Below are 134,957 nucleotides of genomic sequence, written 5' to 3'. Positions count from 1 at the left end.
AAGGGAAGGGAAGGGAAGGGAAGGGAAGGGAAGGGAAGGGAAGGAGGCTTTTATCTTTGACAAATTAGAGATTAGAGAAGTGCTTTGATGAAACTCAGTGGGCAACAGTGCAAGGATTTATAATTAGGCAAGAATAATCAGCTGAACATAGCAGGCAGAAAAGGCTGGTTAAGCAACAATTCTGAGATTGTAAATTGCACTGATAATGAAAACAAAAAAGCAAACCTCATGTTGGAAGGAACAAAGAGCATCCTTGCCCATACAACATAAGAAATTGTCCTTTTGTTCAGTGCAGTCCTGGTATAGCTGCTGCGTTGATGTCCAGTTTGGGGCAATGCATTTCAGGAAAGACCTGTACCTCTTAGAGAGAGCCCAGGGTAATGAACAGAGGTCTGCGGAATGTGATCTGTAAGGAGGAGGGGTGGGGGGCTGGAAGAACAGCTTGGATCAAAACACTGAAGACCAGTGGGGACATAGTAACCATCTTCAGCTACATAAAGCAGGTCTTAGATGAAGAGCGGAACAAGTATATTCCCCTGATGGACAGGACAGAAAACTTTTCAGATGGTAAGAGATGGTAAGAGTGATGTACGAACATCTTTCATACATGATACACGCATAGTTAGTCACTTCTTGGGCAAGGAGATGGCTTTTGGAGAGCTCTTCTTACCCCCTTCTACATTTCTGTGCCTCCAGACATAAAAACCACTGACATATGCACACACAGACCCTGCACCAAACAGCCACCAGCCCTCAGGCTCTGCTACCCTTGAATTATTCCACTTTGAACAGAGAAGTGAAGGAGCCGTTTGTCCAGGGGCAGAGATGACGCTTGCATGGCCCGTCCTTGCAGGCCTGGTCAGGGTGTTGTGGATTGAGAGAGGCCAGCACAGCTGCCAGCCCGGCGGCTCCCTATCCCAGAGAGCCGATAGGGAAGATAGGCCTATTTGAAGACCATTTAGAGCATCTGTGTTACCCCAGAAAATATGTCCTGAGGGAGATTCTCTCCTTTTCTTGACTATGAAGGTGACTGTGCTGATCAGGAGGCCAGATAAGCATAAGATTTTATGATCTCCAAAATGTCCTGTCTCGCGTGTGCTGTACTCCGCCCATTGCGAGATGTCACTGCCTGTGTCAAGGCAGATTTTGGGGGTGAGCTGCTGTGTTTACACTGCCCCAGTAAAAAAAAAAAAAACAACAACTTTAGCCGTATGACAGCTGACTTTCACCTTGCTCACACAGCTCCCACTTGACAGCCTCCTGCTACACTTTCAGACCCAAGGTGCAAGAAGCCAGGGCTGGGTGCAACTGAGTTTGCCAGGGGCAGCCCCAGGCCCCTGGAGCGGGCAGGCAGCTGACCACTCTGCCTGCACACAGGCCCCCCAAGCACGGCATTGAAATCCTTATCGGGACGGTGCACATTTTTTGCTGGAGGTGGCAAAACGCCCAGGGGCTGCCAAGCTGCCAAGCTTTCAGCTAAAAATACCATAAGACACATTTCAGCCAGAGCCCATTAAAGAAAAGAAAGAGAGAGAGTATTCCAGGAACAATGAAAATTACATGAACAAAGGCAGGCAAAAGAGACAGAGGGGTGGGATAGGACATGGGGTACTCTTATGAGTCAAGGTGGTGGCAGTGGACTGCAATGCTGCAGGTCCCCAGGGTGATAGGCAGTGAAAATCCTCTGGACTCATCCACAGTCAAGCAACATGCCATCATCTTGGAGATCCCCATTTGGGTGGAGGATTCTGAGGTGTATTTTGGGAGCTCTGCACTATGGCAGATCTTTCAGTGACTTTCCTGACTTTCATCAAAGCAAACCTCCATTAAACATAGCTGGTTATGTTTTACCAATATTGCAAAGGAAAGGCGCAAATTCTGGGGTTTAGAAAGGGGTTTAAGTTTGTGGCAGTCAGGACAGGCCGACACGTTTTGTTTTTCTTTTTATTTTTAACATAATGCCTCTGTGTTTAAACTGCAGGAGAACCGAGGAACCTTCACCAACACAAACTGTACTTCCTGCTGACCTTGCAGATAACTGCGAACCGAAACACTCAGCTCTCTAATTGCTGTTCCTGATGGAGCTTTACAAGATTGAGCTGAATTTAATGAGGAGGAGGAGGAAGGTCACTCTGAAAATCTTTCCAAACATTTCTCTGCTGTGGCGGAAGGGAGTTTTCAGGTGCAGGAAGAGTCTATAGGCATCGGGTTGGGCTCCTTGGCCAGAGGTCCATTACTGTTCCACACCACCCTGCTTCTTCCCCATCAGTCCCATAGCATTCCCACATCATGACAAGGATGTGAGGTGGTGCTGGGATGTATCGTGAATGCTCTGTAGATGCTGAAGGGCATTTTTAGAACATTTTTGAATTTGTTTATTTTTTCTGTCCCTCCCAGCTTGGTATGTCCCATGCTTGTGATTTTTCAGAGGAAGCAGATGTTGCTCCGACCTCAGTCATTGTCCCAGCACTTAATTTTATTAGACTTTGAGGCAACAGACTCTCAGCACCTTCCACAAGCCGCATCTGCCAGCCAGAGTCTCAAATCACACCAGGGTAAAGCTGTCATTCAGGTGGACAACAGCATCTCCAGGAAGGTCTCTAAAGCTGGGAGGCATCAGATTAGCTTGAGACTGCTTGCTCAGTGAGCTGGTGCTGCAACAAAATGGCTTGCCAGAGATACACAGAATAAAGTCAGTGCAGGCATGTCAAAATATTGCCTTAAACATTCACTGATCAAGTAAAAGGGACTGTAAAATCTACTTAGAGTTGGTGCCTGCTTCAGTGGGCAACTCAGGGCCCTGGAGAGCCCTCCCTCAGCAGAAGCCTGGGATTAATTACTGCTCGTCCCAGCACCCCTGTCTCCGTGACTTCTCCCTGTCTGCCTGTCTAACAGTGCTGCGGCTCCTCAGGCCAGGGCCTGCTTCTCATTGGAGCTTTGCACGTTCCCAGGCTCGCAAAGCCATCCTGGTTGTTCCACAATCCAAGCAGCAGCAGCAGCAGCAGCAAACCAAACCTTTGGGCACACTGATGTTGACAAGTAACATTGCTGCCCATGTTGACAGAGTGGCAACTTTGTTGTGTCTTTCCCAGCTATATTTTATTGTTTGGCTTCGGAAAAGAGCAGAAGCACATAACTACAAGGACAGGAGATTCTCCCATGTCCTCACAGCATATTTCAGTCAACCAAAATTAACCTCTTCTCAGGAGGCAGAGATACAGTGTGCGGCAAGTTATGGTGAGTGCAGTGAATGCAACAAGGGGGAACAGAGCAGAAACACAATTCGTGAGCAGTGGAAATGCAAGAAGCTTCTGCAGATAACCCGGTGCAAAACATAGAGCAGCTGTAAAGAGCTACCTGGGCTGGAAAAATGACTCTTTGCAGCAGCCTTTGTGGCACTTGACAGATGGGAAGAAGCATTTGATAGCTTGTGCTGCAAAGCTCTTGTTATCCTTTTAATCTTGCTGAAAGAGTGTTGAGGCTGAAAATAGTGTAGGACGCACTGAGTAAAGGCAAAGACATGTAATCCTGCCCTGAAAGAGATGGACCACCAGTGGCCAGCGTACCTGTGCTATGCTTTCTCCCAAAGGCTGTGCTGTTAGACCACCCCATTACAAACCCAAACTCCAAAATCTGGTGTCCCATGTGTTTTACCTCTCTCCCTGCCTCCCAAAGGGTTCCCAGATGAGCTGTTATCATTTGGGTTCTGCAGTTAGGGTGGTAAGAAGGTGGCCCAGGTTGCTGCTGTAACACACCAAGAATTAGGCAAATCGTCTAAAATCATCATTGGTACTTTAGGGAACAGCTAACAGAAGGTTTTGGGTCTGAAATTTTCCCAGGTCTTTTCTATCTCAAGCCACATGCGGATGCAGCATTGGCATGCAAAACTGGCCTTAGAACCTGAAATACCACTCCTTACATCTGTTCATACTCCTTTCCTTCTTTTCCAGCCCTGGCTCTGAAACCGGAGTTTCAGCGTGAGAGAGCTGGAGTGACTCTCACCCTGATGCCAGCAGCAGCGGGAACTCCCACCCGCCACTAACTGGTTAAGAATAATCTTTACATTTTCCCTAGCTGCCGTGTTCCAGGGAACTTGAATTAACAATTCACCGAGCATGTTAGTTTTGAATGACTGCATTGAAATCAGCACAAACTCAAACAAAAAAAAACATAAAAAGCCAAAGCTTTATCGTGTGCTCGGTGGTAGCAGAAAGAAGGCCGGTGGGAAGGAAACAATACCCGCCTGAGAGGGGCGAGCGGTTATCTGCTGGCCATCAGCACAGGACTGCCGTGTTATTTTTCCGTCAGCTCACCATGTGAGCGGGCTACGGTGTACAGTACCAGGCTGTGCAAAAGCCTGCGGCCGGGTCCTTCTGTTTGTAGGGCTTGCTGACATAAGGTGGAGTTCAGGTTATTGTGGTGTGGGACGTTTCCTGTCCCGGCCACTGATAAATGCAAATCCCAGCAGCCTTGTGGGCTCTCTTTGTCCAGGGCTGGAGCTACGTAAAGCCCGTATATGCTCAGCCTGGGGAGATAGGGCTCTCATCCCAGTGCCCGAGGATGCTTCTCCATGCACAAGTGTCCCATGAACTTTTTACCTCTGGAGGAGAGGAGGATGAGTCTGAGGTGAGGAGCGCTGCCGGAGAGTACGCATTCCTTCACACAAGGAGTAAAAGGATTAAGCCCGACTGCTAACTGCGAGCCTGGTGCATACTGGCCGAGGTGCAAATGAAGGTCTTGCAATGAAAACAGCTTTAAGCTCGCTTTGTGTCATCCAGCTTGATGTCAGCACGATGTCTCTAAGCCACTCCTGGCCTTGTCTTGTATATTGTACTAGTATGGAAATTGCTGCTGACATGGAAACGTTACCTGTTAGACTGGAAAAGGCAGAGCAAACTGAAAGGAGCAGCTTTCTCAGTGCTTTGTGTGACAGTGACATCCCAGCAGCATGCATGGGACCCAGCAGCCCTGTACCAACACTTTCCTTGTGAGTCCTACCAGCAGAGCAGGGGAACCACTGCCCCACTCCGGCAGGCTCCACTGCTTCATCCCAGCACCAAGTACATGGGATATATCCCAGCACCAACTTGGAGCAAGCCAAAGGGCAGACTGGCAATCCTTTCCTTTCAGGGCTGATATTTGTCAGGGGGTGTTACAGAGTGGCCGTATTATACTCAGTAGGATGAGCCCCCTATCTCTTCCTTAACTCAAACCACAGCTTGACTGTCTCAGTGACTAGATCTCACCAAGCATGAGATAAATCTGTTCTTGCTTCCACCTGGGCCTTCTTGGCTCTTTTTACTGCCAATGCTTATAAGCTGCAGGATGTTGCATTTCTCTCTCAGTAACACATAAAGCTGCGCCCTCCAGGCAGGCAGCACAGCAGACTTTCCCTTTATCCAGAATTTGCTTTACTGAGTTCACACCAGGTTGGGAAAATGGCAGTGACACCATCAGCTACACATTTCTGTCTCCTGCAGTCATATATCCTGCTCCCCATGAAACTTGGAGGGAGAGCACCAGCCCTGCTGCCCCTGTGAGCCACAAGGCAGGAGAGTTTCTCCTCTTCTAAGCAGGCTCAGGTCAGAAAACAATCAAATAATTCTTTCTTCTCATCTCTATCTGCAGCTTCAGTGCCTCACAGGCAAAATACCCAGCCACCGGAATCAGCCTACATCCCACTTAATGCAAATGTTAATTTATCAGGTGTTTCATCTCTCCTAAATGTGCATCTTGCTGTCATTTGATCAGGCAATGTGCACTTCTTCCATCTGGATCATGGTTTCCCCACTCCCTTGAATGCTGAGGGATTTCACCCCTCTCCTCCTTCCTCTTTGTAAGCAAAATAGTTCATTTCACCCAGGCATTGCTATCCCTCCTGAACCATCCCTCTGGAGACAGAGCCCAAGGGAACCCTGCCTAAGGGTGCTGCTTCACATGGGCAGTGAGCATGGTACCAGAGGCTGGAAAAGGTCTCATACAAAGCCTCTAGCTCTAAAAGCTCTGTGAGTCAGGCCATGGAAACTCTTCTTACCTGTGTGACCACTCTCCCTGCATGGCGATGGACAAACCATAGCATGGGCAGTGCTTCTTTTCCACAGTCCCCAGCACCTCCATCATAGGGAGTTTCAGTGTGCACCTGGAGCAGAGACCCTTTGATCCCCACCTTGAGGGCATTTATTCAGGTGTTAGCATGTGGGTGCAGATCGCTAGGTCCTTCTGACCCCATCAGAGCACAGTAAACTCCTCCTACCAGTGAGACACAGCTCAGACAAGCATGCTGATCTGGGAATTTTTGAGCTGAGGCTGAGGGAATCCCCTGGCCAGGGGTGGTTTGATCATGACAGCTTGGAGCCTCCTGGAGTTGTTAGAATCACAGAATCATTTGAGTTGGAAGGGGACCTTAAAGGTCATCCAGTCCAACTCCTGCGCAATGAGCAGGGATACCTACAGATAGATCAGGTTCTCAGCGCTTGGTCCAGCCTGAGCTTGAATGCCTCCAAAGATGGGTCATAGTCTCCAATGATGGGGCACATGCCCCAGCTGTCTCTCCTACTTCCAGCCCAGCGGCATGAGCATAGGCTTAGCACTGCAGAAGGATGAAGACAGAGGGATGGAGAGGCCTTGGGTTAAATCACACTCAGAAGAGGGAAGAGCCTGAGCAACAAGCATGGCCAGCACATCTCTGTCAAGGCAGATATGTCCATTCATCTCACTGCACTGATCACTGCCTGCAAGTTTTTCCCTCTGTGAATATTCCTCCTCATTTCCCCGAATAAAGGCAATTCTCTCCAAGCTGTTTAAACTAACAGCAGCACAATTCACAATTCCAGTGGCTTTGGCCACTTTGTGTTCATTTGCTCAACCAATATTCGCCCCCCGGTAAGTAACTTTCAGAGAAAACTGTCACTGGCAGACAATGAGCTGGCAGTTAGCAGCCATAGTTTTGTGTCTAAATGTTTGCATTTTACCCTTGGGTAAAATGCCTCAGCCCACATTTAAAAGGACGGCTGCTTCCCTGCCTTCCTCCTGCTCTGTGTGCCACCAGGGCTCATGAGGCACCTCCAGCATGAAGGGACAGAGGAGGGGACAGGGCTGCACTGCTGATGCGGGCCGAGCCTGCGGTGCTGCCTTGGAGCAGACCTGGCGAAGGCCGCAGCCCCACTTTGAAACACTGCTGCGAGCACCAGCGCTCAGCCAGCAGCTCACTGGCACCGTCCCCAAACCTCGGAGCTTCATGAGAATAATTTGCCTCCCCCTCTGTGGCTCACTTAAAACATTTATTTTGACAATGAAAGCCATCATTAATTCCACTCATTGATTTATTTGTCCTAAAAGCCCATTGTTACTGCTTAAACGTGCATGATAACTTGCCATTTGAGATACCAGTGAGTGGTTTATAGGCTCGTCTTCCAGAAAAAGCCATGTCAGTTTACAAACGGGCTACTTAATGTGCCTTCCTCGTGGCAGTGTCCTTATTTTGCTTTGAAAGTAAAGCTTGATTTTGTTTAAACTTGAGACGAATCATTGCTTGCTTTAACTGACACGATCTTCTCACGGAGTGAGGAGCTAACATTTCCCAGTCTGCTCGTGCCATACAAGTTCCCTATATCAGCAGATCATCCAGAAGCTGCTGTCAGATGACAAACTCCCTCTTATCCTTCTAATGTAGATGAGGCCTCAAAATACTGTCATGCATCCTGTGACAGTGGTGGAGAAGCGGTCAAAAATTATGTAGCAATAAATATTCTTGGTGTAATTGTCTCAAACATTTCTGTGTGTGTCTGTAGAAACTCTCTAACCCTTCTCCTTCAGGCAGTGACTGTCCAAGCTGCAACAAACAATCCCCAACACAGCCTTTTGTGTCCCTCCATTCCCTCTCTCCTCTCATCTGGACACTTGCGTAAAAGCTTCAAAGGCTACCTGTCCCTGCAGATGGATATGTGGGTCCTTTATTTTTCACGTCCCCCTGCTAGCCTTCCTCTGAGTCTGTCCATGGATCTACATGAGGTAGATGAGCCACAGGAGCAAGTTAGATGTCCAGGCACTGACAGGACATTCACAATGTGCATATCTAGGCATAGTACAAAGCAACCATGGAACTGGTTTGCAGCCTGAGTGAGAAATAACAGGTCATAGAATCATAGAATCATCATAGAACCATAGAATGGCCTGGGTTGAAAAGGACCATAATGGTCATCTAGTTTCAACCCCCCTGCTATGTGCAGGGTCGCCAGCCACTAGACCAGGCTGCCCAGAGCCACGTCCAGTCTGGCCTTGAATGCCTCCAGGGATGGGGCGTCCACAGCCTCCTTGGGCAACCTGTTCCAGTGCCTCACCACCCTCTGAGTGAAAAACTTCCTTCTGATATCTAACCTACATCTCCCCTGTCTCAGCTTAAAACCATTCCCACTTCTCCTATCGTTATCTACCCTCACAAACAATTGATCCCCCTCCTGTTTATACGCTCCCTTCAAGTATTGGAAGGCCACAATGAGGTCTCCGCGGAGCCTTCTCTTCTTTGCGCTAAACAAGCCCAGTTCCCTCAACCTTTCTCCATAGGAGAGGTGCTCCAGCCCTCTGATCATCTTAGTGGCTCTGCTCTGGACCTGTTCCAAGAGCTCCATGTCTTTCTTGTGGTGGGGGCCCCAGGCCTGGACACAGTACTCCAGATGGGTCCTGCAGAGCCTGGTAGGCAGATGGACAAACTCCTTCTTTGCACTAGGTTCAGTCAGTATTACCATTAGGCTTGGTTGGAAATGCAGACGAGAATTGGTACAGAAAGGCCAGAGTGCTTTTAACTAATGTAGCCCCATCATATCTTTCACCCTGAGTACTGTGTTCAGTTTTGGGCTCCTCCCTACAAGAAAGACATCGAGGCCCTGGAGCACTTCCAGAGAAGGGCAATGAAGCTGTAAAGGAGCACAAGTCTTATGAGGAGCAGCTGAGGGAACTGAGACCAGGGAACTGAGACTGTTCAGTCTGGCAAAGAGGAGGCTCAGGGGAGACCTTGTTGCTGTCTACAGCTCCCTGAAGCGGGGTTGTAGCAAGGTGGGAGTCGAGCCCCTCTCCCAGGTAATGGTGATAGGACAAGAGGGAATAGCCTTATATTGTGCAGGGGAGGTTTGGGTTGTATATTAGGAGAAATTTCTTCTCAGAAAGAGTGGTGAGGCACTGGCACAGGCTGCCCAGGGAGGTAGTGGAGTCACCTTCCCTGGAGGCGTTCAAGAAACATATGGATGTGTCACTGAGGGACATGGTTAGTGGGCATGGTGGGGATGATTTGACAGCTGGACTAGATGGTCTTAGAGGTCTTCTCCAAACTTAATAATTCTGTGATTTTCTAGTGTAGATTTTCTACAATTCTATGATTTTCTAGTGTCTTATACTCAGAAAAGAATTATGAATGAGATAGTTTTACTAAAGTTAGAAAAACAAAAGTAGAAAGTGTTCTTTCTTCAGCTTACTGGCTCCTTTCTTTATGCTATTCAAGTCGGCTGGGATTCTTCATTGTATGATATTACATAAAACCTAAGAAGAAAATAAAACACTGGTAATTCCTTGCTGTATGATGATAACTGGTGAGCTGCTGGCTCGTTTGTAGCCAGCACAGGCTGACCAGGATGACAGAAGGACTGTCCCTGCGTTGCTCAGGGAGAGGGCAGGCACAGCTGAGCTTCTGCAGTGCTGCAGTTGTGAAACCTATGTGGACACAGGCATGCCATCCCTGGAGTGTTATTGGAGCCTTTCCATCAAAGCTCCCTACTTTCATGTCTCAGGTAATAGAAGAAGGCATTTGTAGCCTTTCTGGCTGAACAGAGAAGCTTGAAAGACAGATCTAAAGATTCAGAGGTCAGAAAGAGAAAAGTGAGGACTGTCTCAGGATTTCCTCTGTTTCTTTAGATTTTCAGCCATCTCCAGAGCTCCAGCCAGATCTGATTTCTGCACTGAGGCTTTGGCAGTGCAATCAAGCAGCCTGGCTGGGCCTAATCACCTCCTATGAAATGATGGGGCTCCAGTTTTTACATAACTTGAGAAATCCTGCCTGGTGCCCACCTCCAGCATCTCCCATTCCCCATCTCTGGGGGTCTTTCCTGGGGAACGTCCCTGGGGGTGTCCTTGGGCTTAGTCCCTCCACACTCTGCCTTTTGGGAAGGCAAATATGCAACCAAAACATCCAGGCTGCGGGCAGCATGACCTTCGAGCGACCCTTCGCCTGACCCAGCACTGGTCACTCTCACCGGCGGGTTTGTTTATCTTGGGACCAGGAGGCTCCTGGCCCCACAGTACCGTGCTGCCTCCCACCAGCCCTGCTTAGAAAGGCACAGCAAGATGTGGAGTTTGATTTCAGGCCCCTTCCTTCAGGCCTGTGTTGGAAAGGGGCACAGAGAACCCACGGGTAACTGCATTTAGTGACCCATGGAGGATGATATTCTCCCATGCAATGCTTGATTTGAGTGAAAATCTCAGGATAACCCCGAAGTGCAAAACTACCTGGATTCCCAGTTAGAGCACATCTGTCCTAGAGAAAAAAAAACTGCTGCTTTGATCTGCAAGACCTCACACTAGGCAGGCAGCCACAGCTTGAGCAATACACCCTGGTACAGTAACTCTGAGCCCAATCCCTAGGCCGCAGGGTTTTGGACACCGCCCCAAGAGGGGCTTTAGCCTTTCACCAAGCTCAGAGGAAGCGTCATCCAAGGATTTCCCTTCATTTGGCCAGAGCTGCAGCAGGAGGTGCAGAAACACAGGGTGATTTTTTGTCTTACTGTAGGAGAGCAGGGGGCCAGGGGGCAGCAGGACGCATCACTTGGGGAATGTCTGCTATCCCGAAGGGACTGGAAACAGCCCATCTGAAATATGCAGAGCCATTATCAGGCCCGGCTTAAATAAACTTTACTGTCCATTCAGTGATCAACCTCCCTGGGAGCCGCTGGCTCCATTCGTCACTGTCACCTTTTCAAAGTGACTGCGATGACGGTTCATGATCATTAACTAGTAATGGTGTGCTTTGCATTAACAGGAGGGCACATCAAACGGGCAGACTCGCAAGTCGAGAGTTAACTAAATTATATAATAAACGTTCTCCGGCTAACCATGTACAGATGGCGACAAAAGGTGGAACAAAGTGGTGGGCAGAAAAGAGCAGGGATGGGGCACGGCAGGAGGCAGCGTGCAGTACAGGGCCTGCGGTGCTGCCCAGCTGCCCCCGAGTTGCTATTAATTAGGATTAACGAAATGTGGCTCGCTGGGTGGAGGGACCAGAGCTGCTACAACAGCAAGGATGCAGCAGGATTTCACAGAGCTGCCGTGAATGGGATTTTTTGGGGGTCCATCTTTGCCTTTTTTCTCAAAGGTGGCCACTCTGGCATGTGTAGTGGGCAATCTGGATGGGAAAGATACAATAGTGAAAAGATTTGGATGTGAGGAGGGAGATTTCCAAGGTTTCCTTCACTGGGAAGGATGAGGATGGCTCATGACCACTTCCTGCTGGCACAGAGCTCCAAGCACAGGACCCTGTCCCTCTGTCATGTGCTGGGGGAGATCAGCCCCCAAGAAGAGCTTGGGAGGCCGGAGCTCCTCACAGTGTTCCCAGTGCAATCCCTGCTGGCTGAGAAAAATAAAAGAAGTAAAAAAAAATCTTATTTTTTCAATCTATTCAGTAGCAGAAAAGGCTAAAAACCCCCATAAATCATATTAGTACACTTTATTACATTATGCTTGTAAGAAGATCTTTCACACAAACAAAGAACGATGCCTGAAGTTGAGGCTTTAGATCCATAATTCAGCACTTAAGGAAATGGAAAAACATTTCAACCAGGACTTCAGTGGGAGCAGGCGAACGCTCGGGGCTTTTGCAGAAATCCAGCCTAAACCCCCTGCAGTGAACTGGTCTCCTGCCACAGACTGTTTAGACACTTATCTATACGTTGAAGGGCTTTAGGTTTAGGCAGCCACTTTTTAACCTCTCAACATTTCAAACGAGCACACAGTCACAATCAGGGCAGCTGATTCAGAAACAGCCAAAAAAATTGTCTTCCTTCAATTAACCACATCTCTGTCCCTTCAGCAACTGCTCAGATGATGAATGTATCTTTTTCCATCAGCTGCCCTGCTCCCATGCCAGGGGTATAAAATAAGTCTCAGGAAAAGGAACCCATTCCCAGCTTTTATCATGACTGGGCAGCTGCTAGGGCAGGGAAGGATGCCTACTCCTTTTTTACAGTTCCTCTCCTAGACATGCTTCAGTCTGCACTTGAAGAGCTGACACCCATGAATGATGCAGGAAACATTCGGAGACATATATTTTCAGAAAACACTGATTTTCAGTGCTAAAATTATCAGGGGTGATAGGCAGCGACTTTTCCTCTGCACATTTAACTGCTTGTCTCCGTGCACCGTGAAGTAGGGTTCATCTCACACCGATTCTCTATAGATTTGGGGAGAGTTGCTAGAATTCAGATTTTCTATAAAGTTCTTTAACTTTGGGTCATTTCCTGTTTGGGTGTGCCATTTTGCAAGACCACAGCTTGACTTTCTGAGGCGCTCAGAGTTCCCCATTGTGCTGAATGGGGGCAAAACTCACCGGGTTGGCCCTGAGTATGGAAGGACCCACAAAGATCATGAAATCCAACTCGTGCTTGCAGAGCTGAGAAACCCACAGGCAGAAGGTCCTATCAAAGTATTTTTGCAGACAGAGGGCAGCTCCAACCACCACCTGGCTGCCATCCGCTGCTGATGGCTTTGGTCACCCAAGCTCCATTCTGCAGTAAGTAGAATCAGAGCCCTTTGTGTTACCCTGCCTTGGCGTGTGCTTTCATGAAATCATTAAGGTTGGAAAAGAACTCTAAGATCATCTAGTACAACCATCTACCCATTCCCACCAATATCACCCACTAACCCAAGTCCCTCAGTGACACATTCACATGTTTCTTGAACGCCTCCAGGGACAGTGACTCCACCACCTTCCCTGGCAGCCTGTGCCAGTGCCTCACCGCTCTTTCTGAGAATAATTTTTTCCTACTATCCAACCTGAGCCCCTCTGGTACAACTTGAGGACATCACCTCTCATCCTATCCCAGTTACCTGGGGGAAGAGGCTGATACCCACCTCCTCACAATCTCCTTTTAGAGAGTTGTAGAGAGCAATAAGGTCTCCCCTGAGCCTCCTCTTCTCCAGACTGAACAGTCCCATTTCCCTCAGTCATTTCCCATAAGACTTGTGCTCCTTCACAGCTTTGTTGTCGTTCTCTGGACACACTCCAGGGCCTCAATGTGTTTTTCGTAAGGAGAGCCCAAAACTGAACGCAGTACTCGATGCATGGCCTCACCAGTGCTGAGTACAGAGGGACGTTCACCTCTCTGTTCCTGCTGGCTGCACTATTTCTGATACAAACCAGGATGCCACTGGCCTTGGCCGCCTGGGCACACTGCTGGCTCATGTTCAACTGAACACTGACCAACACCCCCAGGTCCTTTTCCTCCACACAGCTTTCCAGCCATTCCACCCCAAGCCTGTAGTGATGCATGGGGTTGTTGTGATCAAAGTGCAGGACCCAACACTTGATCTTGTTGAACCTCAACCCACTGGCTTCAGCCCAGCAATCCAGCCTATCCAGATCCCTCTGTAGGGCATTCCTACCCTCTGGCAGATCGACACTTCCTCCCAACTTGGTATCATCTGTAAATTTACTGAGGGTGCACTCAGTCCCCTCATCCAGCATTCCTTTGTCTGTCCTGTGTTGTAAGTTTGGGTGGAAGATGCTGCCTGAATTGGGTCTCTCACAATACTGCACATCTGAGCACCTATGTGCTCTGTTTAATGGGGCAGAAGAGTGGAATATCTTGTGATACTAACTAAAATACAGAGGCACAGGTATAATAACACCCTCTTAAACGCTTAGGAGGGAGACTCAGTTTCCCTACAGCTGCCCCTTTCTACCATAAGCTGCAGCAATGGAAGGCACGGTCTAAGCTCTAGTCCACCTGCTGCCTCCCATCCCCTCTCCAGAGCCTGCCAGGCTCACAGTTGGACTCCACCACCCACCCAGGCACAGCACAGCGGCCCCGCTGGGGACCACATCAGGACACCAGCATGTGCTATCCTACTGGGGACGACGCCTTTCAGGAGTCAGATAGGATGAAGCAGCCACATTATTTATTTTCTCAGGAGATTTATGTCGCTCGTGGGATATTGCTTAACAGATCTTTCTGTCCCTTTTCCTTGGCCGTAAAACAATGCTTATGTCAGAACAGAAAGGCTGAAAACTGCAAGTGGTTTATGATTTGTTCTTTTATACATACAGATGGTTCACAAATATTTTAAATAACAACCAATCCTGGGAACATAGCAAGCAAGGGAGGCAACACAGCCAAGGACTTCTGGTTCTATTGAGGCTGTGTCAGCTCACACAAGTCCCCGCAGGACTGCTCCCTGCCTATGCTCCCTTCCCTTGTTCTGTGGTGTTTATTTGGATGGTGAGCACGTCGTGGGGCAGGAACTGGTTCTTCTGAAACGTTCACATGGTGTCCAGCATAATGACAACCCTATTTGCGACAGTCTTGTGGATGAGACGCTGTATTTCAGTATCAACATCATTCTTCAAGCAACCCTAAGGCTGATATTGAATGAGAGCAGATGGATTCAGATGTACTTACAGCAAGAACAAACAAACAAACAAGAAAATACCTCCATCAGGTTGTAATATTAACCGTATGCCCCATACGGGATTAACAGAGTTTCTGCACTTGTTCCTGAAGGTTTGTGCTGGGCTAAAGTTTACCATATGCTGTAGGAATGTTCCTCAAACACTGATGAGTGGCCATGAAAGTTGAAAACCTGAAGTCATTACACAGCCATGGGTGGTTATTTACAGCTTCTACACTCTGTTTGCCCAGGTATATAGAGCATTCAACTGCTTGGTTACAAGGGATGTTAGCTTTTCTCCTTACACATGACTAACTAATTTTCTACATACCATTTAAAGGAAAATGCATATAAAAGTGGCTTTCAACAGGATTTCTTCTCCAGTGTGGCCTCTACAAACCTTTATGTGTTCAACAGTGGCTGGTCAGAAGGAGAAGACCGAGCCATAGCCAAGTGGCCTTGAAAGGAAAGGGAATTTAAAAAAAAAAAAAGGAGGAAAAGCAAAGTTCAGAATTGCCAGGAACTGTTTCTGGCTATGCTGGAAGGTCTGTTTCTATTCGGCAAGCATTTAACTCCTTCCACACACAAGACATCTTCCCTTGGCATTTGAATTGGGCAAAGGCATGTGGTAAAGAATGCTTTCCAAAAGTGCTTGGCTCTTTTAGGAGCCATGAAGATTTCATTCATTGTAAATACAGAGTACAGATGAACATCAGGGAATGTAGATTCAGAGACTACATTTATATGACAAATTGTACCTCTAAGTCTTTGAGGACTGTGAAAGCAGAGACAAAAAGAAGAAAAGGCAAGTAAATCATAAGCATGAGCAGGATGGGGTTTCTACCAGAAATAGAAAGGAAATAGCTGTCTTTGCCTGCCATTACCACCTGGGTGGAGCTGTGTCCAAACTGAAAGGCAGCTGTTCTCCAGGCATGGCTCAAGCTGTGGAGGAAGATGTCCCTCTGTGGGAACATCTCCTTCACAGAAACTGAATGAAGTAACAAGCTGAGATGAGGAATGTCAAGATAAATGCAACAGGAAAGTTCCCCTGAGGTACATAGTGGACTTCCTTTGTCCTTACAAAGTGCAGACTCAAGAACACAAATTACAGAATATACGAAGATGCAAAAAACACTGGAAGTAAATCTGAAGTGGAGCTGGAAGGAAGAGTGGAAACTGAAACTTCTGACAGTATAATCCAGCCATTCTTTAATGGTCTTGGCTCAAACACTTAAAACTGGATGGGGAATTGGGTTCTGAATTGCATCAGAGTGCCCATTGAGACACCTCTGTCCCCACCATCTAAGCAGCCTGCCACAGAGCACTTGTCCTGGCATCTCAGCACACAGCTACACCAAACAACTTGCATCTTCAGAAACAACTGTCCCCATCCATGCTTCCTTCCTTCTGCACAAATAAACAAGAAAAAAAAAAACAACCAGCAGGTAGGAGAGGACAGCGTGCAACATTCTGATGCATTGCCCTAATGGTATGCAAAGGACAGGCTGCAAACAGGCAAGAGGCAAACCAGAACACCAAGCACTACAGCTGGGAGGAAAGCCATGCTGGCCGTGCTCAGTGGCAGGCCAGACCTACAGCTGAATTACCTACCGGGGCAGGTGCAAAACCATTCTTTCAGGAAAAATGCTCCTAAAAATGAAATTGCAAGCACAGTGCTGACTAGGAGGCAGGTCTGGTTAATATTACGAAGGGAGCTAAGTTCCCCTTCCCCCTCCTTGCTCGAGGGCCAGAGATTTGTGTGCAAAATAGCTCAAGCTTTTCCCTGTGGTCAAAGACCAGTGTTTTATTTATTCGCGGTCAGTACCATTGGACTTGTGTCACATTTTGCTGTGGTACTCCATTATTTAATAAAGTCCATGGACACCAGCCAATGCTGCTCCTCGACACGGACCACTTTGTGACACTGCACCTGGCCAACGGGATCATTCTTATGGAAAGAAAAGGGGAATTATAGGTCCAACAAGAAATTGTTTTTCATCCTGAAGGAAAGAGAGTTGTCAACCCTTGTAGCACTTATATTTTTCCCACTTAACTTGTTAGATGAATACTGCTGCTTGTGTCACAGAGCACTTCTGTGTGTATATCAAGTTGCTCTTAAATCCTTTTAAACAGCACAAGTCTCAGCAATTTCCCATTGCAACCAAAGCAATAATGTGCCCTTCCATGAGTCTTCAACTTCATCCTTCCTGAAGGTCCTGAGTGAGACCCCTGGGACAGCTGTATGGCCATGCCACCTCCAGCTCCCACCATCTCCTGCAGGTCCCTCATTGCCCTATAGCCAAGTTTATCACCTCACCTTAAAGCGAGGTTGGCCAGCAATGCTCCTCTCATATCTGCAGCTTCTTTTACACCATTTTGCAGAACTGAACCTTGAATAATATCCTCTTAGGATGAATGTGTAGCACAGCAAGACAGTAATACCAGCCCTGATATAGCAGGGATGGAGATGGCATGAAAATGGGAAACTCTCTGCCTTCTTGATGAGAACATTTCAAGGCGGCAGATACAAGGTCTGGGAAAAGAAACCTGGAGAATTAGGCAGGAGAAAATTATATACTGTTGAAGTTCTGGAATACTTCCAGGTATTCAACCAGGTAATAGATTTGTTTAAATAAGTGGAAATAGTTACAAAACATTTGTTGCATTGTCTAGCTTCTCTTTTCTGGTCCAGTTCCAGTCCAGGGATGATGACGGAGATTTCTTCGTGTATGAACTCAGGGAAAAGCACCTACTGTAAAAATACAGCAAAACCCCACGGCATTGCAGTGGGAATGTTTCAGCTGGCATACGTCTAACTTTCACGAATTTCTGTTGCACAGATAGCTTTGGGGAAATGCTTACATGACCTACTGCCAAACCAGCATCAGTGAAGTATCTGCAGAACTAAAGAAGTCAGCTAGACTCTTGTAATAATGCTTGTTGCTCTCCTTGTTGCTAGAATCCTTAAGGCTGTTGTGATCTGGATAACCCAAGCACAAATTTCAGCCAAAATATCACAAAGAGTTTCTGATTAAGTAGGTGTTACAGGAGAGCAGTGGCACTATTGCCTCCCAAAACCACCAGCAGAAATCAACAGGTACGTCAGAAATTTATATATATATATATAACTGAATTTCATCTGGGATGCAGCATATATTTGCTTCTCATAGGAATTACGGCATTCTAAATCTATGTGGAAAACCCATTAAACTCCACTCACAGTTTGAGATAATTAAGATTCTTTTTCCTTCATGATATCCAACTTTCATTTGCGATAAAGACTGTTGCTTGGATGCTTCAAAGACTGTTCTTTTTCTCTGCAGCCCTGGTATAACAATGCACTTAGGAAGCACGGTTGTCTGCCTGCAAACATTGCATAAATATAAATGGACTATAAATTCAGCACCTCTGAGGTTCTGTAGATATTGTCCTCTATTCACAGGGATGGGAAAATGAGGCAGACAGCAGCTACCATTTTTTCACAAGACCTGCTGGTTAGGAGACAACACAGATCTCATAATCCTCATCACTGCTCACCGACTTCAAGATATTTCCCCTTATTGATGTTATGGATCAGAACTGAGCTGCAATATCTTCACAGTTCTGTAGTTAGCTCAGCATCGTATGGGACTGAAACTTGTGCAACTGGCCACATTCAGGAAATTTTAACCAGATTTCACACACCAAACTCAAAGTTACTAAGTTCTACAAAACTCAAGAAAAATACACAGCTGTGTAAAAGGGAAGAATAAGTGGGAGAGAGGGAGCAGAGAGAGAGAAAGATCAGGAGAGATCGTTATGGTTCCACTCATGGAAAAGCCAAACCCGAGCAAATCTACTCTGTAGAAATCTGACTTGATTCACCCTTGTGGTCAGAGAGAGACTTGTTCCTCCACATGCTCCACAGGAAATGCACTCCTAATGTCAGTAACCTGCGGAGAAAGCAAGTATTTCTCAACTGAAAATGATCCACTGACTCCATAAGGATCTGGCCTAAACTTCAGGTATATATTTAAATTTCCAGCTATTTCCTAAAGAGTATTCCTTATTTTTTGAGTGACCCAAACCAAGCTACAACAATAAAAAACATGTCGGGACAGTCTTTTTTTATGCCATTCGTGATCAGAGGCAAAAGCTGTTTCCCATTGGTGTGGACAAGGTTGGGAGCGAATCTTTGCTCAGGCACTTCAACTGCTCCTTCTGAAGGCAGAAGCTGAACACATGCACGTAACACTGGCAGCCAGCGCCCTGCGATGTGGCCAGGCCTGTGGGGAACAATTCCGGCCAGGAGGTGCTGATAACATTCCTTTGCAGAAGGCTATTCCCAAGGGCAAGTAGTGACTCACGCGCCTGCACACCAGGAGGACACGGCTCCGGCTCCAAGTCACACCCATCACGACTGGTCTCTATCAGATGACTTTTGCCATTCATGAGAACGGGCATAATTTACAGATCAATTTGTCACTTCAGACCTGGATCAAACACCAGCCCTCTGGGTCACTGCGGCTCCAGCCATGGATGAATCAACGTTTAATATGGCATTAAAAATCTCTTCCGGTTGCTTTTAACTTTTGCGCAGTGTATGTCGAGTGTTGGAGAGTGGGGTTCTCCTGCGCTGCCAAGTGGCTGCATTTTGTAGGCAAGCTCCAGCTGCCTGTCCAGAATCACATTCCTATTCTCCTGATGGTCCAGAGTGATACTCTTCAGCTTCCCACACCCATTTCCCCCCTTTTCTCTATCCAGGAACAAAGCAGCCGGATCACAGGGCTGCACGGAGCATCCTTCTGTGGCACACAGCATGGTGGCAATGTGGAGGAGCCAAATCGTTATCACTGATTCCTCCAGCATTTTAAATTCTTCTCTTTTTCTTCCCTGTTCTTGCTGGATTAAGCTTTTCTAACATAGTAGGGTCGACTCTGGGTGTCTGGGCTAGATGTGAAGTTCAGCGAGGTTCTTTATTTTCCAGGAAACACTCTTCCTTCCTCTCCTTCCGTGATTGTTCCCACAGGTTTTAGTTTCTTGTTCAGTTTTTTTTTCTTCTTTCCCCTTCTGAGTTTGACCTTTGTTCGGTTGCTCTTTTAGCTGAAGCCTTGTGGGTCTCACAAGAAGGTTTCAACACAGCAGTGCTCCCAGACAGAGAAGTGGCTCAGCTGGGTAGATGGGGAGTTTCTGAGTTTCAAGCATGGACTCAGCCATTGCATGGTTCTCATCCTACTCCACATGGGGATTAACACTTCCCAGCAGGCTGCACAAGGGAAACAGTCCTTGTGACCTGAAGAGTTCATTCCTGCCCCTGCATACTGCAAGCAGAGATGGCTACAAGAAACTGTAGGTGTTTTGCAAAGCCTGAGGCAGCACGTCTGTGAACTGAAGCCTCATACTGAAGCAGTAGTACCTTCCTCGCCATCAAGGCTTTATATATATATTTAGATATATATACACACGCACACACAATGGTCTTCTTCCATTAATTTCACAAGTATCTCTTCCACTACCATGCAAATACTTAACATGTCGTAAACCTGACTACACGTATTCTGAGCTGCCCTCCTGGCAGAGGAGACAAGATTTCATGTTGCCCAACCTAGTTCCTCTACATCTTTTCGACCTTTCTAGCACAGTTCATTTGGCCCATGACTGCTCCTGCCCTTCTTTCCTAGGGGTTCCTCAAACGTAAGCCAGTGTTACAATGAATTTTGCCCAGCTCACTGCAGCATTGCATCGCACACCACTTCTGCTACTGTGATTATTTCCTTCTCTTTGAGGAGACCTATATCCCCCTCTATTGATAATGTTTCCCAAGGTTAGGTCATCACCACAATCCTACATTGATACGTGGTGAAAATATTAAAGCAATTTAATAGCCAGTTATATTTTCATGAAACTCTGCCAAGAAAACTCCCTTGAATCTATTATTCCTTTTTCCTATATAAGTCACTGCTGCTGCGTTATTCGCCAGTTCCTCACCTATATTACAGTTCTATTATACATGTTCTCATTTGACTTAAAAAATACTTTTAGCAGAATTCATACATTGAAATAGAATTTAAATATTAGAAATGATTAATAAAGTTGAGAATTATTAAAAAATTGTGTATTTTTTTATCTATAAACAGTTAAATTATAAAACATTACAGTCCTGCTGGTCTATCACAACCGGTTTTTGCTAGGTTTTTTTTTTCCTCTTGAATGTTTGTCTGCATGTATTTAATTCTTCTTTCCATACAATTCTGTCCTGAATTTTTTTAGTAACTGAGACTGGATTGACTTGGCCTCAGGTATTAAAATCCCTTCATACCACCTTCTAAAACATAGGTGCTTACATATGTTGTTCATCACCCACAGCACCATTACCAAACTTGTTAGCTTGAAACAAAAGTTGTAATGAAAGTCGTAATAAATAATTTCAGATATTTTTCATAGTATCGTGAGGTAGAAAATGGATGAAACTGTCTCTTTCTGTAACTCTTCTGTGGGTGTTACATGAGTCACTCTGACTACGTTAACCAAAGCTGCTCTGCTATAAGAGACAGAAACTACAATTATCCCTTTTCTTGGCAGGATTTAACTTTGAGCTGATGCTGCATCAACACTTCCCCTCCTGGTAGCGGAGACCTCAGCCCAGCAAGGCAGGACGAGGCCTCCAACATCTTGTTGGGCTGTCTGGCATCCCTGAGTCTTTTGGCTGAGAGCAGCTGCTGGGTGCCTGCTGGCTGTGCAAATCTCGGTCTGTCTGGCACATTTGACTGCTTCTGCCTCTCTCTCCAAAGAATCCTCTAAATACAGGCTGCGAGAATTGCTTTGCCTGATACAAGTTGCCGTTCCTCCTTGGAAAGGCACAGGTTGATGTTAATCTCCCATGACATTGGGAGATTACAAATATAATCGTCCCAGGAACAAAAAAAGAAAGGAAAAGAAAACATCCTGATTTTCCTCTACTATACTCACAGTATAGAGTAGAAGAGGGGACCCGATGGGCCTATTGAGATGCATCTGTTTGGTCTTCCCCTAGCATCAAGCTGCCCTACATTCGTGACTCCTTTAATTTTCAAACAGGCTCCTGGTTTTCTGTTGGAGACCGTCTACTGACAAAACAGAGTAAGGAAAATCTTACTTCCTTCCCTTTGAATCAGATCTACTGCTGGAAACTAAGCTACAAGAAAAAGAGCGAAGAGTAGTTAGGTCAGAGGCACCTCAAGTGCTTCTATTAAACTAATAAAATGAAATAACACATGCTAAGCAAGGCCAGGTCTCACACGAGCTATCCGTTACCCAGTTGCATTGATTCCTCTTTTGGTAGGCCAGCACACCGCCTCCCGGTTGTGCATGAGGGCAGTGGGGAGGACAAGGACATGGAGGCCTCTCTCCAGCACTGCTGGCTTCCCACCATGGCCTTGCTGCCAAGGCCCTCAGAGACCCACACACATGTGCCATGCTTTGGCCTCCTACCGCCAACGAAGACTCAACGCGTTCACAAAGCGAGTGGAGAAGGCGGGAAGCCAGGCAGCCCCTTCCATGGGGTGCCTAGCTCCTCCGAGCACCAGGCGCGGGGCGTGCAGGCCGGGCACCTCACGGCTGGGGATGTGAACAGATCCTTCTCCCTCCCTGCACCGGAGACACTGGTGGCTTTGTTAAAGCACAGCCAAGTCTAATGTGGCTGAAAATCTGGCAGAGGTGTGCTGGCCCTTTTCCCTCCAGCACAATCAGATGGCAGCACTGCTCGCCGGGGCTGGGAGCATGAAAGGATAAGCCGCCTGCCCCACCGAGCAGGTGAGTGAAACCCTTTCCAACTCAACTACATGTCAGTTTGCAAGTAAAACATAAGGTATAAATGCTGCTATTGTTAACACGAAGCAGCCATCCTGGCTGGGGAGCTAGATTAGCAATTTGCCCTTTGTAAAAGGATTAGTGGAGCCCTATTGTTTCAGTGTTTATTTATCAATTTGCATTTTTAGAAGGGGGCATGGATCTGACAAGGGCCCACATTCTCCATGTACGCAGGGCCACACTGCTTTATTCCAACTGCCTGTTGCCAGAACCTACCAGAGTGCCTTCAGCAGGCCAGAAATGGAGGAGAAACCAAAGGAGCTTCTTGCGTAAGTTGCTTCCTAGACAAGAATGTTTCATTGGCCTGCCTGGTGTTCACTGATCTTGCAGCAGAGAGCAACTTTTGGGACACGTTATCTAGAGAAGCTGTGCTACCTCATCCCTGGAGGTGCTCAAGGCCAGGTTGGAGGGGGCCCTGGGCAGCTGAGCTGGCGGGTGGCAGCCCTGCCCATGGCATGGGGTGGGACTGGGTGGGCTTTAAGGTCCCTTCCAACTCAAGCCATTCTGTGATTGATTCTATGATTCTCAGCTGCTGCTAACTGCATGAATCTGGTGTGAGAGTTTGTTTCCCACATTTCCACAAATAGCTGAGTTGAATGCAGAGATATCCACAGCACGCTCACCGTAAGCATGTGGGCTGTAGCATCTAGGACAGTGCAGATTACTCCCTTACCTGGATCACAGGCACCACTGCAGTGGAGCTGTAGGATGGGGCGTCTTCGTAACTAGTGCCAAAATTCACACTTGCAATCTTCAGAGCTCCTCAGATAATTGGTACAACTTGCACCAGCCTCACAAAAGTTTGGCTTTTTCACTGACAGTGGAAGCAGTGAGGAAATGACTCCGTTGGCCAAGCTCTGATGTTGGCAGCCATGAGCACCTCCGGCCAGCATTTCCCTTAATCCTCAGGTTGGGTTGCACCGAGCACTTATAAGGTCTTTGGGAACCTCACAAATAAGTATTTATCATTGTGACCACTAGTTCACTATCCACACACCGTGGGGACTCCTTGCTCAAGTTCAAGTTGAGGGAAGAGCATGGGAACGGCAGGACTCCTCTCACCAGAATGAGCTCAGCCAGGAGCACAGCCCGGCCATTTGGCAGCCAACAGCTGCTCAGGCAGATTAGGCAAAAATTCCTTCATTAGAGGGGATGGGGATGCTGCGGAAGGTAAATGGGAGAGCAGATATTTTAATTAAAGTGACACCAGTGCGTTTGTACTCTGGTGCAGCCCTACACCCAGTTTTTCATAGGACAGCAATTTAGGAAGCTATTTTTTTAAACCATAAAAACAGTTTAGAAGACAAACAGGCATTCAGCTGTGCTGAATTACTTTCCCTCTCCCACAGGACCCAGCAGCAAAATTTAGCATGTATTTTACAGGCACATGATTTATTTACATAGGGTAACATACAGGTATTGGCTTTGACCCATAAAAGCCCTCTATGGCCTGGAGCCTACACATCCAAAAGCCTTCTTTGAGCCTTCTACTGCTCCAGCTGCACTGGAGCAGGACCTCATCTCATGAGAAGGGGAGAAGCAACTACAGGGTTTTCTCCAGCTCTTTGCGGCTCCCTTCGCTCACCCATTTCTCTTTCCCAAACAGTTCTGGTTTGTTGATCATCAGGCATCTTGCACAGGCAATTCATTTTTCCTGGCCATTGGGGAAATGAGGAGGTTCTGGTGGGACATGATGTAGATATCTTAAAATACATTCTATGCTGCTGGCTTAGTGCAGATATCCTGATTCATGGTTGGAAAGGGAGACCACCAATGGTCTTGATTAGGTACATGAATTTAGAAATCATCAAGGAGCACATAAGGTAAGCAATAGGCATTTTGCCCCGAGAATGAGGCAAACACATTTAATAAAACACACGCACACATGAAAGAAGGAAGAGTGATGTTTCAAATGCAAGGGACAGACTGTCCCGCAGAGCTTACAATTTACATTTAGATTAGCACAAGTAGCGGCAACATTGCAGGGAAGGTGGATAAGGCTTACAACAACAACAGCCTGCACTGTAACTCCACTAATTAGAAAAAATGAATCGTTTGTAGGTGCTAACCCAGTGCTATGGAAATTTCCATACATTTGAGGGAATACACAAATACCTGCGTGGCAAAGCGTCTGGACTTCACCAGAATTCTTTCAAGAGTAATGGTTTTTAGTCAACAGTTCTTGAGGCCTGCTTTAAAGGTACGTGGAAAGTATCTTAAACAAGAAACAAGGCTATTCACTGTATATCCCTGAGCATTTTGGTGAGAACAAATCATACAATGTTGTAAGCAACTGCTCTAGAATGACAGACGGGGAGAAAACAACTTCTTTCTCAACTGAGAAAATTGATTAGCACAGCCTCATAGACAAGGGCTGGAGCTACTAACCTCTCTATAGGGTCTGGGCTAATGAGGTTGGCCATCACTGAGCCTTCAATGCCTGTAAACACTGACTGACATATACAAACTTGCAGGCAAGCCTTCACAACAGATCTGCAGAGGCCTGTTATCTTTTAGAAGGGAACACCACGGCTGCCATCAATAAATACTTAATCATACATCAACATTGCAACAGCCTACGCACTTCCATATTTCACCAGGTGCCATAGCTACAATGCAACACACTACAGAAAAGCAATGGCACCAGCACCGCCACTGTGCTTTTAACTGCATTGAAAGCACCTCTGTGCACAAGGCAGCAGCCTGCTTGAGGCATGAAGCCTCGCTGGCACACATAACTGTTCACAGCCTTTCCTCTAACACAGCCCCTCTTTCTGATTTGCCAAGGTTCCCCTCTCAACATGGAAAAGGAGAAGTGATTGCAAGCCTTCAAGACCTTGAGGGAACAGAAATCAATATACATTCAAAGCCAGGTGAGTTGTTGGATGGCAACCACATTCTGGCCATTCAGCAGAATTTGAGTAAGCAAATGCATCTGGGATGGGACTTCTGCACAGAAACTGGAAATATTTCCAAGATTTTATTGCCCTGCTTCAGATCTCCTTTCTACACCCTGCCAAAACAGCTCACTCTGTGAATGAGGCGCTCTGAACCCAGCAACTGGCTGGAATCAAGGTACTTTCTATTTTAACTCCAAAAAATACCAAAAGGTAAAGCAATTATGCTTTTAGACTGCTCATAGTAGAATGATGAGAAAAATGAAGAAAAAGAAGAGATTAACAATCTTTTTTGCACTTGTTTATTTTTAAGGTAGGCAAAGGAAGGAGAGATTGTCAAGCAAAAATCACAGAAAAAAATATAGAAAACCCTACATAAAAGCTTTCTTGGAGAGATCTGGTTCAAAAGATAATGGAGAAGCCTGAAGATGTTTCCATCAGAAAAGCAAGTAGGTAAGTGGCATTGCAGAGCACAGCCTCTATCAAAACCTGTATGTTTGTTATTTGTTTATACAATACTTTTCTAAAGTGAACTCATAATCATCTTCTGGTGCCCACAGGGGCTCTGCAGTGATAATAAAGAGCAAAACATAAAAAGCACAGTACTTCATTCATAAAGCATCAAGGAGTAAGACCTAAGGACCTCCACACCGCTATATTCCATACATTCTATCAGGACAAAATAGCGATTCTTCTTCAAAAAGACCTGTACTACTGGATGACCAGCAAGTACTCCATGGTCAAGGCTAAATGGACACCAGCTAAAATAGCCTCATCCCAGGCAAATATTCCAGAGAGTACTGTGACTCCTGTTCGAAGGCAAACAGAGTGAATTGATAAGGCAGAGGTCAACAATTGGTTCTGATATAAAGCATTTCACAAAAAAAGCAGACAGGGTCATACTACAGTAACCACTGCTTTGTTGTTGTTTTGTTTTTGTTGTTGTTTTTCTTTATAAACAGAGATCAGGAGGCCAGAACGGCTATTCATAATTACTATATGTTGAAGTGCTTTGTGCTTAGACCAGACAGCATAAAGCTAAAATGGAAGCACATAACAAATTAGTGTTAATAAACAAATAACCGTTAGAAGTGTTAACAAGTGATGTGGAGAAGCTGTTTTTCATTTTACTAATCTCTAGTAAGTCCTATTATCCTAATGGAATAATATTTTATTATGAAAAGCGCACATGGCATTAAAGCCTTAGATAGCTCAATGCTTGCCAGCAGCAATTGCAAACAAAAGTGAAAGAATCATTTCTGAAATGCCAACAGCCATTAGTATTCACAAAGTTCATAGGATGCAGAGAGGGCTAATATGCTGCAGCATAAGCAAGAGAAACTTACCATGGCCTGGGGCTCTATGGAAGAAACTGGATACTCGGTTTCTTCCCATTTTTCAAAAAAGCCCCAACATGTTTATATGTTTAATATCCACTGATTTGATCCTGAGTTAGGGTCCTCCGTCTGTTAGACATTTTCAATTTTTTTTGGCCAATAGATTCTATAGACATGTCCCTCTTTTATAATACAGCAAACAGCTGCAACTAATCATTTTTCATTATGGTTTTGCGTATCTGTTTTGTTTTACAACAAATTTTACATAAACAACAAACATGCAAGAGAATGACTTCTGCTCACAGCAAAAGTGAGATTTTTCTGTAGAAAATGGAAATATTACCAGATATGACTGGGACAATGTGCTTATCCCAAACTAAAGCTGGGAAAAGAATGTAGATAAAGAAAAAAGAAAGAAATGGAGGATCTTAAAGCATAAGACCAAAAAAATTTCTTTTGCCATTTTCTATTACTGTTCATCATACCCAGATAACCTGAAGATTATTGAGACGTTTGATAGAGCCTTATTCCTTAAGCTTTGACTTAAAACTGAAACAAGCCAAGAAAGTATGCATTCCTGTGTTGCAAGTACACCACTGCCATCCCTTGGGAAAATGGACGAGCTGAGGAGAGCGTAGTGAACGCGAAGGGATGGCTGAGCATCCCCAGGGGCAACCAGCCCCAGATGAGCTCCACTGCACACAAATCTCTAGGAAAAGTTTACTGAATTACTGAATAAGCAATTCTGATAACATGAGATATTAAATACAGATACGCTCGAGTCAACCAAGCCACAAAGTTTTTCCCTGCAGAAGTATTAGTACTAAAATAAGCATGACACCTTCCCTTTCCTACAGGTACATCTATTCTCTGAAGATAGCTAAAAATCCATGAAGGGGGAAAAAAAGAACATAACACAGCAAAGTCCTACGGGGGAATAGAGTTTTAATGAACACACAAAGCAACTAGGTGACATCTTTATCAGCCCTCATAAACCTTGATTGAATACACAGCGATAAGGCCTGTTTAAACTGTCATCCTCGTGATAACACGCATGGAGACAGCGTGGGCCTTGGCAACAGCTCGCAGGGAAGAGGCCTCTCCCAAAGCACAGGCCCCATGAGGATTGTAATGCACAGCACATACACAGCTCAGAGCTGGCGTGGGTGCTCTATTTAGGTGGTGGTGGTGGCAAAGGGCTGGCCAGGTGTGTGGACTCCCATCTTCTGGTGGCCACAGCCTGAAGGGCTTCCCTTTGGGCCACTCTGCTGGTGGGGGTGGAGAGCTGTTGGGAGAAGGTAGGCGCTTTGAGCAGAATGACAGCCAGCACTTTGGTCTGCAACACCAAGATTTCATACAGGTGGTTTTATATGATTTAAGAAAAACCTGCTTCAGTTTTCTTCTTCTGTTTTTTGAAACCAGCATCACATACAAGCATTTTACGTTCAGCGCTAGGAAACAAAAGGACACACAGGGGCAGAATGGGTATGGAAGTCGGCAGCGATGCAACTTTTTCTACCAGACGATCTGCTCCTGATCAGGATTCTCCTTTCCAAAAAAATATAAAATAAAATTAAGCATTTAAAATGTTTTTTAAGCATCTCTAGGAAACATCTTGTCATCTGCATGGTTAGTAAGCAAAGATTTAAGTCAACTTTTTCTTTATTGATCCCTAACTCAACAACAAAAATTTACGCTTGAACTTCTGTTCCCTGACCCAAATCACCTTCCCAGTCCATAATGCCCGCAGTGACACCCACTGGCAGCGGCAGGCCCAGCTCCAGGCCCTCTCCAGTACCCGGCCCAGAACCACTGCAAGGCTCAGACCAAAGAGACATCATCAACATAGAACAGCCGCTTTGTCACCTCATTAAGAATTGCCACTCGATACCTTCATTCAATACAGATTTCTTTCACTCGTTGCTCTAAAACATAAATAATGATCAAGTGTCACTTGTTGAATATAATAAAATATCTGTTTGTATGTAATTACTAGTTAATTAATAAGTTAATAATTCCTGCTGCCTGAGCGGTGGAAGACAATAGCCCATTTTATGCCTCTTTGGCCTTTGGCAGGCCTGAAAGCTAGCACTAGAGTTTTCCACCATGAAAAGGCCCAATAACACGATACGACTGAAACAAGGTACTATACTAAGCAACAGGCTGGCAGCGGAGGCATTTTAGCCACTTGGGAATTCATTTGTTCTTTTATATGCTCTTTGGTGTACACTAACTGATTTCTTCTAGTAGCCCCAAGCATCCATTTTTCCTTATTTCACACACAGAATAAAAGCGAAAACACAGAACTGAGTGGTTTGAGTGAAGACTTACAGTAAACCCAGGAAAACCAAATCTGACAAATCTCAGTCTCATGGATGCAATTAGAAGACTACCTGTCTCTGCAACTTCATTAACAGAGTTCCTCTGAAACACGTGTCAGTTCTCAATGTTTAAACAAAATAGTCGAAGTTTATGCTGGAACTCATACAAATACCTCCTGTTACACGAAGTGCTCACCAAAAGAAAAGGCCAGGTTTTAATTTAACTACAATCCGATGGTTTGGAAAGGATCAAGGGAAACTTCGGAAATATCTGGAATAAAAAATTACTGAAAAAAAGAAGCGCTTTTTGCCTACTTTGTAGCATGAGCCAAGAGCAAATGGCTCCTGGCTGTGAACACGCAAGGTGTGTTTGCTGACTCACTTAGATTAAGAGCATTTTAAGTCAACTTTATTTCCCACATCCATACCCGCTAACATTCTCTACAGTGGAGAGACAGAAACACAACTGTTATAATCATAGAGAACTCATTTATGCAGGACTTCCCACAGAACTGGAAAAAAAAATATCCAATGCATTCCCCAGCCAATGCATTCACTTCCTCCTGAAGTGAAAAATCCTTCCCTCTGATAAGAGAGCCGTGTCAGGCCACGTTTCTGTCCCTGACAAAAGAACCACTCTCCCTTGGCTTGCTCCAGCTTTGGCAGCAGTGCTCAGCAGAGCCATGCTGCTATTCCCAAATATTCATCACACTTAACAGAGCCACCGGCTTATCTTTGACCCAAACAATAAAATAAAAATGAGCTATGCACAAACACGAGTGAGCAGTTACTGTGGATAACACCACCAACCTCAGCTCTGCATCAGTCAGCTCTCCTTGGGGTTAGAAAAACCATCAATCTCCCAACAGGTCATTAAAGATTTTTTTTTTTTTTTTTTTTTTGGCCAGATAGCTTCCCTTCTTCCCTCAGCTATACTTTCTGTATCAGGAGGAAAGTAAAAAAAGAGTGGTGAGGTACACTTGCACTCAAACATTGAAAGTTTGTGCCTTTTTAGATAGCCTTGTTTCTAATCTGCTAACAACTAATTCAAAGATGCAGATAGCTGCTCAGGATCCTTCTTTTAAAGCTTTTTGGGGTAAGCCTACTGAGCACAATGTGGTAGCGTGCCCCCAGATTCCTAGGCAAGGTGACAGAAACAGGCCAGCCACGGTACTACTGACCTCTTCTCAGACAGCCACCCTTCGGGAAAAACACAACTTATCAATTTCTGAAGAACGCTACGTTATCACGAAGACAACTCACCCTTCAGACAAAGACTGCAGGCTCACATTGTTGCCCAGCTTAGGGCTGCATAACCTAGAATGTGCCAAGTCCTTACTTTTCTTCCCCAGAAAAATTTGGCAGCTGCAGGCTGCTATCAACAACCTTAAAAGCACTCAAGCTGCTTAGCTTAATGGTCAAACACCTGTGTATGACAAAACAACTGGGGCTAATTTTGTGGGAAAGGATGTGAGAATTCAAGAATTCCAAGCACAACTGTAATAATGACATTGATTTTCTCTTAAAATTACTCATCATCTGTAAAAGTAAGGCAGCCCTACATTTGATAATTGACGAACAGAGAGAAAACAGTCGAACCAAATCAACAGCATTAGAGAATCAAGTCCTCTCCCTCTTGGAAAGTTACAGAGGATACCACTTCCTACCATCTAGCCCCAGTGCATCCACACACCCTATGAAAGGGCAATCTAGGGAAGGCAAGATCATGGTGGGGAACAGACAGGACAGAAACATAGTCTCTGTGTTTAATTTCAGCCATCCAGATGACAATTAGCAGTTATGGCAGCACTTTTGGTAAAATGAAAATTGGCGAAGTAAATGAAAACTAGGCACAGATTCCATTCAAGGGGGGATGTTAAACCCTTCTGACCAGGCGTTGCCATTTTTTGGTTTTCTTTGTTTTCTGAAGACTTTAACTACTTTCTAAAAGTTGAGAAACTCCTGCAAAAACAAACCTGTGAAATCATCTAATTACTTAACTTTTCCCGGAGTGCTAAACACTGGGTTGCCAAATCTTGGTGTCATGGTTTGACACAGCATAGCAGATAAAAGTCTAAAATTAAATGCCTGGTGTCCCAGTCTTGCTCCTGAAGATATGTTTTTCATATTTAATTAACTCATACACTATTTAAAACAATGTCAACTCAGGGCCCAGTGGGCTTGGCCCACTCAACTGTACTTGGCTGCAACACTTCGAAGGTGCTAGTGGCCTTCAGGGCAAGCATTTCACACAGGTAATTACTACCTAGTTGATCTGTAGTAGTTTTCTGTACTACTGCTTGTTTGCAAGCACCCACAGTTCACAGTAAATCTAAGTAAAGTTCCTATTACATCCTTGTATGTCACGGGAAATAACTGTACTAGGCAGAGCACCAGACCCATAACTTCTGCATCAAGGACTGGCACACAGCTACCACATCTTCCTTCCCCACGTGTCAGGTACTTCTAGCTTAAGTCTAGGACACAGCACTTCAGGGAGACTGAGTGTGGAAGGACCCATTGGGATATGCAAGACAGCAGAGATGGCAGCGTTACAGCAGGACTCAATGGATCCATGATACAAGCTCTCAGGAGGCCAAATAAAAAAATTTAAAACTCATGAAGAAACGGCACTGCTCACAATGAAACTTGCCATTTGAGTTTTTCACCTCACAAAATTCCTAAGCTTTAGGCCTATGATTACAGTCTAGTTTTCAGTTTCCCGCTACCTTATTCTAGCACACTTTCCTACACCCTCAAAAATGTGTAAAGTACTTCCAGGCTATGTTCCTTCCACATGAAGTTAAGCAGTGAGAGAACAGAGTTTCAGAGGACAACAGTTAAATGAAGAATCCCTCAGCTTTAAATAATGTCAGAATCACCTGACCAAAACCCAAGAATAGTATCAATTAGGTGATCTAAGTTTCCTGTGCTGTAGATGAGACAAACATAGCCATCAGCCTTGGGCTTGATACTTTGAATTTTATGGCTATACTAGAAATAGCATAACTAAGCTGTTTCTGTTGGGAAAACCAACCTTGCCTACATATATCTGAAGTAGTCTTTATTTACAGGTCTGACCACGAAGGAAGATGAAGAGAGAAAGAATGATAGCATTGTGTTCCAAAGCCAACAAACTAAATAACATGTCCTTTGGGAAGTACACTCTGTATAATTGCTATTTATTTTATATATCTTTCATAAAGTATCACAAGATACCTTACAATCATATAAACAGTAGGGATTATGGAAGCTTAGTAGGAAGAGTATTACTTGACATGTGGTGTCAGATTTACTTTTATTCAAAGAGGCAGAATATTTTCATACATCTCCACAGATGCAGCAAAAAGACCAACAATAGAACTCTTCTCCTTGAAAACAACCTATGTTCATGGAAGCGATCCGACTGACCTGAGCAGACAACTTCTGGGCAACTTAGGTCAGCAAAGTACACAGTCCTAGGAGACAGTGACTTACATCCAGAGTGCATTTCTTGGGACAGTACGTTCGGAAGCCACCAAAAACTGAATCTGAGATATGGTTAGCAATGGGAATTTCAGGCAGCTTACGGAAATAGAAATACTCCAAAACATTTGCTTGTTCCTGATTTCCATCATATATGTGAGAACTGTTGCGACAAAAGCAGCACACCTTCCCTTTCCTCAATAACAGCCATAAGCTTTTTCTTATAGAGACAATATTAAGAAACAAGGGTTATTGATAAAATAATGTGAAATTCTTTTGAGATCAGGAATTCCTCCTGTCAGCATACGCAATTAGGATTGGAGTCAGACACAAGGATAAGCTCCCTTGTACTTAAGTCAAGACACTGTGCCAATCTCAGTGTAATGGAGATCCATTTTAGTAAGTCTAGGAAAGAACAACACCGAGAAGGACAGGACATAGTTCTGCTATCAATAACACTCACAGGAAGATCTTGAAATTGAAAACTTGAGTAGTGGGAGACAAACAAAAACAAGAAACGCAAAAACCATAATAGACAAAAAAGAAAAGCACGAGTTTACAAATATGAAGGGAAGGAAGGTCCCTTGTTCATTCACCAAGCAGTAGAAAGAACTTGTGCCAACCTGAAAGACAATGACCCTTACTCAGACTCCTATTTGTGAAATACGGCTTTGGTACAAGGATTGAAATTTTTGTCTAAGACTCATCTGTCTGGTCTGTTTAGCTTCCTGGTAGAAAGGTAATGAGTTACTTCTAACTTGTGTCTCCAAGTTAACTGCACACTCTGGGGAGACTTGAGAACTTGAGCATTCATTCCACTGAGCAGACTGATAGGGTTCAAAGCATTTTTATAACTATAAATCGTGCTACTAAAGGGTGGAAAATGCTAATCAGCTCTAGCCATCTAGGGAGACCGTGGTTATCATTAAGAATATGTGGGACACTTATAAAAGAATTTTTTCCCCTGCTCACCGGACAAACTCTCTCCTAGAGATTATCTGCTCCAATTACACGCTTTTGGAAAAAAGAGCTAGGCTAAATGAATACTTTCAACTAGAGCTAAAGGTAAATACTCCACTGGAACTTTGCCCTAATCAATAGTAGCAATGTTCATGTCACAATGTCACATGAGAGTCAGAGGATAGAATATGGTGCTTACTGAAGTCAGCAAATAAGCTAATTATACTTAGCCTGCTTGAAGAAGGGTACAAGTGAGGCCCGGTCCACCCACCTATTAATGCAATCATCATTATCCTTATCCCTTGTTTGCTCTGCGCTCATGCTGCAAAAAACCGCGTCCCAAACAGAGCGTGCTACTGACCCCTTGTGGAAGAAACACTCAGACACTGCAGGGTACACAAGTGCCGCATCAGCAGGCGTTAAGTTTGTACGCTTACCTCCTACAGATCTACTTCTAAAGAAAATTTAGTGAAACAGCGCCATAGTGTCAACAGAGATTAGTATGTTCTCATCACACGCCTATTTTCCTGCTGATTTGCAGAAACAATTTTGCATTAAGTTTTCCAGGGCAGTCAAGTAAGCTTCAACAAATCCGAACTGTAAGAAGTACATTTTATACTAAGCTTCCTACAACTTTGTCCTGCATTGTAACAGAATAAAAGTTTTACATTATCAGCTGCACAGTTCTTGATTTCTAATATCATAGAATCTTAGAATCCTTAGAGTCGGAAGAGAAAGAATTTTTACACAGAGATGCATCTTTGTTACCTGCCCTTTCTTCTGTGTCTTCCATCTTCCCAACTGGAGATTAAGCCTCAAAAATACAGAAACATCAGTACCTTAACAGTAGCCAGATCTACTGACCATTATGAGCTGAAACCCTAGAGAGACCCAGAGCCTAAGTCTTAAGCCTATGCCAAAGCTATTACCACCACCTTCAAGGGAGTAAGTACGCAAATGGCTTGTAAGCCTTAAAGAACAGTAGACATTTAAAATATACTTTAATGATTTGCATCAACTGTTTTAAAATAGAGGTAAAAAACAATCTCTCAGAAAATCTTACTTATTCACATAGACCTGTCATATACAAGACTGAAGGAACGTTGAAAAAGGAGAAAGTAAAGGCTGGTGAGCCTCACCTCTCTGCCTGGGAAGAACATGGAACAGATCCTCCTGGAAGATATGTTAAGGCAAACCTGACCAATCTGGTGGCCTTCTGTGATGAGTAATGGCATCAGTCAAAAAGGGAAGAGCAACTGATGTAATCTATCTGGACATCTGTAAGGCCTTTGACATGGTCCTACACAATATCCCCAAGTTTGAGAAATATGGATTTGAAAAGTAGACTACTCGGTGGATAAAAATTTATTTGGATGGTTGCAGCCAAAGGGTTGTGGTCAACAGCTCTACGTCCAGGTTAAGTTTGGTCACAAGTGGTATCTCCCAGGTGTCCACCCTGGGACCACTGTTCTTCAGCATCTTTATCAACAACTTAATACAATGGGATCGAGTGTACCCTGAGCAAGTTTGTGGACAACAATAAACTGAGTGGTGCAGCTGATACAACAGAAGAAAGGAATGCCATACAGAAGGACCAGAACAAACTTGAAAAGTGGGCCCATGAAAACCTAATAAGGTTAAACAACGCCAAATCCAAGGTGTTGCACTTGGGTTAGGACAATCCCAAGTACGTGTACAGACTGAGACAAGAACTCACTGGGAGCAGCCCTGTGGAGAACAACAGAGGAGTCCTGGTGGACAAAAAGCTGGATGTGAGCCACCGGTGTGTGCCTGCAGCCTGCAAGGCCAATGGCATCCTGAGTGGCTCCATCAAAAGATCGGTGAGCCAGCAGGGAGAGGGAGGTGATTGTCTCCCTCTGCTCTGCCCTTGTAAGGCCCCATCTGGAGTACTGTGTCCAGGCCTGGGTCCCTAAGCACAAAAAAAGATGTGGAGCTGTTGGAGCAGGTTGAGGAGGCCATGAAGATTATCAGAAGGCTGGGGCATCTCTCTTATGAAGAAAGTTTGAGGGAGCTGGGCTTGTTCAGTCTGGAAAAGAGAAGGCCACAGCGAGACCTCACTGCAGTCTATTACAACCTAAAGGGAGCTTATAAAAGGACGCAGACTTGTTTTTAGCATGTTCTGATGGTGACAGAACAAGTGGGAAGGATTTGAAACTAAAGGAGGGGAGATTTGCACTAGATGTTAGGCAGAAATTCTTTACTCAGAGGGTGGTGAGGAGCTGGCACAGCTGCCCAGAGAAGCTGTGGGTGCCCCATCCCTGGAGGCACTCAAGGCCAGGTTGGATGGGGCCCTGGGCAGCTGAGCTGGCGGGTGGCAGCCCTGCCTATGGCACAGGGTGGGACTAGGTGGGCTTTATAGTCCCTTCCAAACCAAGCAATTCTGTGATTTTATCATTAACAGCAGATCTAATTAGTACCATGAACTGTATTTTACAGAAAAAAAAAATAGAAAATATTTATAGAAAAAATAATATTCTACAGATAAAAATATTTTGATATAGATAATATATATATATAGAAAGACAGATAAAAAAAATAAAAGTCAATAATCTGCCCTTCATACCTTGGTTGTGTTGCTCAAAAGTATGTGAGTATCTGGAAGATTCAAAGGCACTTAGCATTTCCAATTGCTCTTTGGTTATACGTTCTAAAGAATAAGAATACTTGGAGGTTCGCAAACTCCCTCACTAAATGAAGTCTGTTGCATCTTTAAACATTAAGCATCAGCAACTCACAGTTACCAAACACTTGTTCAGGAATACAATTTTCTAAGTCTGTGGTGACATCTAACATCATTACAACTAAGAATCAAACCAAGTAAGTTGCAATCCCCTCTTCCCAACAATGTGTGCACAATAAGTATAATTCCATCTCATTAAATTTTAAAATCAAAGCTATTGAAAAAGTGAGAATATCTTATATAACAAGTTTTATTAATCATTCAGTACATTAGCATTTCTCTTGAGAAGCTTAGACCTTGCTAAGCAGTTTTAATGAGAGCAATTATATAATGCTATCTGCATACAGAAAAATCCACTACATTCACACAGACAACCATAAGTTTCTCCAATGAACAGTCATGTCAAAAACTACTGAAAATACGAAGTTGGTTTTAACAGTAGCAAAAATGTTCCTGCGGTTCAGTAAAACCGGTTTTCTAATAGGAATAATTGGCATTCAGGAAGACAGTAAGCTTGTGATAAAAAAATATTTTCTAGAAGCGTAAAATTACTTAATTTTTTGTAAATATGAAATGGCATGCAAACATAGAATTGTTGCTGATTCTCTCTCTCCCTTTGGAAACACTTACTGGGCCAGAGTAAAGAGGGTATTTTGATTTTTTATTATTATTTTTAATACAACGCCCTCTCCCCTCACACAAAAAAACATCCCATACAGAGCATTTTATCAGCTGTCTTTCCCAGAAATGCTACTTTGGTACATTTGAACACTAATCCCTTCATAGCCAACCCCCCGCTCCCAACTGGTGCAACAACGAAGCAACTTACAGAAAGCATAGCAAGACCTAAATTTGCTGATTTTCCTTTACAGAAAGTATATACAAGTACATAAATCCATGGCAGGGATATTACAGTTGTATTAACAAACTCCTCAACTGGATTCAAAAGATACTTGCATTCTGTAAGGACTCTACGGCTGCTGCCCATTACATAGTTCTATCAAGGCACTGTACAGTCATTAAATCTACAATGCTCTCCAAGACGTACTGAAGAATATCGTAAATGTATTTAAGTTGTTAAAAAGCCCTGAGTCAGAACTTTTTTTTTTAAACCACAGGCTCAGCTATAAAACTTCCAAACTTCTTATACTAAAACCTCTGCGATAACAGTTTTGCTTTGTCAGCACAAACAAGTTACGAAATACATAAAAAGACAACAGTACGAATTCCAGCAACTTATGCAAGAATAATATACAATGTACATTGTGGCAAATCGTATGCTTCTACTGTATGTAATTTATACAGTCAGTAAAAATGGTTTGCAACGTATTTAGACATCAAAACTGACGAAGAAAAAACAAAACTGAAATGTTCCCCATCCTTTCCCAAAGACAAACTATCCGAGAATTCAATACTTTGAGAGAAAGGAGGTAGCATTACTAAAAGTTAGGATGCTGTGATATTTTAAGTGAAAATCTGAATCCGACTTACGCAGCACAAAGAACAGGATAGGCTTTTCGGTTTACTAGCTGCTACTGGAAAACTGAGTTTCTGATGCTTAATGCACGGTATTGTAGAGGAAGCTTAAACAGATCACTAGCCCAAAGCAGTTTCTTCAAACAGTTTAGTGTTTGCATAAACTGCAACTAATACTGCTAAAAACAGGTATGCACACAAAACCTCATCTCTAGAAAATATCTACACAATAAGGACTTAAACTATTTTAAAAGATCATTTAATGTCTTTAAAAGAAGCTAGAATACCAATTGTAAGACTATGCTAACAAGGCACAAGTACTTGTGCAAATCTGCTAGATCCTCATTCAAGTTCAGAATAATAGTTTCTAATCAAACTTTCATATTTACAAAGTAGCTTGCTTATTCTCCTGCCTAGTTAATTCAGCATCCATGCCAGTAAAATGGGATTCCTCCAAACTCTTAACATACAAGTACAGAGTATTTCAACAAATGGAAGGCAGGTATTTAAGAGCCCAAATTCTAGAAAGTGCCAAATGAGTTCAACAGCAACGTGGGGTATGGCAGATCATACACAGCAGGTCCGTAAAAACAATGCAGAAACAACAACAACAACCAACACAGTTATTTAGCATGTTCTATTAGCCTTTTAGGTTGTCTCCTTAGTTTTAAATCACCCTGTAGCGACATGACAACTTACATATTTCACTGAATTGAAAAGAAAAAAAAATACTGAAACATCTGAACGTACCTCACATCTGGACAGTACTATTAGTAGTTTTCTTGATTGGCTGAGGAAACTAATGGAGGTATATCATCCAATTTAATTTCAAAATTGCTGTTAAGTATTGAAGGACAATCATAACAAACAAAGTCTGTTTTTCATCCTCTTTGTCCTCTATGTCTTTAAGTGCTAATGGATTTGCTAACATTTTTCTTCATCAAGTTTTCTGAAAGGCAAGTTGTATCTTGTACTGGAAAGGCACATCTCTTTCACCTGTTAATCAGGCCAGTAGTAATTCTTCAAGCATATTACTCTACCTTGCATTTCTAGTTCAGTTGTTTCTCTTGATATCTTGAAAGCATCAAGCTAAATCCCCAACACTGATACCTTCTAACTGCAGCTGTCAAACAGAATTGTCCAGTTAGTCCACTTGGCGTGATAACAGTACAGAAGACTACAACTGCTCCTACAGCAACACCTTCAATCACTGTGTCTATATCCATATGACTGTGATGACACACAAGTATTAAGAGAATTATGGAGTAACTTACAGCTTCTCTGTTGTAAAGTACAAGCCTAAAGTGGACTTAGCTATTCTTGCTAATATCTTGCCTCCTGCAGACCACACATATTTAACATTCAACTCCAGTTTTCCACCCAGGATGCTTTAGATCAATTCTTATTCAGCTGCATTTTTCAACTAACGCAAAGTTGAACTACTTTCAAGTAGTTCTGACTTGTTCCAGTGAAAAAGAATTAGAAAAATGCCAGCTGATACAACGAGGTTTTAGTTTTGAGCTGCATTATCAAGAAGAAATCCACTCTGCCTTTGTGCTTATAGAGGTCCCCTTGAAGAGTAAATAGGGCACGATATTCAAAATACGTCTACCAGAACTAGAGGAAACAGATGTGATGCATTACAGGACAAAAATCAGAATGGATGGACGAATGGCACGTCCTACTACAAAATCATTTTTGGAGGAAGACTGGAAGGAAACTGAAGCCTATTGTAAACATTTCAGCTGACAAACACACTATAAAAAAAAAACAGGCTTAGTGGTGTACATATTATCCAAATAAACACAGCACTGAGCACTCATGTGCAATTGGAGCCTAAGTGGAGATAGTGAAACAGCGGAGTGGGAAAACAAAGCTTTTCATCAAAAGTTTTCCAAAGCACCTTGAAGTCTTTATATTTTAGTACAGGGATCCAATGAGTACCAAAAGAGAGGGCTATTTAGTTTGGCCAAAAAGACAGATACATAGATTATTTAGAACAAATGACTATTAATGTACAAAAGAAAACAATATTATATTGATTCCAGATTAAGACTGTGTTCAACGAAAAACTACTGAAAAGAATGATGAACACATTTGCAATTTTAGATAAGGATTACGTTGTCTATAGAAAAGTTGTACATTACTTCACTTTGTTAAAAGCCACTGGCCATCCACTGTTCCAAAATATCACTGTAGCTGTTTCCTGGAAAACATTACTAAGCATTTAAATCTTACTGTTTAAAAGTTTAGCTATCTTTGCAGTTTACTAGTAACACTCTTCTGAGACTTTTGCCAAGCTTTGCAAGGTGCTGGCACATCGACATAAGCTTCAAAAGACAGAGATCAATTTTTCCAAAGAGACCGGTTTTATTCTTCTATTCCTACTTGGATCTTCCCCCGAACTATCCCTTTTGCCATATTTTTGCAGTGAGAATGAAACAAGAAATTAATCTTTGCTGCAAGGAAGGCACTTCAATTATTCCAGCATGTATTTCTTCATTGTTCTGCATTCAAACGAAGCCAGCACAATGGCAACGGGCTACGTAAACTGCACTCAGGAAACTGCTGAATCTCTTACAAGTAAGCACACATTCCCGTTACCAGCAAGCAACTCTTAAATTAGCATACTCTTTTTTTTTTTCCTGTCTAGAAAGACAGAAGGACATATTTGTGATCAAGATATTAATTGTTTGCAGCTCCTCACAGCAGTACTTTCATATTCATGAATAATTCTCAGTCACATCAGTGACAGCTGACTCCCTCAGACAATTTCATCTCACTTAGGCATGACTCTGAAATCACTGCTCTGCCAACAATATCCTGAACTGCAGTATTACCTACTGCTCCTAGCAAACATTGTTTTAACATTCAATGTAGATGAAAAGCTATATTAAATCTTTGATCCTGCCGTTGATTACTATTTGTCTGGAGAAAACATAACTAAATTAAGGGAAGAAAATGATACCTGTTAAAAGCTTGCTTCATACTTCGTAAGGTAAGATACTGAAGTTTAACTTTTGCAAACTTCACATCTAGTTTTTCTAAATCGTAGACACAGAATATGTAAATGGCCCCACATACATATCTGCTCCCCCAAAACTGATCAAATCGCTCATCTGAAATGGATTACTGACCCACTGCTCAAATGTTCTCCTTTCCAATCAAATTAAAAGCTATTCCATAAGAATCTTTGAGGCTAGCAGAGTCAAGAGGTTCCTATTATTTAAGTCAGCTTGAAACTGTTACACTAAAGTGCAGTTTGAAGAACATAACCTTTCCAAACCAGATTTGTTTCTTTTTCCTGTTTCTTTCCCAACTCATCCTCAGCAAAGAGCACATTAAAGTTCAGATTACCTTAGCACTGTATTTTGAGGCCCGATCTTATAGAAATTGTATTATGTTTATTAGAACTGTGCATACATTCAGTACTGATGTTGCATTATTGTGTATTTCAAGATGAAAATTATTGCGAATCATAAACGTCACAGGATATTTGAACATTCTCCAGAAAAGCATAAAACAAGAAGCACTAGATATATTTATATTCAATAGTAACTGGCAATATATTAAAAAAAAACAACAGAAAAACTACTTCACTCAACACCTTATACACACATTAAAAAACAAGAACGAAACCAAAACAAGATTGTCCCTTTACACTTTAAGGGGAAGAAAATGACAGAAAGAAAACCAACAAACAACAAAAAACAACAAAAGGAAGGACTGCTGTAAATTAGCATATTTTCTAAGAGAAAAGTTAAAAGCTGACTGCTCAAATACTGTTCTATTATTTGGTGTGTTCACAGTCTTTAATGAACCTGCACTACAGTATTAGAAATGTTTCCATTAGAACCTTTTACTGCCTTTCAAACTCGCAGAGATTTAAATCATCAGAATGTCCTTACTCTTCACAAGCTAACAACAGACACTTGTTCCACTTCTTAATACAAAAGAATCCTTCGTTCGATTGCCTTGCGGCATATAGGGCATTCACTCATCCGGTCTCCACAAAGCTGACATGTTCCATGGCCACAGAGAAAGATCATATTCTTCAGACGGTCCAAACAGACAGGGCACATAGTCTGTAAAAGATTTTAACAGGTTATATAGTCAATGGCAGCAGGGATACAGTTTTGAGTATGCAATACATAAATTACTTGAAGTTAACAATAAATATGCAATCTTAAGCATAACAGACTGCTGCCATAGCATAACCCAGCTACTAAAGCATATCTTACTTAACCTGAAAAGTTGTGGGCTTTTTTTGTTTGTTTTTAAATGCACATTTTTACATCTCATCCGCTTGAAGTACTGGGGCTTTTCCTGCCCCATCGTGACACAAAGATTATGTTTTTTTTTCCCCCCTCAGATATGATATCTTTAAGTCAGTGAATCCAGTAGTAGGTTGATATCACATTTTCAGTATCATCACCTACATTTGCAAAATTAAGACACTACTTAGCAACATTGACCTTGACATAGTGTAACTTTTCAGGATATAAACACTGCACAAAGTTTTATGTCAGGTAATGCTCAGCTACATGGTTTAGCAATTCCTTCTAAGGCTCTGTAGTTCATCACATACTTACCTCTACACAATAAGCACTGAACAAATGCAGAAATAATAAAAATGCTGCATCATCAGTATTGTATGTAAAGATTCAATACTGGCAATTCCAGTCTTGGCTCGTGGAAATTATTTAAGTTTTACATGAAGAGCAATTTAATAAATCTGTGACCTTCAGTCATAACAATAGCACAGCAAACTTTTAAAATCCGTTTAAATTGCTGAACATTATAGCGATAGCCAATGCCCAAAAAGCTCTCCTAAAGCTCTTCAACAGAAAAAATTTATTTTGCACCAAATTACTAAGGAACAACGTCCTTCACCTTTTGTCATATGCAGAAACTGTATTTTTGTAAGGCATGTTCCTTCACCATAAATATAACACAGACATATCTTATATTAGGATTTCATTTTTAACAGGCTTAATAAAGGTTAGTAAATGAACAGATGTTTTAACACATAATTGTTAAGATTATCTATAGTCTGACAAATCAAATCTAAGATGCACTCAGATGTGAAACACACTAACATTTAAAAACATTGATCTCATACCTCATTCACATATGATATGAAATACCAGCAAGTCCAACATTCCAAATAAATTCATTTTATCACCACCTTGCACCTGTGACTTGTTTCCTTACTCATCACTGGTAGTTTATTTCAGTCCATTCATCTCATGAGAGAGAGACGATCCATGGGAGAAACCCTGTCAAGTGTAATCTTAAGGCATCCTTCTTACGGAAATGATAGATACTACTTCCTAGGGTAGGTAGCTTAGATGAAGATAAAAATATATATATATTCACCATCAGTCTCCTTACATCAAATTTGAATTCACACAGAATTTGGCCAAATGCCTATTTTACTCTCCAGGACATCAGTATAATGGGCCAACAGTGACAAAAAAAAAAAAATTCCAGATAAATCTGTCACTTTGTTTTTAGGAAAAAAAAAAGTATTCTTGACAAAAAAACTATGCTCCACCTTTGTCAGAATTTCAACAGTGTCATACTAAAATACTCAAAAACTAAAACCTTGCAGAAGACCATCTGTCAGTCAGTCCAGCTTATTTTTCCATTCACACCAAGCCACCACCTATACTTCCCAATGGGAAAATCAGAGCTTGCTTCTTCCAGTAACCTACAGTCTTCAATATCAAGTAGCTGTCAGTTTCTGATGAACACACAGCTGCCTCATTATCCCTGGAGTACTGTGTCCAGGCCTGGGGCCCTCAGCACAAGAAAGACATGGAGCTCTTGGAACAGGTCCAGAGCAGGGCCACTAAGATGATCAGAGGGCTGGAGCACCTCTCCTGTGAAGAAAGGTTGAGGGAACTGGGCTTGTTTAGCGCAAAGAAGAGAAGGCTCCGCGGAGATCTCATTGTGGCCTTCCAATACTTGAAGGGAGCGTATAAACAGGAGGGGGAACGATTGTTTACGAGGGTGGATAGTGATAGGACAAGGGGGAATCGTTTTAAACTGAGACAGGGGAGATTTAGGTTAGATATTAGGAGGAAGTTTTCCACTCAGAGGGTGGTGAGGCACTGGAACAGGTTGCCCAAGGAGGCTGTGGACGCCCCGTCCCTGGAGGCATTCAAGGCCAGGCTGGACGTGGCTCTGGGCAGCCTGGTCTAGTGGCTGGCGACCCTGCACTCAGCAGGGGGGTTGAAACTTCATGATCTTTGAAGTCCTTTTCAACCCAGGCCATTCTATGATTCTATGATTACCTGACATCCTTTGATAAAAGTCTGACAAAGGCAATCCAAATCTCACCTTTGGAGAAAAATAAACACTTGCAGACTTTATGTTTTTAGAATAATTATTTGCCTTTGTCTCTAAATATCATGTTAGAAGTACTGAACTTACAAAGGCCTATTCTTCTCCAAAATACCACACCAGTATTTAAAAAATAAAAACACACACCAAGAGAATCAAACAAAAATACGTGTTTAAACACCATTACTTTTGATCCATTAAATCAATGAATCATTTTCAATTTCTGCAATTTCATGCAGTATTAATAAATTGCCCAATTCCTCCAGCTCAATACAAAAGTAGAATATTTAAAATACATCACTTGTTTATTTCTTAATGTAATACTATTTTAACAATTATGCTATTTCACACAGTAGGAGAATTCAGCTGGCAGGAACAAACTTCTGTCTGCTATGCCACTATTCTGACAAGGATTTTCTCAATCAGAATGCGAGACAAAATATGTGAGTTTTACCCAGCTTCCAAGGAGCACTCAAAATTTCAGTGCCAACTCACACGCACTTTTACAATGGAATAAATTTCATACATGCCTTACACCCATTTTGTGCCACAGCAGCAGGAAATGAGCAGAACACCTTTCCACTGTTCTGCTAGAATGATCTCTGTATGAAACCACATTTTACATTTCTTTTATCTGCAGGGATCATTTGACCCCCATCTTTTGAAGCAAAACAAACAGTAAAAAAAGGCACCACATCTATTAATGTGGGAATCACTTCTACAGAGAAGAGTAGTCTTCAAAAAGTGCTCACCACACTTATAACTTGGTCCAATAATTCAAATAAATCAATTTTTACCACTAAAAAGATGTTTTAAACTGCTTGAAGTATTTCCTCATTATCAAAAATATTTTCTCCAACAACATACAGGTGCACAGTGACAAAATAAATTCATTTTTAAGCAGAAAGAAAGTGATGTAGGTATGGTGAAGGAACATACGTAAGATCTTAGACAGATGATGGTGATTATGTATGAAATGAGGTGAAGGTATTGCAATTACAATCACAAGGGTTCACATTCAGGGAATCCCTGAAGAATGGTGTGGTCATCAGATGTGGGAGATTCAGCTGACATCAGGCATCACTTCTGCTCGGCACGAGAAATGGTTTTAAAAGCTTGCTGCACTAACATACTACATTATCATTGAAGGTATGAGTTGAAACATAGGTTTATACCTGCTGAAAGAGAACAAATTAATTTTAAGTACGAAAACATCAATGTAAAAGGGAACTATTAAAGCACACATCAGAAGCATACATGACCAAAGTTCAATGCTGTGCATCACTCGAAGCACAAATTTAAAAGACTAGTTGACTAACTGTAATCAAATCCTACTTGCTACTCAAATGTATGATACAAAACTTGCCCTCTCACTGGAGTAAGCAGAAATGACACTTTGCAAAACATGAAAGAGTCTCAAGACAAAACCACACGAGAACGACCAGAACAACCTCTTTCTGGTCAAAGAGGTGTAGAATAATCATTATTTACAATATTGATTTTAAAAAATTTTAAAAAGACAAAAGCAATTTTCAAAGCAAAAGAATGGACCTCAGTTCTCAAAACATTTCAGTATTAAATCTTACTTGCTATTGCAAACACGAAAACCAGGAAACACAAGCAGAAAATAACATGCAAAAAAATTATTTTTTTCTCCCTAGAACAGCATACTGGAAAGCTTCTTGCTAACAATTCCATACGCTAAGACAACTGTTACGACTAACAGAGCACTTTAGGAAAACTGGTCACATCTAATCAAGGAGAAAAATCGTAAAATGAAGTAGTTATCCTTTCATATCTCCATTAAAAAATATTATTACCATATCTGAACAGAACTCAAATCAGTTATAAACTCAAAGTAAGCAGAAAAAATATCAAAGCATCTGAAAAAAACGGATTACTTGGATTTAAGCATTCATCTATATATTTGAATATATCATTTAAAAGGCCAAAGTAGTAGCCTTATTATCTCATTCTTTTCATCCAATTATGTTAAAAAGTAAAACTGAAGCAAACCAGCAGATTTAAGAAGTCACAGATACGCAGTAGCTCCAGACATTATCATTGAGGAAGATGTATAGTTTTCAAATGACCATTTTTAATTTGCATGTTCTTTTATAGACACAAACCATGACAGAATGTGTTTTGAATAAGATATTTAAATTCTAACTGCTAGTGGGGTCTTCGGCCAATTCTCCATATACCAGGAGCAGTTCTTTTCAGACATGCTATCAAGGCTAAAACTTGACAGAACATCAGTTCCCAAATTTAAGGTAGTTAAAGGTATGGGCCCTAGAAGCGGTGATCCAAAACTTCTGTCTTAACTTGTATGCATACGAACAGCTGAGAGCAATAACTGTCTCAGCTGGATGTGATGCTGACAACACTGAAGCATCACATACTGCTATAAGCCTTCAAGAGGAAAAGGCAAGCAGTAAACAAGAAGGCTTCTCTCTCTCCTGTATCCACTAAAACAAGTCTTTTCCAACTGTTATATACAACGAAGCCAAAAATCACATTGTCAAGGCTCTATTCTAAGACAGAAAGTTCATACAACTTCATACTCCTTTACCACTGAAAACATCTCAAATATTCTTTGTTCAGATGGAAAAGAAGGAAACCATTTAGCGATTTACCATAGCACAGTCTTGCATGTAGACAAGTATTTAAGCCATTCCAACTGGACTACATTTACAGGTACAGCAAATTTAAATACTCTCAACTATCTGAAACATTAATTTTTTTTTGTTTTTATAAGGTTTCTAAATCTCATGCAACATAGTTAACCAATGAATTATCGCTATAATCTATAATTAATTTGAATAGGTTTCCACCTGCAAATATGATGCATAATTACAAGAGAAAGAAACTCTCGCTTATATCCCAAATATTCAGATTGCATACACACAACAGATTTCACTTTGCAACCACACACAATCGCTTGAAGAGCCTTTCATGATACAGCTAACTGACAGCCACTGTTCAAAGGCAGCTCACAAACAGACAAGTAAATGCTAAGCTAGACACAGAGCAGTGAAGAATATCTACTTCTGTGAGAACAACTTCTGCTGCATCTAATACATTCAGGTCAGTTACAGCACAACAGGACAAACTGACTGGGCAGAGCACCCTTTTTTTTAAGTCACACTGACACAGATGCTCTGGTAAAAGGATCATCAAAAATTGCCACCCTTTTTCAAATCTCTACATAGAAGACAAATGAACCATAACACAAAAATTATCAGTTATTTAACTAAAATTTAAGAACTGACTCACTTCAGTGAGTTATTTCATTTTAAATAACAGAAGATGCACTGGCTTTTCACAGTTACCTTACTGGTCCATAAAATTTTTATCTAGCAGTTTTACCTGTTCCTTGATGTCTTGTAACTGCTGCTGCAGCTTTTGTACATCTGCATTGACGTTAGTGTTGTCTTTGTCTTTCTGCATAACTGGAATGTTACCACTTGCTAGAGAAAATAGAGATTTTAAGATTTAGAGAAAATAAAGATACGCGATTGCATCTAATGAAATGGGAATAATGATTTTCAGAATACTAACTATAATTTTTTCTATTATCTCAAATGATGCCGTTCAAACATATTTGATAATCTGAATTCACTATAACCTCACTGCAGCTCAATTCCCAAACTAAAGAACCTCTGAGTTTTGTAGCAACAATCTGGTAAATACTTCCTCAGTAATGATGCTCAAGATGCCTGCAAGCCCCTCACTGTTCTCAGAATACTTATTTGTCACCAGTGATTCTCCAGTAAAGTTCTTTGCATACACACAAAAAAAACCCTAAAGCCAAGTCCTTTCACATGGAAAACACTTTTATCTACACAGCTGATTCTGTTTGGTGATGAAAATTACACAAGTGGCATGGAAGTAGTTTGTTCAAATTTTAAACAAACTCAGGGTATCCATTTTATCTTTGAGGGAGCCACAAAGCCATGTTGCTACATTAAACAAAAAAAACCTGAGAAGTACTTCAAATTTCCAACATGCACAGTAAAAAAAAAACAAAATAGAACATTTTAAGGATTATGCTAGTCTATTTAGGAATGCCATGACAAGAATAACCTAGTTTTCCAATTCAGATAAAATGCAATCCGAACACTGTACACCACACATATTATAAAATAATCCATGGAAATCATTTAGAGAAGTCATAAGAAGTTTAAGAAATGGCCAAAGAAGGAGATACAAGACTGAAAAAACTACCATGAAAGTTACTTGTACCTAGTTGGAAAATATTTACCATTCCTTTATTAGTCAGACAGTTCCTTAAGTAAAAATAAAACACATATTTGCTCATTTGCACAGTAAGTCAAACTTACGATTCGTACGCCCATTAACAAGTGGCCCACTAGTTAATGTATGTTTCAGCTTCTACTCTGGATGATGGAGGGAGACTTTTCATAAAATGGTTGGTGCTATCACGGCATCTGCTGCTAGCAGTGCAAACACCAAATGGATACATATCTTAACACTGTTTTCTTAAACTTTTCTTCAAAAAGGAGAAGAAAAATTTAGGTCATTTCACAGAACGAGAATGAAAACACATTGGTGGAGGGAGGGGGAAAGAGTATGGGTACTGGAGTCACTCACAAATATCATCAGTGGTATCTTCTGTACCTTTCCCTCCACAGCACATTATGAAAGGCACTCTTCGTTCTACCACTGCCCGACACTGTACACATTTCTTCATCAAGCTTGCACAATCTGAAAGGACAGAAATAATCTAAGTCTGAATCCTGCTAGACTCACTGTTCTTTTTTCCTGTCCATGAGCTTGTTTATTCCTTTCGGAGTAACTATATAGCAATATCATAACAAAGGCTTATAATACAACTAAGCTGGACTCAAAGTCACATCTTTAATGAGTTTTAAGTATTTTTTCTTTAATAAAAGTGTTCTGTTTCAGGACTATTTCAAAAAGAACATCCTATAAAGTCTACTTACTCTCACAAGCGCACATATGACCACAAGGCTGGAAGAGGACTGCTGCCTTTTTGTCTGAACACACTACGCATTCTTCAATCTGTGAAGTACAATAAACATACAGATGAGAAAAGTTTGTCTCCTGCTGTTTACATTAGTTTGCATTTTTCATTCTCTTTCACAAGGCATTTGGATTTTAAGGTGCTCCATCTAATGTTGTATTTACTAATTCATCACCACAAAATGCAATTTAAAGGAGTTATCATACTGATTTTGAATAACTGTTACTTGCTGGCAATATTTATGCGTTCAGTACACTGACAGGCATATAAAAGCAGCTAGGACATTTCTTTTTCTTTAATCTTTTCTCTTTCCTTTGCTGCAATGTATTACAGTAATCTGTATTAATATTCTGGGTCAGAGGTTTCTCATGCCATTTAATGTGATGAAATGTATGCCATAGACAACTCAAGCCACTCCATTCATATTGGTCTTGATCACCTCCTTCCAGATCATAAAACTGTTGACCATGTTCATTCATTTCTTAGCACTACATTTTAAGTTTTTATATAGAAGAACATAAGAGAAGTACTGAACAGATGTTCCACTGTAACTCAGCAGAAGAAATCAAAAGAAGGTTGTACATAAATGTCACTTTTTACATAGGAAAGCAGATTTCCATACATTCACTTCTTTAGATGGATGAGGGGAAGCAGCAGACCAACTCTGCTGCCCTGAACCCGCATGGCAGAACCTTTCCATTGAATATAAGGAAGTCTACAGAAAAAGAGCTGTGTTAAGATTCATCCTTTGAAAATATGCATGGAAGAATGAGTAAACAGTATAAGTAAGAATAAAAGACTGGCAATTCGTATACTTACAGAGGAAAAAAAAAACAGAAGCCAATTAGCCGAAGGTGTTTGGATAGAGATAAAAAGAACAGAATGGGTTTTCCACAGACTAGAAAACCTGTAAGCGGAATATGAAATTTTTTCATTTAAATGGCCAAAAAGCAGCAGAAGGACAAGACCTGGTGATTACTGGGAATAAAGAAATACGCAAACAAAAGCAGAGGGGATGCACCCAGACTAGTCACAAATACTTGAGAGCGATCATTTGAGAAACCTGAAGAACTTACTCTGATTAAGTCCCCAAAATAGGACACAAATGGTTGATACTCTGAAGGAGAAAGCATAATAAAATATAACCTCAGATGGCTGTATTACGAACTCTGATGACCTGAATAATACAGATAATGATGGGGAGAGAGAGAATGAGCAGCAGACAGGACATGAGTACAGGCAAACAGAAAAGAGGATCATGTGATATAGGTAGTTCCATCCAATGAAACACCTGTAAGGCAAAACACCACTTAAAATACACTACAGTTTTGCTTGACTTTTATTTTTTTTCCCACTTCAACATTAAAAATAGAAACAAAAAGCTGTGGAAGTTTTTACCTTTGTCCGAGACTGAACTTGTTCTTTACAGATGAGGCATTTTTTCACCCGTGGTGAGCACAGAGAACAAGTGGCAATATGTCCACATGGGCCAAACAGAGTATCTCTTTTCATATCCGAACACACCATGCATTCTTCTAAGGTTTCAGAGTCATTGTTGATCATAGACGGACTTCGGGAACCAACCTGACCACTATGAAGAAATCTTGCAGTGAGACTTTATTATTTTTAGCTCAAGCTGCACAACAATTAGCTGCTTATATATATGTTCCTATGCACACAAGCATCAGTGTATATGATAAAACAATCCCTGCTGTATTTTCCCAAATGTACAGTTGACAGCAGTATGCAAGGTCTCATGCTCAGTTAAGACATTCTGCAAAAACAGACCACACAAATGAGAATAGCATTTTGTAAATGTAAAAAACCCTCCCATCTTCTGAGTTTACTTAGTAATGGAGTAATACCCAGCAGATTCAGACCTGCACAACACCTAGAAAATCCTGAATATATTTGTAATGCTTTGCAATCAGGCTTGTAAAAGAACCCTCAAACTCTGTAAGTGACCTCAACCTATTTGTCCCCTGCTGCAGCTCACCCAGCAGAGGGAGCACAGGTTAAATGTAAACAGCTCAGTCCTATAATGCTCACAAGCCCATAAAAGGTGGCAAGAAATAGGAACAGTCACAGTGATGAGGCTCAGACAGACCAAAAAAAAAAAAAGACTGCAGAAAGAACAAACCTTTAGTGCTAGGGCAACATCAACAAAAAACAGTCCCTCCTTGTGACACTTAGAAAGTATGGTTTTTCTTGTCTTTTTTAAACAGAAATTTTTAAACAGGAATTAAGAATGAGAATCAAGACAATAATGGGAATACAACTAGGACAAGTAGCAAGTTGTAAATTTTCATGAGCTTGGTAACATGAGATTTCAGTGAAATCGTAATTCTTAGAGAAGAGCTTCTGAAGTGCCAGGTCTAACCCCTCCCTTTCTTTTTGCAAAGTCATACAATAATTCAGGTACTCTGGAGTTCCTTCATGCAAAGCAGAGTCAGCACTGGATTCACACCACATTATACTGGGCTTTGTCCATTTCAGTCTCCAAAACTTGCACAGATTTCTGAGCCTCCATGTGAGCTGCCACAATGAGCAGTTACTTTTTCAGTGATTTCCCCCACCCCTTTTCCAAGCTGGAGTTCTACCAAATTCCAGCTGCATTTTGCCACCTTTCTATTCCCTCCCTCCCACAGGAACATGCATTCTGCTGTAATTCTAGCTCCTAGGACTGCAATCTCCACCTTAACTGAGTGTAATAACCAGTGTTGTTTACTTCCCAACTCATCAAAATCCTTGCATATCAAGCTCCGGGAAATAGCCTGCTCTAGTCTCATACAGCCTAGATCTCTGAAATTCTTACAACTTAATCCTAATTAGTCAGACCCTCTTTGAAGTTTCCAAACCCCAAACCTACTCAGTCTCCCTCCCTGGTAATAGAATTCCTCACAACCTGGTCAGATAGCTTTTCCTAGACAAAAGCACAGTAGCAAACCCACAGCTCAGCAGGTAAGAACACTAAGCCCTACCCAGATTCAGATGTCACAGAGCAGGGGTGTGACCCACCCCGGCTGGTACCTGCCAGAAGAACAAGAAGGCCTAGGAATGAGGTACAGTTCAAATTTCAGTCACTGCACGGAACTCTTGCAAAACTTACTTAAGTTTCAACAAACACATTTGCAGATAGCATTTGGGGTACCACTGAGTATAAAGAATTAAGCAAAAAAAAAATCAAGAAAATGCTTGTATGTTTTAATATTATAGGTAATAAAAGCATGACTTTTAAATACATCAGTTAACCTACAGAAAACAGATTGGAAACTAGGAATTTTATTATTGTACAAACCTGACTTTTTCTTTGTGGCATTTAGCCAGTGCTTTGCAGAGGCTAGGATCAGGGCAGAGATCAAGAGGAGACTGACCCTTCTTATTACGAATGCTGAGGTCAGCTCCGTTGGCTGCCAGGAAGCAGGCAATAGATGCTGCGCTCTTCTTCTCTGCTCCCTGAGTGCCAAGTCCCATTATTAACTGAAAAGAAACAAATACGTAAGCAACTTGAGACACTCTGCAGTTAAGAGCAGCCTGACCAAAGGAAAACATGGGCATGTGCACATAAACACATACATGCATACATCTGTACGCCCAAGGAAATGACTCCAAAATTAAAACTATTGTATGGTTGTTTAATTCCACATCAGCTGTATTCAGCTTTTCTTTAAGGAACTAAAATTCTTCAGGGAAGAGGTAAGATATTGAAACATCGAATCTCCTGCAGACCTACACACACTGGTGAGGTGGCTGTGCTTCTATAACAAGCATTTCAAAGGGCATAAACCCAGTGGGTATATATGCAGAATGCAGTAGAAGCATACTAGAACTGCTGAGTTCACACAAAATGGAACCACCACCACACTTGGATTGTGAATAGCCAGGCAGAGAAGTGGCACACACTTTTATAGCCCAGAGTGTAAAGCAATTGCCCAACAAAGACTTGATTTTAGTTGCCTTCTCAGACTGGTGGGATTTAAACTCATACCTGTCCCCCTGTCCTAATCATTTAACGCTTCACCCTTTTACAGCTACTGTTTTATTTGTGTATTTTCTGTATTAGTGCACCTACTATGCATGATCATGCAGCCAAACTGCACAAGATTGTTATTCAAAGGAGCAGCTTTAGCACAGACTGAATTCAAGGAGCTTTCAGTGTAGAACTCCAGAACCATAAAGGCTTTGACAACAGGAGAGTCAGGACTTTGTATGCACCTCACTCTGACTAACTGGTTTAAGCACCCAACTTAACTAATGTACATCATTCTACACCATGTTCAGTTTGTGCAGCCTATCCCTGCAGCTGGTATTCTGAATGCTGGGTGTCTCTAAAAATTAAGATCTTTTGATTTGGTCAAGGGTCATTTTGTGTTTAAAAAAACTACATATACTATGTTAGACGCTGTAGCTTATGGAAATAAATTTCAAATACCAGACACCTGTAGAGGGTGCTTATCTTTGAGTCTGAACTATGGAAGAAAGTAGCTTTCAAAACCGTTCTAGTTCTTCCACCTCACAGAGGTGACTTGCAAACAAAAAAACTGGGCTTGAGTCCATACCCTGCAGCACATAAAGTACTAGAAGTCTGCTTTGATTAACTGCGAGATTATCCTTGTCATCATGTTGCCATTCAGTTTTAGGAAAGCAATTTTTGTTTTTAAATCTCAGTCTATACAGTTCTTTCCAGTTCAAAGTTTTTATTTCAACAAATGCTACTGAGGCTACAAGCTAAAAGATTCTTGAAGGATGCTTCATGTGTTCATGGATACGTGCAGGCCAGAACACTTTCCTATGATCGGATGAAAACTGCATAGTTTGAAACATTTTATACCAGGAGTACTGAGTCCTGAAATGTCTCTGTATGTTGTGTGCTTTAAAATCACCAAGATGTGATGGCATCACATGACCCTTTTCTGGAAGTCTGCACCATTTCAGGTGCACAGAATGGAGGAAAAAAAAAACAACACAGAGGCCAGCAGAGCTGCAGCAAGTCTCCTCTGGAGGAAGCTACCTCAAGAGATGTATCAAGGCAAGCCAGACCCAGCCAATCCAGCTGCAGGAGAGATGTCTCTCACTGATGTAATCTGAAGGATGCCTACACTAAAATACATTGCATCATATGAGCCCTAGGCCAAGGAGTGCTGCATTCATAATAAAGAAACTGAAGTTACTTTTTGCGGTGGTGCAGATTGGAGCTCAGAAACGCTGCCCTCCCAACTGTACGATCTTCATAATGAGTATGTCAGTGAAACATATCTATGTTGGATGAAAAACCTCATAACTGTTTAAAGAAATGGGGTTCATCTCAGAGCTTTTTGAAAAACCAATTTTTTTTTCACATTCATGACTAAAATAAGTAGGGTTTTGTACTATGAGGATCGTTCACAGCATGCATTTTAAATGGTCAATCATATAAAAAGAACAACTGAGAAAAATTGACAGAAGTTGTTTTAGTTTTTACAGCAGCTTAACACTGACAATCAGAAGGAAATATTAAAGTCAATACTAAGCTACATTCCACAGAATTCCACTTATCTCCCAAGTTCCCAACATCAGTAAAGTATGTTTCATATTTTAAAACATACTTACAGCAAAAAGTAACAAAGGGTGAATTTCAAACGAAGTTCCTGCTCACCAACCAACTTTATCAAATATGAAAGACATCTAAAATCCTACAAGTGAAATTTGCATTCATTTTTAGTTTATTCAGTTGAAATATCGCTGAAGTGATGCACTACAAAGATGCTCTCTAGAGGGTTCAGCAGGATGGCATCTTAAAGACAGTAGCCCAAGTCTGACTAAAATTTAGCAGAGCAAAAATCAGCTCTCAAGTTTCACGTATCAGATTTGCTCTTACACGGGCTAAAGGAATCTGACAAGTTTTCCCAATCTTTAAAGGAATTAATAAAAAGTAATAAAAAAAAAATACAGGTTCCGTCAATTTACCTTAAACCATCATACTCACAAATTGTTTCCCAGACTAAATTATTATTCTTATTATTAATTCTATTTATCTTCTATTATCTATCATCTGTATTTGCAATACTCTACAAGACTAATTACAAACGTTTCCTTGGATAGCTTTACAGCTTCAAAGCCTGCTCATGCAGGTTACTATTAAAACTGGCCACTGGCAAAATCTAGTTTATAGCATTTTTACACTACCCTCATGATAGATACAAGTGTTGTTCTCATTTAGTATTTGCCACAAAAGAACATCTTCAGGATAGTCTGATCTGCTGATCATCTGAAGAGTTTTTAGGCATATATTAGCCAGGCTTGACTCCATCTTACAACTCTGCCACATCCTGTGTTATTTATCACTAAATAAAACAAGTTGTGATTTCTTCTCTAAGAGCATGTATCTACTTTACATTACCTAAAACTTCCTGAGTTTCTTTGTTAGGCAAAAGTGTTCTCTGCAGCTAAAAAAAAAAAAAAAAATGCAAAAAAGACCAAAAGTTTGATCAAGATAAAATATCATTTTTTTTTAAGTAAAAGAACAACTTTACGATCAGAGATACAACCTTAAAGAGTCTTTTTGATAGTTACAGTACCTTTTTCCTACTTTCCTTTTTAAATTCTTATTAAAATGAATCCGACAGTGCAATTTTTTTTAACCTATACAGCTCAAATGAAACTGGAAGAAAACAATGAAAAAAAAACAATCCTTTTTCTCTGAAACATAAAGCTCTCAAAAATAGATGTTAAAAGGTGAAAAAACACTTGGGCTAAAAAAAAATCGAAACAACTCCTCCAGTTTCACTGTGGATGTCACTGATGGTAAAGCAACTGAAAAACCTATGTATCGAATGCTGAATCTAAGAAAGAATATTTATCTCTTATTCATTCATTTCAAAATTAAATACATGCACACAAAGGGTTTTGACCATTGCTCACAGAGTCCATTTCAGATCACTGGAACACAAATGAGTTCTAATTAGCTTCTTCCTATCACTTATAAGGACACAAGTATTTTCTTACTTATGCTAGTAAGTCCTATTTTTAATCTCTTTTCAAAGCTCAGTCCAGTGTATTTCAGTGAAATTAAGTAGCCAATTTGAAAAATATGTCGTAAAGCGGAATTGCTGTTTTGAAAAAAGGCTTTTCAATCAAGCTTTTCTGGAATGAAATGCTAATATTATCACCCATAGTTTAACTGTGAATAAAGTATTACGATATCGGTAACGAATGACTCAGTAAATCGAATTCCCTGCTATGCTGCGCATCTTCAGTATTCACAGAAAAAAAAATGTTGTTTGCTTTCCACTATCTGAATCACTCCCAAATTTTACTTCTCCCCTTTCTATCAGCCGAACTATAAACTTCACCTTTGCATGTGGTGTTCACACAGCTTTGCAGGTGTAAGCACATTTTTTTTTTTATTAAAAACATTTTGACCTGTATTACCTTGCATTTCTTAGACTATTTCCTTACTACGGTATCATTTCTGAAATGAACTCTGTCAGAAAGATATGGAACAATCAACATACAAAGACTAAGAATGCTTTATTCTAACAGAAGAAGCTTTCAGAAGGTTATAGAAGAGTCTGAACAATTAAAGCTACAAACAAATCATGCAAGATGTTGAATCAGAGAGAACAGCTTTAGTCTTATTCTGTACTATTACTGTATTACTGTTTATTTCTCTTTCCAAAAACTACTTTTGATTTTTTGGCAGCTGTACATGTTTACTATGAAAGACAAACTTGCAAAACTATTTTGAACTAAATGACTCCTGTTTTTTCTTTAACAAAGACTATGACTAAACGTGAAAAGCCCCATTAAAAAAGGATTCCTGCCTACACTGCAGTGTAATGGGGAATGTCTACACAAACTTAACGCTGCCAAAAAAAAAAAAAAAAACAACAGTTCAACAGTACAGAAACTAGATAAGCTAGAATAATAAAGAGACAAACACATAAGAAAAAAAGAATAAATAAATGCATTTTATTTACTGTGTTCTTTGATGGCTCCCAAGCAGTATCTACCTTGCCCACATCTTGCATGTCTTGGAGCTGGCGGAGCTGTGACAGGGTGTGGTGTCGCAGGGCTTCATGAAGGGGAGTGTCCCCATCTTTATCCTGGATATCCAGTTTAGCACCTGCACGGACTAAGAGCTGAGAAGAAAGAGAACTCACTTTAAAACACAAGTGCAGCTCCTTATTCCATATAAACACTAATTTCAAGGAATCTATGGTTTAGGATTCACTATCAGGTCCAAAAGTGTTATTCTTTTCCCGCACCACAGGACACAGTTGAGAGCTCAGCCTTCAATCAAAGTATTTTACCTCTTTCAAACATCAATGTTATTTCAGCAGAAGCCGAATGCCTGAATGAGTGATAGTTAAAAGAGATGTTATTTTACAGGATTCTATTTTTTTATTTGTACAAAATAGCCTACAAACAAGGCAACATATTATAGCAACATATCAGAAACAGAACAAAGTGGGCAAAATTTTAGATGTGTACATATTCTGTAACATTAGGTTTCAACAACCTCAAAAATCATCACTTTCACACCATGCTAAATTTTACAACTTAATGTACAGTAGTATTCTCACATTAACAAAGTAGTTAAACACATACTTAGGTTTATTCTTATGCAGCAGAACACATAAAAACCACTCACTATTAAAGACCATCTTAGAACACTTTGGAAAGTAATGAACTGTAAGAATCATCCTTAAGGCTAAAATTAGCCATATCCCCTTCAGACACGCTCCAGCTTAAATGATAGGGAAGCAAATAAGGCTGCATAGGTCCTCATATTCACACTGCCCTTGCACAAAGTCCTCCCATGGTTTGATGCTCCAGAACTTTCTTAAATATGCTGTTAAACAACACAACGAACACATGCTAACAAATAACAATGCCTGTAAAAAAAAAAATCACGTTGCTTTTCAAAACCTACAGACAGCAGCTGATGTTTTAACTTTAGTTTCAAACTTCTGCTACTCTGCAACACTCTGAATTGCAGTAGAGACAAAAAGAACAGCCTAGAAACAGGAATGTCTAAAGGGGAATCTCCCTTTTCAGAACTAGCCCACTTGCAGGGATTTTAGCATCTCAGAATTATAGAATCACAGACTCTTGAAAAAAACTAAAAGGAAAGTATCTCTAAAGGAATTCAGAGCATATATTTCAAGGAAATATCTGTCTGTAATTGACTGCAGCTTATCATACTCCCCCAACCCTTTCTTCCACAGCTAAAAGCAAAAAACCAGCTGAGACTCACAGCAGTCTCCCTTGGGCACCTTACATCCTCTGAATGGCCTCACTCTGACCCAATTTTTCTTTCTTACACTCACATCCTGTGTCTGTCACTAGTCATTTTCTGCTTCAGTTTCTCCTGGAAATAAATGGCAGCACGTCATTAAAATTTCCCTATCATTACTATGGGTTTTTAGTCAATCTCTTGGAAGAGTATCTATGAGAAAGCTCTTTTCAGAGCGACATGGAATCCTTGGCTACCATGGAAATTCAAACCCTTTGCAGAAGTAAAAAAAAAAATAAAAAAATTAAAAAAAAATTAAAAAAGAGAAAAGAAAGAAAGAAGGAAAGATTAAAAAATTACCCTTTGTCATGGCAGTGGAGCTTTTAAAAGAACTCTGCTACCTTTGACCACTATTCCACAGATGCCTGAGGGTACAGCCCAACCCTGGAAGGTACCCAATAGGAATTAAATTTGAAATATAGGAGCCAACATGTTCTTTGCATGGCTGCATGAGTTATTTTAGGACTTCTCAAAGCTAATCCAACGTTGAAATATGGATACTCTACAGAGTTATTCACTTAAATATTCCTGGGTGTAAGTATGCCAATCCCCAATACACATACTAGTTCTTCAGCATGCCCACCTTTCTGCTCATCTGCTGCGTAAGTGTTGTATTCCCAGGTACTGTGTCAGTTCCAGAAGGGCACAAGAGCTCACCAAATATAGCTGCAGAAAAGCTTGCAGAATGCAAGTGACACTGACTCTATGAAACCATTCTTTTGGTAGCAAGTGGTTCCAGATATAGGGCCATATCACATGTTTCACTGTAATGAGATCACATCCATCAACCCGCAGAGATGGAGAAACCTTACTGCAAAATAATGCTCAACAGAACCACAGATACAGGTCTACACGGGAGTCACAATTCTCAGTAGGCCTGAATAGGAAACATTTTTTATTATAGGAAGAGTCCCACAATACAAAGACAAAAATTACACAGGGGGCCAAGGCCAGGGTGACATATTCATTCTTAACAAACATCTACAGCACTGAGGACTCTCCCAGCCTTAACAGCCCTTGTCAGCAATTCATGCCAGAATGAGTACGTAGTGCCAGACTCCAGCTTCCTCCGTCTTTAACCAGGTTTGTTAAATGGAAGCATTAGACCTTTGCAACCATGTGGGCAAACAGCAATAGAATTACTTTCACTGGTAACATTACTACTGCTTATAGATTTCCCATGCTAGGAAAGAAGAGAACTACACACAAGACTGAAAAGCAGTGAAACTGGTAAGGTGTTGTTTCATCTAGCTACAGTTCGCAGAAGCTGCGAGCAAGAACAATTACTCTCAAATCAAGAGGCATCAAAAATGCTATTCTGAGGTCCCACTACAAGACCATAAAGCTCAGATAAATAATAGAACATATTATCCCTTACACCACAAGAAGAGATTCTGGAACTGGCAGCTGCAGAAAGAAAACCATAATGCACACACACAAAAATTTAACATTCCTGAAATTTCCTTCATATTGCTTGCTAAACTTCTGGACAAGTTGGCAGGTTCCCAAACTGATCAAAATTAATCATACAAACATTCAACAGTTATAACATGCCACTAGCTAAACCATTTTCTGAAGTTCATGAATATCTCTGTGCTAAGAGCTATAATTATCTTGAATAAAGTACCATTAACCACATGGCCTATTGCAAATAAGATACTTACCCTAACAATTTGTGTATGCTGACGCTCAACAGCAAGGTGCAGAGCAGTTTGCTGGTTAACATTCTGGATATCCAGGTTAGCATTGCCCTGAAAGATGTTCAAAGCATTAGACAGTTATCTCAGCAATTCATTAATCCAAGGCAGTCAATTAAAGCACTGAATAAAATCCTCAATATGATTCCCGTTTTGAAGATTTGAGAGCAAAAGTTATTAAGTACACCGATCATTTTCTGTACAGATGTTTATCTGTTGAGTCAGACTGGGTATCGGACTGTCCAATCCCACTCCACTATTAGGCCACTGTACCAATCTCAAAAGCAAGTCTGACCTTTACAGCTCCCCATATGGCTCTCCCTGCCCTATTGCACTGCAGGCATGAAGAGTAACTACTTTCACATCGGATTGTTAATCGAAGTGCAGCATTTAAATCCATCCGAGGAAAGAACCCTACCTGATGCACCAAAAGTTCAGCCACCTCCACGTGATTGTTGAGAGCTGCCAGATGCAAGGCAGTGTAACCATCATCTTTTTTCTCATCAACAATCCACGGTCGTGGTAACTTGGACAGCAATACACGCATTGCACTAAAATAAACAGAGATGGATAAATGCATTTGTGAAGTATTCGTCGAATAACAACATGACAAAAGTAAAAACAATATTCATTCTTGGAACTACAAAGTAGTAGTGAAAAAAATGTCTCTTAAGTCTCTTTTTTAATAGAGAAAAAAAAGAAAAAGCTAGTGAAAAGTTGTGGAACAGCCCCAAAGCCTAATAATTTCATGTTCAGTTTCTTCCAGTTGAAGTAAGCAAAGCAGCCAATCACTGAGCACTAAAAAGTAGAACTTCTAGAAACAAATGAAATAAATGCTGAAACCGTAAAGTGATTGTTAGTGGAATACAGGAATAGCAGTAACAGAAAGTGGCTGAGTTTAAAACACCATGGCAGCATTTAGTTTTCTACCCCACTTCTCTGTGTGCTTCCCAAGATACCAACCAATGGAAGTGGATTTATTATTTTACATTTTAAATTCTAGGGTAGGGAAAAGCAATGTGATTGCTGTAGTATTCAAGCAAACTAAAATCCACTAAGTCCAAAAAATGCAGTGTTAAGGATATTAATAAAAATGGTAGACAGATTGATTTGATCATTCTGCATTCTCTCAGAAATACTTTTCTCAAGTTCACTTGTCTTCACTTAGCTTCTGGAATAGGCAGGTAATCAAACATGATTCCTTTTGTTCTATTTTTGTAAAAAGCAAACTCCCTTAAGGAGCTCCCTTATGACAGTTCCTCAGAGAAAAATAGAAAAACAAATTTATCACTTGATCTTTCCCTTCCTTTAAAGCAACATGCAATTCAAAGGATAAAGAGAGCTTCTTAACAAAATTCAAGCTTTAAAAACCAATGCTAGCTAATGCAGGTCACAGGCTGCCTTCCAGTGTAGATACTAAAATGGAATTAAACAGATCTTCATTAGTGACCTGATAGGTGGAATTTCAGTAGGCCTCAGAAATAGCCTCATGCAATAAGCCTTTCAGCTTTTACTCAAAAAATATTCGCAGCAGGTAACAATAGGCGGTCTGCACTGCCAAGTAATTACTTAGCTCCTAATTCCATCCCAGGGATCTGTTGCCTTTATCATCCACATGGCACAAATGCTATTCACTCCTGAGCCCTCTTAGCATAAGAGAATGAGTTTCCTATAAAACAAACCAAAAGCTATGGTTCTGGGGATAGTTCAATCCAGTGAGCAGCAGAGTCCATGAGGCAGATATTGTGCACTCCTTCCTCCGTGCTGCTAGGACCCCATCCTAACAGACTTTGCCTTCTCAAGCATCTTCTCAAGTTCTCCCAATGCTCAGCTTCACACCCTCTTCACACCACAACAGTCACTTTTTTCCCCTGATTCCAAGTGTGCGAAGTAACCACAGCAAAGTAATTGCATTTTCAGGCCTCGGGGTCACACAGCTCCTGACAAGACTGATGATCACACAGAGCCCACCACCCACCTGCTCTGCAGGGCTGTGCTCTGTACAGTGGGCACAATCTCTTCCCTGGGAACTGAGTGTATTTTGCAGTCTGTGAGTCACCTCAGTCTCCAGCAGAATAACAGCTTTCTAGAGGTAAGCACATTAAACCATTCCATCTCTCAAGATCGTTTTGTTTACCTGGCAGAGCTAAGCTTCTCACTTCCTCATTGTTCACATCACTTGTAACACAGCAAAATGAGACCACAGCACTTAAGAGACTGTACACTGTGAACCACTGCTTGGCTTCTGTTCATCTCACTGCCTACAGTTCTGTCACATGTTAGTAAAAAAGCTGCAATATTTGAAAAAAACACCATTCTTTGAAAGATTCACTTACACAGGTGTTTCAAAAATTAAGTACTTAATTTATTGAGACAGGAGGTACCAAAACATGAAATGTAGCAAAATACAGGGATATTAGTTGCACTATAAGTATTATGTATTTTGCAATGCAATGCAATTATGCCTATCCAAACCCCAGATATAAGCACATCACTAGTTAGAAACATGTCAACAGTTTCTGGCTGTCCCAGAGGGAGCAAGTCCAGAGCACCATGGTTCACGTCACACCTAGCTGACAACTGCTCAGTGTGCCCAGGCACACCATCAGCTCTTCAGAAAGCCAAGCTGATACAGAGCATGCCTCAGGAGCACGCGAGGCCAAGAGGCACAGCAACCCAGTCCTCTCCTTTCTCCAGTGGCTTCCCACAAGGAATCACAGCCCATACTCTCTTTATTCTCTACTGCAAGGCTAAGTGCTTCTATAAGCCACAAAGCTCTGGAGTACCTACTGCGGATCACCTGAAAAGCATAACAAAAATAACCTCAAAATTCCTTATGACTGGAAGAAAGAAGTAACATGACTACTGGGAGTGACCAATAAAAGGTGGGGCAACAGAGGACTAAGAAGAAAAACGAGGTGAAGAAATTCTCACAGCTGCAACTACATCATCAGGAATGCTGTGGCAAGGCACAACACTCAGAGAAGCTACTCTTTAAATATAGCTGGCTTATTTCCAAAGTTCTGGTCACTGAGCAGGGAATAATCCTAACCAACTCAGACTGTATTTTATGTCCTCGTCTTCTGCAAGAAAATAAGGAACTGCCAGCTCAACAGATTTAAACAAACCAAAATAATATTTAATCTACATTCACATACTTTAACAGATGCACTGTAGAGTGAGTATGCCTCAGAAATAATAACTACTGTTGTTATTTCTTTAACTCCTCATCTCTGTGAGAAAATTTAAAAATTGACAGATGTAGTACTCTGCGTGCTATGAAAAAATTCACTCATCCTGATATATGCAAGAGCACAAACCTTACCAGTTCTGCTTTCAATTCTTTTCCTACTTAGTTTGCTGTTAAAGGCCATAAAGATTTTCTTTTATTTTGACGATTAAACATTCAAGGGCTACAATCATACCTTACTTCTATACAGATGAGCTGTCTAGTAAGTATTTGGATAGTGTTACAATACTGAAAAAACAGCAGGACCAATAAAACAAATAGATAACTTCTATGTATAATAGAAATGTATATTACTTCTCCCAGTGAACCATTTGTGGGAGAGTAATTAATGCTCAGTTTCTTCTTGCCTAGGCAAGTTAGAGACCACACACCTCTCTTTGATCCAGACTGCACCAAGTTACCAGGCAGCAGGATGGAAGCATGGTTTCATGGACACGACACCTTAGAAATTAGCAAGATATTAATACATCACAAATGGGAAATTCTTTTAAGAAGTTTAGAGGCTGCAGGCTCCTTCCCACTAGCTCAGAGGCAGCTTCTTTCAGTACCATAAAAAGTCATCCTGCTGAATTAATGTTGCATGCCAATTACACGGCAATTCCTAATTCTCCAATCCACACAAAGTATTAATGAAGAAGCTGAATTGTACTGCTCTGTTTTCAGGATCATAACATCAGTGTGGTCCTGAAAACTTTCATTCCTTTTGCATACATTAAAACAGAACACAGACTACTTTCACTGTAATGGTATTAAAAAGATTAAGAAATCAGCAAATCTAATAGTAACTATGAAATCAGCTTCAGACTATAATCATCTGCAGTTTATTCAGCTGTTACAGATTATGCAGCTAATTAAATAGCTTCAAAGATTATTGATGAATGTTTAAAAGCCTTATTAAAATACCAAGTTTATGCCATTGCTATGCTAACTACAATTTCTGTTTGTTTTCTGACAGAAAAGCTTTGTCATTAGTTGGTCTGCAGTAGTGGGGTTGGAACTAGATGATCTTTGAGGTCCCTCCCCACCCAAGCCACTCTATGACTGGCAGATTAACAGCAAGCTGATAAAAATCTTAGGCCTTTTTCAGTTGGATGACCTTGTGCAAGTTTAGTCTGAAATTTTCTAAAAGAAACCTTGGTGAAGCTTTTAGAGAAAATTTTCTGTAAAGCATTGAAGAGGATGAAGGGGGTTCATTTTTCACAGGAGCTAATCATCCGCTCAGTGAAAACAGTAACAAAACAGGCTAAGGGTGGGCAGAAATTAAGATGTGTGCTGCTTCACTGGTTCTGTTGTTGGGGTGCAGTAACTTATAAAGCCCCCCAGAACTCACATTTTCTCTGGAGCTGCCACCTTCTGGTCTGACTTATCCTCCCAATACAGTGATCATCATCTAGGCTCCAACAGTTAGTAGTGACTCAGTCCACGAAACATCCATTTATATTCTGTTACAGCTTTAATTTGATCTTGCCATTCAAATATGCTTTTTGGGTGTTATTTTTTATTATTATTCAGAGAGTCTGGAATTATGGCTTAACACATACATATTTAAATAATGCATGGTATCAGATCGCAAACTCAACAGCATGGATCTTCTGACAAAGCAGTCATCAGTGTCATGACCAACAGCTTTAACATGCGGTATAGTATTCATTATCGACTGACATAGTGTATTTTTTCCTCATGTATTTCTTCTTACACAATTTTTACAGCTGCTCACTACACTTTCAGACATAGGATTTGAAATTTGGGTGGTCCTATGTGGAGCCAGGAACATGGACTCTGTTATCCTTGCGGGTCTCTTCCAACTCGGGATGCTCTATGGATCTATGATTCTGTGAACATTACCTTAGAATGCTGCATACAGTAAAGGCTTTATTTGTAAAATCTACAAGGTAAAAGGTACTTACAGGAAGATGAAACTACCACACTGCTGCATTGAAAAGATTTGAGATTTAACATTCTTAACTGCAAACCCATCCTTCTACCCTGTTTAAAGTAGGCTGAAGATTCTCTGCTACCAACGGCAATTTGACTGCATGCAGCATGATAAAGGGAAAGGTATGTTTGTTTCGGTAGAGAATAGATATATATGTTAAAGTAAAAAAAGAAAAGAGACTATACATTTTCTTAAGCACGTTTAGCTTAAGTTGCTATCGAAAGACAGTGTCCTACTTTCCCCTACACTGCCAATGCAAGCATTATGTCAGCTGCATAGACAGTCACAGAAATGACCTGCCAGACTGCGGACTAGGGATGCTCACTTTCAGTCAGATCAGTGAGCTCATCCAGCAACTTCACAGCCACTGTGGGCGATAGGAACAAGGAAGCACTGGATCCGGAGCTGCAGGGAGGGCAGACTGCCCTTCCCAGGAGCAAAGCCTTAGTTCAGCACAAACTGATCGGGAAACCTTATCTCTAGATGTTGTAATAATGATTCAGCGCACATCATTACAAGTTTCTCTACTCTCCTGCCATTCTCCTCTCTCAGGTCAGCATTCCGGTGTTACAGTATGACATGTCTTCCTCACACATGATCCTTCACAGTAAACTGTCTCTTGAAGCATTGCTCCCCGACCCACACAGGTTCTCCGCTCACCCCCAGCCCTGCTCAGCCAAACCCCTTCACTGGCTTCCTGTTATATCTGCAACAGTTAATGGAACAGAACAGATTCAAAGACAGTTGTCATCGCAAAGTCATCTTTTGAAGTATGTATTACATACATTTTAAAACACAAAAGAAACAAGCCTACTTTTTACTTATCCTAATCTTGTCCCCAGACCACATTTGTCCAAAAATAAAATAAAAGTAGTTGCCACCACAGCATCTAAAAAGAATGACCTCTTTCTGCTGGGTTACTTCTTGTGCAGAGTACTACTCTGGTCCTGCTCACAGGGAGCCAAAAGAAGTATTTGTACCAACACAGAGCAAGAAGTAACACAGGAGCGGGACAGCGCTATTTTTGGCAACGATATGATCTGCAGCGCACGTCAGCACACAGCTCCAGGCCAGGCAGCCCGCTGCTCCGGCTCACAGCAACTCGCAGACAGCTGCGCTCGGAGCAGGGAAGGAGCATCCCCAGAACAAGTGACACGTGGAACAGCACCTGGGAGCGGCGTTACTGAGCACCACAGAACCAGAGCTCAGTATTTCATATCCATCGGATCGCTCAGTTAGCACATGTTTAAGTAAGCAGGCTGCTTCCTTCTTTTATTTTTCAGTATTGTCAATCAACTCTCAGCATTTGAGAATTTTATTTCAATAAACATGAAGCTAAAGCAGCAATAAGGTATCAAATACACAAGGATCACAAAAACATAACTCTGCATTAGTAGAAATCGTACACATCGATTTAGTCTTCGGAGCACAACTTTGATAGGAAACGAACGCAACTTCTACCGGAGAGCTCTGCTGCAACAGGATCTATGGGACAAGTGGGTGCCCCACAGCTAGGGAACAAAGACAGCACAAAAAGAAGAGGCAACGAGCAAAGCGTGAACCAAGAGTGTCCCTTCAGGGCTCTGCCACTCACTGTCCACCTCAGGGTGCTGAGCCTACATGGACGAGCAACTACCAACTACTCATGGAGATGGTTAGCTTTAGAGCAACAAACTCCAGCATTTTCACTGTTATTCCCAAGGAATGTAAAGACTTCTGTATGAAAAATAAAATCTTGAAATATCTGGGCTCCATACTCTCATATGTCAGTTACTTTATTCTCTTCAGAGAATAACACTGCAGATATTCATACACAGATTAAAAACACCTTTCTTCTATTCTGCATGTGTTGCATTGGTGCTGTTAGAAGCCAGTTCAGTACACGCAAAAATCAGACTGATGGAGTGTGTTGTTCGGGGTTGGACTGTTATTTTCCCTTCCTTTCTCTTGGATCTTTTTCCACAGAACAGCAGCACCCACCTCACACTTCCATTTATTTTTCAAAAGCAGTACTTTTGCCCAGAACACTGAGGGACTACCGAACACCGCAGCGCTGAATTACACGAGCTCGCTGCCCTCCGGGCTCTCCCCGCCCACCTCCGGCCGCCACGCGCGGGGTCCCGCTGCCCCCAGGCAGGGCGGGAAGCGCGGAGCTCCCCCGGCGCAGCGGGCCCGCAGGCCGCTCAATCGATAGGCGGAGCGCGGGAGAGCGCCCGGATCGACAATCGGCAGCTGGGAGGCTATTTTTTGCGAGGGTTGACTAAATATGGTCAGGGAAGAGCGAGGCGCGGGGGAGCCGGGCGGCCCGGCCGTGCGTGTTTCAAATGCTTAGCCGCCTATAAAGCCCGGCGGCGGGGCTGCGGCCCGCGAGTGGCAGTGCGGGCGGCGGGGCGCTGACCTCTGCGGACGGAAGGAAGGAGGGCTCCGGCGGCGCGGAGCTGCGGCGGCGGCGCGCCCCGGGAGCGCAGCTCGGGCACGGGAGGATGCGGGGCTCGGCCGCGGGAGCCAGAAGGAACCACCACTGCGGGGAGGGGGGGAGACGATCGCCGCCTTTCTATTTTTTTTTTTATTACTATTATTGGTTTTTTTTAATTTTTCTGAAGTGACTCCCAACTTTTGGGGGGGCTGATTTTCTTTTGGGGCTTTTTTTTTTTTTTTTTACCCCTCCTTTTTGCCTGTGATTACTCTCATCTAAGTCCACCTTCCCATGGCTTGCCAGCACCCAGCCTTGGACTCTTAGCTCCCAGCCCAGCAGCCGTGAGGTACCATCTCTCCATCACCACCACCGCCCCACCGCAGGCAGCAGGTGCCGCCGGCCCCGCACCTCTCCGTGCTCTGCAGGCCCGGCCCGGCCCGAGGAGCTGGCGGGTGAGATGGCGGCTGCTGGGCCCTGGCCGCACCGCTGCCAGCCTGCATGACCCTGAGCTCAGGTAACACACCGCCACGCCGCCTGCCGTGTTCTGCACGTTTAAGGATGCCTATGACTTTCTGCATGTGTGACTTATTTACTAGATGGGTTTGTTTTTTTTTTTTGTTTTTTGTTTTTTTTTTTAAGAAGTTGTGATTAATCCCACTGCTCTGGGAGCAGCTTGGTTTGAGTGTGGTGGAGTATCACGCATTGGTGGTGTAAAGAGCGGGCAGAAAGAAAACAACACAAGTCCAAAATTCCTAGCAGGGAAGCCCAACTTGTTGGACAGGCAGAATTCTTGCTAGAGAAGATCAACTCAGATACTGCAATGCCATTAACTGCTCAGCAAACAGTGAGCGTTAGTTTCAGATACATTCCTGTTTTCCTACGCAAACCACAACTATAGGACTACCAACCATACAAAAAGCCACCAGCGTGACTGGGCAGAGCTCTGAAGCTACACAGAACACAAAGGTGCTTTATCTCTGCTGCACGAGGGAACAACCTACTTACTGCACTAGGATGCTGCTGCATTGCTGCTCTCAGTGCCGTGCCGGCTCCTGCCACACGCTGATTTGCTCTCTGCCAGCTGCACTAGGGCTCTGCCATGAACTGCAGAAATCCATACTGCCTCTGCTCTCGGCTTGCCTTGCCACTAGTACATTTACTAACTCTCACGCCATTTACCTTCCAACGCTGGAAAAAGGAAGCTTACTCCTCACGGTAACCCCAGTGAACCTCTGAACCGCAACTTAACCCCAAGCGGTGCCTGACAACTCTGTGGAGCCAAACCTGTCCAATACACCCAATGTTTAACTGCCATTCCAGACCTAGCAGAATCTGATCAAACGGGGTGGTTTGGTTGGGGTTGCTGGGCTTTTAGATTTCATAATATTTGAAGTGTGAACAGCATTTTGACTGAAGCAGGTGAGTGCCAATTTAGAAAAAAAAAAAACACCAATCCTGTTCTGTAGAAGTGTTGAATAGGAATTAGCTGTCACATGTGACCTTGGGCCTGACAATCCAAACCCTGTCACAGCAGTTAGAGATTGTTTGCTGAACTCCATGTCATTATGCCTGTGATAAGCAGAATCACTACTGGCACACGCATCCACTTTTAAAGACTACTCTCAAATACAGCAGAAACCTGCAAAGAGTTCGCAGAACACGGGGTGTATGAAGCCGGGAGGTGGGGCTGGGGAGGGTGAGGAAGTTTCTAACTGCCGTATTGGATGAGCTTGTGGTTCCCTCCAGGATCCTACATGAACCACACGTGGAAGTCTTGAAGAGCTCAGAGAAAGCTGCCGCTTTTGCAGTGGAATACAACTCCGAATCCCAGGAACACATCCTGCAAAGCTACCCGTGATTTGACTCTCCATTCAACCCTGGTCTCAGAACAGCAAGCAGCTGCAGAAGCCTGGATAAGCACTTCTCATGTCAGTGCCATCAGAGCAATGAGCTGTAACTGGCTTTAAGCCACTGTGCAGGTAAATTGCATTGTTCAGTTAGATTAATAAGATGGGGTTTCTATCACCAGTTAATTGTAACACTGTTCTCTCAAAGAAATCTCAGCCCTGAATTTTACCTAATGTAAGAAATGGTAAGCAGCAAAGTGCTTTTCAGGTTCATCTGACAGGTAGCTGAGCAACTCTACAAGTACCTGCTCAGAGCACATACTTCTTTATGTACCCATATGAACATACAATGCTATGGAATGTAAAGAAGTATGTATTTTTGGCAGGCACGGAACGACCAGTAAGAGGAAACTAACAGCTGTTGGGAAGAGCGTGTTTCCCCACATTTGAATGACATTCAAGTGACAAATTAACTGGCTAAGTGTCAGCTGGTATTGCTTAAATAACACGCACTTATTAGTAACAACTCACAAAGCATTAAATTAAGGGACCATAAACGTGGGTTGAGAAAGTTTTTCTTGGATTACAAGCAGAACATCAGCTGTAAACACAGAACTCACAGTGAGGCTGGGAACTAACAGTTCAACGTGCTAATTCAGATCACAGAGCAGCAGCAAGAGTTATGATTACAGTGCACCTCATTCTATAGATCCTAAACAAACCTTAAAAGCCCGATTACCAAAACACATCTCATTTAACCAAGCCATTGTTTTATTGATCTTAGCAAGTTCTGTATACTTGATGGCATCTTTTACCACAGAAAATTTAACCTACAGACAGCAACTAGGACACAAGCAGAAACAGATAAGAAATTAAGGCTGTGATTTAGAGAAAAGGATATACAGAAGTACATTAAATACAATGACATCTGACATTTAGTATACAACATTTAAGTCAGAATTTTCTCCATATCAGCATTTACTGTGCTCACTGAGCTCTTCGATACAAACTGCTGTGTCTGGTTTGTGCACAGAAAGTGACAATACAGAGATTTCTAGGCCCCAGTTGCTAGTCAGCAGATTAAAGCTATTGACAGATTCCTCAACGGAAACACAAATGGCAACTAATACTTACCTAAGTTACCTTACATATCGTTTTCAAATTAACTGAATTTACTTTAAATTCAGATTTAAGAAAATTGGCTGTGCAAACATGATTTTGTAACACCCCGAAAATGTTAAGACCTACTCTAGAAAAAAGTTCCACAACAGTTTCAAGCTCTAAAAGCGGGATTAATTAAAATAAACGAATACATACTACCCCTAAGTAAAGAGGCTCAATACTAAATTCAGGAATAGGGAAAATATGAGGAAAACTCTCAGCTCACCAGTATAGCAATTCTATTCATATAGCAGCCTTCTAAGAGCAGTTAGATGATACACTCATGAGAAGCAGGCACATTTGTCCCAGATAAAGAATTCTGTCTCTACTCATGTGCTTACTAAAATGTCTGGGGAAAAAAAAAACAACAAAACAAAAAAGCAACATACCAATTTTAGATTGAGAACCTTATTTTTAAAATATTCTAATTCTGAAATAGCTATTATACATAGCCTGCTATTTTTATTACCTGAAACTACAGAATACTGAAGAAAGAACATTCTCATATCAGAACCATTTGCTAAAGTAAAATGCCAACATTTTTTTGAAAGCTGTTTCTCTTATGAGCAGATATTTTGACACAAAGACAATGGCATCTTTAAATCCAAATTAAAATTTACTTCATAGCAGGAAACAAAATCAAACCGTAGTAGCTATTCTAAACGTAGTGATGCTACTGAACTTGATCACGCTCACAGAAATAATCTGGCATTACCACCAGCTTTACAGAGAGGTTAATTGCTAAGCATCTAGTTGTTCTACTGAAGAGTTCCCCTCCTCTGCGCTAATTGATTTGGCCTCCACTGTATACTCAAACTTTTTAACATCTCAAATTTATTTTGAGAGGTTTTTGGTAACAAGTCATCCTGTTGTGTTTTTTCTCCTCTGCTTTGTGTAACATTGCAGCGCTGTTCCGAAACAAAATGACAGTTCTGAGTGACACAGAAGTTAAAATTACATGTTGACACTGCTTCCTGCTAGTTCATGTTAGCGTATCTCTAAGAATACATATCCAGTCACTCTGAAATGTCACATCCATCACTTAGATCAGCTGTTCGGTTTTTAACTGAGCACACGTTGAACTTTGGGCATCTGCTGACACAGTTGTAACTCAAACATTTCAACTGTGTGACTGACAGGGATAACAGATGCTGACATTATCAAATGCTACATGGCTTTTTTTCCATGGCCGTTTTTTGTCCCGATATGGCCAGTACATGCAACTGTATTGCCATCCAAAAGCGCACTTGAGCAGCTGTATCTGTAAAACAGTTCCTGTATAACTGGTAAAAATAGAAACTAATTTTATAACCATCTTTAATGCTGAAGTCCAAGTGACACACCTGCTATGTTTCTATTAGCATGCATGGTGTTGGGAATATATTTACATAAATCTTCTCACCAGTATCGGGCCATGTAGCAAACAGATGCAGACTATACTTGACATGGTCATTATTAGTGAATGGCTTCAACTAACTTTTGTCTACTATTTCCCACTGCGATCACAGCTCATTTAAAAAAAAAAAACACCAAACTCAGCACAAAACACATAAAAAGCTGGGGTAGGATGTGCAAAAGTATTGAAGGAGTCTTGGTTTAGGAGGAAAAAATAATCAGATTAAATCCCAGATGATTCTTTTTTTAAAAAAAACTGTTTTTCCTGATATTTAACTTTTACATATACAGTCAAGGAGAAAAAACTCCGCCTTGCTATATTGTGTAATCATTCCTAAAAAGTTAATACTAACCAGAGATATAGTGATGGAATTGAAAGCACTTGACATTTACACTTGTGCTAACCAAGTACAGCATTAAAACAGCTGCAAAGGGTAACCTGCCAGAAAACCATGTGGGTAAGGGAGGTGGCAAAATGAAACCTTCTCTCCAGTAATGCTTAACATTGAGAGGCAAAGGAACTCTACTTGAGTACAACCTGAAAACACGCTGTTTCTGGTCACTACTCTAGAATTTCATTACTGCACATGAAAAACTGTTTAAACTGCAAGTATAATTTGAGGTGAGACTCAAGGAAATAGGCAAGGAAAACACAAACCTGTATGCATGAGGCCTCGCCGGTATATAGCTTTCCATTCTGCCTCTTCAAAATTAAAGAATTTAAATTTGCATTGACTAGGCAAAACGTGCAACAGGAGAAAGCCACTTGTTCTTTGTGAACAGTCCATGTATGCTAAAGAGCCTTAAAAATGTGTTATTAAATTATAACCTTCCTGCACTCCAATGCTTTGCTAAAGCTGGTAAAATGGAACCAAATCACCTCTTCAATGGATTTGGTCCCCTTCAACCAGCTGTAGCTATGCATTGATCACTACAGGATTTTTATATATTTAAAGCTAGATGCTAAGCCAGAATAATTATACAGTCCTCTGCATTTCTAGGCACTTAGAAGACAGAAGGTAACAAGAATAGTAGTGAATTCTGTATTTCAAAAATCGAGGTTGTACCTGTAAATAAACAGCTGTTGGTGTTTAATATCATGTCTGTATTCATTGAAAATTGATCTTATAACATTTTTGAAGATATAGGCAAACAGCAAAATAAACACATTTTCCAGTGACTGATCGTCTCCTGTATTTTTCCTCAAGTCTCTTGCCATTTAAACAGAATGGACCTCCCTCCTGCCCCCAAATGATCAAAAATGAACAGTATTTGCAATAACAAATCTACTTTCTGGACATCTCTGTTCCCCCCACTTTGCTTTGTCCCCTTCTCTCCTTTCAAAGAAAAAAAAAAACAACAAACTGCACAAGGGAAGAAACACCCCAGGGTCAAAACTGTATTTGCTGTCTTGTATGCTATCTGGGCATATTATTTACTGTTTAAAGATAAATTTGTCACTGACCTCAACAGCTACAAGCCAATGTGCTAGCTAATTATAGGTCTACCCATGGAGATTATATTCCTTCTCGACACCAATCTGAACAAAAGTCTTCTTTCAAAGCATTTTCTGACGTGACACTCAGTAAAGGATTTTAAGAGCATGCTTTTTTATTTATTTTTATTTTGAAGCATTCAGCTTCAACCTACCTTGTCTGAAAAGCAAACATGGAAGCAATGATCGCTTTTACGGTTTTAGAAAATAACTTTACAACTCTTTGATTACTCCAGAGATTGCCTCTTTGAGGACTTGCATGACCTAACAGCACAAGTTCCTGAGACGCTAAGAACAGCTGAAATTCTAACTCTCACAGAGCACTGTAGTTAAATTCCATCACTAAGCAGTTCAAACCATCTGCACATTTAAGAAGGACAGATCCATGAAAAATAATATAACAACCTTGGGAAAAAATTGCAATTCCATTTTGAAACACTCTCTCAACTGCATCTTACCCCAATATTTTTTTTAACCTAAAATCTAGCAGAATGGTCTGAATAACTAGTAGCACATGTGTGCCAAGTAAAGCCAGCTCCAAAAGCAGCCTCTATTTAAGATGCTGACTGCAGTGTGAATAGCTCTCTTCACAAGATACAATGCAAATCTCCATCTAACTGGGGCAACGGATATATAATACACCCACACTTCACAGTCTCATCTTCAGATGAAAAATCCAAAGTCACAGGTATGTGAATAGATCAAACACAACCAGAAGTTGAAAACGTGGCAAACAGAACTAATCTGCACAGTATTTTCAAATTTTATTCTGAAAAAAATCTCATTAACACTGAGGAGGCAAAGTCTGCCGAGCTTTAAGGTTCATGGTACTTTTAATAAAGACTAAATATTCTTATAATTATTATTTATATATTTATATATTTGACCTTAAGGGGAGTCTAGTGCAGTGTATTCCATATAAGGCACCATAGCCTGAAGCCACACAAACCTCAGCTTAGAAAGCTTAGATTAGGAAATACAAGTAAGTGCTTAAGTAAGACTTCAAGCAGAATGTATTATGTACTGCTTGTGACCCATACCAGCTACAAGGTAAAATTCAGTGTTATTTTTAACAGTGCTTTACATATTTTGTGCTCAGTGCATTTATCAGATTAGTAGTATCTATTGTTCTATATCAGATTAGAACGAACAGGTGACAAATATAAAAAATTTGTTTTCATCCAGAAAGAGGCCAGTGGCAGAACTACAGATCAACATAATGAAATAAATGAAAGCAGAACTCAATTCTCAAATGAATCGAATAATTATGATTGGGGCTCTGGGGGCAGGGGGAGGATGTATGGAAGGAGTGGTACAAACAGATTTTTTTGAAATCTTTTTATTTCCATTAACTTCTTCCCAGGTTGATGTGTAAAATATTTAATTCTGTGAAAAAAATGAAACTACCAACTTCCATGGTAGAAAAAGATTCTCTCCATCTACCTGCTCCAGAAGTATTCAAGTACAACTTCAACCAAACAGTAGATTTCTAGCTGCTTTATACAGCAAACCTTCTCAGATGCTAGTCAAAACACATATACAGGGAAACCTACGCAAGGTTCAAATCACTAATACTGGAAATATTTTTATTCTTCAAGTAAAAACTTTTGTAAAGAATAAAGGATTCTGGGAGTAATTGTACTACGCCTCACATTCTGCCAGCTGTCAAACCAAACTAGTCCAAGCTCCAATTTTGATCCCTCTGTCAAAGAAAAAACCTGTAGCCCCTAAAACATTCACCCACAGAAAAAACTTCAGTATCCCTATGAAAAGCTTTTTGTTTCCATACACTTTCCCTGCATCTCATATTGAGATTGTTTTTCATGCAAGCCAACTGTGACAAGAGCCTAAGGAAAGCAACAAGAAGAGAAAGTTAACAAAAAGTATCCAACCGAGGCAACTGGAGACTGCATATAGCATTCCTGTTTAACACCGTTATGTAAATATGGAGAATACACATTAAATAAGTTACCCATTTGTGAAACAACTGTATTTGAATGCCAAAAATATGTTCCCTTCACAACATCCTTAAAATATTCTCTTATAGACCTACTACAGGCACTATAGCAAGCTGTAAATACATTTATTGTTCCCATCAACACTCCTGGTCACAACTTTTAACTTAAGTGATTCCATTCATTTTACATACATAAACACTCGTAGTTACTTTTTGACTATCAGCCTTGATAGCTGTATGCTAAGAGACTCACCAGTATGTTACTCCCATACACAATATACACCCTTATCTGTCCAACTTCACTCAACTGAAAAGCAGAATTTAGTAGCAGACAAGCATACACATTTCTCTCTTCATGCAGAGACGCAGTTCTCCACCATACAGTATCACCAAAGTCTCGTTACAAAAACAGCCTTGAAGAAAATCAGTTTATCCATAACATAATAACCAACCAGCAAGTTTTCCCATGAAGCTCTACCTATGCAATCATTTTTGAAAGCGATCTTAACTGAGGATTCAACGTGGATATATAGTACGCAACTAACACAGAACAAATTATGCCCTAAAGTTAACTTCTTCAGAATAACCTGTTTCATAAAACCTGAAGAAATTCCTTCTATACATGCTTTTGAGGAAACACAATTACGTGTTTCTTATAATGTCAAAGGCAACTGAACCTGACAATCCTAAGATCACTTTATAACCACACGGTACCTTTAAAAGTCACTCAAGTGTTTCTAAAAACTCAAATCCCTTCTTGAATATTGGAACTGGGGAAGAACAGAAGCATTTTTACAAATGCTTTAAGATCCTACTTAACTTCTCACTTCTGAAAGCCTATTTGCAAACTTTTACAGAGATCTAGAGTTACCTCAACACAGCATTGAACTGAGAAGATTAGTGGTTTCATTCTAATTGGGGCTACTCTACTATTAGAAAGAATTCCTACCTAAGCAATATCAAGATTTAGGAAACACAATTATATGCAGGCTTAAGGACCTTTTGAAAGAATACCATGATTCCACATTTCCATGCCCTTGTCTTCCTCTCATAAATGAGAAAATATTTTAAAAACAAATCTTTACCTTGGGTTTCCTCTTAGTGCAGCATGGTGAAGAGCATTAAAGCCATTGTTGTTGGTGATAGTAACATCTGCACCAGCTTCCAACAATACGGCCAGGATGTCGTCACGCTTTTTACTTATTGCATCGTGAAGTGGAGTGTCACCCTCAGAATCCTGAAGCCAGAAACAGCTTACATCAGGTTTTGCATGCATCCACATTAAGAAGAAACATTTAAATGTCACTAGGAAAAACTGACTACACAAAACAGCTCTTCGTTTCTAGAAGTGTGGCTATATTGGAGAGTTCAGAGCATGGTGCCTCTGATCTTGTTCTGGTTTTGCAAACGCTCAAGCAGGTAATCCCACTCTGGGCTCCCAGTTTTCTATGATTACCAGAACTCCAAACCAGAGTTTAAGTGTGCCTTGCATGTGACAGTACTGGAGATACCGGTGTAGATATCAGCTTCTGTGTCTCACATTTGGATTAATAAGTTACCCATAACATTTCTAAGTAATAGAGGACAACAACAAGAAGAACACAACAGAGGAGATTAGCCAGGCAGGGAGAAGGCAGGGAATTCTGAGTGATGATGGTGAAGATCGAGTTAGTAATTAACCATGTAAAAGATAATGCCAAAAAGATGGCATGAAATAAAAAGAAATTTTATGAAATTAAAGCTTAAAGAGAAGCAAAAATAAAATGCAGACCAAGCAATAAATTTAGGCACATCTGTCATTTTAACTGAAGCACATCATTTTCCATGAAGCAAAGGCCAATGTCACAAGCGATATTAAGCTTTTAAACTTCTTATAGCTCACACTGGATTACATTACACAAGGAAAATGAAAATATTTCTGTGATTTCATTGTATAATAGAAGACAAATAATTTGTATTTTTAGCTTGTCATTTTATTCTTCAAATATCCCAAATAAGGGGAAATACTACTTATTCCTAAAAGCAGTTTGTGTATTACTTATTCAAGGACCCAAATGGTTGGGCTAAAAAGGAATGTCCTATGATTAACAGTGAGAAAACACATCCATTTATGCTTATTTGCTGCTATCTAAGCAAACTCTCCAGATTTATGCTTCCAGTAAAATTTTAACACCATATAAGTCAGGGAGACTTTTGTCACTGACTCAACTACTAACTGATAAACACAGGAACTGAAGATTTTAGCAATACATAGTAATATGAAAACAAATCTTTAGATTCTTTACCATGAGAATCGCAGATTGACAAACAAAACAAGGCCAAATAAAGGAAACACTTGAACCAGTTTGCCAGAATTTAACTATGCAGCTTTTACCCAGTTTTATTGATCATATTTGCTGAATTTACTACTTTTAAATTAACATGCTTCTGTTTACACAGTGAATAGCCTTAAGTAGAAGAGTGATGGGCGCTTAAATTCCAGTCATGCCTCAGTCTGACTGTCCTGTGCTCTGATCCAAAGTCAATTGCCTATTCACATTTGCATGTTAGTGTTCAGACCTGCAGGATCTGAAAGTTCATTATGTTCAATGACAATTTTCCAGGTAGAGATCCACGGCACCTTCTACTGAATTTTTCAAGCCAAGTGCATTTCTGTAATCTCAAGTCAGAGATATTAACTTTAGCTACCCATAGATAATTGCATGATGCACCATTAACTTGACTAAACTCAAGACAGATGACTCCTTACTTATCTAAAGTTCAGCAAATACTAAACAGGGTCTGGATAAACATCAGCTGGCTGACAGCTCAGCCTCAGCAAGATCAAGAGAGTGCACATGAAGCCAGGTGAAAGCAGATAAATAATCACTAATATTCACTAATTTTAAGAAAGTTTGCTTTTCTTCTGTTATATGAATATATAATTTTGAAAAACTTATTGCTTTTTGACATTATAGCAAAACAAGACAGTAAATGTATTAATGTGTCTTCATTTGCCAAGGACATTACAGCTTTTTCTTTCTATTGCAAATCTCCTCCGATTTGTTTTACTAAGGCATTGTGGGAGACTGCATGCAGCTCATGCTTGCTTATTTGACAGCAAGTTTCTCCTTTACCTTCTCAACAGGAGATTCCACTCACATGTCACAGCTTCCACCACATTCATTACAGATACAATTACCTGTGTAATTATGGAACCTGAGGCCCCATACATCATGACCTTTTTGATAAAAGTCTGAGCTTTAAAAGAGAATTTGGCTAAATAGTTGTATCAATGATAGTTCAATTCTGGGAGGCGGGGAGGGGTAGGAGGGAAGGCTTCTGTGAAACATTCCACAGTATCAACACCCAAAGAAAAATGCAAAGTTGCAAACAGCTGTGGATTAGATAGCGCAAGAATGTGGAGAAAAGTTAACAATCACCAATAACTACAATCTGTGAAAATATCAATTAACGTAAACTGGCCTGAGTAAACCAAGTGCCTTTATACAGCTGCTTAGAAAACAAGTCAATTTAACAGCACTTCTATTACTGCTGGTCACATTAGGGTAGAAGATGGGACAGATAACTTTACAACGTCTGCTCCTTTCAATCCTATTGTCCATAATTATTCTATTATCTATACGCAGCATCCACACACGTCAAATGCTAAAAGTAAGTATCTAAAATGTGAATCTATTCTAATGTTTACGTTACCTGGAGACTAGGATGGCAGCCAAAGTCCAGTAAAGTCTTCACAACTTGAAGATGACCTTTGTTGACAGCGATATGAAGTGGAGTCTGTCTCCGCTTGTTGCGAGCATTCAGATCTGCGCTGCCCCGATGCAAAACCTCAATCACAGCACCCTCATCACCAAAGGCCGCATGATGGACAGCCCTGTCTCCATCTTTATCCTAAGGTAGAAACATTAGTTTAACTCAATATATTCCACATTTCATTTCAGGATGATTAATTTAAACAGAACCATGAAAATGCCTTTGAAGAAAAAAGTGGTATTTGAATGGAATTGAGGTAGTTTACTAAACTAATAAAAGAATTGATCAAACCATAAAGGATTAATAGAGAATAAAGAATCTGCGTACAGAAATAGACATTCTATATGATATTCAATGCTATACCACTGTCAACAAAAACAAACAAAAACACAATATACCACCCACCCAGTAACTAAGGGTGTTCCTGTAACCCAGGAACTGTTTAATTCCAAATCATGGTAGAAGACCAGAGAACTGTTCATATAATTAAGCTAATATATATTAGGGCTTATCATGTCTTAAGTTCATAAATTGTTTCCAAAGGAAATCTGGGAAAGATGTCGAAATTAAACGCAGGTTCTGATTCTATGATGAAGCTTCACAGCATTGAAATTCTGATTCGATTCAGTTTGCTTCAATTTAATCTAAACTGAGAATTAAGTACTGAAAGTCATAAATTTGCTAGTTAAGGTTGATTTAACATCTGCAAGAGTGGACCGTACTAGTGAGGGCTTGGACTTCATGATCTTTGTAGGTCCCTTCAAACTCAGGATATTCTATGATTCTGTGAAATCTCTGAAAATGTTAACGTTGAAATCCCTTGATTAATCAGAGTATACAAAAGCAAAAAGTAAAATTAAACGTATATAACAGATTTCAATGATATAGTAACTTCCATAAGCTAGCTGCTTGTCTAAGCTAACGTGCACAGTGGGATATCACTATGTATTTGCAGGATTTAATTTTGACAATAGAAAAACATTAGAAATTCAGAAGCAGTCAAAGTTGTCAGTTTAGTGTAGTAAAGGATCAGGAAAGGCAACTTTTCAGTATTTCTCATCTAATTAGAATCATCACCATGAGAAGAAACTTAACCACCCGCGTGACAAGTTTGTTTTACTTAATTCTGAGAGCAGTTTCACAGGGAGGTGGTAAGTTGCCTTTCCATATTTGCAGTCTACAAAGTTTCCTGAGATACTTGCTGATAAAATTCCATTTATTAAATATTCTACAGTTTAAACATATTCCAATTTTGAGACAAAACCATGATTTTATGAAATCTTAATGTATGGAATTCCTACTTTAACGAGCAGCAGTTTACAGAAGTATGCACTTTTTTTTTTCAGCTCACCGTAAAAACTAGTCATCTCAGGAGCTAACTCACACTGTGTAATTTCTATACAACAGCCTATGAATATACCTAGAAAAAGCTAGCAACTAGTAAGGCATCTTTCCTGAGACTATATAAATCTAATGTTTTCAATATAAAACAAAATACTAGAAGCACCATATTTCTATATACGCCAAGGACATAATATTGTCAGTGCTGTTAATATAACAACTGATACACATTCATTTCAGTGGACTAGAAGGCTACATATTGTTACTATTTAACAACAAGCTTCTTAAGCTGTCAGTAACGTTTTTTCTGACTAAACAAAGGCCACTTGAACTCAGAATCAAGCTGAGGTAAGCATAAAGGAGGCAACATTGACAAAATCTTCTTATGATTGAGATAATGAGAACGCTAACAACTCTACCAGATGATTACGAGATGTCTCATCTCAAAGCTGCATAGATAATGCTTTGACCTCCCTCTGCAATGCATCTAATCCTTCCTTACACTGAAGTATCAGTCCACAACTCGATTAATGCTGCAGCTTGGATCCCATAGAACAGATGAAAAGCAGCTGAGACTAGTTTACAACAGCATAAGGTGTGTACTGCAGTGAAAGTACTGCTTCTAAAATGAAGGTGTTTCACAGATGTCGCACCACAGCAACAACGTACTGCATCAAATTTGTCATTTTTGCCACTTAAGTAGAACATTTCTAGAAAGCAAAGGCGTACCAGTGAATATGAAAATTATTTCAGTACCAAAGATTGTATCATCACTTCATCAGTGATATCAACATAGCATAACCAGCTTCTAAATACAAAGCAACAGATCTGAACACACAACACTGCCAGATTCTGTCCAAGAAAAGCAATCTGTATAAAAAGATAGTCCTATTCAATCCTCTGCAACCTGGTTATGTACCATCAAAAAATGTGAACTTTTTTCTACACCCTTTATTACTCTTTTTTTTTTTGAATAGCTATCTACCAAACAAAAAAGAAAAGGCAGTTAACCTGTCATCAGTAAGAAACGTGTTAGAAAGATTAGAAATATAGTTGCATGAAGTGCAAACTATCTAAAACAAAGCCAGAAGAATTTACGAATTATTGCTGGAAAGCAATTCCAACAGAGATGTTATTCCTGTATGTAGCTAAGTTTAAAACTTTAGGGCACAGAAAGTATATATTTGAAATATTTAATTTACCTCTGCTTCTACATCCACATTCTGTTTCAGAAGCAACTTCAAAATGTCAACGTGGCCATTCTGACTAGCTGCTTGCATAGCTGTGTGTCCAGCACATTGTCCATTTACCTGGAAGCAATTAATTAATATAATACTTTGAGATAATTTGCAAGATACACACACACCCCTACGAGACACTGTATACATGCAAGTGTCTTAGAAAATTTAAAGAGTATATTACTGAATCACAACACAAGACTAGCAAAAGACTAGCAAATGAACTGTTTTTAGAAAGCTGCCTTTTTGACATCAGCTCCTCCTAGGTCTACTCTATCTTATTTTTATAGCATTAGCTAGATTGAAGTTAAGAAGTAAGAAGGATTTATTTCACACATTAAGACCTTAATGATAGCTAGATTAAAAAATATATATAGATTACCTTTGGGCCTCTGTAAAGGCAAGGTTTTGAAAAGAAGCCTCATAATGATGCCTGCTCTCTGCTTTAAGTTATACTTAACTTCATTTTCTAATTTACGTCAGTGACAAAAGTCTATCTGAACAAAATGCCATGCTTTGTATAATCTTGAGCTACAAACTAGCCCTCAGAATTGATGGAGTTTAATCCCTCTCCTACAAGGATACCTACTGCTGTAGTGAGAAGAAAAATCTGATTTTATAACATTTTCTCTGAATCAAGTCCTTAAACATTTTCTAATTACGTAGTAATGTGATTAAACAATTTGGTAAACAGTATCTGAGAGAGTAGATTAGATTATCTATCCCATGAACATGGGAAAAAAACCACAAAAATCCACCCATCCAAACCTACCCTCCCTCCTACTCTCTAAGAAGAAAAGAAGTTGAAGACCCTTCATTAATTGTGAGTGTCTAACTCTCTGCCCTGACTCTGGAAGACACAGGACTGAAGACATTTTTATTCACAGCAGACAGCATAACAAAACTTGTCCAGTGAAATAAGGTATAAGCAGCATTTTCAGACATGCCTCTGCACAATTCAAAGGAAAACAAATGGAAGATGATGCACTGGAACAAGGTGTATTACTTCTCTTCAGGCACACTACTGATTAGCTAAGGTTATCTATTCCTCCAGCATTACAGGTCTCCCTGTAACTCACATCCACATCTGGTCTCTTCAGCAGATCTTCCACTTTAGCAACATCTCCATTGGCAGCAGCTTTAACCAATTCTTCATTGAGATCTCCAGATTCTTGAGTTTCAAATAATTTCTTCAATAGCTGGGACAATCTCTCTGCAATTATTAAACAAACCACATTTAAGACTACGATTCTAGCCGCAAAAGAACAGAAAAACAATAGTAAAATTTGTCACATTTCTAAAGACATGTAACTAGTGATACACAAACTACCTTTAAATTATTATTGAGTTTTGAGTAAATCCTGAATCCTACTAATCCCCTTAAATAGTTGAGACTGTTGCATCAAGTATTTCAGAATGAAAGTTTTTTTTAAACCACAAATAACTTGTCTACCATGAAATACAGAAAGGAGGGGGAGCAGGTAAAAATACAGATTTGCATGTTGATGTATCAGGATTCTTAGTCTTCTGTCTTAACTTTGTCCATTTCCTGCCCTTATATATCCCCTTATATATACTCTTATTATAGTCACTGTGACTTTGTCCTTTTTCTTTTTCCCCCCTTTTTTTGGAGAAAATTCTCTGTATCTATGCTCATAGTCCCTACGAAAAAGTCTAAAAGCCTATGTAGAAAGATTTCTTGACATTGAAGTAAATATGTGAAGGGGAAAAAAACAGCTATGACGAAGAAAAAAAGACATTCCAGTACAATTCATTAATGAAACAGTCAACAGAACACAAAACACGTATTGGAAAATCTTTCTGCCATCAGTATTATGATGAACAAGAGCAGGTTCAACAGAACTTAAATGTGATTATGTAGCCTAAAAAAAATCCCACTATGATTAACCAAAGCACACCTGATTAAGTTTTAAGACAAAACCTTTAAAGAAAGAATGTTATCCTGAGTAACTGCTTGTGACAGATCCCTCATTTATGCTTGCTATCTCCAACCTGCTTTAAATAAGAAATATGCTGCTTCCTTCTCCCACTGACACTTTCTTCATGCCTTCCAGCCTGTTCCAATCTAATGTCCCTTCTAACCATTTCAGCTTTAAAGCCTGCAGAGCTGATCTCCAAAGATATACTTGCACTGTAGCCAAAGATAAACACATATTCAATCTGGAGTTTTTGCATCTATCAAGATAACTATCTCCATGCTTACTGCAAGCTTCTCCTTTCATCTCTCTATGAAGTATAATACTGGATTAGCCAAATATCAAGTCTGAGTTTTATTAACCTTACATACAAACTCTGTACCAGTACTTAACAATTTTGTGATTAACACAAGTACTTGTCACACATACATTACTGGCTATTCTTCAAACTTACCACCAGATGCATTACTTATAGCAGATCCTGCTGATGCCACCTTTGAGACAGCTGCTGGATTATACGTCCAAGATGTCCCACAAACCTCTACCTTTAAGTCACTGTCTGAATAGATCTGTTGGACACGACCAACTTTACCCAATGTCTACAATGAAGGAAACATGTGAAGTAAATACACTAAGAATATTTAGAAATCTGAACATTATAGAAGACAAATTTTATCAAGTCAGTTGTATAATAGTACAGTTGTTAATCCTTTTATGAGTTTCACCAGACTAAGCAAGTATTAAACATTGTTTGGCAAAATCCACCTTCTCTGAGTTAGAAGAAAGTCACAGTTTCACATCCTCCAGGTATTACTAAAAATCATAACCAGAAATATTATACAAGTTGATTATACATCCTGAGTCCAAACATAAAGCTACTTACAGGAAGCATTGCTTCAGCCCACTCTCCGTGACCTCTCTGAAGAAGCTTGATTCGCTCCAAGTCATAGCACACTTGAACAAGGTCACCCACTTGAAACTGAGAAGTACCTCCTTCTGCACCTTGAGCAGCATCTCCACTTCGGACAACATTGGCTTTGGTGAGAACAGCTGGATTAAATGTCCACCTAGACAAAGAATCATTTACAGTAGATTTTAAACTTGGGAAGTGAAGTGGATGTTAAAAAAGATGGATAAATAAACTAGATAAGGTTCTGCATATATGCCCAAAAGCTTTCTGCAAATTGATGCTGCAGCGTATGTTGTTAACTACTTCTTGCCCATATGAGTGAATGTAGCTCATTAGTAGAATACTGCCATCTTCAGAGAGATAAATTACTGAAGCAAAGAAATATCTTACAAGCTAACAGCTCACGACAATGTAATACTCCTGAAAGTATTTTTTAATTATTATTATTATTTTTCCAGGGCAAGAAGGAGATAAGCCAGACTAATTGGAAGGGGAAAGATTCAAGTTGTCTCACAAAGGATTGTACTGTCAAGAAACAGCAAGGGAAGAACTTTGGATGTTGCCCCTTTTCTCCCAAGTCAGAAGATGCAACATGGAATTATAAAAAGATTCTCCAATCAAACGCATGCTTGAGATGCATCTGAATTTTTAACTAAGCTACTCTTATTTTTACTATCAATTTTATTGGTTTACAGAAATGTAGCTGTTTTTATGCTTGATTATATTCCAGTATTTAATATGGTAGTCTGCCCTTTACATGTTATTTGGTCTGGGGTTGACTTGCATTCAACTGTTTGATCTTGTCAAGAAGCATCAGGTGATTGATAAAAGTCAAGGAAAAAAATATATAGATTAGCTCCTTTCACTGCCTCTACAGCCACAATTATCAGACAGAATGGTACTTGCATCCCTATGGCTCACGTTAGTTGGGAAAAAAAGATTTGTTTCCCATTATTTGCAACATTAACAAGCAATATCCAGAGGGAAAGTCTGAATAACGCAACACTAATCTTGACAGATATAAATCTCAATACTTTTTTTTTTTTTAATAGATTAGAGTGGTGGGCAATCACTAACCACATGAAGTTCATCAAGAGCAATGACTCTTAGCTCTTTTGGGACAAATTAAATAGGTCAGTCTCCAGACAACTGAAATAATAATCTACTCATGGCTGCTTTTTAAAAGAGAAAACCAGTACCTGCAAGCAAGATGACAAAACCATCTGTCCATATCAGCTCAGATCTATCAGTACAGTTGTGTTTGAATGGAAGCAGCTCACAGAACATGAAATCTGGCCTGAATTGAGTGTTTTTTGGCAACAACTTCCCCAACACTTCCTATTCTTGCTTCACAGTTACACAAACTAACACCCCATTGCACAAAAAAACGCTAGATACAGATCAAGTCAACATATCTGTGTTATTAGATGAGATTCCCAACACAGACATTCATCACCAGTTCTCTTAACTCATTTTCCTGAAACTCTACATTGCACTGCTATTACCATTCTCCTTGAAGACATGGGATACTTCATAATAATAAAACAAAAAGGTACTGTGTAAAACACAACATTTTGGAAATAAGATATTCCACAACTTCATTATTTTGGACTCAACCTTTTTCTAAGTGTGTAAGGCAACAAACCTCCCTGTCCTACTACAGCTTTAAATATGTATATATGTATATATACACATATATTTAAAGTCCTCATTACGTATTTTAAAAAATATATAAAAATTCTCAGAGATATTTTAATATACACAAAAGGAGAACAGAACCTTTCTGGCAGTAAGCAATCACACGTGCCAAAGGCAAAGAAAAGTTTGTGATAATCAGTGACAAAGGCTAGAAAACAAACCTGTTGCCACTTGGATATTGTACTACAATGTCATGATCCTCATCAATGCCACAGACTGTTCCAGTTGTTGTTAAGGTTTCAAACATGCCATCAGTCCATCCTCCATGACCATGCTGCAAAGACTGTACAATTTCCAAATCAAGGTCAATGTTTACAAGATCACCAATCTGCAGACCACCAGGATTTCTGTTACCATTTTGCTCACCTGAAATGGAAAGGAAGTTGTTCACATGACCACAGTAATTTTTCAAGCAATCTGAACTACAGAAATTCATCACAGAGCTGATAACCATGAGATTCCGTGTCTATGAAACTGTAGTGGTCAAGAGCTAAAACAAATACGAACACGTTAAAAACTCTGAATCTCTAGATATGAAATAATCTATTTCTTGTTGAGGTTTCAAGCTAAGTAAAAAAAAAAAAAGGTAAATACTAAGTAGTTCTTCCACTATGGTCTCTAACCAAGTTGTAATAGCTATCACATGGTGCTAGACATCTCGAAACATCAAGCTCCGATAGTTTTGAGGTAATCATATGCAAAATGTCACCTATCCATTCATAGGCTGAAACATGGGCAAAATGCCCATAGAAAGTGGTTTCAAATTTGGTCAGTCCCTGAATGGAGAAAAAGAGCTGACAAAAGACTATCTCCAAAATTAATAATGAAAGCGTCTTTAGCGTTCTAAGTAGAGATATGACTACAAAAAAAGAAAACTCACAAATTTTTGTGCAAAAAACCTTTGCCACGGACAATGCTTACTTTCTAAAGACATCACCACAAAAAGTCAATAGCTGATGGAAAAGAGCATATATTCACACAATCTGCGGTAACTGATGAGAGAAGAATCTTGCACAACTGCTCACTGATAGAAACGGAGGACAGTATCTGCTGCTATCCACAGAATAGCAGAGTGACAACTATAGAACTCATGTAGATTGAATTCAATGACAATATCGGTGGCAAGGGAGAGAGGGTCAGAATTCCTTTAACAATACTGTTGCCTAGCAAGAGAAAGTAAGAGAAAGGGTCCTCACACTGTAATATAAAGTAGAAACAAATAGTCTGACATAAAGATGAAAACATTCTTTGAAGGGAGACCAGTTCCAGAGACTGAAATCCATGCCAGATGTAGTTCTGCAACTAGCAATGCCAGCAAGTCTGCAGAGGACAGAATGGCCAAGAAAAGACTTCGATGTTGCTGAAGAAGAAGCTGCTGTGGAAGGAAGCATGCTTGTGAGTGGATGCTCACTGTTCAATGGACTTTGATTTTTACGACCACCCATGCTGTCACAGTGATCTCTTTCTGTCCTGGTCTTTGTTTAAAGGACATACAGATAGAACACTATTTTCAGTCTGCATCCTTTCCCTTTGTTAAAAAAAAAAATCTCACAACATTGTGAACAGCCACTTCTGCAAAGGACAGTAAGTTAAAGAATATTTTTTCAGAAAAATTGCCGATATGGAACTCCTTAGGTAGAAGACTATTCAATAGAAGGCACCACAAACTTTGCAGAGACAGGCCTGATTAGACAGGGAAGTCTAAGAAAGAAGAGTAAAACCAGCAAAACAGTAAAAACAGCAGGGAGTTCTAGAAGTGTTAATTGGAGAAAGGGATCTCTGGAGGCTACCTGGTCTGAACTCTTTGTCTACGCTCTGAAAGTATCTGTCCAGTTTCTGACAAAACTGTGCTAGCAGCACACGCTGTCTTTGTTGTTGCCTCATCACCACTGATAAGAGGGAGATAAAAACTTATTCTGTTGCCTAATACAGCCCACTATCCAATTTGCTTTATTTGCAAATAAATTATGGCACGCTGCCATTAATTTAGTATTCACTGCAGCACGCAGGTCTTCCTCATCAAGGCTCCTCACTAAGGCACTCACAATTCCCAGTTTGTTCTGGTACATGGGGTTTACCAGCAAGTGTGCAAAATTCTGTTTGAATTCCTCGAGGTCTCCATTTACTGAGCTCTTCACTCACTCAAGGTTCTTCTGAGTAAAGCCTGACTTCCAATCACACCGTTCCATCAACTTCCTGTCACCTGCAGGTTTTCTGGGACTGCGTTTTGCCTCATCACAAAGGTCACCAATGAGGCACTAAATAAAATCAGTAGAAAGCATACTTTTAAAGTTAGAACCACAATGATTACAGGGTGTGCATAAGAACCTACATTTACCTGTGTAATAAAGAACCTATTTTCACGTCCCTGTTTATGTCTAACTGAAGAGACAAAATTAATTTTAAGTACTCAGAAAAAACACAAAGTTCAGAATATTTCATCTTTTTACTTCCGAACAATTTCTCCACATGACAGCACATAGCCAAGTGCTGACTTTTTCTTTTCTAACCAAGACAGACCTTTACTGTTTTCACCTTTTCACCAATGCTGTCAAAAAGAACAGAGCTTGAAGGTAATACTTTAAGGATTTGCAACGGGAATTAAACTAAGACAAGCAAATAGAGAATTTTCATCACTTTAGAAAAGCCATTATCATCAACCAATGTTTTTTGGGTTTTTGGTTGTTTTTTGTTTTGTTTTTTAAAACGCACTGAAGTATAACTAACTGAAGAAGAAAAGCACAATTTTCTGTAGCATCCCATTGTATGACCAAGTGTTTTACCAAGGAAATAGATACTAAGATAAATGAGAAGTTTGTACTCAGTAATTCATGAACTTTATTCCAATTTGCCCATATTTCACAAAACACAACATCTGACAGTTATCTTTGTAGTACACTCTGCTCATGCCTACAGCCCAGCTAGGGCACTAAAAGTCAGTGCAAGAGTAGACAGGGGAGGCTTCAACCAAGATTTCACAACAAATACTACTTATTAGTATAAAAATAATAGGTTAAATTACACATTCAAATGACTCAGCTTATGTATACATTAACTCCACCATGTATACTATACTAAACATATCTGAATATTTAAAAGTGGTTGGGCAAGGGAACAGGCTGCACAGGGACGTGGTGAAGTCACCATCACTGGAGGCGTTCAAGAAACATTCAGATGTCATACTCAGGGACATGGTTTAGTGGGCAATACTGGTGGTAGTTGGACAGCTGGACTAGATGATCTAAGAGGTCTTTTTCAACCGTAATGGTTCTATCATTCTAAGTCTTTTAAGAACGCATAGATATTTGGCTCCCTAGAAGTACAGGGCCCAACAAGTGATTACTTACTACTTATTCAACACTTAACAGTACCCTCACTGTTCACTTGGTCCATTGATATCAAATACATTGAGGAACGAGTTACAATTTACTATTAACACATAGAAACGCTACCATTTACATTCACTATAAAGGACAGTCATTTTAGATTAAATTTGAAAAGAGAAAACAAGACTACGTATAATTAATGCAGATCAAGGCAAATTTACTTTGTTTTCAACTCACCTAACACAGGACAATGGTCTCTGTAGAAAGAGCCTCCTTTTGCATCTTGGACGCATTTCAGGTCAGACTAAGGAAAGAGATGAAGACAACTTTAGACCTTACTGAGTTTCCTGGTTAACATAGGTCAGTGAAACTAGAATTCTAGAATTGAAATACACTCAATTAAGCACAGCTGAAAATTGTGGGTACAAAAAAATGCCTCATGAAAGTCACTAATGCAAATAAGCTCAAATACTTTCCAAGTTGTCAGCCCTGACATTCTCAAGATTTTAGTAACTTTTACCAATATAAAAGGCTGTGAAAGATAAGGTGTTTTTAACTCAAAAAGGTGTTAAAATAACACAAATCTCCGCAGCATTGCTTTATAAAGTTATCCTTAAAAAAGGCATACGACTGCAAGCACAGAAAGAAGCATCTACAGACAGTGCTTAAGGCCACAGCCTTTTCCTGTATGATATCACTTAAAACTTGTCAGTCCTGCCCCCTCTTCGCAACTCTTTTTCTGACACGTATTTTAACAATTTAGAGAATAAAACCTGGCACGCAAATTCTAAAAACTGAAGATTTCCTATGAAGGTAGGAAGAAAGAAGGAAGAAAGATACTGTGTTTTTTTGTTTTTGTTTAATTATGCTGAGCTACACACTATCATTGAAAGAGAAACGTTCAAAAGTCTAAGCCTCCAGAAAGAGGATTTTATATTATCTGAGGAACAAAAGTTTCAAGAGTGATAACCAGCTCCTGTTCAAAAAGGCAGTGGAGTTCCTATAATTCTCCCTTCCTCTAATTCTTTCTCTGGGTAACACTCTAAGCCAAAGGGCTACCATCTGGCATTGCTCCTTGCAGAACAATCCTCACTAAACAAAGGGCATTCTGTGTGCATGATGCGTTGGGAAGGAGATTGGGCAGTCCGTAAACATGTCAGAATATTCTAAGGGAAGGGGGAAGGAAATAAAGAGGACAGGTGGTGGCTGTGATGTAACCAACCAGAACTAAACAAACATTTTTATAAATAATTATTTTTCCTCCGCACTCTGAGATTGACTGGCAAAAGGATTAAAACGAACCCTCACGTTGTCCAAGTCACCAAGGCACTGCTGGCCACAAAACTTCCCTCAGTGACTTGAAACTGCTAATTAGCTAGAAACAATAGAGAATCCAGAGTATACCCGGACCTTTGAAGAATGCACTGCCGCACTCTGAAAAATGGACAGAAACAGCCAGATCGAAATGATGAGATGTAGCTGCACCTCGCGGGCAGCAATATAGGAGAAGGGCTCAGCACGGCACAGGGACAGCAGGCTGCGGCAGCGTGCTGCCACCCGGCGGGCAGGCCGGCCTTCCGCTGGGCCGAAGACAAAAGGGCCACTGACCGTCCCAGCATCCCAGATGGCAAGCTGCTGAACGCCCACGGCGCCTAGATAGGCCCGGCAGCACTCAGTCTCATCCCCTGAATAGAGACTCCCATGTCAGGCAGCAAGCAGCTGGCTGCACGTGAGCCAAGGGGAGCAGATGGGGGAGCGCTGCTTCAGTCCTCTTCTGAGCGCTGAGCAGAAAGGTCCCGAGCAGTTCTTCCTGCAGACAGGTAATGTCTGAGCACATTACAGCCAGAATTAACATACAGAGAAGTGGCTAAAAGCTAACTGTAAAAAAAAAAAAAAAAAAAAAGGCTACTTGCAATCTTGAAACAGAAAATCTCAGGAAGCAACCTGAAACACCTTGAGTTTCACTGGATAACACGGAAACCCACTGATCTGCTCTCTCTTACTGTCCATCCTGCAGCATGTTATTTCTAGAGTATAATACAGTTGGGAGTTCAACTAAGCTGTAACTTACTGTTCAGCCTCAGCTTCACGCTTGCCTTCATTCCAGCAACACTGTGGAGTCAATGTTAGATTACTGATCTAACTACCATAGAAAAGCAAAGTAACGTGATTATTTTTTCCACATAAGCCTCTGACAAAAAAACTTAGAAGGAATGAAACAAAAGGTACTTGAGGCAGTGACAGAGATTAGGACAGTAAAACTAACCGATATATACTGTATTCACAGCAAAGAGTTGCTTCCACAACACCACAACCAACCCTGAAAAGAATTCCAGGAGTTTTAAGACAGGAAACTGTACTTATTCTACCTCATTATCAGAAAAACTGATAAAGTATGTATAAATCTACCTCAAGCAATCTAGCTACTATTTTTTATCAAAATCAAAAAACATGCTGTCTTCTGCCCAAGTAGTTTAGCTTGAAAATCAGGAGTGATGTTAAGGCACCCTCCTCTCAGGACTGTGAGGGGAAAAGAGGCCCCCGATAAGGATGAGGCTCAAGCACACCCAAGCGTAACCACAGCACACTGACAGTACATCACAACTGCTAGCTCCCTTCCTCACTTGGAAGCTCTCCTGTGCTGTCCTTCACTGGATTCCACCAAGATCTTCAGAAGTTCTAAGAGTACAAGCCTTGTAAGTGGATCATTTGGAGATGACCAATACAAGTGCAAAATGGTAAGTATACCAAAAACCATGAAAAGCTGAAATGCAATTTATAGGTTCAGTGATGCAGTGAGCAGAAACAGAAGAACTATGAGTCAAGAGTAAGTACCTGGCAGAGAAAAACATGCAAGGACAAACATAAAACATACATGTTTATACATTAACGGGATGTAGAAATCATTCAATGAACTCAGAAGACGATTCTTTCAAGAAAAAGGGGGAAAAAAAGCTACAGAATTTCTGGAATTTGTGTATGCTTAGAGAAGAGATGGAAACCCCAGTCAAGAAGAAAACGGCTAAAATGAAAATGCAAAAAATTTTACCACAACACAGCAAGACTTCAAGTAACAGCTGATGCATACAAGCAGCAAATACTGATAGTTTTGGCTAGAGTTTCATTCTTAGTATCTACCTCCTTCACTTTGCTGAAAAACCCTTTGAGTTCCAGGAGTATATGAATGAATTATATAAAGATCATAATCCGATGAACCAAATAGGAAATACAAAAAATGTAACAGCTTACTTTGATTTACTATCCAATTATACCATTGAAAAAAAACAGCATCAACTTAATCATAAAATCTTCAGGGAATAAAAAAAAATGTGCATTACAGCAACGTCAGCAGCGTTGGCAGATGGTGTAAGAGGGCCATCATTCCTGACCTTGAAGAGTAAAACAATGCTGAAGGAGCAGCTGCTTACTGGAATAATTCAGTTATTCCAATCAACACGGGTGTCCAGCCATTCAAACAAGGGACACAAGAATATAATAGAAATAATTCCTAAATAATTAAATAGATTTAGGGCATGCTTGCTGGTGGAACCATTTTCTTAAGTATTCCTAGCAAAATCTTTCTACTGAAAACCAACGGATGTTACAGCTTTACATCCTTAGGTGCTTGATATGAAGAAATGAAAACTATAACCAAGTCCAAAAAGCTAAATTGCAATGTTCTCATTTGATTCTCTAATTCCATACAGCGTAATCTTTTTTACTGCAGAAGGCTGTGCTCACACTCTCTGGTTAACAGCTTGGTATGGCTCTAGAATCTGAATACATATAGGTATGAAGTGCAAGCACTGACAATAACCGTATTATTCCACAATACTTCATTCCTACTATGGATGTAACAAACAAGTTATTCAACCCTGCAGCACCATAAAACCAGATTTCACTTTGGGGATTTGCAGCCTGCGTCAGCATGGCAGCAGAAACTCCTAGGCTTCATAAAGAAATACAGGATGCACCCCCCAACCACTTCATAGGTAAACACAGCAACAACAAACTCGATTAAGAACTGTAAAAACTGTAAGGATTTGACTGCAAATAAATGGAAGTTCTCAGGCAGCACCTGCTGCCCCAGTAGCCAATCCCTGTCTCTCCCATATAAAAGCTGGCAGGCCAGATAGATTCATTTTGAGAACCAGATGCAGCCTGTCAGCTATCAATAAGCAACACTGACTTAAGATAATAAGCTGCATTTCTTTAATCAGCTCCATTTGTGTCTGAGTCAAGTGTTATTCATTTGCAAGAACAGCTCTTTCCCAGCTGTATTTACATGGGCATGCAGTCTGCATATTGTTTCCATGCTCTCTGGACATTCTTAATCAATTCTTAAGGCCCCAGACAAGTTTGCCCCGACTTTATATGAGCTTTGATAGTCTATTAGCCAGCTATATATAACAGAGCATCAATACTAGCAAATAACCATAATTAAATGTACAAATAGACACACAACTCATCAGTTACAAAATGCAGCTTTATGTGACTGTTACAGATACCCAAGAACCCATTCTGTTGAAAGTGAAAACTGTTTTTGTTAAAAGTATTTGACAAAGAAAAAATTAACATAGAGGTGGATTGCAATCAGGTAAGCACTACATACAAAGCCTCAAATTATCCTTGATACATACATGTGTATATATATAGTATATTACTCTTTATATATTATGCATATATATGGTGTTTCACAAACAGTTTAAAAGGCTTTTTGTTAATTATTCACTTGATGGACCAAACATTTCTGTTTGTACATATTTCAGGGAGATGGTCACCGTTTACCTATCTGTTCAGCTTACAGTCATTGAAGCAGTTAAATATTTCTAAAATACTTAACGCTTCCTCATGCAGCAACAGTTTGCTAAAGAATACAGATGGATTTACAAATAAGTTATTCCGTTAATAATAAAAATTATTTATTTCAGAACAGAGTATAGCTTATCTTAATACGGCTTTTCTGAGGTCAAAAGAAACATTTAATGGTTCCAGAGCATTATATCCCCTATTAGGGGGTCCACACATTTTAATGCAAGAACTCTGAAACTGCAAAAAAAATCACGTGAACTCTATCTCATTCTGTCTATACTTCGGTAATTAAACTGCTTTTCCACGTCACAATCAAATATTAGGGAGAAGGCACCAACCACTGGTTTAACAATATTATGCTACATAATACTATAACTATTCTTCTCTTTTGCTAGCATATTAGAAATGTTCTTTAGAACTACGGAGATCAGGAAGGATGTCACTCAATAGTGACTTGCACTTTATCCTTAGCATCTACCTGCTTCAGATTACTGATGAAATAGTATATAAGCGTTCCAAAACATGCATCAGAAAAGCAGACCTGCACTAAAGATATCTACTCTTTCTAAGTCTGACATTAAAATATGTATTTAATTAATTAAAAGTATTCTAAAAATACTTTTTATTTCTCCAAAAAGAAGCAAACTAGTCATTAAGATTTTATTACTGATACGCATCTGACAAGATGACACCTCAATGCTAAGTTAACGTGGTTTTCCTCCGCATTATCAAACAAAAATCATGCAAAGAAAATGTTAATTAAGGTGTTACAAGAAGTTGATAATCAAAGTAACCTTTCCCTGACCCACATTAGGATATGAAAACCCAGCAACAGAAGGCACTTAGGCTAGAGTCTGACCTATTTTCTCTATAAAGCTGCAGGAGTAGCTGTCAAAGTTCGGAGAAGAAAACCTATGACTAAAGCAAATTCGGGTTGTAACATTATTCTGCATCTTCCCAGTGTAAAAAAAAAAATTGCTCATAAGAGCATTCCGAGCATTTCTTATAGCTCAAAATCTGCAAATCTTGCAGTAATCAGACCAAAATTTGAAGTGAACTTAAGAGTTAAGGAGTTAAAAACTAAAGTCTTGAAGAAGTTCACGAGTAAGCTTTTTTCCTTTCTGAATTTTAATTTAAGCATATTATTAGCACAATTATTGTATGCAACATAAATATTTACTGCACTCAGACAAAATGCAGCTCTTAATTTTAAATTACTCACGTTTTTATAAATTCCCAGATGAGACTTTTTTCCTAATACATATGTATGATCCATACAGCTGTATTCACAATGACCCGACTAATAGCATGCATAGTGACAAAGGTTATTAGAAAAGCAGCAGAATAAAGCACAAGTTATTCTTGCTACCCCTCCCCCACTGAGCATTTTACCCTTTATCTTCTTTTATGCTTACCATGCCCTCAAAGCCAACTCTGTAAAGGTTTTTAGCACCATTGTCCCAAAGAACGTATGCTGCACTATGCGGACTTGACGCACTCCAATCTTGGATTTCAGTTACCTATTTAAAAATAAGAAAATCATTTATATAACAAGGATTCAGAAGAACAGTTTGAACTTAAAATCTTATTGACCCTTCGGACAAATTCATAAATCAGCAGTTTTACTGAATTCAATCAAACATTTCTTATAACTCTTCATAGCTGCCAACAGAAGCATCCCCTAGGTGTCTTAATAAAATAGCAGCCCGAATACGTACCCTGTAAACCTATTTCTCATGTATATAATAGACAACCTAACTACTTAAGTACAGAACAAAATCTGTATTGTAAAAACTTATGATGTCCCGACACATTTTTACTAGAAAGTGTTTCACTAAGAAAAAGAGAATGAAAAATTTTGTTTAACCTACATTAGCCTCGAGGCAGAACACTGTGAAGAGACAAGGTTTTATTTACAGAGCCAATCCGTTCAACAGGACAAAAGAAGGGAAGTGAAAAGGACTTTCCTTGACGTTTCTGACATCATGAGGCCATGCAGCAAATTCTTAAAACACTTCTATTACTCATTCAATGCAATCCAATTCTCCAATCTTTTTTTTATTATAAACAGTATCAAAAACACATGATGACCTAAACAAGCCAGTAATGTAATGCACACAACCAAAACTGGCAGAGTTCTCACTTTAAATTGAGAAAGTCTCTATTATAATTTCATGAAAAACAAAAATCCACGATGCAAGCACTTAAAACCAAGACAAGTGTAGTGACCCAGAAGCAATCAGACTACAGAGTGCAGCAGTGAACAGCAAGGGCTATGCTTGAGAGCTCCATTTTTATACCAGCTCTAGGAATGCTGAAATAAATATACTCAGGATCTTAAAGCCTGTCATACGCAGAACAGCAAAGTCAAATATGTACTAGTTTTAAAAATTTTTTACACTGAAACCGCAAAAATGTACATTTTAATGAACTGGTCACACTATATACCCCTTCCTTGTTTAAGTGCCTGAATATGACAGAGTGAGATTCAGAAATGACTAGCAAACTATGGTGCTACTTGTACTCTTCAGTTAGAAAGGCCACCAAGCTCATTACATTAACACACAGAAAAGCATCTTTTTATTTAAGCCAATTTTATTTGTTTACCTTTCCCCTACGCCCATTGCCACCATCTTGATCTTCCCATTGCCAGTCAACTCCTCGCACCACCCTGGCACCTGCAAAGATTCCTCTTGCTGTAATTTTCTTTGATTTACGGCGAGACTCCAGCAATACCCTGAAGTTATTAAAAACAAAACAAAAAAAACACAACCACCCAAAAATGTCAAGATAACAAAGAAAGTTCAAGATGAATCTCTGGGAGCGGGAAAGGAGACCACCTTGAAATAAAATAACCAAACAAATGCAGATTCCAGCGTGTGAATCACCTCCAGTAAATTTCCAACTTGAAAGCAGCCCACAAGGTAAAAAGTCATCATCTTACTAAGTATGCTTTATCATATGCTTAGAACTAGCTCTCAATTCTACTAATTTCTTCCCTAAACTTCCTACTACCAACAACAACCCGTAACTATCTGCATATAGAACTGTACTCATTATTTATTAAAATCAGTAACGAAACATACAGACTTGTGAACAACACAATCCTGTTTGTTTCTGATGCACGCTAGGCATTACATTACTGCAATTATTCAGAATCATGCTGAGTAAAGGAAGTACATTTTTTTTCCCTTTTCTGTATATCTCCAACATTTTCTACATACTACTAAAGTGCTTATCTTGGCAAGTGTAATTCAACATATCAGCATTTATTTCTTCAGTCTTGTTTTTGTTTTCCTAAGTTATTTATTTAGGAAACATTATTTTCCTAAAGCAAACCTCCTCTATTCCTCAGACTTAGATGGACACAAAGTACATAAGACCAAACAGAAGAGGTAATGGCTCTTGCAACAGAGAAGAGAAATATTCTCCTGAATTTAAGTCATCTGAAAAGCCAATAGTCTGTATGCAATTGGACTTCCTATTTCACACCATGAGAACATTACCAGACAAAAGTATTTTTCAGCTGGCATTCGAATGTTTCCTGACTCCTTCAGTGTAACACCCTCCTGCTCAACTTTTCAGATCCAGCAGATGGCAGACAAGGAAAAAGTTAAACTGTTAGAATCAGTGCAAAGAGCATGTGAAAATCTTAGGAATTTTTATCTAAGTAATATTAAATAGTGAAAGATAATACAAAGATAATGTTATTTACAGTAGCCTTTTAAGAATTTCAACATATATGCTGTTTTTGGTCTCAATGTCATACATTACTTTGGTATGTACTTGGATTTGTTGAACCTCACGAGGTTCACCTGGGCCCACTGCTTGAGCCTCTATCTCCAAAACTATGCCTTAAACACCAGAATGGATCACTCAACAACTATAGAGGAAACTTCAGATAAAAAGGAAATTAAAAAGGGTCTGGCAAGCACTCTCAAAAGCAATTAGATTTTTTATTTAGAAGGAAGTAAAGCAGATTTGTATTTTGCTTTCTAGTCCTTACTAATCATACTAAGCCAGAACTTTCTATTCTTGAATCCAACTTCTAAGTCTTGCTCTGTATTAGAACATTGTAACTCAGATACTAAGCTCATGCTACTTGGTAACTAGACACACTGGCACAAATCTCCAAAAAACAGTAGCTACTTTTTGATTAAGCCACTGACCTGGACATTTTTGCCATAGCTGAACTTCAAGGCAAACGTCTGAAAAAATAAACACAGTCCCTACATGACACTTAATGGGAATTCAGTCTGTGTGCTCCAGCCACACCCCTCAACTGTGAAACTGCTGATAGAAGCACAGCACTGAATCACAGCATATTTGTAAACCTTATTTCCCCAAGAAGAAAGGAAAAACTGTTCTGATTTAAGGAGAAAATACTTTGGAGAGCTAAAACACTTATTTCTTACATAGTACTTTAGGGCAGCTCTTGAAGTATTTAGTATCAGGGAAGTACCACTGTTCTCACTTAATCAGTAGATAAATTATTACAGAAAGGGGCTCTGGATTTAAACGAGTCATTTAAAGTCAAAGAATATGAGAACAGCTTTGTGAGAATAAAACAAATGCCATTTCTATCCCCACAGCTCTCTAGGAGACTTAGTTAACAGACGCTTAAGAAAATAACATTATAAAGAAGATGTTGGGTAGAATAACTCTTCACAGCATCTTTTCTCTGCTTTCTGTAAACAGTTTAAGATGTTCAACTCACTTTTTTTTTTTTTTTGTCTCCAGTCCCCTCTGTGCTTCACCGGTAAGAAACTCTTCCTCAGTCTAATTTGTCTTTTGAACCAAAAGTAACATTCACATTCGGGAACTCACTGACAAGTTCTATTGTGACTATACCCTGTGCAAAGCTAAGTCTTCGCTTTAAACTTGCTGAATAATAACACAAGAACTAGAAGGGCACAGTGCAGTTAAAGAGACTGAGTAATCATTTCCAAACTTCTTTCTCTGCTCCATTTTTCCTAAACTTCTATGTTCTCCAATCTCCAAAGATCTGTCCCAGCTGAAGTCCCTCACAAAGAGGCAGAACCAATAACAGGATCTAATTCTTAAGACAGTATCTTACCTAAACCAAGTTTCAATAACCAAACCTGCAGTTATAGAAGTTCACCACAATTAACTGCTCAATTTCATGGGGGGAAAAAAGTTATATTTTACCTTTCGCTTCCTGGTGTGGTAATCCTGTAAAAACGATGCCTTAAGTGATGCTTGTCCCCATGATAACAAACTGTACACAAGTCGTAATTCGTGCATTCAGCACATTTCCAGCGGATGCCAATGATTGGTTGCTGCCGACAAGTGTCACACATAGTCCCATCATGCTTGATACCTGGTACAAACAAGAAAAAGAAAAAAGCCTATAGTGATGTGGCAGTGTTGCTACACTATTTGTCGTGCACCACTGTAGTCTGAAAACACACATTAAAAAGTTAATGAAGCCTGACAGCAATATCGCATCAGCCCGTACAAATGAGGGAAAAAGATGAGTGACTTCACCTCATACTTCCAGCTGTCAGTCTGTTCCTGAAATGTTCCATTTTTTTTTTTAATTCATCTCTCAAATTCTAAGAGATGTGCTTCTTTTTTTGCACCAATACAAGTACTCAGAGATTATCCCAGGAGAATGAAAATGAGGAATCCTTTAACAACAGGTTAAAGAGCCAGAAATGTGTATAACAAAACGTATAGGATATCTGGAATTTTATTTCTATCAACAGAACAAGACAAAGACTGCAAAGTTCAACTGTGTATAAGAATTTCAAAATCACTCTTTGTATAGTGGACAGATAAGCATTCATCTCTATGCTTTTACCTATAGGAAGAAGTTCGGCGCTCCTGGAGAGCTGTCACTAGCTTCAGGAAATGTGTTACCATTTTTGATGCACTCTCCCATTGTATATTTTGCTTTCTGAAGGAAAGCAGACCACATGTAACGCACTGCCATATGCTCTTCCCAGCCTTCCACCACAAAAGCCAGGTTCTCAGGTCTACTAACTCTTACAACAGCACTACAAAGCTCCAACACTGAAAGTGACCAGCTAAACACATTATCAGTCCACGTATAGTGAATGCAGTGAAGAGCCACAAAATTTAAAAAAATAATAATAAAAGTCAAATTCTGGAGCTTTGGAGAAATGCGAGCAATAGAAAAGACAAGCAATAAGCACTGGCAATCAGTACGTAGCACAAATTAAAAACGAGCTCTAAAGGGACAGAGGAACATGACATTTTCCCCATTGTTCACCCTTAAAAAAAAAGCCTACCAAAAAACAAGTTTCTGAAATTAATGAGAAAAGAAAATTGTTTTCACCCCTTCCAAAAGCATCCCTTCTGGAGACGACAGCCACATTCGCTACAAACCTATTAGTCATTTGTGCCCAAAGGATGAGCCATCTGCAGCGGAGAAAAAGCAGCAGCTGGAGAGGCAAAACTGAAGGAAATACCTTCTTGTCTGACTGTTTCATAGAATCATGCAATGGCTGAGGTTAGAAGTAACCTCTGGAGACAGTCTAGTCAAACCTCTGCAAGAACTCCATGGCCCTTTGCCTGACTCGACTGGTAAGCCAGTAAAACAGAGGTTTTATATCACATGCCAGCTGCAGCCTGTGAGGAAGGATCACCTCCCTCGGCATACAGGCAGCACTTCACCCTACGCAGCTCAGGGATGTCACCATCATTGCGTGGCCAAAAAGACAAGCTGCTGGCTCCCGGTCACTTTGCCATCCTCCAGGACCCCCAGGGCCTTTCCTGAACCACGTATTTCCAGCCAGTCAGCCCCTAATACGTACTGATGAAGGGATTATTCCTACCCTTGCTGAATTACACAAGATTCTTGCCAGCCTGTCAAGGTGCCTCCAAATAACAGCACAGTCTTCCAGTGTATCTCACGCATCATTTCTCCTAACCAAGAAAGCTTCTCACTTCATCATCTTCCAGCCTTTTATAACACACATATTTACGAAGATTTCCAGCCTCATGATTACAAATTTTCAAGATGCACTGAAATGAAAGAGCAAGGCTGGAAAAGGCAACACTTTTGGAGCAAAGGCTGCACACAGTGCTGCAGAGGTGGGAGCAGTACTTTGGGGCAGCTGAAGATAGCCTTTAGTAACAACAATCATCCTGAAACTGCTGACATTATGCTAAATGACCACTGAAATTGCTGGAGCAGTTCATGACTCAGACAGCTTCCATACCTCTACCACAAATTCCATGCTGAAGTTTCGCAGGCCTGGCACAGACAGTTCCTATAAGCCATGACATTATTTACTGACTCCAACTCCAGACAACACAACTTCTATACCACAATCATTCTTTCTAACTACCCTTCTATATTTAGAAGTACTTAATGCTTGGTAACAATGTCTAAAAAATGCAATTTTCCTACAAAGCAAGAACTCTGAATCAACCATGCATATATCGTACCCCCCAACCCACTGATGACCTTTTCCCCAACATGGAGGGTCAGGGAAGCTAACTCCCTTGTTCTGTACACTGAGATTTTGATGCCTGGTATTAACTATGTTCTTGGGACAACTGCCTCACTGTTACGAAGTATATTGGACCACTACACTATTTTTGGTAGCCTTCAAGAGCAGACGTATTCAGAAGGCTAGGACCAGTTACTACTTTGTTGCCCTGCTTAGAGTCTAATCGGATATAAGGCTTGGCTTTGTAGGGTTGAGCGGTAGCACTTGGGGTTTTAAAAAATGGATTGCTAAATTGGTATTTCAAAAGAAACAGAGCAGCTGTGCATATTTGGAATTTTTTAATAGCTGCTGAACTTCGGGGAAGACAGTTTGCCAAGCATTACATTTACTCTGGATGTAAAAGGACTAAGGAATTGGATGCCTGCAGGATTCTTAAATTTGTCCAAGCAGCAAGAAAAGGGAGCAAAAGAGAAATATAAGTAGGAGCCCTGTAATAAAGAACTATACTATCTCACGGTACACTTAAATAAAAGCTAATCATTTCAAGCCATTGAAGCTAAGCCGACTTCCTTAAGGAACAAGAAAAAAATATACCAAGATACTTGATTCAAAAGTCATTTGACTACAGCGTCTGAGACTTGAAAAAGAACAGTACCTATCTGTATTTGGAGTCTGTGACTGAGGGTCACATTTTTAATCTCACAGACTCCTGAACGGCATCCTGATAGGAATTTCCCTTCTTCAGCCATTCCCTGATGCACGATTCCAGCAGCAACTCACACTTTAGTACACAGAATCATAGAATGGTTTGGGTTGGAAGGGACCTTTAAGATCACCTGGTTCCAACCCCCCCCCTTCTATAGGCAGGGACACCTCCCTCTAGACCAGGTTGCTCAAAGCCCCATCCAGCATCACCTGACCATGCTGCTCCATTCTCTTAATTACGCCAGCAAAAGGGTTTGCGGGGTGAAGCTGCAAACCGAGTCAGGAAATATACCCAGCTGAAACACAGCCAGGAGGAAAAGTATCCAGCTGAATTGGTTTCCCAACCCTCTTCTTTCTGGTGCTACACAACACCACTGGCATAACAAAGCAAGCATTGCAGGGCAGGAGCAGGCAAGTAATCCTATTACAGGACGTTTCACCACTGCATTAGAGATCCGGATGGAGAAGCAGCTTTCAATGCCTCCGGCAACAGTGGACAAAGAGCCAGTTCTAACTTTACCCACTAAAAAGAAAGTTGAAACAAGGTGCTACAACCATCTATAAAATGTGATAACTAAACTTTTACTCATGTCTCTAATACAAACAAAATGTACTACTTAGACCAATAGTATATTCTAAAGAAGACTGACAGATTAATATAACTTGAATGAGATAGAGAAGAGGTACATGAGGGTGATAGGCTGACCTCAGCCAGCTGCTGTACACCTACCTAGCCACTCTCTCACTCCCCCTCTTCAACAGGACAGGGAGAAAAAATGAGATGAAAAAGCTTGTAGGTGGAAACAAAGAAAGTGAGATCACTTACCAACTACCATCAGGGGAAAAACAGATGCAACTTTGGGAAAATTTCATTTACTGCCTATTAAAAATAGAGTGGTATGATGAGAAAAAGATAGGAACGCCTACCTCCTAAGCCCCTCCTGTTCCCAGGCTCAACTTTACTCCCTTGTTCCCAGTCCCTCTACCTCTTCCCTCCATCTCCAAGATGCAGCAGCTGAGTGGAGTCAGTCACTGCACAACAACCGTTCCTGCCACTGCTCACTCTGCTCCCCTGCTACAGCCAAGTCCTCTCCACGAGCTGCAGCTTCCTGCTGGGAGCAGCCACCTGCTTGGTCCAGCTGTGGGCTGTGGCAGGAGGTGGGCTCCTTGTAGTCCTCTCCATGGGCTGCAGGGCAATACCTGCTCCACTGCACTCTCAGCTGGGGCTGGAGGGGAAGCAAGGTCTGTGCCAACACCTGGAGCTCCTCCTCCCACGTCTCTGGCCTTGGTGCTCAAATCAAATTGAAAAGGATCTACTCACCAAAACTCACTGCTGAGATGTTACTTCAGACTGGCTCTAGTCTAGCCCAACGAACTGAATGCTCAGCAGCATTAGTCTCACATCTTTCCACTTAATTTCACCCAAAAAATAAACCAGTTTGCATGTTCTAGAACTACCCTGGAATGCAAAAGGAAGCACAGCAGGAGCAACTGGCAGGGTGAGTCAAGTGTAGGCTCAGAAGCTAAACTGAAATTCTGACCGAAACGCAAGCTGTAGCAATCAAACTGCTTCCTTCTTAAATAGCCTTCCTTTTGAAGAGCAGGTTGAGAAACTGCAAATTCTGTAAACTTCACTTTCAGAAGGAGTTCTTTAATTACATTACTGGAATATATTAAAGTACCATAAAGACTGCAGAATTCACACATCAGCACTACAGCTGTCCAGCAATGAACTAGAAGAGCACTTCTCTAAAATGAGACCGTAGAAAAATATTTAGAGGCTTAATTTTTGCAAGTTAAAGAGTAGGATATTTCAAAACAAAGAGTGCTCTATCATCCTTCATACTGCATCAAAAAGAAAAAAAACCTACTTAACAAGGACATTTTCACCATGCCTAACTACTTTTAAAGTACCTGGCATTTCCTAATACACCACCATAAAATCCAGCACTCCAGATCTCAATTTGTCAGTGTTTTCACTATTTGCATTTCCAGTTAGTTTCTATCTTTATGTTCTTACCATGCTTGTTTTCATTTTCCCTGGATTATCTGGGCCACATCTCCTCTGTTGCTATTTATTAATATAATATAGAGATTTTTTTGCCTTTATCTACACGTTTTTAAAACCTATGGTTGCTCTTAAAGCTCTGAAGCGTAACAGAAGCATCATTGTTCAAATTAGTTACTCCTTGAATTTGTTCTGAAGCTCTCTTCTGTATCAACCACACATTCAAATGTGGCAATACATAACTGTGCGCCCCCCCCCCAAAAAGGAACATTTTAGTGTTAAAGTAAGATTGACAAGGAGCATCCATACTACTCACTGTTACACACAGCAGAAGTCAACGGCAATTTAAATTAGTTTTCAGAACCAACGAAATCTGGTTTTCAGGGGACTCATGATTCCGTACAGAACTTCTAAGAAGCTCAAATCCTTTCACATAAAGACAATACTGCCATCAGGCAAGAGAAACCACAAACTACAGAGATGCTTTGTTCTCCCCATTCTTTCACTCCATATATTTTTGACACCGTGGCGAGACTGGAAACAAAGGATTCTTAGAGATTAAACAAACTCTACCAAAACACACAAACAAAACTCATCTATTAAGTATCGGATTTGGCAGCAGCCAGACTTGCCATAGCATGTGTCCTGTCTCACAAGATACAGGAGCAGGGAGGATTACTGTGCAGGAGACATGGGGGAAGGGCAGGCAGAACAAAGGACGCGCTCATAGAGACAGGCAGAACAAGGACCCTTGCTCATCCAACTGCTAGAATTTTAGCTGAGAGGGGTTCTGTAAATATTGACAAGCAGCCAATAAGCAAAATCCATACGACCACATTTAAGTGCCTAAATTTAAACCTGATGCACTAAAAGACCAAGTTAATACTTAAGGTAAATCATCCAAGATGCTCTGCTTTTTAAGATGTTCTGTGCAGCTCTTCAGGTTACAGCAAAATATTAGTGCAAGTACAGAAAGCCAGTCAGACCTTCAGCAGGTACCACCTGAATTGTTAATACAGGCAGAGTGCAGCACCCAGCTGCCAAGTCACACACATGCTCGCTTTAATTGAAGGATAATTTCACATCAAGATTTCATTTCCTGACTCCAGCTCCACCACCACCTCCCCTTATTCAAACACAATTGGGTACATACTTTATAAAGGAAAATCACATTGTTACTTTGAACCAAAGATATAAAGGAGGAAGCGGATGACAAACACATTTTTGCCTAAGCTTTGTAGAACTAATCTTCAGAAAGAGCATAAACACACAAGATGTCTGTAATGGCCACAAGTATTATGTTAACATAGTCAGAGGCGCTCTTTGCATACATGCTACTGCACAGTCTTCATGTTTGGCAAAAGATTGCCTCCTCTCCTAAATATACAGCTTGGTTCTATGCACTTAACCTTGCTTGCTTTGAGATAAAACTGTAGTTTCTGCTGAACAACTTCTAACTTACTCTTTCATTTCCTTTTTGCACAGCGCTATTGAATAAGGGGGACTCTCAAGACTCTGCTGAATCTTTCTCTAGAAGTTTCTTTTCTTTGCAGATTCTTAGTTTACTAAGTCTTCTCAATCACTTTACCTTGCTTAAATAAATGCTGGCCAACGGAAATATGGTCACCAATGGGCTGCTAATACAGCTAACTTGATAGCAATCACTGAAAAAACAACATTACTCAGACAACTACATCTGGAACAAATAGCCCAGAAGAGATACTTCACATCAATCACTGACAAGATTTTAATGAAAATAGTCCTAAAATGTTAGCATTAACAGCATTAAATTTCACAAGAAGTTAACAGTACTTGCAGTACTGGTAGTAGTCTGCAGTCGTTACAAAGCAAGAGCAGCAGTACATCACTTAATCAATGAAACTTTGTTCTAGTATAAACCAAACGTATGCATCTATATAAACATGCATCAAAACTCAGGCTCTTGTTTGCTTTAAATTAGAATGAGTTTCATACATCACTTCTACAAGCCTATGGATTTCTGATGCATCACCACTGTTTGTGAATGCACATGCCTCAAACTCACCAAAGCAGCTACTCTGGCTGCAAGGAGTGCTTTTAAGAACCTATAATCAAGTTGGGTTTTGAATGCTTAAGAACTCTACAGCAATAAACAATCTAACTTTGCTTCCTACTTCTCTTTTTTTTTTTCTCCTCGCTGTAAACTTAAAATCATATTATGGTTGTAAAACAGGGCTTTTTTTTTAATTTAAGTGTTAAACTGTAAGAGATAGGCTTGATTCAGCACTGTGATATGAAGTATCAGCAAACCAAGAACATCCCATGACGCTCCCTCAGCAGCACCATGGTTAACACTGCAGTTAAAAATTCCCGCCACCCAACCCCACTACTCCTGTAATGACTTAGATCAAAATTCTCTGAATGACCCTAGCAATAGTATCAAATTATCATCCGGTGTCAGAGTCCCCTATACTAAACAACGGACAGTCACTACTGTGGAGGAAATAGAAAAAGATGGAAAGCTAAAGGGAAGCAACTTGGAAGAATATAAAGTGGATCCAGTAGTAAAACCAAGATTTCAGTCCAAGTTGAAAGCATTCTAACTCCATGAGCTTTCAATCAGACTACAGCACTTTCTTTTTACTACTACTACTTCACAGATTTTTACTCTATCTCCAGGGAACCATGACCCAAAAAGCAAGTCTCTCAAGCAAAAAGCAACCCAGGTAGCTCCAAGCAGCAGTTCTGTGAGGACAGTGCAACCAGTGGCCAAAAACCTGGAGAAATATCACTTGTGAAGCCTGAAAACACCAATATTTGTGAATTTTCCCCAAAACAATATATGCATGAAGCAGAAAAAAAACTGATACAAAAGTATAAGCACAACCAAAAATTCAGAACATAAAACTGAGGACATAAAATTGAGTGCTACAGGAATATCACGGCATAAAACTGAGCATTAAGCACATGCTTCCAGATGCAGTTAACTACAGTATCAGCCTGCAAGTAAGTCAGGCAGATCTGCAATAATGAGCACGCAAAGCTCATATTCAGCCCTCATGCATAGGCTTCAGCTTTAAGCAGAAGCAGCCCCACTGGTTTCTACAAGACGTCAAAGGCAGGTAAAGTTTCAAAGCATAAACATCTACAAGACAAGGATCCCCAACCAGAAGGACGACTTCCAAATGTCATTTCCAGCTGAAGCTGAATAGCATCTCCTCTTCAAAACAACAACAAAACACAGCCATGAAGCAAGGGGAGGGGAAGCTACCCAGGCAGAGAAGAACAAAATCCATCTCAAAGGCTCACCACGAAAGACCTACGTGGGGTTTCTCAGGAAGACTTTTCTAATTAGAATTAATTGACTCTGCTATTTCAAAGCCTGCTGGCTCCAAGTCACCCCTGTAACTGCCCGTCCTGTGATACCACACACAGCTGGCTCAAAGTCAGTCTCTACTCGCCACCGCACTCTGAATCAGAGATGTTACAAGAACACGATGTCCGAGCACCCCAACAACCAGCACCAATCACCTCCTTACTGAGGGGCTTCTGCTGGGAACCCACCCGACCACATTTCACACCGAAGTGAACCATTTCAGAGATCTCACTGCAGAAGCAGGTGCCGAAGGGAACGCTTCCCTGCAGCGTTTGCCCCGCTCACAGTGCCGCACAACGTCAGTGCAGACCTAAACGCATCCTCCAAGCTGAATTTAATACGTAAACATGGAGCAGGTGAGAAATTAAAGGAATAAATGCACGTTTGTTTCCCCAGTATCTCCACTCTTCAGGTCTGCCGATAGACACAGCAGGCAACGCGCTGGTTCCAGGACAAAGCGGCGTTCCCATCACTTGTACGTACACACACACACACACACAGACACCCGCCCGGAGGAAGGCCCCGCAGCTCCGGCCCCGCCCGCCCCGCTCACCGGTGGGCGCGCTGTCCAGGATGCGGAGGTCGTAGGCCCCCGAGCAGCGGTAGTTGGCTGCGGTGCCGTTGTCCCACACCACCACCACCTCCTCGGGGCTCTCGAAGCTGCGCACGGTGCCCACGTGGCCCTCGCCGCCGTCCTGCTTCCCCCACTTCCAGTCGGGGCCGCGCACCACGCGGGCCCCGACGCCCTCCACCATCACGCGGTTGTTCCTCGAGCTGCTCATCCCGCCGGCGCCGCGCGGGCCCGGCCGGCGGGGCGGCCCCAGGGGGACGCCGATGGGGCCGGGAACGCGGCGGGAGGCCGCGGGCCGCCGCTGCGCCGAGAGAGGCGATCCAGACGCGACGCCGGGCAGACGTGGCGGCCGCCGGGCAGAGGCCTGAGGGCCGCTCTCCTCCCGCCTACGGGCCGCCCGCCGCCGGCCCGCGACCGCCGCTACATCCGGGGACTGCGGCCGCGACGGCGGCGGCACCAGGGAGACCGGCGGCGGCCGGCAGCCCCCGCCTCCCCGCCTGCGCATGCGCTCCGCACGGGCGCCGCTGCGCAGCCGCGGGGCGGCGCCGCTCGAGCGCCCCCTGCCCCGCAGGTCCCGCGGCTCCTCCGCCGTGAGGTGATTTGGCGGCAGCAGAGGGAGGGGGTGTCGTTGGGGCTACGTCTGCCGCATCTCGCTCTTCCCTCTGTAATCTTACGCAGAATATGATCCTTCATTCGAAACTTTATTTTTCTTTCCCTCTCTGCGTTCTTTGACAACTTCTTGAAGGTATCCATTTGAAAGGAAGGACGTATCTGCACTAGACAAAAGATTACCTTTTTAGTCAGCAGGGAAATGGCTGCAAAAAGGCAGCCCAGCTGTTCTTGTGTCTTGAATATTTGTACAGTTTTTGTGCTTCCTTCCACTTTCGTAGGTACTCATACGGTTAGAAGAGTCCATGAGATCATTTCCTGGCTTCCTTTGTGGCCTTTTTCACACAACATGTAGCAGAACACCATAATACAAACATGTAGCCACCACACTACCATCGCGTCCCTCCCATCATCCATCCCTTCCTAACCCTTAACTAAAGCTAAAGAACACCGCCTTAATGCAAAGTTTGGCCCTGGCAACAGGCATCGCCAAGCAGCATTTGATTACTACTTCTACAGTGACTGCTGCTTTTGCAGGATGCCAACAGGTACTCCCCAGGGAAGTATGCAATTGTCAGGCAGCTTGGCTTTCTGGCAGATGCTTTTCCCCATATGGAAGCTGCTTGCAGCTCATACTAGCTTTTAGATTTGGTATGTGGAATTAGAATTAAAAGGGTACTCACGGCAGAATCTCCCAGGAATTCTGGATATTTCTTGATCTAACAAAAGCTCTATGTAGGATCTATCTAGGACCATAATGTTCACATCTACCACATTCTATTTTTCTAGGCTTTGATAGTCATTGGCAAGCATAAGATTCATGCATACAAAAGCATAACTAGGAGCACATTTTTATCACTTTTTGATAGGACTGAATAAAAAAAGTTTTTGCAATCAGTTATATGTGTGCCAGGAAAACCAGCAGAGTCCGAGCTGAGAAGCAGTGACAAGTCTTCTGCAGAGAATCTGAAGAATTCATCCCTAACATTTATGTTTCCAAGAATAGCATCTCCTATGGCACAGACCTTAGGAGGGACTGCTGCTGCAGTTCAGCAGCAATGCATGTGTGCAGGTGTTATCCCAGAGCTTCTTCTAATAATCCTTCCCCTGACCACACTTGCATGTCTATCCCAGTAGTCCCTGCCTCTCCTACTCACCAGCTTTTTCTGTTATAGGATTTACTTGTAAAAAAGAAAAACAGAATCTGTAAAGATACCTGGTTTATCTTGGAGGTGGTTTAGACATGTGAACACAAATACTAGCCGGAACCTAGCCTCTATGGGGTGAAGGTGAGCGCTCCCCTGACAGCTAAGAGGGAGTTCTCCATACGTTCAAAATACAGAGACTGTGTCATTTTGTTGGTGTGGCCAAAACATTTTAGAATCATACATTGTATCACCTATCCTGTACATCTGCTTGATATGTAACCAAGCAGTAAGGAAAAAAAGTTTTTAGTTCCTGGATCTTCTCTCCAAAATAGACTTCAAAATAACCAGTGCAAACCAGTTTCAGATGGAGGTTTACAAAGAGACAACAGAGAATAGAGAAGGATATAGCTTTGGTGTAAGATTTATTTTTCAAGTGATGTTGGTTGGTCATTAGTGGTCCTATCTAGTATTTTTCTACTATCCGCCACTGGAGCATATATCAGCATGGAAATCAGAACTGCAGTGGTTTGCAAAATAAGCTAATTCTGAATAAGCACCTAAAGGCTTTCTGAAACTCATAGAAAGATGAAGATGGAAGAACCAGAATTTGAGCAGCAAAAGCAAAAAGAGAGATTTGAAAAGAAGCCAAAGCAAAGCTAGAAATAAATGACTCAAGGAAAGGTAAAAACAAGATGGAGATGCCATAGGACATTGAATATAATTAATGTATTATGGCAAGAAAAGCAACAGATACAATATTTTGGGGTATGTATCCACATTCTGTTTAGACTTGGAAAGTAATACAATAAGGAAAGAACTCTTACTTTCCAATAGAAAAAAAAAAAACACATACAAAAAAAACTTGTTAGCTTAGGGCCTTTCTCAAGCAGAGAGGATTAGTTGATTGGTTGGTTAGTTTTGCAGACTAAATGCATGTGGCATTTTCAGTTGTCTCTAACAAGCCTTTGGTCCCAAAGCTCACCAGCCGAAGGCCTTACTTACCAGAACAGTGCTGCTATAATTAACCACTGCTGCCTCTGCGGTGAGGTAGAACTCACTTTGAACACCTCCAATAGTCATGACATAGCAGCTGGATCACAGGCTGGCAGAAGGGAATCCACGCTGCTCTAGGCATACTTGACTGTAATTACAAAGTCTTGCTAATATGCATTCAGTGTAGGAATCTTGATGCACAGAAAGAGCTACAGAACTAGTTCTCTTCTGGCTACCCAAAATTATGTATACTGCTGAATCACACCATCCTCCAGCTGGTGATTATGGTCTTTCCCACTACTTCCTGCCATTTTAGAGCAAACCAACAAGGCGCCATGCAAGAAGACCTCTGGTTTATGTAGAATTTAGCATTATGCATAACCTAATGACAACCCTTTATACTCCTTGTTATTGTTGGAGAACATATGGCCTTTTTGCAAGCCCAGCTGTTACCCTTGCAGAGGGTATGACAACCCTCACAGAGACACAGGAAACAGGAGTTTGGTGGTCATCCAGCCCATGAGGCAGTTCAAAGCCATTCCAGAGAGCTGCTTGTCTGAACTCTGCCCATTGCCTTGTGGTTCTGCAAAATGTCATGCTGCAACAGAGAATCTTAATATAAGTACTTCCGTGTATCGAAGACAGACTTTGATATAAGCTTTTCTGGACTGTCCTGTTTGACTAAAGCTGATTTTAATTCTCTGCTTTCCCCAAAACATTACTTTTTAATTCAGCTTTTTCCTGTGGAGGGAAAAAGAAGCATTGGGAAAAGGCGTTAGGAAAAATAAGCAACTGCCTTGATTTTGTTGAAATGTGCATACTCTTCTGTGTGGAACTCACTTGACAAACCCAGGAAGGTAGATGGAAATATTTGCAAACTAAGTGAAAACCCGCTTTACTGAAAAGTTTTGCCCCAAATGTCATTAAAAAAAAAAAAGTACATGAACATCTTCCACAGAAACCTCTGGTCCGATAAACATGCCACACATTTTTCGAAGTGAATAGAAAGAAAGGAGTTGTCCATATCTGTATCCTCTAATGCATATATTCTAGACTCTGAAGAACAAGTCATTAACTTTAGGCCACATCTTGTTTGTCTAGTTTTTGTAGGAAAAAAACACTAATTCCTCAGCCTCTGCTGCCATCACCTGGCTGTGTGTTATCCCCCATTGATGCACCTATCCTGTTTACTGTTGCATTGTATTTCCAGTTTTATTTACCAGATTCATCATCTATAACTTCCCCAATTTTCAGAAATGACATAAGTAATTGACACTGGTTTTTTTCCAAGTTTCTGCAGATTAAATTATTTTTACTGGCAGATAGTGAGCAAGCTGTCATACAACAGAGCTAGCAGTTTTGGTGGGTTTGATATTTTTATTATGCTACTGGTATCCCCTATGAATATGTTAATTACAACACATGTATTAGCTGCCAATGTCAATGTCACCGTTTCTTTCCATAACAAGTTCTATCTGCTACTCTCTTCTAAGAGAAACAACTGAGCAGAGATCATAAATAAATTACTTCATTCTCATACTGTGAAAATAAACTAATTTGTTGGAGATCTGCTAGAAAGAATGAAATGTCCCTCTATCTGAGTAAGACCTCATCATTCTGGAAAGCAAAACAAAATAAAACAAAACCACAACACTTTAGGATAAAGAATATCTTTTCCTTAATTAATTACCCCAGAATCTTCTCTTTTGAGTAACTTTTTTAAGGCTGAACTATTCTGAGCAAAAACAACATACCTGAAGAAGAGTATGTAATATAAAAGAATGTACTTCTGTTACAAATTCTCCTACTTCAGTGTACCTCAGTGAATTGAAGAACACATACCTACCTGACATTTCCAAGTGTTTATCCTCCAGTTGTAGGCCACCCAACTGGAAGCCAGCTTGGCAAAAAAGGACACCTGGGAGTCCTGGCAAACACCAAGTTGAACATGAGCCAGCAGCATGTCTTTGCAGCAAAGAAGGCTGATGGTGTCCTGGGCTGCATTTGGCAAAGTACCACCAGCAGATTATATAATTGAGGAAATCCTTCCCTTCTTCTCAGCGCTGGTGAGGCCATGCCTGAAGTACTGGGTCCAGTTCCGGGCTCCCCAGTACAAGAGAGACATGGACACATTGCAGAGATTTCATCAAAGACACACAAAAATGATAAAAAGACTGGAACGCCTCTCCTGTGAGGAGAGGCTGAGAGAGCCAGACTGTTCAGTCTGGAAAAGAGAAAGCTCAAGGGGATCTCATCAGTATTCACAAACTCCTGAAGGGAGGGTGCAAGAGGATGGAGCCAGGCTCTTTTCAGCAGTGCCCAGTGGCAGGACAAGAGGTGACTGGCACTAATGGGCACACAGTAGTCTAGCATTAGCACAGGTTGTCCAGAGAGGCTGTGGGGTCTCCTCCTTGAAGATCTTCAGAAGCCACCTGGACGTGGTGGTCCTGATCACTCTGCCCTGTGTGCCCCTGCTTGAGCAGGGGTTGGGCTAGATAGATCCAGAGGTCTCTTCCAACTTTAACCATTCTGTGATTCTGTCCTGTTTTTAAACTGGCAGGAAAACAAACGGTCTTCATGGGTAATTTTTGTTAAGAAATTAAATTAATCACATCCTTAGTCAAGCATAGAGTATAGGTCCTTCTTTTATCATGAAGGCTTTCAATATGCATGATGTAATGCCTGAAATATTATTTAAGCATTGAGTGATATGTATGTTTAATTTTAACAATCTGCTAAAGCAGTATCAAACACTGAGAACTAAAAGAGAATCTAAATGTTGTATGTTTTATCCTAAGTCCCAATCACAACTTAATGTAAACTTGAATTCTAATAAGATACCCAGTACACTCTGTCAGATCTGTTGAGCTCTCTATTTAATAAAAATACTGCTAGAAATATTCAAAAATAATAAAGCTGTTGCTAAACATACGTAAATAAATAATCTTTAAAATACATCTCATTTAAGTTTGTGTCTACTGCTAATAAATAACTTTAATCTATCATGCTAAAGAAAAATCTAAGGAATTGTCTAAAGGAAAAAGAGTCATTGGATGTATTTCTGAGTCTGCTGAATTCAGATGGAACCATACTGTAGTTGTGGACAGAACAAGAATTTACCAAGTATATACGGTAGTTTTTTACGCTACTATAAAGCATAAATAAAATGCTTTGATTTTGTGTTTGAAATTAAAAAAAAAATGCAAGTTTTTATCAATTTTGAAGTGTATATAAAGGAATTAAAATAAGTAAACAAAACTGAAAACGTTTCACCTTAAGCTATCAAAAAGATGCCTTGGAGTCAGCAGGAAATTTAACTTAGATTCAAAATTGAGCTCCACTGCACTCTTAGAAAAATTCTTAAGAAATATGTCCTCAGAGTCTTTACTTGCTTTACACTGAATTCAGTTTATTTTACAGTTTCATATTCTCAGTTTTCAGCATGTCATGGACTATCGTCTTTGGTTTCTGAACAAAACAGTCAATTTTTAAGTTAATTCACATTTCTGACAATTATAATCAACTATGCCTCACAGATTTTTAATTCTTCTGTGGATGTTTTAAATTACACAAAACAAAGTTTTATCACCATTATTTAGATAGTGATGAGTCACATTTGCCCAGTCTTCTACTAACTACAATCCCGTGTTCAGCAGTTTGTCAGCTGTATTCAAACATAGGGAATCGGTTTCATGTAGAGTAAATCCCACAAGAGGCCATCCAAGGGAAAAGAGTCTTGGGCAGCCTTCGTATTGCAACAGCTGTTGATGGTATCTTCATGCTAAGTTATGCAGTTGCATTTGTGCTCAGGATACGAGCTATAACTTGCAGAACTGAAATTCTCACCCTTTAATTGTAGGAAGGATAGTTAATGGAAAGTTGAATCAAATGATACAAAGCATAGTGTTCTTTGCGAATCCTATGTTTCTTCTAGCTTTGATGGCTGGAAAGCGTTGAGGAATATTCCCCGAAGTAATGAAGAAAAGTAGCATGGCAAAAAAAAATAAAAAGATCTAGGAGCATGAGGAAGTGAAGATAATGGCCTAAGTAGCAAGGAAAGGGGCAAACAGAAACAGCTATTCCTAATGCCACAATCATTGATTGATTTATTTGTTTTTCATGAACACCAAGAATAAAAACACATACGTATCTGGCTCTTTCCTGGAAAATCTGAAGTACCTCCAACATACGTGGACTTTATTATTTCACTACGTGATTCTCACTTTAAGGAAAGAAAAACTTATCATATGCATGAAGGCTTGAGAAATGCTGACTTGACCTTTCAAACATGTTTTTCTTCTTTCATTCCCCTGCTGATAATAAATTTCAGGAATGGCGAGAGCCCTCTTTCCTGCATTGATGGAAAACTTATCATATGGTTCAAACCTGGAGAAGGAGCTTTTAATGTATTCCCAAAATAGGTCAAGCTGACACAAAAAAATATTTTTCCCATTTTGCTTGATGAATGGTAAAATTAAACAAATGTCAAAAAAAACCCAAAAACATAAATAAAACCTCAAATTTAAAACCCTGAGGCTCGGTGTCACCTGTTTTCTCCTCAGAACTAGGCTGCACCACCTACCGGAATCATTTTCAAATCTGGGGATACAGAGAACTCTGCTGGAACCAACTTGCAACTGTAAGGATGTAACAACTCCTCCCTCCAACTCCAGATGGTCACAGAGCCACCTCTCTTTAACAAAAAAATTAAAAAGAATACCACTAATGTCACCTCCTAGTTAATAAATAAATACACAAATCAAGCTGTGACTCACCAATTTCTTCTGTAAAATATTATCTATTGCTTAAACAAAATAAATTCCTTCTGAATAAATCCCTTCTGTCTAATCTTCATAATTCATTGCAGCAGGGTTGATTCAATCACATTAGCAAACATTGGAGAGCACAGGGCAAATAGCAAGCATTTCTCAACGCAGGACTCTGCTCCTTTGGAAGGAAAATACAGTAAGATTTCAAAGCACTGTATTGATCACCTGATTTCTCCCCGCACACATCATTTGCAGTCACTAAATTACTTGGAAGTGGTTGTAGCATGAGCAGAATACAGTATTTTCTTTATCAGCTCTTCAAAATTTATCATAGGTCAAAAGATAAGTATTTGAAGACTTAAAAGAAAGTAACACTGGAACTGGATGGTGGGATAGGGATTACTTAAAGAAGTTAGTTGTTAACATTGCTGTTATTGACACTGTAGTGACATGCTTACACCCTAAAAGCAAGATGATGCCCTTCTCAGTACAGGCATTTGTTTCAGCTTCCCTGTGGCCTGTCACATATATGTCTGATGCTCTTAATACTCCCATGAGTAAGCAACATAGAAAGGGCAATGGTCGAAGACCAGCTAAACCGCATCAGCCTTTGTACAGGTCTAGATCTGGTCTTGTGAATACAATCTCTCTAGCTTAATGATCGAGGTGTTAAACTGCTGGATTTGTATTCCTCAGAGAGGTTCCTTTAACCACCAGCATCCACACTGCCTGCTTTTCAGTCACATGTCTGTATGTGCATTTATAAGCCTTCCATGGACACATGCTGTGTTCTCTTCTTTCTCAACCATTTGAGACTTTTCTTTAGTTTTTAGGTGACTCAAGTTTTCTTCAACTTCAAAGGCCTAGGACTTGAATGAGGACAGTCTGCTGCAAGCAGCAATCACTTTCCTTCATCAGAAGTAGCAGATCCCAATGCAGTCTAACACTGGGTCCTCAGCTCAGCCAAATGACTATCTCCAAAGGCTCCTAAACTCATCTTGTTGAAGTCAACACATTTCCAGAGTGAAGCTCTCTAGTCCAGCTGCTCACACCAGAGTTCCTTCACAGTAAGAGTTTTATCTCAAGTGTACAGCATGATACTCCGAGTCAATCAGGACCTGTCTATGGTTGTTCTCCACACACAGAGCAGAGAAAGTGCAATGCTGGTAACAAATTGTTTTCCACTCCTCCCATTTCCTTTTCCTGTAACAGGGCAAACAACAAAAGTCCAGATCCTTCCTACCTTCTGCTTACTGATCCCCATACTCCCTTCAAATGCTGCTGTACCCCCACATCTCTGAAAACTTCAGAGGCAGTAACATACTCCCACTTGTTTACCCTTATTAATAGAATATAAACTATTTTACATACTTGCATCATTCAAATTCTCCAGTGAAAAATCCTTAAATTGTACAAACTGCTTTTGCTTGGACAGAAAATGAAGAAAAGTAACAAATTTCAGCTTGTCAGACTGAACTGTAAAACATGCTGGACTTTTCCAAATACCACATCCCAGCTAGCACTGCAATCAGAAACAGACATTTCCAAAATCTCCAGATGTTACAGTGGGTTTTTACACTGTCGAATTAGGACTGGAATCCACTGGTTTGACCAATTGGTAGGAACATGGTAGAACTTTACATCAAGGAAAGCTAAAGTCACTTGTAGTATTTCCCTAAGCTCTAGGGCTCAATATCTAAGACAGCCCAGAGCTTTGCCCTCACCATTTCATGGTGAACAAGTCGGGACCAGAAATGTTTTCAAATTCTGTCAGAGCAGTGCCTCTCTGATAAGATCTGAGTAAGGAGAAGCAATAAGGTAGGCCACGCCTCATCTTCAGCTTTTACGTGCCTTTTCCTGTTTGTGTTTTTGTGATGATTCTCCAAGGTATAGCAAGACAACACTGCTAAGGTAAGCAGTGAAAGAGAACAACTAAATCTTCTTTGCAAGGAAAATTCTCAATAAACAAAGTCCGTCTTCCCCAATAGATCACGGAGCTGAGGCATAGAATAAGGAGCAGGAAGGTACTGCTATGTCCTGTGATGTGTGTGTGCACCTCCAACAGCAGATGCTCAGCTGCAGGACGTTTGTATTATCACAGGCATACACAACCTACAGCCTGGCCCAGCTTGCAGTGCAACCTTCCTCCGCCCTGCACTATAAAGGTGATGGTTCTTCACTGCAGAGTGGTTCAGGGCATGTACCCATTGCTCAGCAATGACCAAACCATCAGTGTGCTATTCACAGTGACAACTGAAACCAGGGCATGGGGAGGGCAGTGCTGGGCAGTGGTGATTCAAGTGATGGAAAATAATGTTATAAATTTTGATACATTGGCTAAACACAGTGCTCTGAACAGCAAAGAATATGCAGCCGTGCTTTCCATTCTGATAAAGGAATTTGAGCATAGGTTTCAAGATTGTTAAAAAAATCATCAATTTATGTTCACAACACCAATTTCAGTTGATACAAATACAATACCTGAACATTTTCAAATGGAATATATAGAGCTGCGATCAGATATTCAACTCAAAAATGTGATCCTGTCTCTCTACCAGACTTCTATAAGCCCTCTCTTACCAGAGGGAAATAGAGCTCACTTCACAGCCACACCTCATTCATGTCACCCCTTTTTGGAAGTACAACATCTGTTTTCAAGGCTGAAGCACAGGAAAAGTAAAATCTTGTCAAAAATCTCTGAGGAATACCTTGAGAGCTCACTGAGAATTGCAGCCACGTCATCGAACCAGAGTGATGCGTTAGTTTCACAAAAACAAGGTTATATATCCCACTAGTTTTACAGAGCTTTGAAATCTTACTGTATTTTCCTTTCAAAGGAACAGAGTCCTGCATTCTGAGATGCTTGCTATTTGCCCTATGCTCTCCAGTGCTTGCTATAGTTTTATATCACATAGCGTTTTATAGTTTTATAGTAAAATATAGTTTTATAATTTTATAAACATTTTCTTTAATGTTTTATGAAAAAAAATTAAAAATTAAAATTTTTGTTACTTATATATTAATGATATTGTACATTTTACGTGGGCTGCTCTGAAAGTAATGCCTCCTATTTTATGATGTTGGCCCGCAAGATCAGAGGCGATGTTGGTGGTGTGACAGTAGAGGCTGAACCTTCCCATCAATATCCCATTACGTGTTGTTGCTGTGTGACAGATGGCAGCAGAGTGGCAGTCTGACAGAATGGCGTCTGACATGGAAGTGTGGATGAAGCAACTGAGTGCCACTGAATTCTTCCATGCAGAAAAAAATGGCACCTGCTGACATTCACTGATGCTTGCTGAACATTGATGGAGACCAACTAGTGGATGTGAGCACAGTGAGGCAGTGGGTTTCAGCAGTGGTGACAGTGACAGTGGGTCACCTCCACTGGTACAAATTTTTATGAGCATGGCATGCAGGCTCTTGTTCATCGCTGGCAAAAATGCAGAGCTAATGGAGGTGACTATGTTGAAAACTATTGTTTTGTAGCTGAGAATTTGCTCTATCAAACGGTATTATTGTGCTCTTTGTATCTGTTGTTGTTTCCATGGAAATAAATAGGAGGCTTTACATTCAGAGTAACTTATGTATAATACAGCCCAAGACCTTCCTCTACACTCAATGAGGCCCAGGCAAGCCAAAAAGTTGGACACCCGTGTATTATCGACTGCACTCCTATGATCTTACCATGGAAAAATTAAGACACACTGCTACTTCAGCTGGAGAGGGAAGTGTCAGAGCAGGCAAACACGTGAGGGCCTCAATGCAGCAATCCATGCTGCTGGAAGCGAGCAGGCAGTGATCCCCTGGGGAGCTCCAGACTGCATCTGCTCCCCTCTGCTCTTCACTAACACCATGTAATGAAAGAGAGAGGTGGCAAAGCTTCCACACACTTCAGTCTCAAGTGAAATATTTCCACGGCTGCTGTGGATAAGCCAGTGCTGCACTTGGAAATCCCCAGCATCCCCTCTCCCTCCGGTACACTTGAGGACACTTGTCCTGCACAAATAATAGCGTGCTGGCAGGTGCAGTACCGCAGTCACTGTGTTTCCATACGTCGGCACCAGCTGCTCCCTCTCGCCCCGGCCCCAGGACGTCCCATGTGAGGGGAAAGCGCAGGGCTGAGGCACGCCAGGAAATCACCAGCCGCGGGCTGAGGAGCCCCACGGCCCGGCCCTGCCGCTTCGCGCGGCCCCCTCGGCCCCCTCCGCCGCCTCACACCGCCCCCAGCCCCCCCGGGGCGCCCCGGGCCCGGCGGCCGCCCGCTCCCCGCAGGCCGGGGCGGGCCGGGGGCGGGCCGGGCATGGCGCCGGCGGCGCTGTAACGCGGAGCGGTGCCCGGCGCCGTGCGCAGCCGGCGGGCAGTGGGAGCCGGCCGGCGGCTCCTCCTCCTCTTCTCTCCGGCAGTGGGCGGCGGTGCGGCGCGATGGACTGGCAGGTGCTGACCAGGGAGCTGTCCCTCTACCTGGAGAGCCAGGTCCGCGTGGGGCTTTTCGGCTCCGGCGTGGGCTTGTCCCTGGTGCTGGGCTTCGGCGTCGCCTACGCCTGCTACTACCTCAGCAGCATCGCCAAGGTGAGCGGGAGGGCGGCGGGCCGGGCTCCGCAGGTGTCCCACTGACAGCGTCCCGCGGCCCCGCGAAGGTCACCCCGGCCCCCGGCCCTGGGGTGGCCTGCAGCGGGCAGGGCGCAGCCTCCCCTCCCTCCCCGTGCCGGCGGTGCCCGGCGTCCTTGCGGCGGGGTCAGCCCGCAGAGGGCCCTTCGCCGCCGGGCCGTGGGGCTGTGGGGTAACCCCGAGCTTTGCTGCGCGGGCCTCCTGGTGTGAGGGGGTGCACGGCCTCCCACAGCCCGAAACGCGGCCGTGGGGCTGGAAGAGGGGGCCCGGCCTGGAGGGTGTAGGGTGAGGGGCTTTGCCTGACGGTGTCACCCAGTGCAGTGAGACAGGGAGCAGTGTCTTGGGAAGGGGCTGAGGAATCCCTTCTCTGATAAAGGGCCAGGTGTGGGGTTTAGGAGCAGTGCTGGTAATGAAGAAGTTCACTGCCCTTGTGTCTGCCCTCAGGGCCGGTTTAAGTTGGACTTGCTGCCACGTTTTAGGGCTCTGCCAATCTTGAACATCTGGTCAGGAGTGGTTTCACACATCATTTGGGTACAGTGAGCCTGATCCCATCTAAAGTGGCCCCGCGGAGTAATAGTGAGTGCCTCATTGAGCGTTTAACCAACAGAAAATACACATATGCAAAGATTTAAGGCTCGCAGAGACTTGCACGCTGCCACAAGCTCCCATAGAATTGCTGAGAACATTGCCTTCCTCTCCGTCAGAAAAAGAATGCTTTATTTTTATCAGAGGACTAAAGTAAAGGGTCAGGAGGACATGCTGCTGCTGCTGTATGTGTAATAGTTTTCTTCAAATCTTCTGTTATTGTCCTGCTACTGCCTGCATGCTGGAGAGTCAGTGTAAAAGGGAAGCTTAAGAAATATGGTTGCTAAAATATGAGTTGCTTGGTATGATGATTTCCACATTAATTGGAATTGAAGCTGTAAGAAATTTATCTGCATGCAGAGCATTATTAGAGGTGAGTACCAATGCAGTGTGTGCTGTAGTGTGAGGTGGGAGAGGGAGTGTCCTACCAGGTTAAAATAGGAATTGCAACAGCACAGTCCACATCCCTGGCTAAGCTTCATTTCTGCGTCATACAGGAGAATTGATGCAATACAGTCTTTCTCACTTGCAGTGGTACACTATGTTTTTGGTTCCTCAGGGAAAGGTATGATGCTGGTAGAAATAGAGCTGAAATAATGTATTATCAGAAATAGGTAAGGAATCCATCATGCTGAGTTTGTTTTCCAGTTGTACAATTTTGGCATTTCGTTTGGTTTTTGTTTACTTATCTCTTTACTGTGAAAGGAAAAAGTACTGTACGTAAATATATTAAAGAAATCAGTCTTCTGGGAGGATTTAAACAGACTTTTGTTGATTTATTACTTGTTCATTTATTTTTCTTCTGAATGCCCATTCCTGACTGTAGTCTCTCTTCCTAGAAACCCCAGCTGGTGGCAAGCAATGAACGTTTCTGCCGCTTCCTGGAAGAGTATTGTCCTGTTGTGACAGAAACTTACTATCCCACGATTTGGTGCTGGGAAGGTCGGGTGCAGACACTCCTGCGTCCCTTTATCACCTCTAGACCCCAAGTACATTACAGAAAGTAAGTGCCTTTCTTATGGAAAGTGACTGTTTGTGTAGCCAATGGTTACCTTACTCTGAGTCACAGCTACCATCACTGCTTAAGCTTGTGCCCATATATTTACTTCATGCTCATCTGTACAACTCTCTCCTAGGCTTGTAATCGTTTCTGACCTGGATTCAGTATGCTGTAGATTTAGAAAGTTAGGATTCCGCATGGCCCTATTATAGCTCAAAGAGTTTTGGAGCTCTGAAATACTGGTGTCAGTATAGGAACTGATGTGGTTGTACGTTCACAGACTGATTGAGGTTGAAAGGGACCTCTGAAGGTCATCTGGTCTAACCCACCTAGAGGTTGCCCAGGCCCATGTCACAGCAGCTTTTGAAGATCTCCAAGGAGGAGATTCCACAACCTGTGCCAGTGCTCCATCGCATTCATGGCACAGAAGTGCTTCCTGATGTTCAGAGGGAACCTCCTGTGTTCCATTTGTGCCCACTGCCTCTTGTCCTGGCACAGGGCACCACTGAAAAGAGCCTGGCTCTGTCCTCTTTGCTCCCTCCCTTCAGGTGTTCATACATGTTGATGACTACCCCTTTGAACTGAACAGGCCTAGCTCCCTTAGCCTCTCTTCACAGGAGAGATGCTCCAGGCCCTTCAATATCTTGATGGCCCTTTGTTGGACTCTCTGCTGTGTGTCCATTTCTCTCTTGTGTTGGGGGACCCAGAACGGGACCCAGCACTCCAGGTGTGGCCTCACTAGTGCTGTGTAGAATGGAGGGATCAACTCTCTTGACCTGATGGTGAGACTTTGCTCAGTGCAGCCCAAGATACCATCAGCCTTCTCCGTGGCAAGGGCATACTGCTGACTCACCTTTACCTTGGTGTTCACCAGGACCCCCAGGTCCTTTTTTGGCAGAACCGCCTTCTGGCTGGGTGACCCACAGCATGTTCTAATGCCTGGGGGTTGTTCTGCTCTGGGTATGGGACTTGGTACATTTTGTAGAACTGCATGCAGTTCCTGTGAACCCATTTCTCCATCCTATTGAGATCCCTCTGGATGGCAGCAGAGTCATCTGGTGCATCAAATATTCTGGTGATTGAGTGCTTTCATTTTGGAAAGGTAATGCTATCACTCTGTCTGTCCATTCAACCAGTATGTCCAACCTTAATCAAAGCATGGCTGCTCTCAGCCTGGTTCTGATTATATGAGACTTCTGGATTTTTCAGAGTAACTTTTACCTGTCAGGTTTATCTTGTGTTCTTTGATGCCTAAATTCTGAGAGGAAAGAAATTACATGTATTGTTTGTCCTTAGCTGATCTCTCTCACACAGAAGTGAGACTAAGTCTGGCACATGAGGCATTTGGCACAAGAGCTAAGGAGAAATACTTTTATGTTCCGGAACCTGGACGCAGCACAAGTTGTTTCAGCTCTGTTTGCATCGTAGAATAGATTTAGCATTTAGCAGCTTCCTTTAGTTTTAGTAACTAGGAAACATTTCAGTGGCATGGCCATGTCCACTTTTTGTAGCCCTGCTTGTATACTCTCTGTTTCAAGGTTTTTGAGGAAAGAAATATAGTTCCATGGGGCAAATTTGCACCATTTGAGATTGTGTTCGCAGTACACGCTAGCATTGCATCTACTGCCTATTACTGAAAAAGGGCAAAGCTGACCTTGTGAGTCCAAGATGGCTGATTAGCTTTAAAATCTGTAGTAAGTTCTATCAAAACTGTATTTTCAAGTGAAAAATCAAATGCGAAGAAGACTTAAATTGTGGTAGTTTCTACATTAACTCCCTCACACAATGTATTTGTTACCAGAGAAAAGGGAATATGCTGTATGTTTCTATTTAAAAAAAAAAAATTGAAGCCATCTTTGCATTGTTTAATGCATGCTTAGCTTCCTAGGATAGTATCACATTTGTTACATTCTTAAGGTATATGTTTTTAAGAGTTTGTGGTAGCAAAGTTGGTAGAGATACAGGGTGAAATTCTGGCTTCACTGATGCTGTAAAGATGTGTCAGTCTGTGTCCCATGTGTTAAAAACATAGCCAAATGTCATCCATTATACACACTGCTTCTTTGAGTAGAGGAAAAAAAACACGTGATAGATATTTAACACGCTGCCCCAAGTGCTATCAAAAGGTTCTCAGAGCACACAAAGGAAAAGAAAACTGTAGCACACAAGCCCACATAGAATAGGAGGCAGTGCCAAAAGCCACGTTAGTTACAAACTTCCACTACATCAAGAGCAAATGAGGAAAGGTCAGCTCTTCATTGACTGTAAGCTGGAGTTGTGCCATGAACTGACTGCACTAACTCACGTCACCTGGAGGTCTGATTCTTTGGGAATGGTGTATCTGTAAACACGCTCAGGTGGTACTTTTAGTGTTAAAACACAGTTAACAAAGCAGATTTCATACCTGGTAATTTTTACAGTTTAAGCGCTCTTACTAGGATGCATACATTTTAAAATCTAATCATGGTTGTCTTAAAATGTGCCTTTCAGTGAGCTCATTAGAACAGCAGATGGAGGACAGATTTCGTTGGATTGGTTTGATAATAATGACAGCTTATATTATCCGGATGCCAGCACAAGACCTACAGTCCTGTTATTGCCTGGTCTGACGGGAACAAGCAAGGAATCCTACATTCTTCATATGATCCATCAAAGTGAAACACTGGGATATAGGTGCTGTTGTATTTCATTACTTGTATTTTGCGTGCAAGATCAAATACGTGTATGTATGAGGCATCTTCCTAAAGCAAATGAGATTTAGGGAAATTAGTTTATGTAAGAAAGTATTAGAGGTAATAATAATAATAATCGCCAAATTATGTAACTGGCAGTAAATTCTAAAAGTCTGTTTTAGTATCTACAGATGTGCTCCAGAAATTGCAGTGAACACAAGCTATGTCTGCATAGGTCTTTGCTGCTGTTTCCTAAACTATAACATCAGCACTTGTGTACCTTTACGCTTCCTTGAGAAGGGATTTGTATTCAGCTTCACAAAGCCTTGTGTGGATGGATTGCTGGCAGCAGGCCTTGGAGGAGGTCAGCTGCTGAATGCCAGAACTGCCCGATTCAGTAGCCTTCAATTCCTGAGTGCAAAAAGGGAAGCCAACCCACTCGTACTGGTAATGCAGCAGGAAGAGGTTTGTCACCTCTTGATTGCCACCGCGTAATTTAGTTTTGTTATTAAGACTTCTGGTTAGAATTGGGTATAATAGGTGGATTAGTCAACGAGTAAATTCCTTTATGTAATCATATTCCTGCAACTGTGCTTTAAAATACGTTATCATTGTTCCAGGATCACTGCTTGAAATGTGGCGTTTTATAATTGCAGACTGGCTTCTGGTATTGACAATATGAAGTTCTTCAAGTATATATGAGTGTTTACGCTCATTTCTGGCTATTTGTTCTCTGTTTGGATATCCGGGTGACTGCTCTACTAAATTGTGAAAGTACAGCAGCACTCTTAACTGTTCAAACTGCTTTTAAAATCACTATCACTTCAAAACTTACCTGTAAACAGCACTAGAGGAAGAAAGACCATTTCTTTTTTTCTTTTTCCCAAAAGAAAAATCTGCATTTGATCACCTAGCAAAGGAAAATATAACATTAAAAAGGAGAACTTTAGGTTTTGTTTTTAAATTGCAGCTTTTGAAAAACAGCAAAACAAGGCATTTTTTCATGTCTTTAATCCATCTAAATGTGTATATTTTATTTAAGAAAGTTAATTCCAGTGACATGGTAGAGGAGCAATAGGAAAGTAAGATTTATTAAGAAAGCATATATTCTTAAGGTAATATATAACTGCTAGAAAATTCAGCAACTCCAACATAGAGAAAGCAGAAACTTTCTGACAAAAAAAAAGTCTTGCCCCCAGGATCTTGTACAAAATTTCTTGCTATTTCATAAAATGATGTCGATATGAGGAATGTCTGCGCATAGCTTTCCTGTTTCAGAGCGCTGCTTTAGGCTCAGCGCTGCACTGGCGTAACTTATAGCCCGTAACTGGCCAGCTCTGAGTGCAGGCAGAGCAAGATCCGTGCACTGTTGTCAGGAAAGCCGTGCAGTTCTCATCCTGCAGTCTGACCTGGACTGACAAATCACAGAGTTCACTTAAAGTCACACTGACTTCAGTGAAATCCCATTCTGGTATAAAGGTCATTCTGCACCTGTCAGATTTCAGCATTTGTAGAACAGTAAATGTTTATGTGCTGAACTTACCCATAGAACTGGCTTGTATTTCTTTATGTATTTTCATTTGTGTCTGTGCATTATTTTTTTAGATGAACAAACAATCTAGGTAATTGAATTTACTTTCTCAATTTTTAGATGTGTCGTTTTTAACAATCGAGGGATTGCTGGTGAGGAGCTTCTGGTAAGGATGAATGTTAAGATAAACATCTCTCATGTGTAATCGGTATATATGTAACCATCAGTGTCTATTTGTAAGGCTCTATTTAAATGAGAGAAGCTCATAGTGTATGTTGAAAATGCAGAGAAGAACATCTACTCATCTGGTAGATCAACAATGGGCAGATATCATATTTTACTTTAAAACTCAGGCACCAACTGGTCAACCCAAAATTGTTTTAACAGTAGGAGCAGTGGTAATTACTTCTACAATTGCCAGTATCAATGTAAGCTAAATTTTGATACGGTTAAAACGTTATGCCATTAAAATTGATCTGTATTACGTGTTACTGAATTAATGAAGCAGATTTATATGGAAAGCCCTACCTAAAAATTAAACGTGTTCTTCTGTATTTCTCTGCGATTATGACACAAACTTAGCTACAAAATAATTTTGCTGTGTGTCTGAGACACACATGTCACGTTTGCCTAGAAATAACTGGCAGTCTCACAGATGATGAGATTGTGAAGCTAAACGTTTTCTGCAGCTGGGCGCAAGGCGTGGTGAAATACTGCTGAATAAGCTTTGTTTCTTCATATGCGTTTTGTTGAGAGTTTTGCAGCTGGTGTGAGCGTGCATAATACTCAGCATTGTTTTGCATTTTTTAATTCCCCGGTTTCAAACTTAAAAAGCTCTGAATGTTTTCCTGTAATCAGATAAAATATTTCAATGCAAATATTGCCATGCTAGAGTAGTTTTCTGCATGCTTCTGGAGATGGATCTACAAAGCAGTTTTGTGACACACAAAGTCCTTATTGATGAATTTGTGAAGCACTAACAGAAAAGATCTCTTGTTTAGGTGCATTGTGTGTAATTTAGTGTAATCGGATTTACATATTTAAGCATTATAAGATCTTACTGTGAAGCAAAACAGCTGAAACTGTAACTTTTTCTGTAAGGGGGTTTCTACATTTCAATATGAAATCCCCGGTTAATGAGTTTGAAGCATGGTTGAGCAGCACAGTAGAAATTAGTCATGCGAGTAATTATTTTTCTCGTCTCTTTAAAGATGGATGTAAATTTACACTGTGATAGCTATAGAGGGAATCGGTTAAATAAATGAGGTTTTTTTTTTTAATTAAAAGTTACTACAAATTATTGTTATGGAATAATCAAATACTAGATATCCAAAGCCAATGTGAGCTAAGACATTGCCTTAAAATACCTTTGTACGATTGGTAGGTATCCTGATAAACATATCAGGAATTAACTGAAATTAAATAGTTTTATAAACTATAGTTTTATAAACTATAGTTTTATAACTTTAGTTTGTTATAGTTTTATAAACTTCTAATATACTTTCACTTGACTATGTTAGACCTTAGTTACCAAAAATAATCTATTTTTCTTTGTAAACTTGACAATTTAATTAAAATAAAACACATTCACACCACTTATAATTAATAGGATGTAATAAAGGGCACAGTGATTCATGTGGATGAGAATTGGAAATGCAACATTAATGGAAAACATCTTCAGTTTTAATTATCCAGATTTAGCTTTTCTCTCCTTTTTTTTAATCTTTTACTTCAACATTTTAATATTCATGTTAAATGTACTTTAAGTAATTAGCTTCCTCTAATTAAACTTGTTAAAATTGTCCACAAATATCCAGGCTGTTTAACCGAAAGCAATTTGAAACAACAAAAGCAAAAACAAAAAAAGAAAAAAACCACAACACCTTAAAATACAGTGTTGCTTCAGGCAACGAAAATAAAATCAGTTAATTTAAAATTGAATACTTTTATAGTTAGTTTTAATGTTTTTACTGAATTCTGGCAGGCTAGCCACTACCTTGAGTTAAGTCAAGATCACCAACACGTTTAGTAACAACTACAGTGTTAAAATCTCTCTTTTTGTAGAAGTAATTTAGAGAACATCATTAGAAAAAAAAAAAATCACTGTGATTCCTGCTGTTCCTAAAACTATTTGTCTCCCTTACACTGCTCCAGAAAGTCTTCAGATTGTGGCCTGTAGTAGTTGTCTATGCAGGTGAGGCTCAAAAGCTATGCTTATCCTTCAGGTAAGCAGGGAGGGGGTTATCCAAATCCCAGTGATTGGCAGTGGAAGGGATTCCACATTCCAGTTCAAGATCTGAAGAGTTGCTGCTGGTAGGTAGAGAAGGGTTAATATATATGTTCCATTGCTTTTGTAATAGAGTATGGTAGTAAATTAGGTAAACTGCAGTGCTGAATTTTTATTTATTTGCTCATATTGTGTATAGAATCTAAATATAGTCTACTTTTCAAGTTCGAGCTGACAGAACTTGAAATCTAGTATTTTCTTTGGCATTTGAATGTGAGTGAAGATGGTCAAATTGTCATTATGACTTTTTTTTTAGTAGTAAATTATAGCCTTTATGATATGTTTTCATTTCCTTAGGTTATCCTGAAAATACTGGTGCCTATCTAGTTTTATCTAGTTTAGCTAGTGACTCCATGGTCAAATTTCACCTAATGATTTGATAGTTGCAGGTAGTGAACATCTTTATTACTTATTTTATTTTGTAGTGGTAGCAAACGTCTCCTTCGTCCACCTCCTCCTGAAATGCTTGGGTTTCTATTTGCTATTTAGTGCACTTTCAGAATAAATGTTAAATTTATCTTGTTATATAAATGTCCCACTGTACAGTTTGCTTTGTCCTTAAAGGCTGATAAAAAAGCTTATGATGGCATTTTTCCCTATGACTCCTTACAGACTCCAAGGACTTACTGCGCAGCTAACACGGAGGATTTGGAGGCAGTTATTCATCACATACACAACTTGCACCCCTCAGCTCCCTTCATGGCAGCAGGTGTTTCTATGGGAGGGTAAGGTATAATGTAACAGATCATATTTGTGATCTTAATAAGTCTGTTACAGTATGATTGTAAATTATTATTCTTATGCAATACTTACTGCAACTAATTTTGGTCTGTCTGTACTTGTGAATAGTCAAGTCTTAGAAGCTTAACGCCTTTGAGGCTTCTAGCTCTGTGTCAAGGCAGAAAGTGGCCAGTATTCAAAAGTTGGTTGGGGGAGAGCAGGAGGACAAACAAGGAACACAGACAGATTGACAGAGAAACAGGTGGGCTATACAATCTGTGGAAGCTATCATCTTTGGAACAAAGGAATACAAAATAGAAACTAGAGCTAACATACCATGTTTCTTAGCAATCTCAACAAGTTTTAAAAAGATTTTCACTCTGCCAGGGTTCTGCAGTGTGTGGGTAGGTTGTGCTGGAAGAGATGTGAGTATCTGCTCTGTCTCCCTCAAAAGCAAGAAGTAGTATTGTTACTGGAGCCAGTATGGGTTGATTTTAGCATGTGGCGTTAAGACTTGCTGTGTCCTGGCTTGTGTCCAAAAAGCATAGCTAGAACAGATAGTGATAGATCAGTTGCTAGAAAAATCACTGCTAGAGAGTAGGAGAAATGCTCAGACAGCCTCTTAAACAAAAATTGGAGGAGAAGAGAGCTTCCATTAGAAATTCTGCAGGCACAGTGGTAACTTTGAGACTTCTTTGTCGTGAGTTTGGAGAGTGGGCAGATAATAGACCTGCGCGTTGACATTAATCTACTAATGACTTGTAGGAGCTTTGGGATAAATATGGGTTTATTCAAGCATTGTAGTTATTAATTAAATCAGGAACTTGGAAGCCTTTTGAATCAGTTAGGCCAATCGTTTTCCATTGTTGTTGTTGAAATTTTGCCAGTGTATTCAGTATAAAGAGATATGAACCTCTTCAGTTTGTCAATGTCAGTCTTTCTGGAAAGTCCAAAATTGGGCCTGTTACTCCAGATACCACCTCAAAGTGCCAAGTACAGGGAAATAATCGCTTGCCTAGACCTGCTTGTTTTGCTTGTACTAACATAGCGCAGCATACTGTTAATCTTCATTGCTGCAAGGGTGCATTGCTGATCTGTGTTCGGCTTGCCCAATTCTTTTTCAGCAACTCTTGCCATTCTTTCTCCAGTCACGAATCTGTCTTAGGTGTAAGACTTTGCATTTGCCTTTGCTGAACTTCACGAGGTGTCTGCTAGTCCATTTCTACAGCCTGTTGAGGGCACTCAGAATGGCAGCTTTGTCTTTTTGCATCTGCCACTCCCCACGGTTTGGCCTGCAAGCCTACCAAGGCTGTAGTTCATCTCATTATGCAGTTGCTAATGCAGGTGTTACGCAATATTGGCCCCAGTATTGATCCCCAAGGAACATCACTAAGCAGGTCCAACCCCTTCGGTTGTGGATTTCATGTTCCTGATCACAGCCATCTGAACCTAGACATCTAAGCCAGTTACAGGTCACTTATTAATACTCTGTCCCTCCACTGGCTACATGGAGGCTATGGAAGACTGTCAAAAGCCCTGCTAAAGTCAAAGTAAGCAATGTCCTCCCCTTCCTATAATCACTGAAAGTGATCAGCTTATTAGAGCAGGCAGTCAGGTATGCTTTGTCCTTGGTAAGTAGATTTTGGCTGTTACTGGTCACCGTCTTGATCTTCATGTGCTTGGAAATGGTGTCCAGATGACAGTCCCAAAGTTAGGCTGACCAGACTGTATTTCTCCTCCTTTTTTTGTAGAGTGTGTGACATGTACTTTTTTCCAGGCATCAGGAATATCTTATAGCTGCTGCAACATTTCAAAAGTGATGGCAGTTTCACAAAGACCTTGGCTGTCTCCTTCTGGAGCATTGGTGCACCACGCTTCATCCCATGTATGTCCGGTTTGCATAACTGAGCCTCACTCAGTCTTCCTCTTCCATAAGTAACACTTCCTTCTCCCATACTCTGCCACTAGGCAAAGGGACCTGGTAGGCCTGAGAACAGACTTAACTTTAGCAGTAGAGACAGAAAATAAAAGGCACTCTTGGCCTTTTACAAATGTTTTGTCATAAGGTCCCCTGCTCTGCTGAGTAGTAGGTCGAGGGAGGAATGCAGGTCGGTCAGCCTAACCTCATTCTTTGAGGAGATCCTCTGGAAGCCATTTCCCATCACACAAAGGATAAGAATGAGACTGGATTTATCAAGGACAAAGTGTGCTTGAATGATCTGCTTGCCTTCTATGATGATATGACTGGCTTCACTGTTGAGGGGTAAGGAGTAGATGCTGTGCTGAGCCTTTCTTTTGGTACCAGTGTACTTAGAGAAGCCCCTCCTGTTCTGCACGTTCCTTGCTAATTCCAATTCCAGCTGAACTTCAGGTTTTCCATACAGCAACTCCTGCATGCTTGGGCAATGACTATATCTCCCTGGCAGACAGCTCCCCACCCACCTCCACCTTCCACCTTCAGGATATTTTTTTTAACTCAATCAAAAGTCCACATGGGGACTGTCTCCATACTTCAAAATTAATTGGAGCGCTTACACGTTTAAAATTAAGCAGGAGCAGAGATTTCACCAGGAGCACATTGCGAAAATCATCTGCTTGTCCTAATCTTACAATATTTTTCATTATTTATCCTTTTTCAAATTTTTCTGAATTTCAAGTTAAGTTATATAGGACATATTTGTCCATTTGAGAAGAAAAATAAACATTCACTTCACAAAGATATAAATGTAAATGATCATCAGATCTTTAGTGCATATTATTTTGGTAAGGTACTTTGTTTTCTAACACAAATATTCCTAAACCTTCTCTCCACAACATATGTTCTGCAAATTCTGTAGGAAGTGGTTTCTGCTACTACTGCAACATTTTTTATTGGTTTATGGCTCAGCTTTCTTCTTGGAGTATATAGACCCATGGCTCATAGGTTTCTCCTCTTCTGCGAGTGAGAGGGAGTAACCCTACCTAGCCCCTATATGTGTCACAGGCAACTTTCCTCATTGGGTTTAACTTGAGTAGTTTGCAGGTATGCGTTCCCAAGCACCGTTAGTTATTCTTTTCCTGCTGGTTCCTACCAACTGGTGAGTAGGCAGGAACCTACATCTCCCTTCTGCACTGCTATCCTGCAATTTGGTGGGTAGTGTGCAGGGATAAATTCTCTGTGATGGCAGGCTGGTTCACACTGTCATTGCTATAGGCTGCTGTTTCCCAAAGTACGACAGATGAAGCCAAGGTATAGAGTGTTGGTGATCCAGGAAGCCATATTAAGTTGTGGAGCTTCTAATGTTTTAACTTAAAGACTTGGCATTAAAATGCTGCTTGGAAGCCTTGGGGTATCAGGCAGTAAAGTAAAACTTTCAATTTTTCTGTTGTTATTTTTCTTTTACTATCTTCTTGCTAATTTAATTTTTCATCATCTGAAGGGTCAGGTGCTCATGAACTCTCTCTTTTTTCCAACTCAGTTAAACATCAGCAGTACAGACTGTGAGTTGCAATTGGTCAGAAAGGCAAGATTTATACTATTTATTTGGCTCATAATTTTGTTAGTTTTATTAATTATCTACCACTTCATTCTTTACATGTTTTCTGTTAAAGAAAAGGAGCTGTGTTATCTCATATGTCTGAAGTGGGGTAAAGGTATTACCTTCAACTCCAAAGACAGCTTCCTAATGATGCAAGTGTGCCAGGGGTGCATTTATGAGGCAGACTGATCAGATTTGCTGGCTCAGGAAGTCTAAGAGTTGTAAAATTGTAAAACATACTAACAGTCAAGAATACCTGTTTTGTGAGTAAGGTACATTTGCTTGACCTTTTCCTCCTCTCCAGTGATATAAATAAGACTAGTACATATCTCTTTATTTTTAAATACACTTCTGCCCGCATCCCACACAATACTCTCAGTTCCTTTCTGATTGTAGAGAGAGAAAGCAAACTTCATGAGTCATATGTTGATGATGTTGACTACTTTTTAGAAGTATTAGGCACAGCTGTAAGGTTCATGCAATAAAATGTAAGGAAAAGCAGACAAAAAGGTGGCTGATTGTTATATTTGCTTTGCACTGAAGCAAACATCTTGATAGTATATATGTTTCTGTTTTTCATTTCTGTTTGTAGCATGCTTCTTTTAAATTACCTGGGCAAAACTGGCAGAGACACTCCTTTAATGGCAGCTGCAATTTTCTCTGCGGGTTGGAATGTTTTTGAATCTGTAGAATCTCTGGAGAAGCCACTAAACTGGCTTCTTTTCAACTATTACTTGACTACTTGTCTACAGTCCTCTATCAGCAGGTGAGTTGCCTTCTAAACTATTTGGCAAGATGGAAGGATGTTAGCATAAGATCTACGGCAGGTACAATAATACTGGCAAAATTAATGCTGTAACAACATTTCACAAAGTTGTCCTGTGTGCGTTCTTCTATGGGCTTTGAAATCAAAGGAATCTTTGCAAGAAAAATTGTCATCAATGTGACTAAATTTATCTGCTCATCAAGGGAGTCAGCAGAAGACTAATGTACTTCTGGATTTATCGATGAAACTAAGCAATTTAATTTTTTAGACATCAGCACATACAGAGTTTGAGTTGTATATTTATGTATGTGTATTTATGTATACTAATTATTTTCAGTCAGCTTTGACTGCAGAAGCATGGAGAGGATTAGTTCATCCTTTGCTTTGTAAAATTAGGTTGTATTTTGTATTTCAAATATTTAATTCTCTTATCTTTGGCATCTTTCTTGTGACTCATGCAGATTTTGACTATGTTGCTGGATGTGCCTGCATATAAATGAACAATTCTTTTGCTCTTGATTTCCAGGCAGATTTTTCATGTGATAAAATTAAAAACAAGCATTTCTTGATAGGGAGTTATCTCTGCAAATGTATCTGTAGAGCCGAGGACTTCTACATCTGTTTATGTAGCCCTCCAATTTTTATCCCTTTCTCTTTAGGCATCGACAAATGTTGGAGAAGTTATTTGATATGGATCTCGTGATGAAGGTATGCAAAAATGTTTCTTCTGCTTTAGCTTGATGGTGTTTTCCAAATGCTGATGTAACTCCCTGTTTGAATTCTGTATTTCAGGCTAGAACTGTTAGAGAATTTGATAAACAGTTCACTTCAGTCATGTTTGGCTACCGTACAATTGATGATTACTATGAAGATGCCAGCCCATGTCGCAAGCTGAAGTCTGTAGGCATTCCAGTGTTATGCCTAAACTCTGTGGATGATGTTTTCTCACCAGGTCATGGTAAGTTTAGCTTTTTTTGAATATATTTCTCTATTTGTGCAATCCTTAAGATAAAGCATAAAGGTCTGAGAATGAACTCTGGGTGAGGTTGTATGTAAATATTACTTGCACACAGGATCACGACCTCCAGGAGTGGGTCAGTCTTGCAGTTTACTTAGTATAAAACACATTGTCATGGTTTTATGATTTTCGGTTATTGGTATTCCACATCATAACATCATGTAGTGGACATACCTAGTCCTCAGAAGAGAAGGACTACTACAGTCCCCACGGT

General features: G+C 40.9%; 2 protein-coding genes across 4 annotated transcripts in view; one reads left to right on the top strand and one right to left on the bottom strand.

Annotated features, from left to right (window-relative positions):
- Positions 36,387–108,922, bottom strand: MIB1 (mindbomb E3 ubiquitin protein ligase 1). Of its 3 annotated transcripts, none has more exons than XM_021386031.1 (21): positions 108,499–108,922; positions 99,605–99,776; positions 97,043–97,172; positions 95,851–95,955; positions 89,861–89,927; positions 86,459–86,663; positions 84,573–84,756; positions 84,144–84,288; positions 82,832–82,965; positions 81,717–81,824; positions 79,114–79,311; positions 76,503–76,654; positions 60,379–60,511; positions 59,928–60,014; positions 56,945–57,106; positions 52,285–52,466; positions 50,385–50,577; positions 48,946–49,024; positions 48,593–48,706; positions 47,348–47,448; positions 36,387–41,715 (listed from the first exon to the last, which is right to left on the bottom strand). In XM_021386031.1, the coding sequence occupies exons 1-21, from the start codon at positions 108,725–108,727 to the stop codon at positions 41,575–41,577; spliced, it is 3,021 nt and encodes a 1,006-aa protein (XP_021241706.1). In that variant the 5' UTR covers positions 108,728–108,922; the 3' UTR covers positions 36,387–41,574. The 3 variants fall into 3 exon arrangements, with proteins under 3 accessions (XP_021241706.1, XP_021241707.1, XP_021241708.1); XM_021386032.1 differs by having other exon boundaries at positions 48,620–48,706; positions 108,499–108,795; XM_021386033.1 differs by having other exon boundaries at positions 56,978–57,106; positions 108,499–108,795.
- Positions 120,340–134,957, top strand: part of ABHD3 (abhydrolase domain containing 3) — a 23,132-nt gene continuing 8,514 nt past the window's right edge. Inside the window, exons 1-8 of the mRNA XM_021388209.1 lie at positions 120,340–120,607; positions 122,071–122,234; positions 124,722–124,904; positions 126,555–126,600; positions 129,334–129,446; positions 133,552–133,725; positions 134,385–134,433; positions 134,518–134,683. Of these exons, the coding sequence (XP_021243884.1) occupies positions 120,461–120,607; positions 122,071–122,234; positions 124,722–124,904; positions 126,555–126,600; positions 129,334–129,446; positions 133,552–133,725; positions 134,385–134,433; positions 134,518–134,683 (1,042 nt within the window). The 5' untranslated portion in view covers positions 120,340–120,460. The remainder of the gene's footprint in view (positions 120,608–122,070; positions 122,235–124,721; positions 124,905–126,554; positions 126,601–129,333; positions 129,447–133,551; positions 133,726–134,384; positions 134,434–134,517; positions 134,684–134,957) is intronic.

The sequence above is a fragment of the Numida meleagris genome, chromosome 2 (assembly GCF_002078875.1).
Source record: "Numida meleagris isolate 19003 breed g44 Domestic line chromosome 2, NumMel1.0, whole genome shotgun sequence".
NCBI lineage: Eukaryota > Metazoa > Chordata > Aves > Galliformes > Numididae > Numida > Numida meleagris.
Note: the sequence above shows the minus strand (reverse complement) of the source record. Positions and strands in the feature narration are given on the sequence as shown.

Coding starts and splice junctions, on each gene's coding strand:
- MIB1 (XM_021386031.1), bottom strand. CDS start 108,727: ATGAGCAGCTCGAGGAACAACCGCGTGATGGTGGAGGGCGTCGGGGCC. Junction 99,777..108,498: donor CCTGGACAGCGCGCCCACCG/GTGAGCGGGGCG, acceptor TGTTTGTACCAG/GTATCAAGCATGATGGGACT. Junction 52,467..56,944: donor GGGAGCCATCAAAGAACACA/GTAAATAAAATG, acceptor GTTTCTTTTCAG/TTAATAATGGGACTTGGCAC.